The 119,461-nt window shown below is 55.9% G+C and overlaps 5 protein-coding genes and 1 long non-coding RNA gene across 6 annotated transcripts; 2 read left to right on the top strand and 4 right to left on the bottom strand.

Moving 5' to 3' along the window:
- The first annotated feature begins 27,794 nt into the window (after positions 1–27,794).
- On the top strand, positions 27,795–33,059 carry LOC135286514 (uncharacterized). The gene is made up of 5 exons (XM_064399606.1): positions 27,795–29,437; positions 29,539–29,631; positions 29,970–30,034; positions 30,755–30,809; positions 32,754–33,059. Exons 1-5 carry the CDS (start codon positions 28,346–28,348, stop codon positions 33,057–33,059), a joined length of 1,611 nt encoding a protein of 536 aa, XP_064255676.1. The 5' UTR covers positions 27,795–28,345.
- A 63-nt stretch (positions 33,060–33,122) lies between these two features.
- LOC135286854 (uncharacterized) lies at positions 33,123–35,017 on the top strand. The gene is made up of 2 exons (XR_010350856.1): positions 33,123–34,539; positions 34,628–35,017. It is a non-coding gene; the product is annotated as an uncharacterized LOC135286854 (long non-coding RNA).
- Positions 35,018–39,128: 4,111 nt separating this feature from the next.
- Positions 39,129–44,884, bottom strand: LOC135286513 (somatotropin-like). The gene is made up of 6 exons (XM_064399605.1): positions 44,780–44,884; positions 42,704–42,746; positions 42,429–42,592; positions 41,438–41,554; positions 40,929–41,090; positions 39,129–39,380 (listed from the first exon to the last, which is right to left on the bottom strand). The coding sequence occupies exons 1-6, from the start codon at positions 44,882–44,884 to the stop codon at positions 39,180–39,182; spliced, it is 792 nt and encodes a 263-aa protein (XP_064255675.1). The 3' UTR covers positions 39,129–39,179.
- A 1,499-nt stretch (positions 44,885–46,383) lies between these two features.
- Positions 46,384–53,684, bottom strand: CD79B (CD79b molecule). Its single transcript, XM_064399900.1, has 6 exons — positions 53,548–53,684; positions 51,679–51,720; positions 50,030–50,338; positions 49,404–49,522; positions 49,093–49,134; positions 46,384–48,437 (listed from the first exon to the last, which is right to left on the bottom strand). Exons 1-6 carry the CDS (start codon positions 53,612–53,614, stop codon positions 48,339–48,341), a joined length of 678 nt encoding a protein of 225 aa, XP_064255970.1. The 5' UTR covers positions 53,615–53,684; the 3' UTR covers positions 46,384–48,338.
- A 2,772-nt stretch (positions 53,685–56,456) lies between these two features.
- SCN4A (sodium voltage-gated channel alpha subunit 4) lies at positions 56,457–91,665 on the bottom strand. Its single transcript, XM_064400090.1, has 25 exons — positions 91,402–91,665; positions 90,439–90,557; positions 89,408–89,497; positions 88,638–88,766; positions 88,468–88,559; positions 86,635–86,952; positions 84,969–85,032; positions 84,337–84,478; positions 83,387–83,599; positions 81,015–81,170; positions 80,680–80,800; positions 79,362–79,600; positions 77,554–77,727; positions 76,934–77,290; positions 73,490–73,921; positions 67,637–67,766; positions 67,168–67,322; positions 65,728–65,901; positions 64,954–65,076; positions 64,454–64,732; positions 63,189–63,242; positions 61,616–61,753; positions 60,971–61,075; positions 60,020–60,290; positions 56,457–59,243 (listed from the first exon to the last, which is right to left on the bottom strand). The coding sequence occupies exons 1-25, from the start codon at positions 91,663–91,665 to the stop codon at positions 58,054–58,056; spliced, it is 5,529 nt and encodes a 1,842-aa protein (XP_064256160.1). The 3' UTR covers positions 56,457–58,053.
- A 16,865-nt stretch (positions 91,666–108,530) lies between these two features.
- On the bottom strand, positions 108,531–119,055 carry LOC135286654 (vasoactive intestinal polypeptide receptor 1-like). The gene is made up of 13 exons (XM_064399772.1): positions 118,848–119,055; positions 116,705–116,816; positions 113,800–113,907; positions 112,859–112,968; positions 112,487–112,584; positions 111,944–112,076; positions 111,191–111,344; positions 110,648–110,708; positions 110,282–110,348; positions 110,088–110,179; positions 109,779–109,908; positions 109,478–109,519; positions 108,531–109,302 (listed from the first exon to the last, which is right to left on the bottom strand). Exons 1-13 carry the CDS (start codon positions 118,914–118,916, stop codon positions 109,210–109,212), a joined length of 1,269 nt encoding a protein of 422 aa, XP_064255842.1. The 5' UTR covers positions 118,917–119,055; the 3' UTR covers positions 108,531–109,209.
- Positions 119,056–119,461: the final 406 nt, after the last annotated feature.

Genomic DNA, 119,461 nt, shown 5'->3' with positions numbered 1-119,461 from the left:
CGGGCATGGCCTGTTCCTGCCTGTGCCTACAAGGATTTCTCCCTGCAGAATGTCCAGCCCCTCTGGACTGCTCTGCCCCTCAGGACAGCGTCCCCAGGGAGCCTCTCAAAGAGCGTGGCTGGCCTGACTCCCCCTGGGCAGCCCCTCCAGCCTGGATGGAGCTTGTCCACACCGTGCTTGTCCGGCCCCAGTGGCTCAGAGCCTCCCCCGTGTTGTGCAGAGGGAGCTGGGAAGGTGAGATGGGCCAGGAGGGGATTGCCCTGCTGCCCCCAGCAGGGACCTGTTTCTATTGCCCTTGTTTTGGATCCCCTCCCCCTGCCTGCTGGCCACAGCCTTGGGCATCCTGGGCTTCTTGGGATGTGCCTGTCTGGGACGTTTGTGCAATGGCTGCTTCAGAGGGGCTCCAGCAGTCCCTCTGCCTCTGCCACTCCTTATCTTTGCACTTCCCCCTTCAGCTCTGCCACTGGGCTGAGCAGAGCATGCACCTGGTCCTACCTCACCCAGGTGTTATTTCTGCCAGCCCCAGTGCCAGTGCCTGGCTCCAGCACTCCCTGTGGAGTTTTCCCATTCCAACGAGACCTTCCTGGATAGCTCGTTGGATATCAAAGGAAGAGGCTTTGCAGTAGTGCTTCTAAAACATCCCAAGGCCCCTGTAGCTTTCCAGGGTCCACACTTTTGTGTTCCAAATGTCTCCTGTGAACACAAGAGCTGTGGGTGGGGAATGGGAAGGGGAATGGCCGGTGTCCTCCTGCAGAGGCCTCGGCACGGGTGTCCCCGTGGTGCTGGCTTGGAGCTGCACAAGCAGCACTGTCCCCTCTGCACCCCTGAGGTTTTCACCTCCTCCTCCTCCTTCCCTTTGCCCTCCCTCACTCCTGCCTGGCTCCCAGGCTGATGGTTGCATTGTTGAACCTCCTGCTGAAGGGCTGCTGTGATGGAGCAGAATCACCTTCTCCAGGAGGTTTAATGGGCATGCATGAAAGGCACCTTGGTCGAATATGGCTCAGAAGAGGCTTAAAATAGTGTCCGGGTGTGTAAGTCAGGAAAAAGAGAGATCAGGGAGGAATTTCTCCATGGAAAGGGTGGTCAGGCCTTGGAAGGGGCTGCCCAAGGAGGCGCTGGACTCCCCATGCCTGCAGGGGTGCAAGGGACAGCTGGAGGTGGCACTGAGTGCTGTGGCCTGGCTGCCAAGGTGGGGATCGGGCACAGGATGGACCCGCTGAACCCGGAGGTCTCCACCATGGACAGCGACTCTGAGGCTCCGTGGCTCCGTGGCTCCGTGGCCAGGAGTGGAGGCCGCCCTGCCGCAGGCGCTGCCGGAGCCGCCCCGGCCCGAGCTGCTGGCCCGCGCGTTTCCCCTCAGGCCGGGGCGGCCGCTGCCGGAGGCGCTGCCCGGAGCCGGAGCTGCCTGTGCGGCGGAGCGGCCGCGCTTCCCGGCCGGGCCGGGGCGCCTGTGCGGGCGCTGCTTGCGGGGCCGTGCCGGCCTCGCCAAAGCTGCCCGCCGCTCCCTTTGCGCGGCGGTCGCTGCCGGTGCCGGCGCGCTGAGGCGGAGCTGCCGCCCCTCAGGCTGCCCGCGCTTCCCGCCATTGGCGCTGCGGCTCCCTCAGGCTCTGCCGGCGGCCATCCCGCCTGTGCCCGGCTTTCGGGAAGCTGCCCGCGCTCTCCCGGCGCCAGGCGGGCTTTGGCCCTGGCTGGATGCCGGCTGCCCACCAAAGGCGCTGTCAGCGCTCCGCCCGAGTGGAGAGGAGAGGAAAGGCAGCAAAAGGCTCATGAGCTTCCAGAAAGAGAGGGAGAGATCCCTCCCTGGTCATCACCCTCATGGACACAACGGAGGGAACTTGGGGATATTAATTACATTTATTACCAACAAAACCAGGGCAGGATAATGAGAAGCAAAAGCAATTTCAACAGCAGCTGGAGCCCAATGCCATGCGAAAACTTGGCCACACAAACCCAATACAAATGGGAATGGCTCCACAGTGACAGAGAGCAGGCTTAGATCAAATGTTCAGAGAAATCCTTCCCTGTGTGGGGGGTGAGGCCCTGGCACAGGGTGCCCAGAGCAGCTGTGGCTGCCCCTGGATCCCTGGCAATGTCCAAGGCCAGGTTGGACGAGGCTTGGAGCAGCCTGGGATAGTGGAAGGGGTGCCTGTGCATGGCAGGGGTGGCACTGGATGGGCCTTAGGGGTTGCTGTGGATGGGCAGAGCCCTGCAGCTGCCACTACTCGGCTCCCTGTGTCTGCAGAGCCCACCTGGGACACCCGGGGGACTCCCTGCCTGGGGACAGCGTGGGCTTGGGGGCCTGAGCTCAGCAGGGGGGTGAAGCCAGGCTGGGCACGCTGTGCCTTCTCCAGGCAAAGCCCAATTCTAGCTCAGCAGAGGAATGGCCAGGAAATGGGTTTTCTTGAGGGGGCAACGGGCCTTTTGTTTCTTTGCAGAGATTTCACTGGCAACTCTGTTGAAGCTCTTGGAAAACAGGCCTGGAAGGACTACCCATGGGCTGAGACATTGTACGTGGCCTACACCATTTCAAAAGTCAGGAGTTTGGGAATTTTCCATCCTTTGGTCTGGGGATAGGATCAGCAGCCCCCACACCACCCGCTTGCATCCTTTCCATTGGAGTTCAAAGCTCGGTGGCTCTGCAAGGAGGGGTGTGAATCAGCCCAGCTTCCCAGTATGGCAAGAATTGCCATGAGCCTCTTGCAGCATCCCCGTGTGTGTCTGCTCAGGGATCACGCTGTGGTCACCTTCAGCCAGCCAGGAGCAAGGGCCTGCTGTGGCCAGGAGTGGGGACGATCCCTGCAGTGTCCCAAAGAGATGCTTCAGTCAAGCTGCTGCAGGAGATTTTCCCATGACAATGCCATTTGCTGCTGGCCAGCGGCCGCTGTCACAATGTCCCTGTGCCCCCTTGCAGAGTGCTCAGGGACAATGAGCAGCGGACAGTGAAGAGCCATTCCCTGGAGGGGCTGTTCCTGCTGAAGCACCTGTAAGCACCGGGCCCTGCCCATGGTGGGGGGCTCCTGCCTGCCCCTCCCTGGGGCCCTGCTGCTCAGCCCAGCCACGGGCATGTGGCCTTTGTCCGTGCTGGCATCAAGGCTGCAGAGGCAGCTAGATGCAACAGGGCAATTGGAAGTGACATTTGTTGCTCTAACTGGAACAGGGATTTGTCCTACAATGAGATCCAGACCATTGAGGAACGGGCTTTTGAGCCACTGCCTTTCCTGAAGTTTCTGTGAGTGATCAAGTTCCTTTCTGGGTTTTTAGCTCTGTCTTTGCCTTGGGCACTCCAATTTCCTGTGCAAGAAAATGCTGCTGTTCTTTTGCCCTCAGTCCCTAACTCTGCCCTGCCCAGAGCCCAGCTGAGCTGCAGAGGTCAATGCCGATGGCTGGGCAGCCATGCCAGGGGACAGAGCCCAGCGGGGTTGTCCACACACAGCCATCAGGCAGCCAGTTCTTGCAGCCTTGGCTGCTTCCTGGAACAGAAAGAGAGTCAGCACGTGTGCCGCTCGCTTGGCCTCCTGGGCAGGCTACAAACACTGAGAAAGCAGCAGTTGCCTCCCTCTTCCACCTTGGATTTGCACCTTTCCTGCAAAGGGGTCCTGCTTTGCCCCCTCTTTCTGTAGGGCAGGCCCGATTCCTGTGTGTGACCTCCTCTCTCCCCAGAAATCTCTCCGGGAACGGCCTCACGCGGATCCGCAGCGGCACTTTCCAGGCCTGGCATGGGATGCAGTTCCTCCAGGAGCTGTAAGTGGCCCCAGGGCTAAAGGCACGGCAGGGCGAGCCTCTGCAGGGTCCCTGGGCAGGAGCAGATTTGCCCTTGGGAAAGTCCTGATTGCGAGTGTGCATGTCAGCCAGGGAGCAGCAGGAGTGTGCAGCTGCAAAGGCCCTTTGCCCTGCCCTGCTCATCTCCTGCAAGGCTTCCTTGGATGGGCCCAGGCCGTGCCCACGTGCCCGGCACAGCCAGCTCACATCCTTGCCATCAGCCCTGACAGAGCTCTGTTGTTTCCCAGGATCCTCAGCCAAAACCCGCTGGTTGTGATAGATGACTCTGCCTTCTTCAAGCTGCCCTCAGTGCGCTCTCTGTAAGTATTGGCTCGTTTGGAGCAGATGCACAGAGAGCTGTGTCTCTCTCGAGTGCCCTGTTCTCAGGAGGGCAGCCCAAATGGGGCAGGAGCAAATCTGCCTGTGGGCCAGCCTGAGTCTGCTGGAGACACAAGTGGCCCAGCTGCAGCAGAGCAAGGCAAAGGCCAAGCAGTGCTGGTGTGTCCCCAGCTGCAAAGCAGCCCAGGAACTGGGACACAACCTTTCAGGGATTGAGAGAGCCCATGCAGGTGTGGGGCCGTGGAGTGGCCGCAGGGCTCTGGGAATCAAGTGCACTCCTGCCAGCAGCTCCAGGCTCCTGCCCCCTCCAGGGACTCAGCTGCCCTCAGGGGAGAGCAGCAGGAGGTCGGGAGAGGGGCAATCCTTTCTGGTGGCATCTGTCTGCCACGGGAGCTGCAGGGTTGCCCTCCTGATTCCGAGGGGCTGGTTTAGAGCAGGGCGAGGCAGAGGGAAGCTGGGCTCCAGAAGGGCTGCTCTTGGAGCAGGCAGAAGGGGATGCCTCTGCCAACAGCACCACCATCATCAGGGCCCTGGGCTTGCTGTCAGAGCAGAGTCCTGGCAATGTCACCAGAGAATTTCATGATCTCTTTGCAATGCCTGCAGAGACCTAAGTGCCACCCAAGTGACCCCGCAGACGCTGCTGCAGCTACTACAGACCACAGTGAGCTTGGAAAGCCTGTGAGTGTGTGGGACTGAGCCCCAGCCGCCAGCAGGCTCTGAGTGCTGGCACAAGGGCTCTGCTGGGAAAACAAATCCATGTGCCACAAAACCAGAAGAAACCCAGTAAACTTAAGAATTGCTGTTTCCTTATGGGAACGTGCCAAAACTCACCCGCTCAGAGGCAGAATTTCACCTTTTCGGGTGACTTGCTGCAGGTCTCTCAAAGCAGAGTTTGAACTCCAGGCGGGGGCATTTCTGTGTCACGTGGTATTTTGGGAGCAGTTCCACTTTCCAGGTTAAAATCCCCTTTCTGATGTTTGGCATTGGAAGTCAGGGGCCTTTCCCAGAGCTGTGGCACACAGTGAAGCACAAGCCCCATGCGTGGTACCCGTGTGTTCCCTGAGTCGGGCTCTGAGCCACGGAGTGGGTGGGCAGGTGTTCCTGCAATAATCCCCTCTTGTCTGCAGGCAAGTGCCCAAGGAGACGGCCTGCTGCCTGTGCCAGGAGCGTCCCCGGCCCGAGAGCCCCTGCAGGACCATCCAGTTCCTGTGCGAGAAGCTGTGCAGCAGCAGCGCCCCGCAGTGCGGTTGGTGTCCGGAGGGGCTGGGGGGAGCTCAAATCTGCCACTTCTCTTGAGCCTGGGGAGATGCTGCAGCACTGCCCCGTGCTGGGGGGCCTGATCTCCCCTTGGAGCGCAGGCCTTGGGCAAAACCCCTTGGGATGGAAAGCTCCTGGTGATTGTCCATATCTTATGTGTCACATACTGTCTGGAGAAGGAACAGCTCACTGGGCCCACCAAAGCTAGGAATTTGCTACCCACAGCATGCCCCCAGGCAAGGAAAGCAGGAATGCCCTGTGTCCTTCCCTGGTGCTGGAAGGCGAGGTCTGCTCATAAACCCCCCAAATTCCCCTAACTGCCTGCTTTCTGTGCCACCCCACTGCCCACTGCAGGACAAAGGGCAGGGTCCCCGCTGTGCTCTGCAGGGTGAACAGCAAGCACCGTCATGCCCTCGTTGGGCTGTGCAGGGGGAGCAAAGCACCGTCCTGCTGCTCCAGCTGGGCACAGGGCACAGCACATCCTGTCCACAGCAGGGCCAGGCTGCACTTGTGCAAACAGATACAGCCAGGTTGCCAAAGGCCCCAGGGAGCTCGCTTCTCTCACTGGCTCAGCCCCAGGTTTCCCACAGCACAGTCCCAGATCTCTGGTGCCCTTGGGGAAGTTTTTCATGGTGTAAGAGCTTGAGCTGCTGCTCTTGGGAAGGGTCCCGGAGCAAAGGAGTCCCTGGGCTTTCCTCCCCTGCCAGTCTGTGCCCCCATTGCAGCGCTGGTCCTTCCTCTGGGGTCTCAGGCTGTTCCCTGGCTCCTGCAGAGCATTCCAAACCTGCTCATCTGGAGCTGTGGGAACCTCTCCGACAGCAAAGCCACTCCCCAGGGATGTTTCCCTCCCATGCAAACAGAGCCCCAAGAGACACCTGGAAAGAGCCAGCCCTCTGCTCTGCTCCGAGGGGATAATGGCGTGGATTGAAGGGCTCTTCTGCTCCCCACAACACATCCCCCACTCTGCTCTTGGGATCCCTAACTTAGAGATGAGCTCCTGCTGCTCGGGGTAACCTCTGAGCCTGTGTCTGTGCCCAGCTGCTGATCTGCTGTCTTGGTGTTCTACAGTTCACTCAACTGTACTGCAGACACGGGGAGAAATAATGGACATGGAACAAGGCAGAGAGCTGAACACCAGCCCCGTGTTGAGCCTCAAGCCCATGGAACCTTCACTGGGAGATCATGGAACTGTCATGCTTGTGGTTGCCCTGACCCAGAGCGCTGAGGGTGGTGTCAGCAGACTGGATAGCTCCAGAAGAAATCCATATCCCCCTCAGCATCTCTTGGGGCATGAAGGCAAAACAAGTGCTGGTGACCTGAGGGCCAAGGCCAAGAAGAAGCTGCACAAGGCTGAAAGCATCAAGGCTGCAAAAATCACTGTCCCACACCAGCTCCCAGCCTGCCACTGGCGCGTTCTCCCGCAAGGGATGAGGAACAGCCCTACCATCTGCCAGTGGTATGTCGCGAATGTTCTGTCCCCAGTGCGTGCGAGGGAGAGTGACTGCATTATCTACCATTATATGGATGATGTCCTCGTGTGTGCCCCCAACAGCGACATACTTGCACGTGCCTTAGAGGACACTATTACAACCTTATCGGTGGCAGGATTTGAGTTGCAAAAGGAGAAAGTGCAACACCTGCCGCCTTGGAAGTATCTGGGCCTTGAAATTAACAACCAAACTATTTCACCCCAAAGAATCTTAATAAATGACAACCCCAAGACCCTAAGAGATTTACAACAATTGTGTGGGTCTTTAAACTGGATCAGGCCCTGGTTGGGGCTCACCACGGGAGATCTGTCCCCTCTCTTCAGTTTGTTAAAGCGGGGGGAGGGGCTGGACTCCCCGAGGGTCTTGACCCAGGAGGCCAGGACAGCGCTCGAGAAGGTTCAGTCTGCCATCACGACACGGCAGGCCCATGGATGCTGAGAAAACCTCCCCTTCCGATTCATCATTTTGGGTAAGTTGCCGCACCTCCATGGGCTGATATTTCAGTGGGACACTGACCAACAGGATCCCCTCTTAATAACAGAGTGGGTATTCCTTGGTCACCAACTGTCCAAAAGTATCACCAGGCCACAGGAGTTGATGGCCCAGTTGATTATGCGAGCTAGGGCACACCTGCGACTGCTAGCGGGGTGCGATTTCACATGCATTCACCTCCCCGTTAAAACATCTACGGGGAAGATGACAAAAGAGACTGTAGAACACTTACTTAGAGAAAATGAGAGCCTGCAATTTGCTTTAGACAGCTACACCGGACAAATTTTTGTCAACCATCCCGGCCCCAGATTATTCAGTACTGAATTTAATCTGATTCCAAAAGACATTCAAAGTCGCCACCCCCTCAAAGCGCTGACAGTTTTTACTGACGCATCCGGAGGGTCCCACAAGTCAGTAGTGACTTGGAAGGATCCTCAAACTCAGCAGTGGGAAGCCGATGTAAAGACTGTGGAGGGCTCTCCACAGATTGCTGAGTTGGATGCAGTCGCCAGGGCATTTGAGAAATTTTCGGAACCCTTTAATTTAATTACCGATTCGGCCTATGTAGCAGGTGTAGTGTCCCGAGCAGAGCATGCAGTGCTCAAGGAGGTCTCTAACCCCACCCTATTTGGCTTGCTCTCGCGACTAATATACCTGGTTTCCCATCGAGAGCAACCCTTCTTTGTAATGCATGTGAGGTCGCACACCGACCTTCCAGGATTCATTGCGGAGGGGAATAGCAGGGCAGATGCGCAAGCCACGCCTCTACAACTGGCTGGCCAACCTAACATCTTTCAGCAGGCCAAACTGCGCCACCAACAGTTTCATCAAAATGCTCTGGGGCTGGTCCGCCAGTTCCATCTGCGGCGTGACCAAGCCAGGCCAATTGTGGCCACATGCCCTAACTGCCAGAAGTCTGCCCTGCCATCACTCACTTCTAGGGTAAACCCCAGAGGACTCCGCAGTTGTGAGGGGTGGCAAATGGATGTCACCCACGTGCCCGAATTTGGGAGGTTCAAGTATGTCCACGTTTCCGTAGACACCTTCTCGGGAGCTGTTTTCACTTCGGCCCACACAGGAGAGAAGGCAGCAGATGCCCAAAACCATCTGATCTATGCCTTTGCGGTCTTAGGGATTCCATCTGTAATTAAAACTAACAATGGTCCGGCCTATACTTCTAAGTCGTTTGGTGAATTTTTTACAAAATTGGGGGATACAACATCGGACAGGGATACCACACTCCCCCACCGGTCAAGCTGTAATAGAAAGGATGCACCAAACATTAAAGCAAGTCCTCGCCCGCCAGCGGGGGGATATCCAGGTTCAGACCCAACATCTACGGCTCTGCAAAGCCCTTTTTACCATCAATTTTCTCAATTGTTCCTTTGACAGGCCGGAGCCGCCAGTCCTGCGGCATTTCCACCAACACTCACGACTTGAGACCAAGGAGAAGCCCGAGGTCCTCATCAGGGATCCGGACTCTGGAGAAATTCAGGGTCCGGTCCATCTCATCACCTGGGGGCGTGGATACGCTTGCGTGTCCACTCCCTCAGGGGTCAGATGGATCCCGAGAAAATGGATGAAGCCGTATACACCACCGCCCAAGACCACCACACCACAACTCACAGTCCCCAGCGGCCAAGAAAATCCGCAGGATAGCACGTTTGCTCAAAAGCGGAGGCGCCACAGGAAAAGAGGAGACCCAATGCCACTCTTCTGAATTGTGTTCCCCTTAGAGATTCTAAGTTATTCCCTGTATTTATACAATGTTCTGTTTTCTTTTACTTTAGGCATCCATCATGATTGTTGTCATCCTCCTTGTCATCTGCCAGCTCCATCTTAAGGCCTTGGACCAGTCCCTGGTGGCCGCGTGGATCGTCCCGCAACCCCGGAAAAACGTCTGGGTGACCCTAGCCCATGCCCTCAATCAAAGCCATTTGTGTCTTTCCACCTCGGCAGCAGAAAATCCAATGTCAACCTGTCTGGTGGGGATTCCATCAAAGTTGGCGGAGTTCCCCGCTTCCATCCGAAACATCCAAGACCAGTTCAATAGGGACAATCCGCCAAATCAGTGGGTGGAGAGTTTCCGGTACTGGGGGGTTGTGAATTACGTAAAGACACCAGTGATCAATCCCCTAGTACTTTGGCGCAAATGGGTATACAATCTGCCCTATGCTGAAGCCGAGCCCCAGGAATTTGAGCTACTGGGCTCAGCAAAGGCTGACTACTGTGTGCACTTCAATTATACTCATTCATCCCGTGCAGACCTCTATGAGGATGTTAAACCACATAAACTAGAATTTAGAGCTGCTGCATGGTGCACGCACGTAGAAAAAATAAGCGCCCCATCCACTGATGAGGGGTACGCCAGAAAATTAGACAAAGGAGTTTTCCTTATTTGTGGGGACAGGGCGTACCCAGGAATCCTGTCTCATCTTCTGGGAGGCCCATGTACCCTGGGGTGTTTATCCTTGACCTCACCCAACATGACGCAAATTCCGATTCGGCATGCTAAAAGAAGTTCAAAAATTGTATAAAGGGGTGCAAACCAATTTGATGAACATTGCGATAGCGAAATTTATCATTGGGCAAAATCTAAATGGATTGCCATCTCTGTTTTTTTACCTTGGGTAGCGGCAGCCAAGTCTCTCAGTGAGCTTGGCAACCTTGAATGTTGGGTGACACGTCAGGCGAATTTAACTTCTAAAGACTTAAGTGACCTCCGAAAGGATGAAGAAATCACCAGACGGGCAACCCTACAGAACAGGGCGGCCATTGATTTTCTGCTGCTGGCACACAGGCATGGGTGCCAGGAGTTTGAGGGGTTGTGCTGCTTCAACCTGTCATCTAGGAGCAAGTCGGTCCATGCGTCCATCCAAGAAATGAAAGATCTTATCGGCAGTGTAAAACAAGAGAATGAAAACTGGTTCAAGGACCTGTTTAAGAATTGGGGCCTTTCAGGATGGATGCTCTCCCTCATTAAGGACATTGGTTATTTTATTATTATCCTTCTTTTAGTGTCCTTATGCTTTGGGATCTTGAGAAGGATCATAACCGCTTCCCTATCCAAGCCTTCCCCCACATCAAAAATCGTAGTCGCCGCAGCAACAGCCCAAGAAGGTGAATGGTGGGAAGATGATGAACCAAAAGACTCTGAAACATGAGATGCCAAAGACTCTATTTTTCCCTAGCCCACATCCTCTTCTTTTTTTAAAACAGAAAAGGGGGAGATGTGGCGTCGTGTGTTTTAAAAGGTATAAGTTGAAGTTGTTATGAAAATTAATTATTCTTTGTTAGTTTAAGTAATGGTTTGTTCCTTCCCCCCCCCCCCCCCGTGTAAACCCCCTATGATGGTTTGTTCCAAAGTTGTTTTTCCCCCATTTTTCCCGCCACTGGCCTGCCCATCAAAGTGAGGAGTCCCTTGTTCCTCCCCCTAAGCCCTTATATGGTTACGTCAATCCCCATGGTGCTGCCTCCTGTCCCTGTGTGTCATGTTAACCCCCCTCGTTTTTTCGAGAGACTTCTATGTCACTCATCCCCAGTCTAGCTCCTGATTTGTCCTCAAGGCTTCCTCCCTCCCCCATGTGCTTCTCATTGGACCTTTTGTGTTACGTCAGCCTTCCTTTACCTTCACCTATTGGTTCCCTCATGGCTTCACACCCTACGCCCACTCACTTTATAAGGGCTAGCCAAACCCTTCTCCCTTGACACTTGTCCCTGGACCCTCCTTGGAATAAAGTTTCCTTGGAATCTGTACAAGTGTCCCTTCTTTCGTTCCTTCATCTCAGGACCTCGTACCTCACACCAGCCTGCGTCACCCACGCCGCAGCTGTCACCGCTACCTGGGCAATCTCGGCGAGAGCCCGGGGAGCGGCCAGTCTTCTAGCGCCCCTCTGCGGCCACACAAGGAGCAGCTGGCTGGCGTCCGTTCGCTCCGAGCGAGCGCAGCGTGCGAGAGCTACACCTCCATCTCTGGACGAGACAGAGATGAGGAGGAAGATCCAGCTGCCAAGAAGTACCACGTCAGGACACACAAACGGCACCAGAAGAAGGACAGCCAGTATTGGGTTGGACAGAATCCGCTTTTCTACCAGGTGTTGAGCCCTGTGAAAGTGGAGCGAAGGTCCAGATCTGCCTGTTGTGTTGTGTTTATTATGCGTTATTTTAATTAAGTCGTGTATTGGTTCATTCCATGTACCCCTTCAGTTGTAATGGTTCTGCCCTGGTTCTCCCTCTCCTTGATCGCCGGGTCAGTTTAATCTCTCTCCTCCCCGTAACCCTTAGTAACTATTGTATCCATCCCTCAGTCCCTCCCTGGTGCCCTGTCCGTCACTCGGTGTCCCAACCCTTCTATCTAGAATCTTCTATCCTGGGCAACGAGTGATTGGTTCGGGGGCCAGGGCCCCACCCCTGGTTCTTCCCTATTGGATTCCCCATGATGTCTGTTACCCTCTCCCCACTCCCACCTTCTTTCCCATTTGCTGAAGACCATGTTACTTGTTTGTACCTGCCCTTCTTTATAAGCTGTTGTCGGAACCCAGTTGGGGTCTTCAGCAGTTAGTTTCCCCTGGAATACATCTGGACTGTACTACAGCTGGAGTCCGTCTCTTTCCTCTCCTGTTGGGTAGCAGCCCTCTCTTTTCTGCGGATCCTCGTCCCGCAAGGCGAAAGCCTTAGGCGCTCTCTAGACCCAGCCCGGGATCGGGAGAGTGCCCCTGTGCTGCTGGCGGTGCTGGCCGCAGTTAGCTGGGATTTCCTTCGAGGTCAGCTGCCGCTGCAATTTGGCGCCCATCGTGGGGCGAGCCGAGACCACCGCCGGACCTCACGGACGAAGATTCCGGATCCTTTGGGCTCTATCCACTGGACTTCGATATAATCCTCCCTGGCCGTCAAACTACCTCTGGTAGAGCAGACCCCTTTTTGGTGGGTGGCGCTCCCAGAGGACCAGGACCGGCAGCTCCTGGCACCCACGGGGTCGGTCCCACAACAGGAGCCATTCGCCCCGGATTTCTCTTGGACCTCCGCCGAACGTAAGTCTTTTTTCCCGTTCCCTTCTTTCTTTGCCCTGCCTTTTTAATCTTTGACCGCTTTGTTCGGTCCTTTCTCTTTCACTGCGCAGGCCTTTGACGGCAAAGTCCAGCGGCAGGGCTCGGTGAGGGGTCCCCCTTTTTATTTTTCATTTTGTGTTTTCCTGGGGCGGTGGGCTGATTGAGTTGCAGTGTTTCTAAATTCGTAAAAAAAATGGGTGCGCGTTTTTCTGCGACTCAAAAGAGACTTTTTATCCAAGTTGCGGGGATCCTTGTTAGTGGGGGGGGGGGGGGGGGAGAAATTTTAGAAAAAAGAAATTTAAAAGTTAGTAGCATGGCTGCTTTCCCAGTTCCCTGAGGTAACCCCTGACCAAATTAACGATTTCCGGTTTTGGAGCCAAGTTTGCGCAAAACTAGACGAATTCGGCCGAACAGGGGATTCTTCACTTTCAAAAATTACATTTTGGAGTTCACAGATAAAAAAGATTTTGCGAACACGATCGGAACTGAGGAGGCAGCCATCCTGCACTGTTTTGAACCCTGGTTCGCCCTGTTCTCCCCATCCTACCCCTTCTCCCTCTCCCACATGCCCAAAAACTGGGATTTTGAGGGGGGTAGCCCGCGACAGCACCGCACAGGGTCCTTGCCATCTCCCTGGCTCTCCTCAAAAATCCCAAACCCCCTCCTGAGGAGTTCTGGCCAAACTCCTCAGGGCTCTACCCGTTCCCTCTCTTCCCCAGTTTGTAAGTCCCCAGTTTCTAAACCCTCTGTTAAATTTAACCTCCCACCTCCTGACACTATACAAGATGGCTCCCAAGAAGCCCAAAATGGCGGGGACCGCATGGCGTTTCCCGCCAAAACCCTTTCTTCTCCCCACAATCCTTTCCGCTCCTCGAACAATTCCTTCAATCTCTCAGACTCCTCCCCTTATCCCTTCTCTCTACCATATCTCCTCCTACTGCTCCACCCCTGCCTCCTCCCATGTCTCCTCCTCCTGCGACTCCTCCTCTGGCGCCAGTCCCACCCTCTTACCATGCCCTGGAGGCGGAGACGAAAATACCACCCGTCTCCGCCCCCATCTCAGGCCACTCCTCTTCCTCTCCCAGTTCCGGTTCCCACGGTCCCCCTTCCGGTTCCCACGCTCAGGCGGGTGTCGGGGGGGGGGCTGGGGGCCGGGGCCCGGAGCCGTTTCCCATTCTATCGGTGGCTCCGGTCACTTATCATCCGGAGAGGGAGGGGAGGGCCCAAGTCCAATGGACCCCGTTCCCACGCCATTCCATAAAGGAGCTGTGTAAGGCCCAAAAGGATTACTCCCGGGAGAGCGACTAGTTCCGGGGGATCCTGAGGGTCACACTCTCCGAATCGGTGGTCACCCCTGCAGACCTGCGGCGACTTTTTTCCTGCCTCCTCAACCCCACAGAATATATCATGTGGGAAGGCGCGTGGAAAAAGGATGTCGTAAAACTCCTGCCCACACTGTGGGAAAATCTGCGTACCGCCGTAGATCTGCAGGGAGAAACGATATCAAATGACCATCTGTGTGGGACAGGAAGTTGGACTGATGGACACTTCCAGGCATGGTACATTCCCACCGAAGCGTCAAGAGAGAGCGCCAAGGCAGCTGAGAAAGCTTTTTTCGGGTTGCGATCCCCTACTACCCCTTTTGTCACCTACTCAAAAATCTCTTAGTTTAATAATGAACCTTTTGTTATGTTTGTCGAGCGCCTCCGCAAAGCAGTCGAGTTACAGGTCCAGAGTGAGACAACCCGGTTGGAAATCCTGACTGAGATGGTGGCAGCCAATTCCAACTCTGCTTGCAAAGCCGCCATCCTCAGCCTGCCTCTGGACCCACCTCCCACTCTTCAGCAGATGTTAGAAGTTTGCGCAAAAAGGTCTCTGTTCTGGCGAAGGAGCTCAACTCTAAGCACCGACCACCGGTTCGTAAGACCGCAATCGTCAACACTGAGGAGATAGCTGCTGCTTCCACCACCTCAGCCCCTGGTCCACCTCCTAACACTTCGAAGGTGCCACAGAGAACCACCGCGCCATGCCACCTCTGTGGGAAGACTGGGCACTGGATGCCGGAGTGTCCCCTGAGGCAGGAGTTTATAGACTTCAAAAGGAAACAGAAGCCTCAGGGGAACGCTCTGCAAAAAAACTAGGAGAAGAGCGCGCCTCCTCACCGCGCCAAGATAAAAATAGGGCAGGCGTAGTTACACCCAATGTGGGGGGGGGGGGAGAGAGAGGGGAAACTCCAACAGAGCCTGTCTATAACCACAGCTTCACGGGACTTGACCATTTCTCATTCAACTTGTCTTACACCTGTCGTACCCAGACCGATTCTAACCACTTACTCTAAAATTACACCCTACAGGTTGCAGCTGACCGAGTCATTACACATCAAGGACTTGAGCTTCCATCTTGTTTCAGTGTGCCCTAAAGTGGAAGGTACTTGTGGTGGGATCAAGTGTAAGTACATTGTCGTCGGAGACACCAAACACACACCTATTGACATTAACATTGTCCCGGGTCTCTTAACATCAGACCCGGGACAATTCTCCCTCGCACTGTACTGCATTCGCCCTCCCACCTTTTTGCCTCAGGGACAAATCGTGGCACAAGCCATTCCAGTCCCTGACTTGACCTGGGACCCAGAGCTGCCGAAACCTCGCCAACAAACAGCTTTACCCGTGGTGGCCTGGGCCCAGGTCCTGAGCAGGGAAAAACCATGCATCACCTGCAGTTTGCAAAGGGGTGGGGATCAAAAACTACTCCAAGGGCTTTTAGATACTGGGGCAGATGTGACGATCATTCCCTCCAGGGAATGGCCGTCACATTGGGAATTGCAAGACGTGGCTGGTCGAGTACAAGGTGTCGGGGGCATTCAATTGGCAAAACAATCTCGGAACGTCGTGCAAATTAAGGGGCCAGACGGGCAATTAGCTTCAGTACGCCTGTTTGTTTTGGACTATATGGAACCCCTGTGGGGGAGAGACCTTCTCGCCCAATGGGGAGCCAAAATTGACCTCCCAACGGCTCCCCAGGTTTTTCGGGCGGCGGTCACTGAAGAGCGCCCTACCCAAAAACTGAATTGGAAGACCGATATACCAGTGTGGGTAGAGCAGTGGCTGCTTTCTAAACAAAAACTGAAGGCGCTCCAGGAGCTTGTGGATGAGCAGTTGCTCAAGGGCAACCTGGTGGAGACCACGTCTCCGTGGAACTCCCCAGTGTTTGTCATCAAGAAACCTAACACAGACAAGTGGCGGCTCCTCCACGACCTCCGACAAATCAATAATGTTATCGAAGATATGGGTCCTCTCCAGCCGGGGATGCCGTCCCCAACGACGCTTCCATAAAATTGGCAATTGGCAGTCATTGACATCAAAGACTGTTTCTTCCAAATTCCCCTTCACCCTGACGATGCCCCACGTTTTGCCTTCTCGGTTCCTACCATCAACCGGGAAGCCCCAAGGAGGAGGTATCATTGGCGTGTTCTCCCGCAAGGAATGAAGAACAGTCCAGTCATCTGCCAATGGTACGTCTCTTCCTTGCTATCCCCAGTGCGTGCTAGAGGGGGGAATCCATAATATACCACTATATGGAGGACATCTTAGTTTGTGCTCCAACTGATGATGTGCTTACACACACGCTTGACCTGACAATCAGTTCATTGATTGCTGCAGGGTTCGAGCTCCAAAAGGATAAAATCCAGCGGATGCCACCCTGGAAGTACCTGGGTCTTGAAATTGGAAAGTGCACTATTGTGCCTCAGAAAATTACAATTAGAAACAACATTCGAACCCTATCAGATGTCCAACAACTGTGTGGGTCTTTCAATTGGGTGAGACCTTGGCTAGGCATTCCCACCGACGACCTAGCCCCCCTTTTCAATTTATTGAAAGGGGGAGAGGAGCTTAGTTCTCCTAGGTTCCTCACCCAAGAAGCATGGGCTGCGCTAGAGAAAATCCAGAAGTCCATTTCTGCCAGGCAGGCCCACCGTTACCTACCGGGGCTGCCATTCAAATTCATTATCTTGGGAAAACTGCCGCACCTCCACGGGGTGATTTTTCAGTGGGACAACAACACCAACAAGGACCAAGGGACTAAGGACCCCCTCTTAATCATAGAGTGGGTGTTCCTTAGTCACCACAGGTCCAAAAGAATGACACGGCCACAAGAGCTGGTGGCGGAACTGATCCGTAAGTCTAGGCTGCGCATCAGGGAGCTGGCAGGTCAAGATTTTGAGTGCATTGACATCCCTCTTCAATTGAGCTCGGGCCAAATTACAAAAGCGATGTTGGAACACCTGCTTCAAGAAAACAAAGCCTTGCAGTTTGCACTGGATAGTTACACCGGCCAAATTTCCATTCATAGACCGGCCCACAAAATTTTTAATCAAGACGTTCAGTTCACACTATCTCTAAAAAGCGTTCAGAGTAGGACTCCTTTGAAGGCTTTGACTGTGTTTACAGACGCGTCTGGAGCATCCCACAAGTCAGTGATGACTTGGAAGGATCCTCAGACTCAGCGGTGGGAGGCTGAAGTTACTGAGGTTGAAGGATCACCTCAAGTAGCTGAGTCGGACGCAGTTGTCAGAGCCTTTGAGAAGTGCCCTGAACCATTTAATTTGGTCACTGATTCCTCGTATGTTGCCAGTGTAGTATCAAGAGTGGAGAATGCAATCTTGCAAGAGGTGTCCAACATATCGCTGTTCAACTTGCTCTCAAAACTCGTTAATCTAGTCTCCTGCGGAGAGCAACCATTTTATGTGATGCACGTCATGTCTCACACTGACCTGCCGGGGTTCATCGTGGAGGGGAACCGAAGAGCTGATGCTCTGGCCGCCCCCGTCCAGGTGGCCCCGCTCCCAGAAGTGTTCCAACAAGCTAAGATCAGCCAGCTTTTCCATCAGAATGCGCCTGGCCTGGTTCGCCAATTCAAACTTAGTCGCGAACAGGCCAGGGTGATCGTGGCCACATGTCCCCTGTGCCAATCTCATCAACTGCCATCATTAAGTTTAGGCACTAACCCCAGAGGGCTCAGTAGTTGTGAAGTGTGGCAAATGGATGTCACACATTATTCGGAATTTGGCAGACTTTGTTACATCCACGTGTCAGTAGACACTTTCTCTGGTGCAGTTTATGCCTCTGCCCACACAGGGGAGAAAGCATCTGACACAAAGAAACGTCTTATTTTAGCTTTCTCCGTGTTGGGCATCGCAAAAGTCATCAAAACTGATAATGGCCCAGGGTACAAATCCAGGGAACTCAAGAGCTTCCTGCAACAATGGGGAATAGAACATAAGACCGGCATCCCCTATTCCCCAACAGGCCAAGCTGTGGTGGAGAGGACCCATCAGAGCCTAAAAAGGGTGTTACATCAACAAAGTTCGGCAATGAAGATGGAATCCCCTCAGATCCGACTCGCAAAAGCACTTTATACCATCAATTTCTTAAATTGCTCGTATGATAACTTGAATCCACCTATTATCCGACACTTCGGGCACAATGAAAACCTGCACCTTAGGGTCAAGTCGCCGGTCCTTATAAAGGATCCGGAGACATGGAAAACGGAGGGGCCCTTTGATTTGGTAACCTGGGGGAGGGGATACATCTGCGTATCCACTCCTTCAGGCCTCAAGTGGGTCCCCTCCAAGTGGGTCAAGCCCTTTTTACCCAAAAAAACCATGGCGGCTGGAGCTGTGGCACAAGTAGAAGAAGCTTGTTGGAGGAGGAAACGCAAACCATTCTCAGGAGATTTGGACCTCCTCCCGGGGCAGAACCTAAACCTTTGATTTATCCTAATGTTTTCCCTTTGCTTCTTTTATAGAGACATGCACCCGATGACTCCCATCCCAATCACTACCGTCATCTTTGTCATCATCCTATGGTTCACAATTCCCCCAGCGAGCCCGTGGATCATCCCCCAGCCAAGACACAACGTGTGGAAAATGCTCGCCAAGGCCCTCGGCCAGGACCAACTCTGTCTGACCACCACCTCAGCAGCAGACCCTTTGTCGACCTGCCTTGTGGGGATCCCTTCTGACCCAGATGAGTTCCCTACCCCTCTTGATTCCTCCCTAAGACCTTTGGCCCAACAAAAAGTCATGCGTTCCCCTGGAATCAACCCCAACCTTATTTGGAGACGTCTTATTTCTAAGCTGAACATTGCTGAGTCCAAACCTGTTGAGTTTAAGTTGCTCGGCTCCGCGGTAGCTTCCGTTTGTGTAGAGTTTATGTCTTCCCTCAACCCTATTGGAAAACCCTACCTCTCTGTTATTCAACCTAATCAAGAGTATACAGCTGGAAATTGGTGCTCCACCGTTGTCCATATCACTACTACCCCAACTTATGATGAGAAGCCTAGAACCCTTCCCCGAGGAACTTTTTTTATTTGCGGAGACCGAGCATGGGCAGGCATCCCCTCATGCCTAATAGGAGGCCCGTGTTCTTTCGGAAAGCTGACGCTGTTTACTCCCAACGACACCCAAATTGCTAATTGGAAAACAAAAATTGTCACACGCAATTCGACCCGCTCAAAAAGAGACCTAAAAGAAAGAGATTCACAGTGTGACCCCGAAATCACCCATTGGTCTATCCCAGAAGGCGTCGCTTGGACAGTGTTTTTGCCCTGGGTGTCCATAGCGAAGTCTCTAGGTGAATTGGCCCACCTAGAGTGTTGGGTTGCTAAACAAGCCAATTTGACATCGGCTGTTCTTAGTGACCTCCTACCAGACGAAGAAATAACAAGGCGTGCGGCAATGTAGATCATCATCAGCAGTTGATGGAGGCACACAAAGGCCTGAAGACATTCATGGCCCACGTGGAGCGAGCCCTGAGGAGGGACTGCAGCCTGCCCCAGCTCAAGCAGGCGTGTGCCAAGATGGTCAAAAAGACCAGGCTGCTTCTAAAGCTTCTTCAAGAGAGGCAAGAGAACCAGGGAGCCTATGATCCAATGGAGCAGTGTCGTCAGCAAGAGAAAATGATAATTCACATGGCCTTGGGGAAGGACAAGGGACTCACAGGGAAGGTAGGAGAGCTGCGGGGCACTGCTGCATGTGTCCTTCTGGGCAAAGCAGAATGGAAGGATCAATGCTTGTACCCACACTTTCTTCCTTCCTTTCCTCACAGCAAAAACTGGAGGCTGTGCTGTTCGTGATCACATTTGTGGTTTTGCTGTTTTTCTTCGTCTTGGTTTTGCTGATACTGAAGTGTGTCTTCCACGTAAGTCAATATCTTGTTTCACACACAGCTGTCTGTCTTGTAGTTAGAGTGCCCAGGTGACGAGCCCCACGTGCCACTGCAGATGCCCCTGCATGTGCTGGGTGCCACAGGAGATGTTTTTCCAGGCTTAAAGATTGTGGCAGCATCCCCAGCACTCAGCTCAGCAGGGTCCAGCCTGCCTGGGGGGAGCTTGTCCTGCCTTCTGTCCCAGCTCTCCCCAGCTTTGCTTTGCTCTCCTGCCTTCAGCCACACAGCAATGAGAGCTTTCACCCTCTCTCCTGTTTGGCAGAATATTACAGGACAACTGATGTTGCATATCTCCCATTTTCCTTCCCCAGAAGCGCTCCTGACGGAGTGAACTTGACTCCCAGCCTGGCCACCCCAGGAAATTGTGGCTGAGAAGGTAAGTCCTGCCCATGCCACCAAGAGTCTTTCCTGTGCAGAGCAGCTCCTCCTGGAGCCCCGCAGCCGCGCAGGTGCCGCTGCCCAGGACTCCTCGGGCCGTGTTTCCGACACGTCGCGTTTGGGGGAGCCCTGGGAAAGCGGCTCCTGAGCGCTGGGCACGGCCAGGGGCTCCCAGCTCAAGCAGCCCTTCCCACGCCGGCGCTGGGATGGATGTCTTGGGCCCTGGGGCGCTCCCAAATCTCTGTGAGCACGAGCAGTCTCCTCTGCTGATGGCTCTGCCCTATTTTTCCCCACTCCCTCCCCACAGTGGCTGGTGAAGAACTCACTCCCATCCTCTCCAGCTGCCTTTTGCATGCAGGGCTCATTCCCTGGATTGCCAGCCATTGCCACCCCTGCTGGGGCTCCCCATCTTCCTTGGGCTCTGCTGACACACCCCAGAGCAGGGAGAGGTGCTGGTACCTGCTGCAGCCCTCCCTGGCCAAACCTCCCTGCTTAGGGAGCGGGAGCAGGGACCTCTGGTCATGGGATGTCCAGAAGCCTTTTTGTCCCCGTTCACCTCGCTCACTGCATTGCTTTGCAGCGTTGGAAATGCCCCTTCCCGACTGCTCCAGCGGCTGCTTCCCAGACAGGGCAGAGCACAGGCACCGCTGTTGCCCACAGCCTCCATCACCAGCTGCCTTCTCTTTTTATGCCCATTTTCTCTCTCTTTTTTTTTTCAGGTTCTGTGCAAAACTGCCACAGAGAGGGAGGAAGGATAACAAGGAGGCACAGAATGTAGAGCAGCCTTTGCCCTACAGGGCAGAGAGCTCCTCCGAGTGTTGCCCCTGTTCCCAGGCTGTTCATGGAGCATCCCAGTGCTGTTCCCTGTTCAGCAAGTCTGCATTGCCATGGATTCAACGCATCAGGGATGCCTATGTATCCCAGAGATAAGCATCCCGGGAGGAGGCATAGTGTGAAGAACAAAGGTAGAAGACTTTCAAGAAGTTAATGGGATGCCACAATTGTTCACCTCCCATTTAGCTGAGGCTCTCTTTGGATGCTGCTTCATTGGCTGTGTTTATTTCCTTACATGCTTTTTCCTTGACTGTTATTTCTTGCTGTCACTGTTGAGGGAAGGCCAGAGGGTGCTGCAGGCAAGCACAAGCTCTGGGACACCCAGAGAAGGCATCAGTATCTCAGGGTTTTCCTCATCCCTTGTCACAATGTTTTCCCCTGCATTCAATAATAACCAAGTTTGTTCTCCTTCCTCCTGGTGTTGCTGATGTATTTGTAAAAGCCGTTTCTGTTCTCCATTACGGAATTGGCCAAATTCAGTTCCAGCTGGGCCTTTGCTTTTATTTCTCCCTGCACGCCCCAACAACATCCTCGCCATCCTCCTGTGGTGCTGCCCTTCTTCCAAAGGTGTAAATTCTGTGTTTTCCCGGAGTCCCAGGTAAAGCTTCCTGCTCAGCCGCTGTGCTTCCTAACCAGCTCGTCTTTGGGCACACGGGCACGGCCTGTTCCTGCCTGTGCCTACAAGGATTTCTCCCTGCAGAATGTCCAGCCTCTCAGGACTGCTCTGCCCCTCAGGACAGCGTCCCCAGGGAGCCTCTCAAAGAGCGTGGCTGGCCTGACTCCCCCTGGGCAGCCCCTCCAGCCTGGATGGAGCTTGTCCACACCGTGCTTGTCCGGCCCCAGCGGCTCAGAGCCTCCCCCGTGTTGTGCAGAGGGAGCTGGGAAGGTGAGATGGGCCAGGAGGGGATTGCCCTGCTGCCCCCAGCAGGGATCTGTTTCCCATGCCCTGGTTTTGGATCCCCTCCTCCTGCCTGCTGGCCACAGCCTTGGGCATCCTGTGCTTCTTGGGATGTGTCTGTCTGGGACATTTGTCCAATGGCTGCTTCAGAGGGGCTCCAGCAGTCCCTCTCCCTCTGCCACTCCTTATCTTTGCAATTCCCCCTTCAGCTCTGCCACTGGGCTGAGCAGAGCATGCACCTGGTCCTACCTCACCCAGGTGTTATTTCTGCCAGCCCCAGTGCCAGTGCCTGGCTCCAGCACTCCCTGTGGAGTTTTCCCATTCCAACGAGACCTTCCTGGATAGCTCTTTGGATATCTAAGGAAGAGGCTTTGCAGTAGTGCTTCTAAAACATCCCAAGGCCCCTGTAGCTTTCCAGGGTCAACACTTTTGTGTTCCAGATGTCTCCTGTGAGCACAAGAGCTCTGGGTGGGGAATGGGAAGGGGAATGGCCGGAGTCCTCCTGCAGAGGCCTCGGCACGGGTGTCCCCGTGGTGCTGGCTTGGAGCTGCACAAGCAGCATTGTCCCCTCTGCACCCCTGAGGTTTTCACCTCCTCCTTCCCTTTGCCCTCCCTCACTTCTGCCTGGCTCCCTGGCTGATGGTTGCATTGTTGAACCTCCTGCTGAAGGGCTGCTGTGATGGAGCAGAATCACATTCTCCAGGAGGTTTAATGGGCATGCATGAAAGGCACCTTGGTCGAATATGGCTCAGAAGAGGCTTAAAATAGTGTCCGGGTGTGTAAGTCAGGAAACACAGAGATCAGGGTGAAATTTCTCCATGGAAAGGGTGGTCAGGCCTTGGATGGGGCTGCCCAAGGAGGCGCTGGACTCCCCATGCCTGCAGGGGTGCAAGGGACAGCTGGAGGTGGCACTGAGTGCTGTGGCCTGGCTGCCAAGGTGGGGATCAGGCACAGGATGGACCCGCTGAACCCGGAGGTCTCCTCCATGGACAGCGACTCTGAGGCTCCGTGGCTCCGTGGCCAGGAGTGGAGGCCGCCCTGCCGCAGGCGCTGCCAGAGCCGCCCCGGCCCGAGCTGCTGGCCCGCGCGTTTCCCCTCAGGCCGGGGCGGCCGCTGCCGGAGGCGCTGCCCGGAGCCGGAGCTGCCTGTGCGGCGGAGCGGCCGCGCTTCCCGGCCGGGCCGGGGCGCCTGTGCGGGCGCTGCTTGCGGGGCCGTGCCGGCCTCGCCAAAGCTGCCCGCCGCTCCCTTTGCGCGGCGGTCGCTGCCGGTGCCGGCGCGCCGAGGCGGAGCTGCCGCCCCTCAGGCTGCCCGCGCTTCCCGCCATTGGCGCTGCGGCTCCCTCAGGCTCTGCCGGCGGCCATCCCGCCTGTGCCCGGCTTTCGGGAAGCTGCCCGCGCTCTCCCGGCGCCAGGCGGGCTTTGGCCCTGGCTGGATGCCGGCTGCCCACCAAAGGCGCTGTCAGCGCTCCGCCCGAGTGGAGAGGAGAGAAAAGGCAGCAAAAGGCTCATGAGCTTCCAGAAAGAGAGGGAGAGATCCCTCCCTGGTCATCACCCTCACGGACACAACGGAGGGAACTTGGGGATATTAATTACATTTATTACCAACAAAACCAGGGCAGGATAATGAGAAGCAAAAGCAATTTCAACAGCACCTGTAGCCCCAATGCCGTGCGAAAACTTGGCCACACAAACCCAATACAAATGGGAATGGCTCCACAGTGACAGAGAGCAGGCTTAGATCAAATGTTCAGGAGAAATCCTTCCCTGTGTGGGGGGTGAGGCCCTGGCACAGGGTGCCCAGAGCAGCTGTGGCTGCCCCTGGATCCCTGGCAGTGTCCAAGGCCAGGTTGGACGAGGCTTGGAGCAGCCTGGGATAGTGGAAGGGGTGCCTGTGCATGGCAGGGGTGGCATTGGATGTGCCTTTAGGTCCCTTCCAAGCCAATCCATTCCATGATTCCACGGATTGATGGCTCTGAGACAGAGTCATTTGGTGACACCATGGCCTGCGGGCTCTATTGCCACGCACCACCACAAGCATTGGTACAATGACACAGAAGGGAGCACTGTGACATTGGCAGCACCACTGTGACACAGGAACTGCCACAGCTGCACCTGAGGGCTGTGTCCCAGGTGACTGCAGCCAGTCCTGCCTCGCCATGGACCTGGTGCCGCGTCTCGTGCGCGCTCTGCTCCTGCTGGCCCTGCTGCTGGCAGTGGCTCCCTCGGCAGGAGTGGCCGAGGAGCTCTGCCCAGAGCCCTGCCGCTGCCCGGGCCATGGGCGGCTGAACTGCCGCCACACCGGGCTGGCCACCGTGCCCCCGGCCAGCCGCCGCCGAGCCCTGGCCGTCCTGTGAGTCCCGCGGCCCCACAGAGCCCTACAGCTGCCCCTCCTCGGCTCCCTGTGTCTGCAGAGCCCACCTGGGACACCCGGGGGACTCCCTGCCTGGGGACAGCGTGGGTTTGGGGGCCTGAGCTCAGCATGGGGGTGAAGCCAGTCTGAGCACGCTGTGCCTTCTCCAGGCAAAGCCCAATTCCAGTTCAGCAGCAAGGAAATGGGTTTTCCTGAGGGGGGACTGGGCCTTTTGTTTCTTTGCAGAGATTTCACTGGCAACTCCATTGCTGCTGTTGGAAAACAGGCCTGGAAGGACTACCCATGGGCTGAGACCTTGTAAGTGGCCTGCACCATTTCAAAAGTCAGGAGTTTGGGGATTTTCCATCCTTTGGTCTGGGGATGGGATCAGCAGCCCCCACACCACCCGCTTGCATCCTTTCCATTGGAATTCAAAGTTCGGTGGCTCTGCAAGGAGGGGTGTGAATCAGCCCAGCTTCCCAGTATGGCAAGAATTGCCATGAGCCTCTTGCAGCATCCCTGTGTGTGTCTGCCCAGGGATCACGCTGTGGTCACCTTCAGCCGGCCAGGAGCAAGGGCCTGCTGTGGCCAGGAGTGGGGACAATCCCTGCAGTGTCCCAAAGAGATGCTTCAGTCAAGCTGCTGCAGGAGATTTTCCCATGACAATGCCATTTGCTGCTGGCCAGCGGCCGCTGTCACAATGTCCCTGTGTCCCCTTGCAGAGTGCTCAGGGACAATGAGCTGCGGACAGTGAAGAGCCATTCCCTGGAGGGGCTGTTCCTGCTGAAGCACCTGTAAGCACCGGGCCCTGCCCATGGTGGGGGGCTCCTGCCTGGCCCTCGCTGGGGCCCTGCTGCTCAGCCCAGCCACGGGCATGTGGCCTTTGTCCGTGCTGGCATCAAGGCTGCTTAGGCAGCTAGATGCAACAGGGCAATTGGAAGTGACATTTGTTGCTCTAACTGGAACAGGGATTTGTCCTACAATGAGATCCAGACCATTGAGGAACGGGCTTTTGAGCCACTGCCTTTCCTGAAGTTTCTGTGAGTGATCAAGTTCCTTTCTGGGGTTTTTAGCTCTGTCTTTGCCTTGGGCACTCCAATTTCCTGTGCAAGAAAATGCTGCTGTTCTTTTGCCCTCAGTCCCTAACTCTGCCCTGCCCAGAGCCCAGCTGAGCTGCAGAGGTCAATGCCGATGGCTGGGCAGCCACGCCAGGGGACAGAGCCCAGCGGGGTTGTCCACACACAGCCATCAGGCAGCCAGTTCTTGCAGCCTTGGCTGCTTCCTGGAACAGAAAGAGAGTCAGCACGTGTGCCGCTCGCTTGGCCTCCTGGGCAGGCTACAAACACCGAGAAAGCAGCAGTTGCCTCCCTCTTCCACCTTGGATTTGCACCTTTCCTGCAAAGGGATCCTGCTTTGCCCCCTCTTTCTGTAGGGCAGGCCCGATTCCTGTGTGTGACCTCCTCTCTCCCCAGAAATCTCTCCGGGAATGGCCTCACGCGGATCCGCAGCGGCACTTTCCAGGCCTGGCATGGGATGCAGTTCCTCCAGGAGCTGTAAGTGGCCCCAGGGCTAAAGGCACGGCAGGGCGAGCCTCTGCAGGGTCCCTGGGCAGGAGCAGATTTGCCCTTGGGAAAGTCCTGATTGCGAGTGTGCATGTCAGCCAGGGAGCAGCAGGAGTGTGCAGCTGCAAAGGCCCTTTGCCCTGCCCTGCTCATCTCCTGCAAGGCTTCCTTGGATGGGCCCAGGCCGTGCCCACGTGCCCGGCACAGCCAGCTCACATCCTTGCCATCAGCCCTGACAGAGCTCTGTTGTTTCCCAGGATCCTCAGCCAAAACCCGCTGGTTGTGATAGATGACTCTGCCTTCTTCAAGCTGCCCTCAGTGCGCTCTCTGTAAGTATTGGCTCGTTTGGAGCAGATGCACAGAGAGCTGTGTCTCTCTCGAGTGCCCTGTTCTCAGGAGGGCAGCCCAAATGGGGCAGGAGCAAATCTGCCTGTGGGCCAGCCTGAGTCTGCTGGAGACACAAGTGGCCCAGCTGCAGCAGAGCAAGGCAAAGGCCAAGCAGTGCTGGTGTGTCCCCAGCTGCAAAGCAGCCCAGGAACTGGGACACAACCTTTCAGGGATTGAGAGAGCCCATGCAGGTCTGGGGCCGTGGAGCTGCTGGCAGGGCTCTGGGAATGAAGTGCACTCCTGCCAGCAGCTCCAGGCTCCTGCCCCCTCCAGGGACTCAGCTGCCCTCAGGGGAGAGCAGCAGGAGGTCGGGAGAGGGGCAATCCTTTCTGGTGGCATCTGTCTGCCACGGGAGCTGCAGGGTTGCCCTCCTGATTGCGAGGGGCTGGTTTAGAGCAGGGCGAGGCAGAGGGAAGCTGGGCTCCAGAAGGGCTGCTCTTGGAGCAGGCAGAAGGGGATGCCTCTGCCAACAGCACCACCATCGTCAGGGCCCTGGGCTTGCTGTCAGAGCAGAGTCCTGGCAATGTCACCAGAGAATTTCATGATCTCTTTGCAATGCCTGCAGAGACCTAAGTGCCACCCAAGTGACCCCGCAGACGCTGCTGCAGCTACTACAGACCACAGTGAGCTTGGAAACCCTGTGAGTGTGTGGGACTGAGCCCCAGCCGCCAGCAGGCTCTGAGTGCTGGCACAAGGGCTCTGCTGGGAAAACAAATCCATGTGCCACAAAACCAGAAGAAACCCAGTAAACTCAAGAATTGCTGTTTCCTTGTGGGAACGTGCCAAAACTCACCCGCTCAGAGGCAGAATTTCACCTTTTCGGGTGACTTGCTGCAGGTCTCTCAAAGCAGAGTTTGAACTCCAGGCGGGGGCATTTCTGTGTCACATGGTATTTTGGGAGCAGTTCCACTTTCCAGGTGAAAATCCCCTTTCTGATGTTTGGCATTGGGAGTCAGGGGCCTTTCCCAGATCTGTGGCACACAGTGAAGCACAAGCCCCATGCGTGGTACCCGTGTGTTCCCTGAGTCGGGCTCTGAGCCACAGAGTGGGTGGGCAGGTGTTCCTGCAATAATCCCCTCTTGTCTGCAGGCAAGTGCCCAAGGAGACGGCCTGCTGCCTGTGCCAGGAGCGTCCCCGGCCCGAGAGCCCCTGCAGGACCATCCAGTTCCTGTGCGAGAAGCTGTGCAGCAGCAGCGCCCCGCAGTGCGGTTGGTGTCCGGAGGGGCTGGGGGGAGCTCAAATCTGCCACTTCTCTTGAGCCTGGGGAGATGCTGCAGCACTGCCCCGTGCTGGGGGGCCTGATCTCCCCCTGGAGCGCAGGCCTTGGGCAAAACCCCTTGGGATGGAAAGCTCCTGGTGATTGTCCATATCTTGTGTGTCACATACTGTCTGGAGAAGGAACAGCTCACTGGACCCACCAAAGCTACGAATTTGCTACCCACAGCATGCCCCCAGGCAAGGAAAGCAGGAATGCCCTGTGTCCTTCCCTGGTGCTGGAAGGCGAGGTCTGCTCATAAACCCCCCAAATTCCCCTAACAGCCTGCTTTCTGTGCCACCCCACTGCCCACTGCAGGACAAAGGGCAGGGTCCGCACTGTGCTCTGCAGGGTGAACAGCAAGCACCGTCATGCCCTCGTTGGGCTGTGCAGGGGGAGCAAAGCACCGTCCTGCTGCTCCAGCTGGGCACAGGGCACAGCACATCCTGTCCACAGCAGGGCCAGGCTGCACTTGTGCAAACAGATACAGCCAGGTTGCCAAGGGCCCCAGGGAGCTCGCTTCTCTCACTGGCTCAGCCCCAGGTTTCCCACAGCACAGTCCCAGAGCTCTGGTGCCTTTGGGGAAGTTTTTCACGGTGTAAGAGCTTGAGCTGCTGCTCTTGGGAATGGCCCTGGAGCAAAGGAGTCCCTGGGCTTTCCTCCCCTGCCAGTCTGTGCCCCCATTGCAGCGCGGGTCCTTCCTCTGGGGTCTCAGGCTCTTCACTAGCTCCTGCAGAGCCACCCAAGCCTGCTCATCTGGAGCTGTGGGAACCTCTCCGACAGCAAAGCCATTCCCCAGGGATGTTTCCCTCCCATGCAAACAGAGCCCCAGGAGACACCTGGAAAGAGCCAGCTCTCTGCTCTGCTCCGAGGGGATAATGGCATGGATTGAAGGGCTCTGCTGCTCCCCACAACACATCCCCCACTCTGCTCTTGGGATGCCTAAACTTAGAGATGAGCTCCTGCTGCTCAGGGTAACCTCTGTGCCTGTGTCTGTGCCCAGCTGCTGATCTGCTCTCTTGGTGTTCTACAGTTCACTCAACTGTGCTGCAGACACGGGGAGAAGTAATGGACATGGAGCAACGCAGAGAGCTGAACACCAGCCCTGTGTTGATCCTCAAGCCCATGGAACCTTCACTGGGAGATCATGGAACTGCAACGCTTGTGGTTGCCCTGACCCAGAGCGCTGAGGGTGGTGTCAGCAGCCTGGATAGCTCCAGAAGAAATTCATATCCCCCTCAGCATCTCTTGGGGCACGAAGGCAAAACAAGTGCTGGTGACCTGAGGGCCAAGGTCAAGAAGAAGCTGCACAAGGCAGAAAGCATCAAGGCTGCAAGAATCACTGTCCCACACCAGCCCCAGCCTGCCAGGCTGAAGCATGTGGTGGAAAAGACACCCTCAAGCTGGCATCAAGAGAAGATGGAGTCACGTTTATACTGGCAAGGATTAAAGCCCTCAGCTGTAGCTGGTGGATTAAAACATGCTGACGATCCCTCCATCTCTGGACAACACAGAGATGAGGAGGAAGATCCAACTGCCAGGAAGTACCACGTCAGGACACACAAACGGCACAAGAAGAAGGACAGGCAGTATTGGGTTGGACATAATCCGCTTTTCTACCAGGTGCTGAGCCCTGTGAAAGTGGAGCGAAGGTCCAGATCTGCCCAGGGTCTAAACAGGGACGTGGATTTTCTCTCTGACCCGTTGGTTCAGAGCCACCCCGCTGTGAGCAGCAGACGAGGAGCCACGGCTGAAGAGAAGCATTCCTCCATCGGCGGCCACCTCCTGCTCATGCCTGACACCAGAGAGGAGGAAGACTCCATGCTCCTCCATAAACCTGTGAGACCCCGAAGTGCGGACCTTGCGCCAGTACTAAAAGACCTGGAAACCAATGCTGATCATCACCAGCAGTTGATGGAGGCACACAAAGGCCTGAAGACATTCATGGCCCACGTGGAGCGAGCCCTGAGGAGGGACTGCAGCCTGCCCCAGCTCAAGCAGGCCTGTGCCAAGATGGTCAAAAAGACCAGGCTGCTTCTAAAGGTGCTCCAAGAGAGGCAAGAGAACCAGGGAGCCTATGATCCAATGGAGCAGTGTCGTCAGCAAGAGAACATGATCATTCACATGGCCTTGGGGAAGGACAAGGGGCTCACAGGGAAGGTAGGAGAGCTGCTGGGCACTGCTGCATGTGTCCTTCTGGGCAAAGGAGAATGGAAGGAGCAATGCTCTTACCCACATATTCTTCCTTCCTTTCCTCACAGCAAAAACTGGAGGTTGTGGTGTACGTGATCACATTTCTGGTTTTGCTGTTTTTCTTCATCTTGGTTTTCCTGATACTGAAGTGTGTCTTCCACGTAAGTCAATATCTTGTTTGACACACAGCTGTCTGTCTTGTAGCTGGAGTGCCCAGGTGACGAGCCCCACGTGCCACTGCAGATGCCCCTGCATGTACTGGGTGCCCCAGGAGATGTTTTTCCAAGCCTGAAGCTTGTGGCAGCATCCCCAGCACTCAGCTCAGCAGGGTCCAGCCTGCCTGGGGGGAGCTTGTCCTGCCTTCTGTCCCAGCTCTCCCCAGCTTTGCTTTGCTCTCCTGCCTTCAGCCACACAGCAATGAGAGCTTTCACCCTCACTCCTGTTTGGCAGAATATTACAGGACAACTGATGTTGCAAATCTCCCATTTTCCTTCCCCAGAAGCGCTCCCGACAGAGTGAACTTGACTCCCAGCCTGGCCACCCCAGGAAATTGTTGCTGAGAAGGTAAGTCCTGCCCATGCCACCAAGAGTCTTTCCTGTGCAGAGCAGCTCCTCCTGGAGCCCCGCAGCCACGCAGGTGCCGCTGCCCAGGACTCCTCGGGCCGTGTTTCCGACACGTCGCGTTTGGGGGAGCCCTGGGAAAGCGGCTCCTGAGCGCCGGGCACGGCCAGGGGCTCCCAGCCCAAGCAGCCCTTCCCACGCCGGCGCTGGGATGGATGTCTTGGGCCCCGGGGCGCTCCCAAATCTCTGTGAGCACGAGCAGTCTCCTCTGCTGTGGCTCTGCCCTATTTTTCCCCGCTCCCTCCCCACAGTGGCTGCTGAAGAACTCACTCCCTTCCTCTCCAGCTGCCTTTTGCATGCAGGGCTCATTCCCTGGATTGCCAGCCATTGCCACCCCTGCTGGGGCTCACCATCTTCCTTGGGCTCAGCTGACACACCCCAGAGCAGGGAGAGGTGCTGGTACCTGCTGCAGCCCTCCCTGGCCAAAACCTCCCTGCTTAGGGAGCGGGAGCAGGGACCTCTGGCCATGGGATGTCCAGAAGCCTTTTTGTCCCCGTTCACCTCGCTCACTGCATTGCTTTGCAGCGTTGGAAATGCCCCTTCCCGACTGCTCCAGCGGCTGCTTCCCAGACAGGGCAGAGCACAGGCACCCCTGTTGCCCACAGCCTCCATCACCAGCTGCCTTCTCTTTTATGCCCATTTTCCCTTTCTGTTTTTTTTCAGGTTCTGTGCAAAACTGCCACAGAGAGGGAGGAAGGATAACAAGGAGGCACAGAATGTAGAGCAGCCTTTGCTCTACAGGGCAGAGAGCTCCTCCAAGTGTTGCCCCTGTTCCCAGGCTGTTCATGGAGCATCCCAGTGCTGTTCCCTGTTCAGCAAGTCTGAATTGCTGTGGATTCAACGCATCAGGGATGCCTATGAATCCCAGAGATAAGCATCCCGGAAACAGGCATAGTGTGAAGAAGTACGGTAGAAGACTTTCAAGAAGTTAATGGGATGCCACAATTGTTCACCTCCCATTTAGCTGAGGCCCTCCTTGGATGCTGCTTTGTTGGCTGTTTTTATTTCTTTAGATGCTTTTTCCTTGACTGTTATTTCTTGCTGTCACTGCTGAGGGAAGGCCCGAGGGTGCTGCAGGCAAGCACAAGCTCTGGGACACCCAGAGAAGGCATCAGTATCTCAGAGTTTTCCTCATCCCTTGTCACAATGTTTTACCCTGCATTCAATAAAAAACAAGTTGGTTCTCATTCCTCCTGGTGTTGCTGATGTATTTGTAAAAGCAGTTTCTGTTCTCCCTTATGGAATTGGCCAAATTCAGTTCCAGCTGGGCCTTTGCTTTCCTGCCTTTCTTCCTGCACGCCCCAACAACATCCTCGCCATCCTCCTGTGGTGCTGCCCTTCTTCCAAAGGTGTAAATTCTGTGTTTTCCCGGAGTCCCAGGTAAAGCTTCCTGCTCAGCCGCTGTGCTTCCTCACCAGCTCGTCTTTGGGCACACGGGCACGGCCTGTTCCTGCCTGTGCCTACAAGGATTTCTCCCTGCAGAATGTCCAGCCCCTCTGGACTGCTCTGCCCCTCAGGACAGCGTCCCCAGGGAGCCTCTCAAAGAGCGTGGCTGGCCTGACTCCCCCTGGGCAGCCCCTCCAGCCTGGATGGAGCTTGTCCACACCGTGCTTGTCCCGGCCCCAGCGGCTCAGAGCCTGCCCCGTGTTGTGAAGAGGGAGCTGGGAACGTGAATTGGGTAAGGAGGGGATTGCCCTGCTGCCCCAGCAGGGACCTGTTTCTATTGCCCTTGTTTTGGATCCCCTCCTCCTGCCTGCTGGCCACAGCCTTGGGCATCCTGGGCTTCTTGGGATGTGCCTGTCTGGGACGTTTGTGCAATGGCTGCTTCAGAGGGGCTCCAGCAGTCCCTCTGCCTCTGCCACTCCTTATCTTTGCACTTCCCCCTTCAGCTCTGCCACTGGGCTGAGCAGAGCATGCACCTGGTCCTACCTCACCCAGGTGTTATTTCTGCCAGCCCCAGTGCCAGTGCCTGGCTCCAGCACTCCCTGTGGAGTTTTCCCATTCCAACGAGACCTTCCCGGACAGCTCTTTGGATATCAAAGGAAGAGGCTTTGCAGTAGTGCTTCTAAAACATGCCAAGGCCCCTGTAGCTTTCCAGGGTCCACACTTTTGTGTTCCAGATGTCTCCTGTGAACACAAGAGCTGTGGGTGGGGGGTGGGAAGGGGAATGGCCGGTGTCCTCCTGCAGAGGCCTCGGCACGGGTGTCCCCGTGGTGCTGGCTTGGAGCTGCACAAGCAGCATTGTCCCCTCTGTACCCCTGAGGTTTTCACCTCCTCCTCCTCCTTCCCTTTGCCCTCCCTCACTCCTGCCTGGCTCCCAGGCTGATGGTTGCATTGTTGAACCTCCTGCTGAAGGGCTGCTGTGATGGAGCAGAATCACCTTCTCCAGGAGGTTTAATGGGCATGCATGAAAGGCACCTTGGTCGAATATGGCTCAGAAGAGGCTTAAAATAGTGTCCGGGTGTGTAAGACAGGAAACAGAGAGATCAGGGTGAAATTTCTCCATGGAAAGGGTGGTCAGGCCTTGGAAGGGGCTGCCCAAGGAGGCGCTGGACTCCCCATGCCTGCAGGGGTGCAAGGGACGGCTGGAGGTGGCACTGAGTGCTGTGGCCTGGCTGCCAAGGTGGGGATCAGGCACAGGATGGACCCGCTGAACCCGCAGGTCTCCTCCATGGACAGCGACTCTGAGGCTCCGTGGCTCCGTGGCCAGGAGTGGAGGCCGCCCTGCCGCAGGCGCTGCCGGAGCCGCCCCGGCCCGAGCTGCTGGCCCGCGCGTTTCCCCTCAGGCCGGGGCGGCCGCTGCCGGAGGCGCTGCCCGGAGCCGGAGCTGCCTGTGCGGCGGAGCGGCCGCGCTTCCCGGCCGGGCCGGGGCGCCTGTGCGGGCGCTGCTTGCGGGGCCGTGCCGGCCTCGCCAAAGCTGCCCGCGGCTCCCTTTGCGCGGCGGTCGCTGCCGGTGCCGGCGCGCTGAGGCGGAGCTGCCGCCCCTCAGGCTGCCCGCGCTTCCCGCCATTGGCGCTGCGGCTCCCTCAGGCTCTGCCGGCGGCCATCCCGCCTGTGCCCGGCTTTCGGGAAGCTGCCCGCGCTCTCCCGCCGCCAGGCTGTCTTGTGTGTTTCAAACACGTCGCATTTCCATGAGCCCCGGGAGAAGAAGTCTCGATGGAGAGCTCTGGGCCCGCCAGGGAAATCCTTTTTTGGGCAACCGTCTTCCTTGTCTCAGCTGAAATGACCCCGAGCTGGGATAGCACCTCCTGCAGCCCTCTATGGCCAAACCTCCTTGATTATTTTCCTCGGTATTTCGATGAAATATGTATACTAGTGTCTTTACAAATAATTTGTTGGGTTGAAAGTATGGTTGTTAGTGTCTTTGAAAAGGGTCCTAACGTCTCTGCTGTGATCTTCAAGCAGTGGGTTTGTTGCAGAGCCCAGACAGCTTGGTTCCTAAGATAGACAAGGCTCTGCACAAGGCTCAGTTTCTGAACTTTGGGATAAAACAATAGGTTCAATGTGGGATATGTGGTGGGCACTTTGGGAAGGCTGCATCTCGGGGTTCACTGTTGTTTGTCTCTGCCCCGATACAGGAAAAGGTGGTTCCGGGTGGTCGCACAGTGAAGGACAAGTCTGGACTCTCAGGTTTTCTGTCTTCAATCTTGTTTATTAATTCTTATCTACAATATTTTCTCTCTGCCCAGCCGAGGTCCGCTCAGCAGGACAGCCAAGTGCACTCTCCCCCGCCCACGGGACAGTTGTGTCTTTTATAGTAAAAATTACATCTATCATATTTACCTTTAATTCCTAATACTTTTCACCCTTCTTGAGAAGTGTACCTTCACCATGAACCAATCCAAAAGTGCCAACATCAGCACAGAAATTGGAAGACATTAAGAAGAAAGAAGAACCCAGGACCACGCCCTGAATCCTCCATCTTGTCTTCATGAACCCCCTGTACCTAAATTCTAAAATTTTTACTTCACCTTGCAAACACACTATTCACACTCTAAAACTTTCCATTTCCTCATACACAGATGTTTCATCTCTAGATGGATCAAAGTCAAGCCACCAAACACTTTTGGCAACATTCCAGGATCTCCGAGCCCCCCCCAAGGGTTCTCTCGGCGACTCTGGACATTCAGAGTGATGTGTTGAGTTCCCACAGCTGCACCTTCCCATTACCTTAGACAGTGGGGACAGGAAGAGGGCATCGTGTGGCCGGGCGTTTGGCACAAAAGGGTGGCTGAGTCCTCTGATACCCCCAGAGAGAAAACCCCGCAGGCGTGCGCCCCGGTGGACTCTCTCTCTTTATTCGAATAAAGTTGAAGGACTCCTCTGTCTTCTTTTTGGGTGTAAACCTCTGTCATTTGTGGATTTTCGTGACATTTTTCAGGTTGTCTGTAAAACTGCAACAGAGATGGAGGAAAAACAAGTACAGGGAGGGAGAGGGTGCAGAGCAGGTAAGGGCAGGGAGCAGATGCCAGTTCTGCTCCTCTGCGTGCACACCTGCCCTTCCTCAGCTCTCCAAATCCTTCCCTTCCATGGCAGTTTCCAGGGTTTACCTGAGCTCAGCGAAGCTGAATTGCTGTTGGTTCAAAACATCATCGATGTCCTTACTCAAAAAGAAGAATTGCAGAAACAAATGCAGAAAGAGAACACAGATGTCTCCCAGGAAGAGATACAATGTGAAGAACTTGAGTGAGGGGAGGAGGACAGATGCCCACACTTCTTTTCCAGCTCCTGCAACTATATAGGCATTGCCAAAACTTTCCTTTGATTCTAATCCCTGACTGTTATTCCCTTATCTATTTCCTTGGATCCCAGTTCTTGCCTTGGAGGCTATTTCCTTCCTGATATTTCTTTGACTCTCATTGAATGTTACTTCCTTCACAGTTCTTTCCCTGGAGGTTATTTCCTAATAAATTCTGGTTTTGTTCAGCACGAGTGTCCTGTGAGTGGGGAGAAATATTTGTGTATGTTTCAGGGCTGTGCACATGTTTTTGTGTGTATGTGTGTGTGCTTGTGTGTCTGGTGCCAGAAGCTGGACTCACTTTTGACCTGGCAAGGATTAAACCCCTAGGATGGAGCTGGTGGATCAAACCCCACTGATGATGAAAACCCCCTTGAGCTACAGTTTTCCTTGTTACTCCCCTTTTTGCTGATGTATTTGTAAAAGCAGTTTACAAAAACTCTCTCTTGCTGAGTTGTTTAGCTTGAACAAAAGGAGGCTCAGGGGTGACCTTCTGGCTCTCCCTGAGATGAGGGGCAGCCTGGAGTGCACTTGGGCTCAGAGAGCAGGGACAGGAGGAGAGAAATGGCCTTGAGTTGTGCCAGAGAGGTTTAGGCTGGCCTTTAGGAAGAATTTCTTCACAGAAGCATTAAACATTGGAATAGACTGCTCAAGTGGTGGAGTCCTGTCTGATGAGGTGCTTGAGACACGGCTGGCTGTGGCACTCAGTGCTCTGGGCGGGGGGACAAAGTGGGGATGGACACAGGTTGGACTCGATGATCTGGGACGGCTTTTCCGACCCCATTAACTCTGTGATTCTGTTACCATGGCTGGAGCCTGCCCTGCCCCAGCTGCTCAGTCTCTGCCAGGGCCTCCCCACCCTCACAGTGAGGAATTCCTTCTCAATATCCCATCTAACCCTGGGGAAGCCACTCCCCGTCATCCTGTCCCTCCAGCCCTTGTCCCAAATCCCTCTCCAAATCTCCTGGAGCTCCTTGAGGCCCCGGAAGGGACTCTGAGCATTCCCTGGAGCTTCTCCTCTCCAGGTGAACACCCCCAGCTCCTCCAGGCTGGCTCCAGAGTGGAGGGTCTCCAGCCCTCAGAGCAGCTCCATGGCCTCCTCTGCACTCCAGCAGCTCCACGTCCTTCCTGTTTTGGGGACCCCAGGGCTGGAGGCAGCTCTGCAGGTGGGGTCTCACCTGAGCAGGGCAGAATTCCCCCCTCACCCTCTGGTCACACTGCTGAGGATGGTGAAAATTTCATATTTTGATGCATTTATAAGCCAATAGAATATAGAAATGGCCCCAGCAGGGATTTACCTTCACAGAGGCCAGGTTCCCTGGTCACCCCCTTATGAATCACCATATCTTCCCACTTGGAGTTCTCCAAGTCCTGTGTCCAGACCCTGGATTTTGCTTTACCTTTGCCTTTGTGGTTCAAGTTCAGCCACAGCCAGGTGATTTCTCCTGTGGCAAATCACCCTTTTGCTCTCTGTATTGTTAAACAGGCTACATTTCTCTCATTTCAAGAGAGATCTCACATCATTCCTGTGGCTCATCCCCGAGCTTTTCTTTTCGCAAAGCGAGGTCAAAATACCTGGGCAGGAGTTTGTTATGAAATAAGATACCCCCTTCTCTTCATGATTTGGTAAGCTTGGTGCCCTTTCCCATTGCTTGATCTGCCTCAGATGTTCATTCATTACCAGGTTACAAAATCTTATTTTATTTAATGGAAAACATGTTTGAAAGTAGAAAGAACCTTTGTTTTACATAATGTTAATGCCCCAACTACTTGGGGTTCGACAGCTGTGGTTCACAAGGCTCTTGTGGCTCAACACATTTATTACAAGACTTATTTTTTTTCTTCTTAGGGAAATACTTTCCCTGTGCCTGTGCAAATGAGTCCCACAGCTACTCCTGCTGGTAAGACACCTTCCACCTCCAGTTCTCTCAGAGCAACTCTGGGCTTTACATGGGTTCCTGCAGGGAGGGTTCATTCCTTTTGTTGTTCTGGAAGTGCTGCACACGTCTGATACTCTGTCTAAATAATCCTGCAGCCCTGCTAGTTCCAGATATAGCTGACCTCAATAAGCTGACAGGAAAACACCTCATTTCCAAAACCAGCATTTATTTTGGGGCTTAATTTTAGTAGCATTTAGGTTTATTGCCCATTTCTGTTGCTGTTACGTATTTGGAGGAGAAGCAGACATTGGATGTGACGCACATGGTGTCTCGTAACATTAAACTTTCACCCCTAATAAAACACTGCAAAATTTTTGGAAATTATGAAGACAGAGCTGCTTTAATTCAGTGGCATCATTAAAACTGAGATCAAACAAAACATCTTCTTTGAGGTCAAACTGTTCCAGAGACAATTCATTGGCCTGGGAGAGAATTCAAGTGTAAATTCTTCTCTACAACATGTTTTAATTTCATCCCTATGCACATATTTTTGTCATATATAAGGGGCAGCTTCCCCAGAATTTACCACTTGGAAATGTTTCTGCTTTGGGAGGACTGACTGACATCACGAGGCAATGAGCCAGGACACCCAGCCACTCTCACCCCAAGTAAGTCCTTCCAAACTCCTGTCTGTTCCCCTTTCCATCGGGCTGGACGGTGCCTTGTGGAGGGCAGGTTCTGAATTCCCTCCCACCCTGTCCCAAGGGAAGTGGGCAGGCAGGGAGCTGGGGGATGGTTCTGCAGGAGCAGAGCTTTCTGTTTGACTCTGCTGCTCCCCTCCCTTGGGGCAGTACTGGTCAGTCAGCTCTCTGTGGCTTTGGAAGGGGGTGGAGAGCAGGGCCTGCAAGGGGGAGTGTGGAGACACAGCAAACCAGTAGAAATCCCATCTTCTCAACTGACAAACAAAAAAATCTGATGGGTATTGGTTGTGTCACACCCTAAAATGCTGGGGTTTTGCTGCTGCTCTTCAGTAAGGATCCATGCCCAGGGACAGCAGGTGACTCAATGTCACCACAGGGAACAGGGTGTCACAAGGGTGGGCAGACACTGCTCCAGGCAAACTGCAGGAGGAGTCAGAGCCACGGAATAGCCTGAGCTGGGAGCGACCCCCAGGGATCGTCCAGTCCCTCCCCTGGCCCTGCACACCCCAACAATCCCACCCTGGGCATCCCTGGGAGCTCTGGCAGCCTGGGGACAGGGATCATTCCCTGGGGAGCCTGGGCAGTGCCCAGAGCTGGCTCATGGCAGGAGCAGCTCCAGAGAAGCCAAGGCCACCCTGGACTTGGCTCCTTCCAAGCAGACAAGAAAATTCAAACCCTCCTTGTTGTGGGACAAATGGAAGCACATCAGGATCTCAGGAAATGGCACCACAAGGACAAGTGGTGATGGAGCTGAGCATTGGGAATTAGTTAAAACAACAGAGGGGATTTGGGGACACCTCTCTCTGCCCTCATTTCAGCTGCTTCAATAACAAAGCATGACCCTGCAGGGCCAGGGCTTCCCTTGCTGTCAGCTTTTCCTTTGCCATGACATTTGTGTTGAGAAGTGCCTGCAGCTGCTGAGGTGAGTGGGCTCTGGGCACAAAACTGAGCCTCCCCAGGGAAGCTGTGGTGTTCCCAAATGCAGGACAGGAAAATCCTCTGCTCAGGGCTTGTGCCAAGGCTGGCACCAGCACCCACCTCGTGAGCACCACCAACCAAGACCACCTTGGACTCAGCACCTTCCAAATTCACCCCCTAGCCCCATCCTCCTCAGACCCCAAATCCACATTCCCAGCCCCAAATCTGCCTCTCAGTCCCAAATCTACCTCCAAATTCCTCCCAAGCCACAAATTCACTCCCCTCAGTCCCAACTCTGCCCCAACCCTAAATCCAAGCCCTAATTCATCCTTCCAGCCCCAAATTCACCCCCAGCCCCAAATTGCTGTTCAACCCCAGATCCACTCCCCAATCCACCCTCACAGCCCCAAATCCTTATCCTCCAGCTCCAAATCCACCACCCAGTCCCAAATCTACCCCTAAATCTCCCCCAAAGCCACAAATCCACCCCCCTCAGTCCCAGTTGTGCCCCACCCCATATCCACCCTGTACCCCCAAGTCTATCCCCAAATCCAACCTCCCAGCCCCAAATTCTCATCCCTGGTCCCAACTCCACCCCAAATTCCCCCCAGCTCAAAATTCAAGCAAATTCTCAGACCTAAATCCCCCCTCCCCAGCCCCAAATCCTCATCCTCCAACCCAAAATACACCTTCCAGCCCCAAACCCTCCCCTGCCAGCCCCAAGTCGCACCTCCCCCATGGCATCTCGTCCCTTCCAGCCCCCCGAACATCCCGTGCTCCCCAAAAGCCAGACTCGTGTCGGCAGTAGCGGGTTTTATTCTCCACTTTCTTCTCCGAGGAGCGGGGCAGGCTCAGAGGGCGCAGCTCCCCTCTCCGTAGCGCCGGCACCTCATCACCTTCAAGTAGGTCTCCACCTTGTGCAGGTCCTTTTTGAAGCACGACAGCAGCCCGTAGTTCTTGACCAGCGCGTCCTCGCCGCGCAGGTGGAGCTCGAATTTGTCGTAGGTGGGTTTGAGCACCTGCGGACCCCGCGGGCTCCGCTCCTCCCGCTCCTGCGGGACAACGGGGACATTCCGGGAGACGCGGAGCTGGGCAGGGGCGTCTCCCAGGGACAAGCCTCCTGCCGAGCTCTGGGACGGGTCAGGGGGATTCCCCCCCGCTCTTAAATGGGATTTCAGATGTGGTTTTAGGTGCGTGGCAGGACGCGCAGGTGGAGGTGGTGCCGCGGGGTGATGCCACACTGAGCGTGCCAGGGACACACACGGGGCTGCGGGGAGGCAGGAGTGTCCTGGGGGGGGCTTAAAATAAAGGGAAAATCACAGAGAAATACTGCAGCCCCTCCAGCCAAAGGGATGGGGAACTGCACAAATAATTCTCTCTTCCCCAACCTTCCCAAAGCTCTGATCCAGCCCCACATCTCCATCTGGAGATCTGTACTCAGCCACTCCCCCTGCTGTGCTCAGCATCAAAATGGTTTTGGTGAAATAAGAAGTGTCATAAATTGGTGAAAAAGGAATATTTGTTTCATTTCTGTGTGTGGCTCCCCAATGCCCAAACACATATAGAATGCAGAGCAAAATCTGCAGTGGTCCTGACTCCTTTGCCTTACTCCAGCACAGAAACTCTGTGTGTGCTCACAGGGCCTGACTTGCAGAGTTAAATAAACTGCTAGAAGATGTAAATAATGGCCCAGACTAATTTCTCACAGCTACAGCTTCAGGGTGATACTGGCAGATAAACTTCTAGAATAAGCATAACTGAAGTGTGTCCTGGCAGATAATGGGCGATTTAATTTAAAACAACAAACCCAAAATTAAGAAGACTTTAAAGGGGCTTTAAAAGAGAGGGAGAGTGACATGGAGAAATGGTTTTAAACTAAAGGAAGGGACATTCAGGTAAAGTCTCAGGAAGGAATTAATCCCTTTGAGGGCAAAGAGTCCCTGGCACAGGGTGCCCAGAGCAGCTGGGGCTGCCCCTGGATCCCTGGAAGTGCCCAAGGCCAGGTTGGACATTGGGGCTTGGAGCAGCCTGGGACAGTGGGTGGTGTCCCTGCCATGGCTGGGGTGGCACTGGATGGGCTTTAAGGTCTCTTCCCACCCAAACCATTCTGGGATTCTCTGACAAGATCTTCCTTGGAGAGAACACCCTCCAGCTCTCAGCTTGCAGTGTTGTGTTAATGGAAGAGGGAAACATCAGAGCAAATCCTTCCCTGCACAAAAATATGTTTGTAAAATGTTGTGAGGCTTCAAACCTTGCAAAATTTGCCTGTTTGGAAGTACTTTGCCTTGAGATACAAGAAACATTGTGCTGCTGTTTGTCCGATGTTGGGAATTCCTTGGTGCTGGGTTTGGAAAGATTTTGGAATGCCATATTGTGATTCCTGGTGGAATCTGCTCCCTGAGGGGTTGTGGTAACACCTGTCCTGTGTTCTTACCCTCCTCAGTGGTGGGACCTGTGCACTGGGGGTCATGATCTTGTTATCTAAAGGGAAGCAAAGTATGCCCTGTGGAATTCAGGGAGATTTCTCGTGGTCTGTGGATCCCTGAAAGTGCCCCGTGCCTGGAAGGTCTCTGTTATTCCACAGTCATGCTCGGACTTACCCTCATGAGAGCTTGGATCCCTTCTTCCAGGTCCTTTAGCTTTTCATACACCCTGTCTGAGGTGCCAAAACCCAAGTTGTTTGTGAACACCTTGCTCAGGTACTGCACTGGGGTCAGCCAGGACTGGATGAGAACCAGGGAAAACCGGAGAAGCTCCATGTCCTGAAATTGAGGCAGGAAAGGGTCAAAGCTGAGTTGGTGTGGTGTTTGGTGGAGTGTCCTGCTCCCTCTGGAACAGCCTGGAGTGACCCAGAGAGGGACACTGCTCCTGCAGCTCCAGTTTGCAGGCTGAGGGCACCACACAGGCCCTGGCCCTGTGCAGACAGCAGTGTTCTCATGCTGGAGCTGGGAATATCATTTGTGGTGTAACCCAGAACAGTCTGCAGGGTTTAAACAGCAAAGAAGAGAGAGGAGAGGGAAAACACCAAAGGTCTCACAGGTGGAAACCCTCTGATCTTGCAGTGGAGACTCCACAGACAGGTCTGTGCCTGCCCCAGGTCAGAACTCACCGATTTCTGCTGGGCATCCTCCTTCCCCGTGGGAGCAGGGATGGTTTCTGAGTAGCAGTAGGCTACCTGGGAGTTTTTGTTGGTGTGCCTTTGGTCCTCTGGGATGTAGCTGCGTTCCTGTGGAGACATCCCAGATACACTCAGGTCTGCTGCCCATGGGCTGGAGAAGAGCACTGAGAATTCCCAAGCTGTCCTGCATGGTTCCTCTTTGCAAGGAATAAATGGGAGACTGGAGGTGCCTCTGGACAGGGTGGAGAGCTGGGAAACAGGAGTTTGTGTGTTGGCACAACAACTGCCCTGAAGATCTCCCTCTCCCTAGGGCAAGGGGCTGCTCTTCAATAAGGGCCAGTTGTGCCCAGGGCAGTAGGTGACTCAGTGTCACCAGAGGGAACAGGGTGTCAACAAGGGTGGCAGACACTGCCCCAGGAGGGGGAGGAACAGAACACACCTGGAACAGGTTCTCCCAAGGAGGAGATGATCCCCAGAGACAGCCTGTACCAAAGAGACAGCCCGTGCTGAAGGGACAGCCTGTGCCAAAGGGACATCCTATGCCAAAGGGACAGCCTCTGCCAAAGGGACAGCCTGTGCCAAAGGGACATCCTATGCCAAAGGGACAGTGTGTGCCAAAGGGACAGCCTGTGCCAAAGGGACAGCCTGTGCCAGCTCCTGGGTAGCAGCAGACACTTGCTGGGTTTAAGCACTCAGACCCTCCCAGGGACAAAGGTGACAGGGAAATCCTGCAAAATATCTGTGCCACCTCCCAGCTACCCCTGTGCAGGGGCCTGGACACAGGTGGAAATGGCCCCAAGGAGGCATCAGAGAGGTGACAGTGTCTAGGCTGGTGGGACACAACCTGCCCTATCCTGTTAAGGTTTTTTCTCCTCCCTGAGAGCTGGCAAAGACACCAACAGCTGGGAATTCTCTGGGAAGTTTTACAGTCCTGGAGCCATCAAGGAAACACCAGGAGGTGCCCTCAGGCCACAGCACTCACAAACTCCTTGTAGGTCTCGGCAGCCAGGAGGTGAAGGTGCTGAGCCCTCAGCACTGCGTTGGCAAACAGGCTGGACAGGGGCATGGCCGGGAAGGTGGCAGCTGCCTGTGGCCACTGCAGTCCCAGGGTGATCACAGCAATGGCCAGAGGAGAGAGCCAGGACCCTGCAAAGTGGAGAGGAAGATGTTGGGAGTCCTTGGGGACTGTGCTGAAGAGGAGGTGGCACCTGGGAATTCATTCCCAGCTTGTTCTGCCTGTGCTGGATCCATGCTCACCTTCCGTGGTGCTCTGTTGGACACTGGATGGGCTCAGCCCTCCCTGAAATTGAGGGAGACCCTTTCACTGGACCTGCCCTTGGGGCTGGGGCTGCTCCCAGTGAGACCAGCAGCATCTTCCTGGCTGGAATTGTGGTTGCTCCATGAAAACTAAGGGATGTCCCTGTGGTTTTCCCTGACATGCTCGTGTTTTCCCCTAGGCCTTGTCCCTGCTCTCACTGGTGGCATCACCTATGCTGTGACCAGCTGCTTTTGGTCCCTGGGTCACACCTTTAGGATTTGTTGATTTTGGTCAAGCCTAAAGGTTTTCAGCCCATGACATCCAACACAAATGTCCACCTGTGCTCACACAGACCACAAAGCTCATCTGAAACAAAGACCCTTAGGAGGAGGAATGCCCTGGAGTGTGTAGGACTTGGGCATTATTAGACATCATCCTCATCCCTGTCTGAAGTTTGGAATATGAGTTTTATTATCCCTGACAACATTTATGGTAATACTACCTATTAAAACTTGATTGATCTTGTTTTTTAAGTTCACAACACTCTCCTTGCCCACTTTAAGTTAAAGATTAGTGAATTACAGTTACACTTCAGGGAAAGGTTTTCTTTTTCATGGATTTAGAAATTGACAAATTTTAATTTAGGAATGGTAAGGAGTGTGTGTAGCCCACCACAGAACCACCCCATCATCATCTCCTGTCACCCTACACACCCAGCACTGGAAATCCTTTAAAACCGAAAGAAAATGTACCTGGAGCCATTTCTGCTGGTGAGTTGCTCAGGTGTGGCTTGGTTGGGAATGTTTCCTTCTTTCACCTGGTGAAGGAAACTGTGGAGCCCCCCCTTATATAGTAGGGGGTCTGTTTAAAATGGATCTGTGTGTCCATGATCACAACAACAGCTCTGCACCTTCCCCCTGCATAAATGCATAAGTGTTCACGGTGGTGCTACCTCATCCCAGGCATTTTCACAGGTGTGCAGCTTGGGGAGCTTTGTTTGCCTCAGGATGAGACCAGTGATCCATGATTTCACCATATTCTCCTGTTTATTGCAATTAAAAGTTTCCTCATCACAGCAAGACCCAAATCAGATTGAGGTGAGATTGGTTGTGTTCTGATGTTCCTGCCTGGCTCTGCAGCCTTGGCCCACAGGGCTGACCACCCTGGGACATTTCTGGCTTAAAGCAAGAAGAGGTTTAGGTTGGGTATTAAGGAAAAGTTCTTCCTGAAAGGGGTGTCCAGCCCTGGCACAGCTGCCCAGGGCAGTGATGGAGTCCCCATCCCTGGAGGGATTTAAAGCTGTGTGGATGTGGCACTTGGGGACATGGGTTAGTGGTGGCCTTAGCTGGAGGAATGGTTGGACTGATGATCTTAGAAACCTTTTCCAACCTAAAGGATTCATAATTCTGTGATGTTTTCCTCTCTTTGTTTGTGGGGATAGAGCTGGCTGGACGTTGTCAGATGAATCCTATTTCTGCCAATTGCTTCCAATTTCTCCCAAAATGTCAAAAGTTCAGCAAACACTTTTGCTGAGCTGGTTTGTCACAGGTGTGACAAGGAGCTGTCCTGCCCTGGTGCTGGTTTGGAATCCAACCTGCTCACTGCAAATCCAGAGCTCTGGGAGCTTTCTCTGATCCTCAGCTGGACAAGGCTGTGGGAAAACCTGGTCATGAGCATCTTCCTGCTCCTGCCTGAGATGCAAACGTGAAATACCATGGGATTAAGGAGAGGAATGGTGGGGAAAGGAGGTAGGAGGGGTCAGAAGAAGAGATGGAGAAGGGAATCAGAGAATCATGGAGTAGTTTGGGTTGAAAGAGACCTTAAAGCCCATCCAGTGCCATCCCTGGGATGGGAACATCTCCCCCTGTCCCAGGCTGCTCCAAGCCCTGTCCAGCCTGGCCTTGAAGAAGAGAGGACACAGCCCACCCATCCCTGCTTTTGAGCAGCTTGGATGGGCAGCTCCAGGGGGTATTTAAAGGACTTTAATCCCACATAAAGCCCCTATTGCCCCAATCAAACTGGTTTGGCCTTTGCTGTTCAGGGGGTGTCCTGTGTCCGGAGGTGATTTGGCTCACCCAGGCCCCCGTTTGCTCTGTGTGGCTCTGGTTTCCAGCAGCAGCATCACCCCCGGAGCCGCTGGAGCTGCGGGAGTAGGGAGAGGAGAGCTGCTCGATAAACATGAGTGAGAGCAGGGCTGTTCCGAGAAGCCCCCGGGTGTTGCTGCTGGAGACGCGGTGGTGTCACAGGGAAATGTCAGTCCCGGCAGCAGAGGGAACAGCGGGTCCTGCCGCTATCAGGTGTCCCGTCACGCCACAGCGGCAACATCTGGGCGTGTTTTTATGTTTTATACTCCAGGTCGTGTTTAAATCCGTCAGGGCTGAGCCGAGCCGCAGCTGCCCAGCCCAGCCCAGCCCTGGATGACGCCGCAGTGTCACTGCAGCTCCGCGCCCTGCGCAGCTCTGGGTCACAGCCGTGCTAAACCCGCACGGTCCGGCACGGCGGGGCCGGGCTGAGCCGGGCCAGGCTCCCCCAGGCTGGCTTTGTCCCGGCACGGAGGGCTCCCCCAGGCTGGCTTTGTCCCGGCACGGAGGGCTCCCCCAGGCTGGCTTTGTCCCGGCACGGCGGGGCCGGGCTGAGCCGGGCCAGGCTCCCCCGGGCTGGCTTTGTCCCGGCACGGAGGGCTCCCCCGGGCTGGCTTTGTCCCCGGCGCTGTCTCGCAGTAAATGAGGCAGAAGCGGCGCATGACAAGCGCCGGGCCGGGCACAGCCGCGGTTGCATAATCGGCTCCCAAACCTCAGCCGGGCCATTTTCTGGCTCTGCAATTCCTGCATTCCCAACCCACAGCATCCCATCTAAAGCAGCGTCACATTCCATGATTTCCACATTCTTTGGAAAAGAAAAAAAAAACCAAAACCCTCCATTCTCTTCAGGGTGGCTCCGTGTCCACCCACCTTTCCCTGAGCTTTTAAACAAGTGAAACAGCTTTTCCTGGGTGTGCTCCAGGGGTCCTGGTGATCCCCAGCCCGGGGAATCCTGACCGAGGAGCTGCTGCTGAGCCACAGCCCAGCTCTGCAGAAGGTTTGGGGTGTGGGGGATTATCTCTCTGAACTCACTGGTCCAAGGAGAAATTCCATGTCAGATTTATGGGGATTATTTACCAGAGCTGGAACTGCTGGGTTTCACTGAACTCCTGTGAAAAGATGAGGCTGAACCCCCAGGTTCAGCTCCCCAGGCAACCCCAGCTGTCTGCCTGGGCATCCCGATGGAAAACAGGGATTTCCCCTGCCTACTGTTACCTGGAAGGAGGTTGTTGCCAGGTGGGGGTCAGTCTCTTCTCCCAAGGACAAGAGGAAACAGCCTCAAGCTGTGCCAGGGGAGGTTTAGATTGGATATTAGGGAACATTCCTTTACTGAATGGGTTGTCCAGCCCTGGCACAGCTGCCCAGGGCAGTGGTGGAGTCCCCATCCCTGGAAGGATTTAAAAGCTGTGTGGATGTGGCACTTGGGGACAGGGGCTAGTGGTGGCCTTGGCAGTGCTGGGGGACACAATGATCCTAGAGGGCTTTTCCAACCTGTGTGATTCCATGATTCAATGACAGAAAGCAGGACAAAATACAGAGCCTGGCCTGTATAGACTGATATATTTATTTACATTAAATGTGTTATAAACACAGACCACTCTCAGTATAGAATGAAATGAACCCCCATCTCCAGGCTTCTTAGAAACTACTCCAAGCATTTCAAATAAACCAACAACACTACAGAAATATTTATTTACTTATGGCATTTTAAAGGAGGCCAAATCCCTGGGCTGAAGGAGCAGCAGAGCAGGACTGGGGTCACAAAAACTGCTTTTGACACAAGTGGTTCCTCACCAGGTGCAAACAACAAATTTTCTTTATTTTTTCTATTATTCTGTTCAGTCACTTGAGTGAGTTGTTTACAGAGATCTGAGGAATCTGGAGCTGGGAAGGCCAGAAAAAAACTTCTATCTTCCATTTGGAAACTGAAAACAAGGAATGGAGCAATGAGCTCTGCTAGTGCTAAAATCTTGGCAAATGTGGAAACCAGGAACAGCCAGTTCTTTTCTCTCCCTGTGAATTCTCCTTTTTTTAATTAACCAATTTTATAAGTAAAATATGCTTAAATAACTTTTATATCTATGTGGCAGAACTAATTTGGGATAGTTTTATTTAACTAGTAAAAATCAATTCCAAAATGCTTTTTTTTGAGCTGTTTAAACTGAATTCCAGTTTTCCACAGAGTTGCTTTAGTGGTAAAGAACCATCCTCTTACTTCTGAAAAGCCTTTTTTTCTTAGAATTGTACCCTTCTCTGGCTGCTTTTGGGGTGCAGAGCAGTTGCAGGAGCTGCTTGAAGCCCAAAATGTTGTGAAACACCAGGACACAGAGGCCTTGGGCTCTCTGAGAGGGGACAGTTTGAGCCACAATGTCCTTGTCACCCTCGTCCAGCCAAGCCCCCATGCCCACTGAGCGCCCCCAGCCCTGATTTAGGTGCCCTGAGCCCACCACCCTCAGCTGTTGCTGCCATGCCAAGATAATTTAATTACAAACCAAATCTTGAGATGTTTTTTTAGCTTCTCCTTCAAGCCCAGATCTAGCTGAGAGTGGAGCTGCTGGTCCTGTTCTGCTGCTCTGGATCCTGATGATTCACTTTGTCCCATCCCAAGCTGATGTTCTGGCACTGCTGAGGTCCCCATGGGTGGCCTCACATCTGCTCTTGGTTTTCCATCCCTGCCTGCCCTCTGGGTGAAGTTTGAAGAGGTGAAGTTTGGTTTCAGCTAAGCTGGACCCAAAAAAGCTGCTCATTATTCCCAGGAAATTGGCACCAGGGTTATGGGACACCCCTGGAATGGGCATGGCAGGATGGAGCAGGATAAAGATTTACCCATTACCTTTATTAGGACTTCAAAAGCAGTTGGAGGTTTGTGTCCCACAATTTACAGTTTTCCCAGAGTTCCGAGGTCACACATGTCCCTCACCAAGGGCATGACCTTGTGGCAGGGGCCAGCTCTTGCCTGGGGAGCAGCAAGCCTTTGGGTGAGACCTTTCTCCCCAGCTCTTCCATAGTCTTTGGAGAAAAGGAGGTGCTTTTGGGGGATCCTGCACCTCAGACCTCTGCCAGCTGGGCCTGTGGACTCAGCCATGGCTTTGACAGCTGAAGAGTGGCCCAAAATCTGCTTCTCACAACAGCCACACGGCACTGTTGGCAGTGTCCTTGCAGTGCCTGGTGCTGTCCTTCCCGGCATGGTGGGGCTGGAGCAGAGACCTCATTCCCAGCCCTTCCTTGGCTCTGACCAGGCTGGAGCTCAGTGCTGGGTGTTGGGCTGCCTGAGCTGTGTGACCAGTTTGCTGCTGGGGGATCACAGGTGGCTCCTAATTTCTACAGAGGCTTTAGGGGTTGGTCAGCGGGGTGGGGACAGTGACAGTGGGATGGGGCAGCCTCGGGGACACAACCTGGACTCGTGAGCACCCCAGGGCAGCAGGCTCCCAGCCTGAGATGGGCTGTGCAGGTGTTGGCAGCCCGGGATCCAGGCAGAGCTGTGCTCCAGGGGATCTGTCCCCACGGAGGCTGGCAGGGTGCTGGCAGGGCCTGGCAGGGGGCACAGGACCCCTCACTCTTCACCTGGGTGCTCCCCCACTGTCCACTTGGCCTTCACGTCCCGGAAAGGAGTGATGTCCTCGTAGGTGGCCATCTGCTCCACCTCCAGCCCCTGCAGCAACGACAAGGAGGGTGGTGTGGGTGCCACGGGACAGAGAGAGAGAAATGGCAAGGGTTTCTCACAGTGGCTTGTGAGAACTTTTAGGGAGTTGTAAGGATGTGATAACTTGTTAGTATAAACAATCTGCAGGTGGTGTTTTTCTACTTCATCTTTCTGTTTTTCTCAAGGACGGTGTGTGAGACAGGTGTTTTTGTTAAGTAGCCAATCAAATAGAATGTATCTTATCACTCCATATAAACCACAAGGGTCTCTTGAATAAAGCCTTCTTTTACTCTTTCTACAATACTGCCTCTTGCCTGTTCCTGTGTCATTCTCAGTGCAAGACTGAGAGGGTGGGACATGGCAGGGGGCTCCAGCCACGGCACATCCCTTGGGACACCCACTGGGGACCCTCCCAGGCTGCTCCCTCTGAGCCTGGAGCAGCTTCTGACAGGGACAGAGGATGGAGATGGTGGATGGTGGATGTTGGATGTGCACTGGGTGCTTCCTGGGGCAGCTCAGCACAGCTGATGTGTAACTGGGGAGGAAGGGGCCCTCATCCTCCTCCCAAGGAAGGGGCTACAAGGTGATCAGACACCCAGCAGGGGCACAACCCCCTGTGTGAAGGCTCAGGTGATGTCAGGGAGGTCCTGCTATCATTAATTACCTCATAGGTGTGGTCCTCCTCTGGGGTCTTCTTGTCTTCACCCTATGGAGAGTCACAGGTTGGGGTCAGCACTCACCAGGATCCCCTGTCCCCAGCCTTGGTCCTCAGGCCAGGTCCCACCACTTCCACAGGCACATCCATGGAGTCCCCACACAGCATTTGAGATGGGTATGTTCCTATTTCACGTATCCACATTCCCACCCACAACCCCAAACCCATCCCACGGCCAGGACTGGCCTGCCTGGATGCACTGCAGGACTGCTGTGAGCCCTGCTGGGGACATCCCCTCTGCTGGAGGCACTGTCACTTGCCTTGTCTAGGAAGAGGAGGATGGGGATGCTGATGAAGACGATGAGCAGGATGGACTGGATGATGATGATGGCGTCCTTCAGCGTGTTCCTGTTCTGGTACTGCTTGATGCTGCTGGTACCTGGGAGCAGCAGCACAGGGAGAGCCCAGGTCACTTCTGAGCCAGGCTGCAGGGGAGGGATGAGCTTGCCATGCCCAGAGTGTGTCACCAAGGGGGGTTGTGGGGACCAGGGTGACCTGTCCTTTGCATTGGGAGAGACCAGAGCACTGCAGCTGTCCCCAGGGTTGGCATCAGGGACCAGCTCTGGGATGGGACACCTTGGGCAGCACCCGGCAGTCACCAGGAGCAGGACAAATCTGATTTATTAGAGGGACATGTCCCTGGGTTTTGCAGGATGGCTATGCCAGGGCAGACCCAGGGAGGTTGTCCTGTTCCTTGGGGCTGGCAGTGAGGAATGGAACCTCTGTGTGCCATCGAGCACCCACAGCTGGGTCAGAGAGAGTCCCACCAGCACAGGGCAAGGGGGAGGTGTGGGAGCACCATGGGGGGTTCACATGGAGGGGGAAATGGGAGAGAAGGAGAAAAAGCATCTCCTGGGGTGCAGGAGGATGGGGAGCTGCCACTCACCCATGACCCGGAGCTCTGTCCCACACGAGTGCAGCTTCTCCTTGTGCATCAGGCCCTTCCTGTCACACACGTAGATCCCGCTGTCCTCGAAGCTGGTCCTGAGGAGGGTGAGGTTGATGGAGCTGTTTGTCCTCTCGATGTGGTAGCTGGCCGTGTTCTGATCCAGCACGGAGAGGTCCTCCCTCTTCTCTGCTGTCTTGTACCACTGCATGAGCTGGGGCTCCTGGGTGTAGCAGATGAAGTAGATGGGCATGTTCTTCTTGACGGCCACGTACCGCACGTTCTGGTGCACCGGGGGACACATGCCATCTGCAGGGGACAAAGCTGTCACTGCAGCCACTGCCATGAGAGCCCCCCAGCACCTCCCAAACAAAGAACTTCCTGTTTTCATGCTGCTTTTGAGCATCCAGCTTGGTTTTGGTGAATTATCCTCATGCCAGGCTCCCCAGGGACTGGTCCCAGCCCCGAGGCTGCCAGAGCTCCAGGAGGGTTTGGACAGCACTGCCAGGGATGCCCAGGGTGGGATTGTTGGGGTGTCTGGGCAGAGCCAGGAGTGGGACTGGATGAGCCGTGGGGGTGCCTTCCAATCAGGATATTCTGTGATTCTATGAGATCTGAGGCTTTTGGTGGAAGTCTGCTTTTAATTGATGCCTCAGGTTTAGCTTTTCTATTTTTCAGGTTCTGTGCTGCTTTAGTGGGTGGGTCTGGGCTTCACATGAGGGGATGGTGAGCTCTCTGCACAGAGCAGGGAGACAAAGCAATTCCTTCTCTAGCTGGGGACCAAGGACAAATGATCCAAATCTCAGGCCCAAGAGCAGAAACAACGTGGGCTGAAGACAGAAAACATGAAGGATGGGACTGCATAACCTAAAGCTGTAATTGGACAATTAACTCCAATATGCAAATGGACCAGAGCTTATAAAAGTGAGAGACCCCATGACCAGTGGTGCATTTTGTGACCATTTTGGGTTCACCTGGGGTGCAGCCCTGGCTGGGCTCTTGTGTTCCCCAAGGTGGATCTATTGAGGTCTCCTAATAAATAAACCTGTATTCTCCAGCTCTGTCTAGTCTCTGTTCTAGGTCAGCCTGCACAAGGCATGATGATGGAAACTCCAATTTTCTGTGGGAATGTCTTTGCTCCAATACTTCTGTCCTGCTCCCACCCCTCTCTGCGCATGTTTAGTTAATCCCAGCTCCAAAATTACAGCCTGTGGAATCCCAGCTGGTTTCTCTTTTGCTTCCACATTTTTTGGCCTTTTGCTTTATTTTGTATTTTTTGGCCATGTTTAGTGCCAGAGTGGTGACTTTAGGAGCCCATTTGGGTTGCAGAGATCACCCTTAGGGCCCCATGGGTGGGAATGGCCAAGGACAATGGCACAAGTGCTGTGGCACAAGCCCAGTGCTGGTCCCAGACTTGGCCACGCAGCAAATGCAGAGGAAAAACCTGTGGGTGCTCAGGAAAGACAAAGCAGATCTGGCTTTGCAGAGAGAGAGGAAGGAGCAGGATTGGGGATGAGCCATGGGAGATGTCACAGCCTGGGGATGGCCTTTGGGGGAGAACAGCCCATGGGGGGTAGGACAGCAGCTCTGTGGGACAGGAGGACCCTGGGGACACATGCAAGAGAAGAGCCTAGCAGGTCTGGGGGTACCTGTGCTGTTCGCGGTGCTGTTCTTGTCTGCTGGGATCCCACCTGCAAGAGAGGAGAAGGGCCTGAGATCGTGGCCAGGAGCCCACCAGGATGTCCCCAGTGGGGTGGACGTACCCTGGCCCTTCCTGCCCACTCCATAGGGGATGGAGCAACAACAGAGCCCTGCTCAGAGGACCTGGGGCAGTGCAGATTTGGGTACAAACCCTTCAATTTCCATTCTGTCTCCTGAAAATTTTCCAGGTTGTTTTCTGGTTGATACCCCAGTGAAATCTGCTCTCTAGCATGTCCCCGAGGCTGGTGCCTTTCGGGAAGGTCCCAGATACTCCCAGCTCTGCATTCCCCCTCCCTGAACCAAGCAGAAACCCTTCCCTGCTGGGATTTCCTGGGCTCAGAGCCCTGTGGTGGCCAGGGGTGTTCCCAGATCCCGTGGCCACACAGCCCCCGGGACAAGGGTTGGTGCTGTGGGACCTGCAGTGCAGGAAGCAGGGGGAGGTGGGGACCCCCCCAGCACCCACGGGTGCCCTGCCCACAGCTCCAGTGCCTCTGGGCCAGTTCCTCTTGCTGCAGCTGGGCAGGAAGCCCCAGCCCTGTTTACTGCCCCGCTTGAGTGCCCAGTTCCCTCCTCTCGATGGAGATTCACCAAACCCTGTGGAGGAGCTGGCACGGAGGTGGGGCTGCAGCACCTCCCTGCAGGGCAGCTGCAAACCTCCCTATCCCCAGAAGGAGAAGAAGGAACAGAAAAAGAAGAAAGGTTCAGTTCCCCAGCCTGAGCTCTGTGCCACCCTCCTCAGACTCCAGCCTGCAGGAGCCTCCTGGCTTGGGCAGGGGCTCCTCTCATTGCCCCAGAGCCCCTTCCAGGTCCCTGCTGCCCTGTCCATGTTCAGCACCAACACCTCTGCAGGCAAATCCTCCCTTCCTGCCCCATTCCATTTTGTTCCAGGATGAGAGATGCCCTTTGTCCTGGCTGGGCACTGGCTGTGTCCCTGTCAGTGCCACCAGCCAAGGCTTTGCTCCCCAGGTTCTGTTGGTGTTTCTAAAGGAAGACCAGGCTGGTCCTTCACGCCCCTCTGAGTCAGGAGTTCCACTGCAGCCACAGGAGGGCTGAACTTCCCCTGTCCTCCCCCAAAATTATCATGAGAGCCAAGTTCAAACCCTGCAGCCTTGAATCCATGCTGGGCCTGTGTGGCCACCAGAGGACCCTTCAAATGCCCTTTTTCCCGTGGGCACACGTTTCCCTCTGAGGATGGGATCTGCTGCAGGTTCTTGCAGCTGTCCCTGCGTCAGGCAAGAGGAGCTGGACGGGGCCAGGAGCCATGTCCTGGGTTTGCTGCTGCTTCTCCAAGGGAAACAGTGCAGGGATGTTCACACAGACTCCATAAATCACCCCAAAAGCATTTCCCCCCCCCCCCCCCCCCCCCGCCACTTCTCCTCTGCTCCTGGACACTGAACCCCACAGAGCAGAGGCCATAGCCTTGGCAATGTGCCAGCCCCATTCCCAGGCCTCTGAGAGCAATAAATAGTTAATAAACCTCAACGACCCTTCTCTCCTGCCACCTGCAGCCCCAGCCAGGCTGGCTCTGCAGCTGCTCAGCCAAAGCCACCTGCCTGCCCCAGAATGTGTCCCATCTGCACACCCCAAGGGAAGGGAAGCAAAACCCAAACCCAAGGCAGGCACTGGACTCCGAGCCCTGTGTGCCCTCCTGGGCTCCCTGGGAGGCTCCCAGCACAGAGCAGGGCTGAGAGAGACCAGCACAAAGCTTAAAATTATTGCACTGAGGCAGAGCTGGGGGAAGCCCTGGAGCAGGGGACACAGCCCAGGCCATTGTCCTGGCTCCTTGCTCTGAAGTGCAAACCCCATTTGGTGCCTACCTGTGAGCAGAGGCAGCAGCCAGAGGGTCCCCTGGAGCAGCCAGAGCCTCGTGCCCAGACCAGCCATACTTCAGTGCCCAGGGCAGGAAAACATCCAACCCGTGCTTCTGCAGAAGCAGCGGCTGCTCCCACCGCCCTGGCCCCAGTACCTAAAAATGGCAAAGCTGCCGCTCTGTGCGCGGCCCCTTTCCTGCTCATGTAAATCCTCCCCGCTGGGGACTTTCCCTCGGGGCTGGTTTTGAATGCGGCGCAGACGCTGGGGCGGCCGTGCCTGTGAGCCCCGGGCCCCTGGGCTTCATCCACCCTCCTGTCCGTGGGCATTATCCCTCTCCGTGTTCCTGGGCATTGTCCATCCTTCTGTCCCTGGGCATTGTCCCTCTCCGTGTCCCTGGACATTGTCCCTGTCTGTGTCCCTGGGCATTGCCCATCTCCCTGTCCCTGGGCACTGTCAACCCTGGTGTCTCCTGCTGGCTCCCTGTGGTGCCAATATTCCCTGGAGGTGGCCAGGACTGGACCTGCAGCAGAGCTGGGCATGAGCCCATCGGCCAAGCAGGAGGTGCCAAACCTGGCTGAGCATGAGATGTGCCCAGGGAATGGCATTGGTGCTGCCTGGACACATCTCTGGGGGACAGGATGGGGGTGACCCCCAGCTCCACAGATCCCCCCAGGGTGTTTGGCCCTGAAGGGGATGGACAGGGATTGATGGTGGCCAGAAGTCAAGAGCTGCAGCAGGAGTGGGGTAAGGATAGGGGATGTTTGTGGGGTTGCTTGTTGTGGGATGCAGTGGGATGGGTCCCTCAGCTCCCATCCCTGCATCCCAGGGAGTCCAGAAATCTAAAATCATAGAAGCATGAGTCAATCACAAAACCACTGTGGTTTGAAAAGACCTTAAGGATCACCAGCTCAGCAGTACCACCATGACACCACTAACCTGTGTCCTCAAGTGCCACTTCCACTTTTTTGAGTGTTTCCAGGGAGGAGAAGAGATGGGGAAAGGGCCAAAACAAGGAGTCACTTGGGTACCAGCCATGCCCACCCTTCTCCACTCCCAAGATCCTTCTCCATGGGACCTTTGAGACAGCCAGGCCCCAGGGAAGCACAGCGAGGCCCCCAAGGTGAGCTCTGCTGCAGGAGCAGTTTCCCCCAGGCTCTGCCCCCCCCGTTGTTGCTCGTTAGCAGCTGTGGGTGAGCACTGAACTGTAACTCCAGTGAAAAACACCTTCGGGTACTTCTGCCAGTCCTGTTGGTCCCCAGAGCCTGGTGCCACTGCCCGGGGCCTCCCCAAACCTTCATCTTCTGCAGGCTGGGTGGGGTATTTGCCAGTTCTGAGCATCTGATGGGTGCTGAGTACCAGCCCAGCCTGACTTTGCATGCAAAGGGACAGGCACAAGAGAAATAAAGTTTTCCAGATAAAAAGTGGCTCCATGAGGGAATGATGATGGGAGATGTGCCTTCTCCTGGTTCTGTATGTGGGGCAGTGCTGCCAAGTCCCTGCTGCCATCACCCCTGGGTCTGGATGGAAGAGCAGAGCCTGGCCCTGATATCCCAGCAGGGCAAACAAAAAGGGATGCCCACGTGCTTGGCAGGCACTGGAGGGTTTTTTTTGGGGTTCTGGGGCTGCAGATGGAAGCTGAGCTGCTGGAGGTGCCTGGGGGATCCCTGGGAGGTAAAAGCAGGAGTGGGGCACAAACTGAAGAGGATTTGCAGTGACAGTGGCCAAATCAGCCCCTGTGCTGCCCGAGGGCTCCTTGGCACCCTTGAAAGGCACTGAGGGGCTCAGGGCAGACCCCTGTGCTTACAGCAACCCTGATGTGGGGTGGAGGGGAACCTGGTGGTCCCACGGGGAGGGTCCCACGTCCCCACGCCTCTTCCCCTGGGTCACTGTGGTTCCACGGCTCCCAGGGCAGAGCCCCCGCCGGCAGCTGCCCCTTCCCCACCTTCCCCAGCCCTCCCTGTCCAGCGGGGTCGGGTTTCACCGTGCCCAGCACAGCTGCCCGGCCCTGCAGCCCCCGCCTGCTGGCACAGACAGCTCTGCCCGGCTGACGCCAGCCCCGGAACGAGCTGTTCCAGCGGCAGCGACAGCAGCGGCGAAGCCGAGCCGCAGCCCCGGGGACGTCAGCGGGGCCCGGGCGGCTCCTCCGCACTGACGCAGAACCCCCCTTCACCCAGCCCTGTCCTCTCCCGGGGATGCTCACCTGCTCCCTCCTGGATGCTGGGGTGGGGTTGGAGCCTGTGTGGGGCAACTCGGGGGCTCCAAACTTCTCCAAACTCTCCTCTGTTCTTGGCTGAGCCCACGGCAGCCTTTCCTGTGGCTCCCGGCAAGTACCGAGGGCTCCGGGGGATGGCATCAGGAGCAGAGCAGAGGCTCTGGGAACTGGGCTGGAGGTCCCAGGGGACAGCTCTGGGGGCTCCTGTCCGGGATGAGACCCCCAGGACCTGCTGAGGTTGGCAGGTGCAAGGCTGAGCACAGGGAGCCAAGGGAAGGGGTGTTCACCCCTCCCAGCACAGAGAAAATATTCCTCCCTCAAAACACCCCAACACACTTGGTACCGTAATACCAGATCATTTACAGTTGTTTATTGTAAGAAATGTACAAAGAAAAACGGCTTTAGCTCACACAAATCCTGCTCTGGGGCATTTCCCCATCCTCGACGACACAAACGTAGAAGCAGCATCGATTGTGAACCACAGTCCGGGCGGGGACTGCCATGCCAGGGGTGCTTCCCACGGAAACGCCGGCCACAGCAGCTCGGGCTCCTGCTGCGGGGAGCATCGGCATGGAAATGAGGGCACAGGGGACAAGCCGAGTGTCCCCTGCTCTGCCACCTGGCTGGCAGCTCGTGGGTCCAAGCCAAGCACTACTCCTGGCCAGCCTGGCCGTGGGGCACCTGTGATGGCAGCGCCCGAAGCAGCCCGGGAAGAGAAGAGAATCATCAGAGTACAAAAAGACAGAGCCTTTGGCTTCAGCAACAGCCTTGTTTGAACTGGAAGAGGTTTTGGTTCGTGTTTGTTTTGATCTCAAGAGGTTTTTTTTCCCTTTTGAAGGCAGAAGGTGATCAGATGTGAACTCCATTTTTCACAGAATCACAGGTTGGCTTGGGTTGGAAGGACCTCAAAGCTCATCCAATGTCACCCCCTGCCATGGGCAGGGACACCTTGCACTATGCCAGGGTGCTCCAAGCCCTGTCCAGCCTGGCCTTGTGCCTTGGGCACTTCCAGGGATCCAGGGGCAGCCTCAGCTGTGCCCAGGCCATTTCCCTTGATTTACTTTCCTTTTGCTCACCTGTGTGAAGAACAGCAAATCCCTTTTCCCCCTGGGAAAACGCTCCTCTGCCTGGAGGTTTCCTGGTGACGAGCTGCCTGGCCCACCCAGAAAGTGCCACCAGGGCCTCTCTGCAGCCCCAGCCTAGGGAAGGATGCTCTGCCTGAGGATTTTGGGATTCACACCCTAGTGGGATTGTTTATTCCATGCAGCCACCTGGGGCTTGGGTGGGATTTAGGGCACCCCTAAGGCAGTGCGTGGAAAGGATCGTTCAAACATCTGCTCTGATCCCTGGGGGTGCATCTCATTAATTAACACTAATGAAGAGGACATTTGGAATGCCAACCAAAAGCACTCCAGTGGGATGGTTCCTCTTGCAACAGGGCTAGAAAAAAAAAACAAACCAAACCCTGGAGAGTTTTGTCTCGGGGACCAGGGATTCTTGGAGGATGTTTTCCAAATCCTACCTTTGCCCATTGCTTTCCTGCCACAAAACCTGGATGGAAATGGGAAAAGAGAGTAAAACCTGACTATAAATAGTGTTTACATTCGTCCTACAAAGACCTGAATGATTTCTGCTTTCAATGCGTATTCAGAGACCTTGAAAACATGATATTTAACCCTGAGAACAAATCTGCAGATGCTTTGCTTTGGCTTTGCAAACCAATTTTTAAGACATAATTGCACTTTCTCTTGTATGTAACAAAAAATAATCAAGCTTATTCAGAGGTGCAAAAGAAAGGTGCCACTTTAAGACTTTGGAGATTTTTGTTCACAAAACCTTCTGTTTTCTGTAATTATTCTTAATATTATTTCACTTGGCTCATCTTTACTGGTTGCTTGGCTGCACTCTGGAAGAATAAAATACAGGAAAATTTCTTAATTGTGAAATAACATTAATAAATAATTACTTTAAGTGAAAGGACAACCATACTCTTCTGTTCACGCCTGAAAACCATCGTTACCGTGATGAGATTATTTCAAAACTAACTTGTTTCTCTTTCACCGACAACAGATTTCACATTTGAGTTCTCATAAGAAAAAGAATTTAACTATTTGCAAGTGCAGTGGGCTGTAAAACCCAGGATCAGGAGGAGATCCTGCTTTGAAATTCAAGGTGGTTGCTTGAAATGTCTGAAATTAGCTCAATATCTAAGATCTAGAGATCTGTGCATGGAAGAGCTTTGAACAGGAGATACAAATGAAGTCTCTTCAGGCTGGGCCAGAGGTGGAATCTCCTCATGTTACACCAGCGACTCTTTCACCACGTGTTTCTTACCCCAAGCCTGTGCTTCCTCAGGAGCATCCTGGGGCGTCTCTGAGCTGGGAATGGGCTTGAGGCCCAGGGCAGGGGCTGTGTCCACATCTGTCCCAGTGTTCCCATAAATCTCCTGCATTTTGGTGGCGATCAGCCCTTCCTTCTCGGGCGCGTCCTCGCCCAGCGCGTCCTGGCTGTGCCGGTACATGTAGGACGCCTGCTTCACCGAGCGCCGCAGCAGGTACCTCCGGAAAGCCCTCTGGATCTTGGTAGCACACACCTCCTCGTGCTTCCTCTTCAGGGTGGTGGTGATGGGTTCATAGGACACCTTCGAGGGGTTGGCAGCCATGAACTTCTCCTCCATGGTGGCCTTCAGGGCATCCATCTCTCCCGAGTCTCCCAGCACTTCCTTAGTCAGAGCAAAGAGGATGTCTAGGCAGTGGATTTTGTCTCCAGCAACCATTGGTAGATCCATGGTGATGAGTTTGATCTTGTTGGGTTTGGGAACTCTGAGTGGCTCCTGCAAGGTGTCCACAAAGTCAGACAAGGTGCTGTAGGCGATGAACTGGGTGGCATCCGGGTCAAACTTCTCCCAAGTTTCATAAAACATTTCAAAATCATCTTCGCAGAGGGGCTCACTGCTCTCCTCTGTGGCCACGCTGAAGTTCTCCAGGATGATGGCGATGTACATGTTCACCACAATGAGGAAGGAGATGATGATGTAGCTGCAGAAGAAGAAGATGCCGATGGCGGGGTTCCCACAGTCTCCTTTCACTGAACTCCCGGGGTTCTCCAGCTCGGGGTCGCAGTCCGGGGGGCCGCTGTTGAGGATGGGGTTGAGGAGCCCATCCCACCCCGCTGATGTGGTGATCTGGAAGAGGCAGATGATGCTGTTCCCGAAGGTTTCAAAGTTGAAGATGTCATCAATCCCCGACTCCTTCTTGACGTAGGCGAAGTTGGACATGCCGAAGATGGAGTAGATGAACATGACGAGGAAGAGCAGGAGGCCAATATTGAACAGGGCGGGCAGGGACATCATCAGGGCAAAGAGGAGCGTCCGGATGCCTTTGGCTCCTCGGATCAGCCGCAGCACGCGGCCGATCCTCGCCAGCCGGATGACCCTGAAGAGGGTGGGGGACACAAAGTACTTCTCGATGATGTCTGAGAGGACGATACCTGTGGAGGGATGAAGGGCAGATGAGTTTGCTGTGCCACCAATGGGAGGTGAAGGGGAGCTGCTCAGCTCCACCTGGGCAGACACAGTGAGGTGAGGCCACCCCAATGGCTCCTCCAGTGACGGGAAAACATTAAAAAATAATCTCTGAGCACAGACCCAAGGGTTAAACTCTGGCTGCTCTGTTTCAGAGAAAGAGAACACCAAAGTTAATAACACCAAGGAGTGTGGCAGCAGCTCTCTGGCCACAGAGAGAAACACAACTTTCCCAGGCATCGCTGTGGGAAAAGGCTGTGAGAAAATCAGTGAAAAGAATAAGAAACAATTCTTATCTTAACTTGCTGCACCTGGTATCGTGATCATGTGGAATGTCTTATGGAGATTTGTTTACCAAAGGGTGGTTTCTTAACTAGCCAGTGGTGATGGTGTTTGAATTAGAGGACCAATTAAGTCCATTTGTATTGCAACTATCTATAAGAACAATAAGTTTTTTAATAAAGATTAATGAACCTTCTGTGAATAATAGAGTCTATACTAATTATTAACGGGCTGGGGGCCCATTACAACAATACAGGAGGAGCAGAGATCCCCAGCCCCTCACCAGCCTGGAGTGGCCTCACATCTGTCATGTCTCAGGGTCCTGCTGGCTTCCCCCTCCTCAAAGGATGGGTGCAAGCGGGTTCCAGTACAGCCCAGTGAGTGTGGACTGGTGAGACCACTTCCACTCTTCATTGTCCTGTGGGACCCCTGAGGGACTGGTGGGAGCAGCAGGACTCACCTAGGATGGAGAGGATAACCACCACGAAGTCAAAGATGTTCCAGCCCACAGTGAAGAAGTAGTGGCGCAGGGCGAACATCTTGAGCACACACTCGCCGGTGAAGATGACGATGAAGACCAGGTTTATCTTGTAGAGGACAGAGGTTTTGAGCTCGCTCTGGTCATCTGTTTCCACCATCATGGTCACCATGTTCAGGCAAATCAGGATCATGATGGTGATGTCAAACACTTGCTTGGTAACAAAGTCAAACACCTTCCCTTGGAATTTGTTCTGCAGTGAGGGACACAAAGGCAATGATAGAGCACCAGATAAGAGGTGGGAACACAGAACAGATGCAGCAAAACAAAAAACACAACAGAAAGAGAAAAAGGAACCATATTTACAAGTGTGGGCTGTAGCTAGCACAGCTCTCACAGTCCCAAAAGTTATGGGGGGAGGATTCCTAGTGCCTCTCAGGATGGAGCACACCTGGGAATGCCACAGCCAGGAGTGCCAGCAAGGGCACAGCCACTTGCTAATTACACCCACAGCTAATAGGGCACAAATTAACACATGGGAAGGACCTCCCATGTGCAGGGCTACAAAACCTAAATCACAACTGAGAATGTTTTGGCTGGACCAGGATCCCTTCTGGGGGGTTGAAAGCGGAGTTTCCCTGAGCCCAACTCCCTTCCAGAGAGGGCTGGAAGCTGAACTAGGAAAAATTTCCAAATTCCTGCAAAACAAACACCATCACTGCCCTTGCCAGCAGACCAAGGGCTAAAGGGCAGACCCAAAGGAGGTGGCCTGATGTCACCCTCTTCTGAAGTCCCAGATCTTGGCCAGATCCTGTCAGAAGAGTAACAATGGGGCAAGTGGTCTTCCCTGGACCCTTCTCATTCCCTTTGGGACAGCTGGTGGCTTGAAGTGTTCCCTGTGTGCTCCACTCCAGGAGGATGAGCCCAACGTACCGCTGGCCTGGGGATGGGCTTCTGGGGTTTCTTGGAGCCCAGCTTCTTCATGGCGTTGTAGTATTTCTTCTGCTCTTCTGTCATGAAGATGTCTTTGCCTCCAAAGTATAAAGGGAATCATTGATGTTAGTCTCAGGAATTCTCTTCCGACTAAGTGTGTCTGACCATGTCCCTCCCCACCAAGTGTCTCCAGCCCCTCGGAGATCCTGCTGGGAGCAAGGTGTCCTCTCTGTGTCCTGCAGACCCTGCTCAGCACCATCAGTGTGCTTGGCCCTGCCCACCCTCCTCCCCTGCTCTGGGCTGGCAGTCCTGAGCTACTGGCTTGGAAGCAGAAGTTGTGTCTCAACCTCGTGCATGGGAAATGATGCCAGGGTGGGAAAAGAAAATAAAAGTGATGGCCCAGGCAAGAGAAAACACAGCCTCCCTCTGATTCCTCCCTTTGCACCCTTAAATTAAGTCCTCTGTAACTGCTGTGACCAGGACACAAAGCTCCACGTGCTGTTTGCCCAGTGCAGGAAGCCACTAATGGACAAGAATCCTGGGATCCATCCTTGTCCCAGGCATGATGGCCCTGATCCCATCACCCCAGTGCTGTGCTGCCCCCTCCAGCCTAGACCAGCACCTCAGGAGCCAGGAGATACTCATCTTTTTCTTCTGCTGGTTGAAGTTGTCGATGATGACGCCGATGAAGAGGTTCAGGGTGAAGAAGGCACCGAAGATGATGAAGATGACGAAGTAGATGTACATGTAGAGGTTGATCTCGTACTGTGGCTGCTCTTCAATCTGGCCAGGAGAGATGGGAAATGTGAGGCTGACCCCGTCCCAAAAAGGTGTCCCCAAGCCTCCAGACAAGGGCTTGTGGTGTTTGGACAGAGCCAGGGTGTGGCTGCTCCAAAATTTTGGCTGTGTGTTCCCAGTGGGAGCAGCCATGGGAAGGGACATCCATGTGACAGACTGAGAGACAAGGACATGCTGCCCCCTGATCCCACAGCATGGGCTAGGGAATGGGAAAGGATGTCCTTTGCAGTGATATTAATGAGAAATGAGTTTCTTCCCAATAATCAGTATTCCAAGGGCTGAAATATATCTGAGAGGGGAAAGGAAAAGTGGATTAATTTGTCACACCAGCACAGCTGGGTGACAGGCCAGACAACCCTGGACAATGCTCATTATCCCAAGGAGCATCCCTTAATCCTGCTCTGTGCTTGACCAGACACACCCCAAGGTGACCCCATTGGCTTCTCCCATTTTGAGGAAAGCTCTTGGCAGAACAGGGAGGATTTTCTCCCAAACCAGCTTTGCCCCAGGTGGGGCAGAGGCCTGAGGGATTTTCAGAGGGTGATGAAAGGGTGCTAAAAAAAGGCAATGAAAATCACCCCTTCAGGCCTGTAGGGGTATGGGGTGACCCCCAGTGTAACTGGAGAACAGTAGGAAATCCCTTCTGCTGTGGGGACACTTTTGGTGTGGATCACAGTAGGAATAGCCTTTGCACATCACTCTTCAAACACTTGGGGTTTTTTAATAACTCATTGAACCCCATGGCTGAACGCTGGCTGCTCTGTTCTCATAACCCACTGATTGCTCAAGGCAAGCCAGGTACTTTCTCCAGGATGGGATGAGCTTTCCCAGCTAGAGGGGTCCCAGAGAACATCATGTCACAGCAGGCAGAAGAACGAGCCCTCCAGGTGGGAGCAGTGGGAGCAGAACAGGGATTTTGGCCCCTGGAACTGAAGCTGGGTGGAGTAGATTCAGCCCCAGCTGTGGGGCAGGTTGGGAGCCCAGTGTGGGGCCAGGCTGCAGGTGACAATGACATGGGTGGCAAAGGGACACATGGCTGCCCTCTCTGAGGCTGTGCACCTCAGCAGGGGGATGTTGTGGCTGCCCAGGTGCCCCAGGCTGGGTTGGACAGAGCTTGGAGCACCCTGGGATAGTGGAAGGTGTCACTGCCCATGGCAGGGGGAGGCACTGGATGGGCTTAGGGTCACTTCCAACACAAACCACGCTGGGATTCCATGATCTGATACATTCTGGGGGTTTCTCCACCCTGTAGCCCATGTCCTGGCTGAAGTCATGGGTGGGATGCAGCACCAAAAGGCAGAGCCAGAGGTGATGCTGTAGCCAAGGATCCATCCCAGCCTCAGCTCTGGGCTCCTGTTCCCAGGCTGCCAAGGGGAATCCAGCCCTGGAGTCAGCCCTGTGTCCCTGTGTGTCCCCTCACCTCACGTGAGTCCACGGCTGCGTACATTATGTCCATCCAGCCTTTGAAGGTTGCCTGTGGGAACAGGAATGGTCAGACCTGGAGTCTTTTCCAACACAAAGGATTCTGTGATTCTGTGGCAGTGAAGAATGTATTTTCTGGGAATTGTTTGTGACTGGGAAGAAAGGGAAGGTGATGGGTGCATGTCAGGGGTTTGGCCCTGAGCACTCTGGCTTCTCTGTGGGAATGGCAGGAGAGGAACAGGGGTTGAATCCACAAGAAAAATGTCCCAGAAATATGGAAATTCCCAGGTGAATATGCATGGACCATTCTGGGGCTGAGGCTACCACTGACCTTCCAAAACACCACTGCAAACAAGGCAGGGAAAAGAAGGAATTGACCTTCTGCTCTCTTTGAAGTAATTTTCCCAAAGGCAGAGCTGTGCCAGGGCCAGCTGCCTCTTTTCCAGTCCCAAACTGTGCCACCTCCACAGCCATGACTTCCAGATCCTGCCTCTGCTTCTGCTGAATTCCCATCCTAGTGAGGTGGGGGGACCACACCAAGTCTTTTACAGGGTCTCCACTGCATCTCTTACAGCCTTTTGCTGCTGATTTGTTAAACAAAAGGTCTGCACATTTTGTTTCCTGAATCTGATGGAACAACAAGGCTAAAGAGGAAGCTGAATTTAGAAGCAGGGTGATCAGCTGGGGTTGTTTTCCGATTCTGCAGCCACCAGTTCCCCTGGATCTGATGGGAGTAGCCCCAGCCTGCCCAGTAATGGAGCCCACATCTATATTTTTGTCAAAGCTGTGGTGAGCACTTCCCCTTTGCTGCCTGGCCCAGCTGTGGGGAGTTCAGTGGAACCCGGCTGCCTTCGCCCCCTGCCCACAGGGGACACGTGTGTCCTTTTTCCAGTCGTCACCCGCCCCACACACAGCCCCACAGCCCACGGCTGGAGCAGACTGAACTTTCCAAAGGGGTGCAGAGGTAAGACAGAGCCTCCCCTCCTGACTCCTACACCCCATGCTGGGCAGGGGCTGCTCTGCAGTCCCAGCCTTGGTGCTGCTGCACCCATCTGTGCACACATCTGCTCCTTGGTGAAACCTTCCCCTCCCATCTTCTACCCCTTTTCCTCTTGGCTAGAGTTTCCCTCCTTTCCTAAGGGTTTTTTTGGTGTTAAAAACCAGCTTTGGAGCTAAGAAGCAGCTAAGAAACCCCATCCCACATCAGCCCTGACGCCCATCCCACCGCCCTGCTTCACGGTGACACCCGATGTTGTGACATACCACCTGCAGCAGGGACAGGTATCCCAAGCCCACGTTGTCGAAGTTGACCTTGACGTTGACCCATCTGACCTCGTTGGTGTAGAGCAGGGCCATGCAGTCGCTCTTGTTGTTGACGTAGTCGATGTTGAAGAGCTCCCCCGTGGTGGTGTTGACACACCTGTAGTACTTGCCTGCGAACAGGTTCACCCCCATGATGCTGAAGATCAGCCAGAAGATGAGGCAGACCAGCAGGACGTTCATGATGGAGGGGATGGCACCCACCAGGGCGTTCACCACCACCTGCAAGGACAGAAAAGACCTTGGAGGACCTGCATGGGACCTTCATGTTCCCATGCCCAGCCTTGCCCTCCCCAGCAGCACTGAGTGAGGTCAGACTGGACCAGAGGTACTCTAGCATGGATCCCACCAGTCTGGAGCCCCTGAAAACCAGCTGGGATGTGCGTGATGTTGAGGGCTGTCATGTCCCTGTCAGGGCCAGCAGCACACGGGGACACACTCACCCTCATGCCCTCAAAGCGGGACAGAGCACGCAGGGGTCGCAGAGCCCTCAGTGTCCGCAGGGATTTGATGGCTCCCAGCTCGGAGTATCCCAGCCAGTTTGCTGTCAGGCTGACCAGGGACACCTGGAAGGAGCAGCCCAAGTGATCAGCAGCACCTCAGGTGGAAACACAGCTGCAACTCCTGCCCTTTGCTCTCTCCCCAGTCCCTCAGGCTGTGGTCATCCTCTAGCCCTGGGACACAGACACTGAGTCCTTGGGGTCCCTGATGGCCAGACACCTCAAGGGTCACAGAATCCCAGGATGGTTTGGGTTGGAAGGGACCTTAAAGCCCATCCAGTCTCATCCCCTGCCATGGCAGGGACACCTCCCACTGTCCCAGGGTGCTCCAAGCCCTGTCCAACCTGACTTTGGACACTTCCAGGGATCCAGGGGCAGGATGACACCTCTTGAGTGTGAGGGCAGAATTGATGTGGGGCACAGAGAGGACAGATTGCTCTGTCATGGACCATTTGGGAGACCTGCGTCCCTTCACAGCTCTGCTGGGCCTGGTGAAATTGCAGGGACTGTTCTTGGCTTGGGTGTAAAACAGAAGGGTGTGAAAGGTTCCTGCAACTAGGAATGAAGTGTTTCTTCCTGTGGGGGACCATTATTCTAAGTATTGCTACAAGCCCTCATTCCACAGCCACCCCCTTATCCTCTAAAATACAATCTGGGTTCATTTACAGCAGCCCCTAATGCCCCAAGGCCCCTGGCTTGGCCCTGCTCATCACATACATCCACGATGAGGAAATCCAGCCAGCACCAGGCATTGGTGAAGTACACCTTGAAGCCATAGGCCACCCACTTGAGCAGCATCTCGATGACAAAGATGTAGGAGAAGACCTTGTCTGCATATTCCAGGATGGTGCGGATCACCTTGCGCTGCTCGATGTAGATGTCCTCGAAAGCCTGCAAGGGGCACGGAGCTCTGTGACAGTCACATCTTCCATGGGACTCCTTAGAGCTCTGTGACAGTCCCATCCTTCCATGGGACCTGTGGCATCCCAGAGCACACCCTTTCTGGCATCTCCCTGCCTTCCAGGGGGGGAGATGCCTCTCCCTCCCATGGACACACAGCCCAGAAGCTGCTCAATCATCCAGGGATGCAAACCTCGGAGGATTGCTGGGACCTGAGCTTTGCTTCTCATCCAGGTTCAGAGGAACAAAAGGTGCCCTGATCCCAGCCTTCATCCCAGCCCTGCTTCCCAGGGCTCAGGAAGCTGGGAGCCTAAGGATGGCTGGTCCATGAGGACCTGATCCACGTGGGGTCCAGTCCCTGTTGGCTTTGTGGGGCTGGACCCAAAGCAGAGCTTCACTGAAGCCAAGGTGCAGCTGCATCCAACTCCCAGGTGTCTCAGCTCAAGGCCCAGGACACCAACCCACACCCTGGGATGCTCTGGGAGGTTTGAAAATGCCCTGAGGAATTTGGGGAGTGCCACACCCACGTGTTGAGTGAGCACTCGGAGGTAGGGGTGTGGTGACCAGGTGCTGCACAGCTGGGGAAGCACAGCTTTCAATTCCTGCACCAGCTACAACCTCAGACATCCCCAAACCACCTCAGAGCGAGCTGCAGACATGTAAAGTGTGTCTGAAAAGCCCCTCAGTCCCTATGTTCTCCTTTCCTCTCTCTTCACCTCCAAACCTGCACAGAAATTTGTATTTCCTGGGTTAAATCCAGCCCAAACACTCAAAGAAGAGCACCAGGCCAACACTGATAATGAATTAGGTTGATTTAACAGAACACCCAGGTTCTGAGAGGGGACACCAGGCACTGATGGAGATGCTGAATAGCAAAATAAAAACCATGAACTGTTTGTCAAGCATCTCCTGACAGCTGCTGCTGCTGAAATGAGGAACCACAGGAAACTCAATAAATGGTTCAGATGGTTCAGAGTTGGCATTAAGAGCAGCAGTGGGGGCTGTAGGCAGTGGCATCCCCTCGAGCCATGGACCACAGCCTGTGGGTGATGGTCCAGGACTGCTGGGGAGGGCGACCAAGGCTCCTGGACTATGTTAGAGCTGAGCCAAATGGGGTTTGAACTCAAACATCTGCCCACAGCTGGATTGTTTGGCACAGGAGATGCCCAGAGCCAGGGCTGTCTCCTCCCTGGGCTCCCCCAGGCTGGGAAGCTGCTGCAGGGCCCCTGCCCTGGGGCAGGGGAAGGTGGCACCTACCAGTGCCCCACTGCTGAGGAGGATCATGAAGACGATGAAGGTCTCGAACCAGTCGTGCTCCACTATGCGGAAGCAGGTTTTCCTGAGGTTCCACCAAGTCTTCCCCTTCTCACTGGTGATGTCCACGTAGAGGCAGGGGAACCTCTTCACACAGCCTGGGGACACAGGGTGGGGGTCACTCCTGGCCAGGGTGTTCCCACTATTCCCAGTTTTGTTGGCATTTTAAACCCTCCCTGGTAGAAGCTGGAACAGGATCCTGCTGGGTTTAGGTGGGTGCACGAGGGGAGCTCCATGGGGATCATCTCTGGGGTGGTACAGGAGGATTTGGGGCTGACCTCAGGGAGCCTGGGTGTCCCTGGGGGTCCCTGTGCTGCAAGAGCTGGTTGGCCATGGTCCCTCCAGCCTCATTTCCCCTCTCCACACCCATCTCTCCTGTCCCCAGGGTGTCCAGCCCTGCTCTGCCCCTCACCTTCAGTGAAACACTCCTCGGGCTCGTTGCTCTCCTCAGCCTCCTCTGCCACCTCCTCCTCCTCGGGCGCGGGGGGTTTGTAATCCACCGTGCTGCACACGGACGAGGCGTTGTCGCTGCACAGCGGGTTCTGCAGAGGGACAGCCACTCAGGCCAGCCTCCTGGCCTCGGGCTGCCTCCAGCCATGCTCCTCGTGCCCCAGAGTGCCCAGGCAGGACTCCTGGGTGGTGGGACCCCCTTGTTTGGGGGATGCTCCGAGTCCCCCTCCCATGGACACACAGCTGTTGAATCATCCAGGGATGCAAATCTTGGAGGACTGTTGGGACCTGAGCTTTGCTTCTCATCCAGGTTCAGAGGAACGGAAGGTGCCCTGATCCCAGCCTTCCTCCCAGCACAGCAGCTCCATCTCCCACCCACCTGTGCCACCACCTCGGGCTGATTTTCTCACTGCCTCCTCCTCCTCTGTCCCCATCCAAGCCTTGCTCTGCCAACCCCCCTCGGTGCAGAAACCCAAGCAGCCTCTCCTCTCTCCTCCCTCTGCTCGGCTGCAGGGCCCTCAGCCCGAGGCTCAGCCCAGTTCCAAACCTGCATCCCAAATGCCTCTCTCCAGCCCCATCCTGCTCCAGAGCTCAGCTTGGCTGCCTTCCCAGACACCACTCAGCAAGGCCACAGGGGCTGATAACAAGAGACAGCCTTGGCAAGCCCCCGGGACTCTTTTCCTCTGGGTTTTTTTTGGCTTTCTGAGAAGCCCTCGTGCAACACTTGAGGAAGGAGCAGATCCCCAGCCCTGCCTATCCTGCCCTGGAGCAGCAGGAACCAGAGGGTCCAGGATGGGTATTTCCAGCACAGGAAGGTGTTGGCTTACATGGAAGGAGATAATCCTCTCCTCAGGCTGCTCCTGCTTTTGGTAATCCATAAAGGAGCTGCTCCATCCTCCAAAACCCAGGGAAAAGGCCCTGGGGTAAACTGAGGCACCATCACTGCCCACAGCTTTAGGGGCCACAGCCACATCTCTGTGAGAAGACGTGGCTGTGGGGACCTTTGGGGACAGGCAGGAGAGGACACAGCAGCAGGGCTGGCACCAGCTCTCAGCTGGTGGCTCTCAAGGACCACTGGGACCACCCTCAGCCTGGGGGGAGGGACAGGAGGGCCAGAGGGATTTGGGAGGCTCAGCATGGAGCCGGGCAAGCTGTGACCCCAGAGAAGGACACACAGGAGCCGTCTGCCTGCGGGACAGCCTTAGAAAGGGTCAGGGTGGGGACAAACCAGTGCAGCTGCCCTGAAGAGGTGGGGGAAGGTCCAAAAGGGCCTTGGGTGGCTCAGGGAGCCCAGGAGATCTGTGGGTGGAGCTCAGGGCAGGTTCTGCTGGGTGGGGACAGGGATAAAACCCATCCCTGGGGGCTCCTGAGCCCTCCCACACCTGGCACCAGCAGGTTTGGAGGGCAATTCCCATCCCACACCTGGCACAGCTTCTCCAGCCTGCCTGGGGCTGTCCCACCCTGACTCACCCCACAACCCCAAAATCCACAGCCCTGAGAATCACAGAATTGTTCAGGTTGGAAAAGCCTTCTGAGAGCATTGAGTCCAGCACTGCCAAGGCCACCACTGACCATGTCCCCAAGTGCCACATGCACAGGGTGTGTCTGTCTGAAATTTCCCTCATTCTTTGCCTCCCGATCGTTGTGAAAAGACAAAAATTGGGACCACTGTAGCCATGATATTTTATGAAAAATCCTTTCCTAGGATTTTTCCTGTCCTGAGGAGCTGAGAGCCTCAGGAAAGGAATGTAAACAATAACTATCTGCTGCTGTGACATGCAACAGGTGCATCTTCCACTGGTCCATGTGGATTGTTTTCAATTAGTGACCAGTCACAGCCACCTGTGCCAAGGCTGTGAGCAGTCACAAGATTTTGTTATGCATTCTATTCTATTCTTGTTCTTTGTAGCCTTCTGATCTTTCTGCTCTCTCTGTTCTTTTTGTATAGTTTTAATGTAGTATTTCAATATAATATAATAACATAATAAATCAGCCTTCTGAGAAACATGGAGTCAAGCCTCGTGTCCCCACACTTGGAGCATCCACTGCAACAGATCACCGGGGAAAAGAAAGATCCTGTTCTGAAATCTGGGTCAGACCAGTCCACCAAGGCACAGGTGTGTTTGCTCACCCCACGGAGCACTGCACCCGAGAAGGGACACTGTGCTCTCCTTCACCTGCATCGTTTCACAACACTGCTCCTGGAATTTTCCCACCTCCCAGCTTGGCTGGACTTTCCCTCTGGAATGACCTTTTGGTGGTCCCCACGAATTAGACCCTTCCTTTACTGCACATCAGCCACCGTGACAGATGGACTGAGATGGGAGACCCCTCTCCCTCAAGGACTGAGACAGGAGACCCCTGTATGGAAAAGCTCCTCCTTTCTTCCCCAAGGACTGAGGCTGAAACCCCTATTGCAGGTGGGGGAAGGTGTGTGTGTGTGGAGGCCAGCTGATATTTGCTGACCACTGGACCAAGAAGAAAATCGTTCTCGCCTGCTGCTGATAGACTTTTTGTACCCTTTTTCAACAGACTATTCTTCAGTACATTTGATTCCATTTCGAAATATGTCCCCTTCCCCCCCCAAAAAAATACTGTAATAGAGGTTAGAGCTGACCAGTATCTCCAAGATCTCCCCTGATGTGAGCACAACAGGCTCCATCGACTGGACTTCAAAGGACTTCGTCATTCCACGTCTGGTAGCTATACATGTCCTTTCTTTTCCTCCCCTCCTTTTTCTTATTCTTTCCCTTTTCTTCATTCCCCTTCTCCCTAACACATTTTGCTGTGGTCATTCAATAAAGGTACATTTGTTTTTGATTATCACTGCAAAACCCCCTTGTTGTGTTGGTGTTTTACACCCTGAGATCAATAAAATGGACCATCACGAATCTCATCCTCGAGGACAGATCATGACACGGGGCTTTTAAACCCCTCCAGGGATGGGGACTCCCTGTGCCAGGGCTGGACATCCCTTTCAGTGAAGAATTTTTCCCTAATCTCCAATCCAACCTGCCCTGGCCCAGCCTGAGGCCGTTCCCTCTGCTCCTGTCCCTGTTCCTGGAGCACAGCCCAACCCCCCCGGCTGTCCCCTCCTGTCAGGAGCTGTGCAGAGCCACAAGGGCCCCCTGAGCCTCCTTTTCTCCAGGCTGAGCCCCGTCCCAGCTCCCTCAGCCCCACTGACAACACCCCTGTGCTGCAGCAGAGCCAGGAGCATCTCAGGACACATCTCCCTGCCCAGCAGGGCGGGATCCCCGTGGGAGAAGCCCCTGGAGGAGCCCTGAGCCCTGCACGGATTCTGCAGAGCCACTCAGGTGGGAGACAAGCGGGTGCATCAAACACAGGGGCTCTGCCCAGGCAGGGGGAATGATGGGCTGAAATTTATCATGAAATCACAAATTATTTGGGCTGGTAAGAGTCTCAAAGACCATGTAATTCCACCCCCTGCCATGGCAGGAACACCTCCCACTGTCCCGGTGGCTCCGAGCCCCGTCCAGGCTGGCAGCTCCTCCCTGCTCTGAACTGCGAAGAAAAACCAACCACGAGACTCAGAATTGTAGCTGCGATGATCCTGTCCCCGCCACTTCCCCGAAAAAGAGCTTTTCCTCGGGAAGGAGCTGCTCGGGAGGTGGGGAGGATTTACCGGGGGCCGGGGCCTGGCGGAGCGAGCTCTGCGCGGGGCTCTGGCTCCCTCTGGAGCTGATCCGGCTCTGAGTGCTCCCGGCACAGCGCAGGGCTCCCCCTTCAGCGCCCGAGTGCTAAATTAAATAATTGTCCTTTCACATTGTCAACACGGGCTAGGAGAGCTGGGGGAGCTCACCTGGAGAAAGGGAGGGAGCTCAGAGCCCTTTCCAGGCACTGAAGGGGCTCCAGGAGAGCTGGAGAGGGACAAGGGATGGAGGGACAGGGCACAGGGAATGGCTCCCACTGCCAGAGGGCAGGGATGGATGGGATCTTGGACATGAGGAATTGTTCCCTGTGAGGGTGGGCAGGCCCTGGCACAGGGTGCCCAGAGCAGCTGGGGCTGCCCCTGGATCCCTGGCAGTGCCCAAGGCCAGGCTGGACACTGGGGTTGGGAGCAACCTGGGACAGTGGAAGGTGTCCCTGCCATGGCAGGGGGTGGAATTACATGGTCTTTGAGACTCTCACCAACCCAAACTGTGATTTCATGATGGATTGCAGCCCATCATTCCCCCTGCCTGGGCAGGGCCCCTGTTTTTGCTGCACCCTCTTGGCTCCCACCTGAGTCAGCTTTGACTGGATTTAGGCACCAAACCCAACAGCCCCGACGGGCTGAACTGGTATTTACTGGTTGAGAGGTGCCCTTTCCCTTTGCTGAGCTCAGAGTTTTCCCATGCAGTGTTTGGAGTAGGTGCTCTCTGCTGAACACCTAAAGCCTGCTCTCCTAAAGCCCAGAGCCTAAATCTCTGCTAAATCTCACCTAAATCTCTGCTCTCCTAAAGCCCAGGACTGTGCCAGGACAGGTCCCATGGCTGCACCCCAAGGTTTTCCCACCTGCTGGGAAGCACTTTGGGGTGACAGGGAGCTGAGGTCCACGGGGACCCCCTGTGTCCTCTCCCATTGTGTCCAGGCTGGCATTGGCATCACCTCTGCAGTGTGCCCAGTGTGCTGGGCACTGCTGCTGTGGGACTGGGGTTGGGGTAGGAAAAGTCTGGGGGAAATGCCAGCTCTCCTGGTGGCAACCCTGAGGGGACTGAGAGCAGCAACCCCCCCAGCCCATTCCCTTGACCAAGGTGCTCCACAGAATTTTGTTCCCTCTGTAGGGCTTGGCAGGGGCAGGAGCCAGCCCCACCTTTCCTCCTGTCCCCCTCTGCACCCCAAATGCTAAAATCTCCCTGTTGCCCCAGATAACACTAAATAATCATGATTGTCCCCTCTCCTTGCCCCATGTTGTGCCAAGCCAGGTCCCTGTCACCGTGCAGAGCTGTGAGGAGCCTGCAGGAGGGAGAGAGGTGAGAGGCTCTGCAGTTTTGGGAGCTCTGATTAATTTCCAGCCTTTCCTGGGCTCCCTGTGCAGTCCCATCCAGATGCCTCCTGGACCTGGCAGGGCTGGTTGGGATGGAGCTTTCCAGAGTTCCCTCAGCTCCTGGAAACACTTTTGCCAACCAGTCACGACAAATCCCTGCTCAGAGCTGTTCTATTGTCCAGACAAAGCCCTTCCCAGGCTGATGCACCTGCTCCTGTCCCCCTCAGCACCTCCAGCTGCCCTGTGTCCCCAGGACCTTGGATTGAGCAGTAATTTCTCACCACACTATCACCCTTTTATGTCCACTTGGATCTTCCCAAGTTTCTTGTCCCCCTGCCACCCTCCCAGTGGACCCCAGCAGTCCCCTGGAGAGCAGGCTCAGCTGTGTCAGCTTTGGATCCCCCACCCCTTGCTTCATGTTCACCCCTGCTAAGCTCCTCCATCTGGTCTGGGCCCCCCCAGGCTGATGCTTCCCGAGGCATTAGCAGTGGATCCGATGATAGTGCCATCAGCAGATTTCCTGGCATCGGGTTCCTCTGGGACGTCTTTAACCCCAAACGGGCGCTGTGACCCTTGCACTGCCCCTGTGCTGCCCTCTGGCATGAGCAATAACCCCCCAAACCAGCCAAAGCCCTGCTTGGACCCTCCCCTCCCACTCCAGATTACACTGGGAAATGCCAGATTGGAAAATGCCAAGTTTGGCCTGTGCCACGCCCTGTGGGAAAGCTGAAAGTGACCCAAACCAACATCACTCCTTGGGCAGCACAGCAAGAACGGGCCAGTCCCAGTTCTGGGGTGAAACCCTTGCCTTCCACCCGCCTTGCTGACCTTGGTGGTGTCCTCGGTGTCAGACTGGGTGCTGGTCTCCTCGTAGAGGTCGGACTCCTCAGAGGCGATGGGGACCTGCACCGTCAGGTTGGGGTTGTTGATGAAGTTCATGTGGTCCAGCTCATCCATGAAGATGTGCTCCTTGCCCGTGATGCCATCCAGGTACCCTGACTTGGGCTCCAGGGCCGTGTCCACGTGGTTGAGCACGGAGTTGTCCCTCTTGCTGGGGTCCTGCTCCTCCTCCGGTGCCACCTTCTTGCCCTTCCAGAGGCGGCGCAGCAGCGCCAGCAGCGCGGCCTTGGCGAGGGCCACGCCGCGCGTGATGCGGCCGATGGCGATCTGCAGGTTGTTCAGCTCCCCGTCGTCATCCGATGCCGCCAGGCTGTCGGCGCTGAAGGAGCTCAGCAGCAGAGCCAGGAACAGGTTCAGCACCTGGGGGAACAAAGCAAACGCCGGCCCTGAGCTCCAGCACCTCAGGATTTCCCTCTGGAGCTGCAGGGATCGCTGGTGGCTGTGGAGGAGCCCCTTCACTGAGCACCTCATGGGCTCTGCCCTGCTCTCACCAGCTCTGGGGCCTGCAGAGATGCCAGTCCCAGCTCCTGGAGGGCATGGACATGCTCCTCCTCAAACTCCCTGGGCTCTGATGCCTTCCACCTCACCCTGGGCTCCCACAGCCCTGCAGATCCCTCTGCAAGTGATGTTAGTCATGGTTTCAGTTCCTCTCAAGCTCTGCTGTGGATCTGTGTGTCCCTTCCTTTGGTCTCTTGGGGCTCCAGGAATCCCATGGGGGACTCCCCAAGCCTCTGGGGCTTCTCCCTGCCACCCCCAGGGAGGCAACTCAGCTCTTGTGGCTGCCCCTGGATCCCTGGCAGTGTCCAAAGCCAGGCTGGATGGGACCTGGAGCAGCCTGGGGTAGTGGAAGGTGTCCCTGCCCGAGTCACAGGGTGGGGCTGAGTGCTCTTGAATGTCCCTTCCAACCCAAACCAGTCTGGGACTCCATGGTTCTGTGATTATGTCCCTTCTCCCCAGAATGAAACCTCCTGCTTGTCCTCTCAGCTCTTCCTCTCCTCTTCCCTGGCTTTGGTATCCCAGACTCCCAGCAAGCTCCTGAGGGTCTCCCACACCCTGGGGCCATGGAGGAGCCTGGACTTGGCTGTGACCCCATCCCTGTGTCCTGGACACTGCTCTGCTCCATCAAAGCCATGTTTCACCCCAGCGCGAGCCAGCAAATGCTCTGTGTAACTCCAGGCATGGGCTCGTGTGCTTCCTCTTCTACTTCACCATCCCAAAACGTGACTGGAGCCCACCACAGCCTCTCCTGGCACAGCTGGGGCTGCTGCCTGCCAGGAGCAGCTCGGGAGCAGAGGGGTGGGATGGGCTCAGCAGGGACGGAGCCGGCCCACAGCTGTCGGTGTTTGTGCCGAGCCGCGCGGTGCCAGCAGCGCATCTGAGACGGGAATTAGCTGCTATCCAAGGACACTGCTGTTTTCACATGGCTCATGCCATGTGCCTTAAACCACGTCTTTAAATAAATCCCCGCGGGCCCAGCAGGCGAATGCCCCCGTGAAGTACCAGTTACAGTTAATGGGCGCCGCTGGCTTTGTTGGACAGGACTCCGTTACCTTGTCACCCGACTGACTTCCTCCCTTTTCCCTGAATAACCCCAAAGGAAATGCTCAAAGTGTCATTAAGAGCAAAGGACGGGTCACCTTCTTCCTGCGTGAGAAACACACACCTCCCTGCACGGGGAGCCTTGGGAGCCTCTGGGATGGGCTCCAGGCTCGGAAATACCTGAGGCGCTGCCAGGAGAGCCTGGCAGAGAGGAGGAGGAGGGCACAGAGGGCTCTGGCCGTGTTTGTGCTCCGTGTTTCTCTGCTGGTCTGTAAATGGAGCCAGTGCAAGAGCTGTAGAGCTGCCCCAAGGGCTGGGGTGCACCTTTGGGAGGGGACAATGGCACCTCTGGGATAGGGACAATGGCACCTCTGGGATGGGGACAATGGCACCTCGGGGAGGGCTGTCACTGACCCCCCTCCCCCCCAGCTGAAATTGTGCTGCCCCTTTTTCTTCTGCCCTGGAGAGGTGGGTGGACTGTGCTGCTCCAAAAATGAGCTCCAGAACAGGAAAGCTCCCAGAGCCCCTTTTGGGAGGGCTCTGCAGGGAGCCCCAGCTGGGATTCCCAGTCCAAACTCCTGCACTCCCTGCAGAAGCTCTGGACAGGCTCCTGCTCCTTACAGGGGCCCTTGTGGGTGATTTTCAGCCTGGCCCAGCCTTACCATCCCCTGGGAAGGTGCCATCACAAGCCTCTGCTGGCTGTTGGGAGATGGGCAGCGCGGGGGGCTCGGGGCTGCTCCCCTCCTCTGCCCAGCACCGCCCTGGGCAGGGTCTGCAGCCAGGGACTCTGCTTTCAAAGCCCCAGACCCCTGGCATGAGCTAGAGAAGCCAAGAGGCACCCAAATCCCAACTTTCTGCCCTCAAAGTGGGACACTCCAAGCTGACCCGAGCCGGGGGCTGCTCTGGGTTTCTCCCCGGGCTCCTTTCAGAGCCTCCCGGGGGACAGGGGTCAGCAGCTCCCGGGGGCAGATAGTTTTTCAAAGCAAATTCCAAAGGGATTACACAACCCCGGCAAGTAATTGGAGCGAGCCGGCGCTTCCCTCCCCTGTCCTGCTCCTCAAGAAGGGAGAGCAGGGCCCACGCAGGCTGCAAAACAAGCTCCAGAGCTGCCAGCGATGGGGTTACCAAGTTTAGAAAGGATTTCACGCTCGCCTGGAACTCGCAAACCTGCGGCTCAGGCAGCACAGGCAGCCGGGGGGAGTGGGGAGGGTGGGGTGTAGGGTGGGCGTGAGGGGAGCAGGGGCTCCCACAGACTCAGGGAAGGAGGTTGGCCATCACCAGATGCCACCTGGAGCACGGTGAGGGCTGGGGAGGTTGGGGATCTGCAGGAGCCTTGTGGGGAGGGCTGCTCCCAAAAGCACCTGGAGCAAAGGGTGGGATGGATAGGTGGGTGGGTGGATGGATGGATGGATGGATGGATGGATGGATGGATGGATGGATGGAGCTCTGCCTCCATCCCTAATCAGGAGAGTGAGAAAAGGGGCAGGAAAGCTGGAAAAGCCAAGTGGAGGACACAGGGCAGCTTGAAGCTGAGCTCTGTTTTATCCCAGAGTGGCTCCGTCCTCTGCCTAAAGCCCACTTGTGTTTTCCGTGCCTCAGTTTCCCCCCAGTCCCTGGTCTGGTTTCAGCTGTGGGTCCCTCAGGAACCATTCCTCCCTCTGTTTCACACAGAGCTGACACGGCCCACCCGAAGGGCCTGGGGAGGGGGGAGAATCCCTGTGCTCCCTGCAGCTCCAACCAGACCCTGCCACGGGCACAGCCCTGTGGAAAAGCTGAGCTGGACAGAGGCGTCCCCACCCCAGCAGCCCCCTGTCCCCCAGCCCCCAGCCTCACCACGAGGTTGCCGATGACCATGACCATCATGAAGACGATGAGGCACATGGTCTGGCCCGCCACCTCCATGCAGTCCCACATGGTCTCGATCCACTCCCCGCAGAGGATGCGGAAGACGATGAGGAAGGAGTGGAAGAAGTCGTTCATATGCCAGCGGGGCAGCGTGCAGTCCACAGAGATCTTGCACACGCACTCGATGTAGCTCTTGCCGAAGAGCTGCATCCCCACCACGGCGAAGATGAAGACGATGATGGCCAGCACCAGCGTGAGGTTGCCCAGGGCACCCACGGAGTTGCCGATGATCTTGATGAGCATGTTGAGAGTGGGCCAGGACTTGGCCAGCTTGAAAACCCTCAGCTGTGGGGGGCAAGGAGAGAAGGGGGGTGGCTGGGGGTGTCATTGCACAGCAAGGCTGTGCCACTGCCATTGCACCCTCCTGGGCTGTTTGACCAAGGCAGGAGGGGTTAAACCCACAACTGCTCTGACTCCAACTTCCCTGAATATTTAACTTGGTCTAATCTTTGACAAGTTGGGGCCTCCCAAGCTGAGCCCCCGCCATGAAGGAGGCTGGACAAGCCATCCCTGTCCCTGTCACCGCCCAGGTGTCCCCTGGCACTTACCAGGCGGAAGGAGCGAAGCACAGAGAGCCCCTGCACGTTGGCCAGGCCCAGCTCCACCAGGCTCAGAGTGACGATGAAGCTGTCAAAGATGTTCCAGCCCTGCTGGAAATACTCGTAGGGGTCCAGAGCAATGAGCTTCAGGACCATCTCTGCCGTGAAGATCCCTGTGAAGACCTGTGGGAAGCAGCACCCTTGACCACTTGTTCATACACCAGTGCTGAGCTGTGGGGTGGGCAGCATCCCTCTTTTTTGGGGTATCCCTAAAGCATTTCACCATGTCAGGGCCAGTCCCAGTTGGGAACAAGCTCCCAACTGGAGTGGTAAAGCCAGGCTGGGAATACTGGTGACTGATTCCTCTGGGGGGACACAAAGGTGAGTGTTGGCAGCTGAAAATTAAAAATAAAGTTTTCTTGGCAAGGAGACAGCGTTGGAATGACTGGGAAATCACAGATGCCCAGCACTGGGAACAGGGCTGCTGCCAGGATGCCCCTGTCCCTCCCTGAGCTCTGGGAGAGCTGAGCTATGTTTTCACACATTGCTCCTTTCCTGGGACCACAGCAGCACCTGCAGCACTGTGTCACTGCAGAGAGGGCTCAGCCAGGTGACAGTCACCATCCCTGCTGCAATTCCACAGCACAGCACGTGCAGAGAGCCTGGTGACAGATCTGCCCTGACTGGGGACGGTGCTGGGACAGGTGTGTCCCTCACGGAGCAGGGAGGAGCAGCAGGGAGGATCCTGCATCCTGAGGGGTGTCCCCACATGTCTCTTGCATGCCAGCACACAAATGTTGTGTCCTGCTCCTGCAACTGCACCCCAGGGGATTGTCCCCACGTGTCCCCAGCATGCCAGCCCACACACATCCCTTGTCCTGCTCCAGTATCCCGGGGGATTGTCCCCACGTGTCCCCAGCATACCAGCCCACACACATGCCCTGTCCTGCTGCTCCCAGCTGCTCCCTGCCCTGTCCTGTGTGCTCTGTGGTGGGGCAGGCAGCTCCCACCCGGGCCCGGGCAGGGGATGCGGGGCAGCCCCGGCTCGGGGGGATGTCCCAGCCTGCTGCCATCCCCTCCTGGCCCTTCCCCGGCAGATCATCCCCGGGGATCCGCTCCCGGCTCGGAGGAAGCCCTGGAGCCGCCTGAGCCCGGCCGTGCCTTGAGCCCCGGCCCATTAATCCCCTTGTATTTCCTGAGTGAAACCAGAGCCGGCCCCGCCCGCCGGGACAGTGATCTGTCCCCGGGGCTGCGCTCCAGAGCCCAGCAGGTGCCGGGGCAGCCCGGGAGATGGGAGCGCTCCCTTTCCTCAGCGCATTTCCACCGCTGGCAGGCGGCTCCGCAGCTGATCCATCCACCTCAGAGCCTTTTGCCACCAGCTCCAAGCAGGAGCAGCCACTAAATGCACCTATAAAATCAGGACAGCCGAGATTTGCACTGGACAAACTCCTGATTATTGGTAATTTTAATGCTGCATTGTTGCTTCCTGCTCAGCCGGGACTGTTTTGTTCCCAGAGTCTGGACATCCTCTGCTCTGCCCCGTGGGTCCCTGCATTTCTGTGGGGACACTGTGGTGTCACCCAGGGCTGTGATGCAGGGGTGGCTCAGGAAGCACCGAGCCGGGCAGGGCTGCACAGGAGGGGAGCAGGGAATGGTGGATCCCAATCCCATCAGAGCCCTCGGTCTGGGCCGCCCCAGTGCAGGGAGGCTGTGGGCAGAGCCCTGCTGTGTGCTGTCAGCAGCTGGGATGTGCCACACAGCAGCAGGGGCACCTGCCCTCCGGGGAGGGGGTTGAAAGGGGGCATGGAGCTCCCTACCAGGTTCCCCACGCTCAGCACGTTCTCGAACTCCTCCGTCATGGGGTAGTGCTCCATGGCCATGAAGAGAGTGTTGAGCACGATGCAGATGGTGATGCCCAGGTCCACGAAGGGGTCCATCACCACCAGCTTGACAAACTCCTTCAGCTTCACCCACGGGCGGCAGCAATTCCAGACCAGGAATGTGTGGGCGAATTTGTACCACCAGGGTGGGCATTTCTGGTGAGCTTCTTCCAGCTCTGAGGGTGGGAAAGGAAAAGTGTGGGATTATCTTGTCCTCACCTGGATGGGCAAGTGCTGACCCTCAGGAGAACTTCTCCTGAGGTGCTGGACCAGCTCTGGATGATCTATGATTTTAATATCATGGAATAGCCTGAGCTGGAAGACACCCACAGGGATCATTGATCCACCTCCAGACCCCCCAACAATCCCACCCTGAGCATCCCTGGCAGTGCTGTCTAAACCCTCCTGGAGCTCTGGCATCCTCAGGGCCGGGACCATTCCCTGGGGAGCCTGGGCAGTGCCCAGCAGAAGAACCTTTCCCAGTATCCATCCCAAATTCCCCTGGCATGGCTCGTTCCCTTGTCCTGTCCTTGGTCACAGGGAGCAGAGACCGGAGCTGCCCCTTGAGGTCTGACCTCAGGCTCCCCTTCTGCAGCTGAACAAACCAAGTGACCTCAGCCACTCCTCATGTGGCTCCTCCACATCCTTCATCATCCTCTTAGCCTTCCTTTGGACATTTTGAAAAAGATTTAGATCTTTTAGATTTTTTTTTTTTTTGTATTGTGGCACCCCAAAAATACAGGGGCTTAAAGGAGGAGCCCCAGCACAGATATGATGCAGACCTGGCCCTCCAAACTGGAGAGGGATGGAAAGGCAGATCAGCCAGGGAACTGTGGATCCAATCCTGCTCACAGCCCCTGGGCAGGATTTGAGGTGTCCCTGCCACGCTGAGATTGCCAGGACACCCAAGGGCACTGCTCTGGGCTGACCAGGGAGTTTCATGCCTGTTCTTGGGGGGACAGGGGACATGAGCTGCTGAGTTCATGGTGCTTTTTACTGAAGCTGACACTGCAGCTCCTGGAAAGCTGCTCAGCAGTTCCCAGTTGGCTGGAAACTCCTCTAACCAGCTGCAATCCCTTTAATTTGTGTGAGATATCGGATTATTGCCTCCAGGCATCATCCCAGTGAGCAGGAGCATCACTGACCCCATATGGAGACCCCAGCTGGAGCCATCCCTTGTGTGGGGCTGGGAATTTGGGATGGCCACTGTCACCAACCCAGGCCCTCCAGCCCTGACCAGGACCCTCACCCATACCTTCCACAGCATTGGAGATGACACTGATGGCACTTCCCACCCTCTTCTCCAGCCCTGGCCCATCCTGGTTGCCCACAGTGAGGTGGTTGAGGTCTGGCTTCTCCGGCTCGTGGGGGTTGAACTGCAAGGGGAGGAGGGAAGGATGTGCAGAGTTATTCCATGCTCTGAAGGACAGAGCAGGCAGAAAACAGGGAATGGTCTGCAGAGACCTCTGAGTGCAAGGTGGGCACCCCAAAAAGGCTTGTAGGACCCAACCCACAGCGAGGGGGGCACAAGGCTGGCCCCCCAGGGGGGTGGGCACCCTCAGGGATGGCAGGGGCAGAGCTGGCACCTACATCAACCACGGTGTCGGATCTCTGCAGGGTGATCTTGGGCACCACCTGCCCGTTGCAGTCCTTGGCCTTGTCCTGGTCGCTGTTCACGTCGGAGTCCTGCCCCTTCCCGGCCACGCTGCTGGGCAGGGAATTGCTGCTGGACGAGCGCTCCTGCAACTGCACAACCCGGGCCCTGTCACCCCTGTGCCCGCAGCCGGGGGGACATCCACAGTGGCTGAGGGCTCCAGGGGCTGGGAACATCCCTTCCCTCTCTGGAAGTGGTGGATGGAGGAGGCTTGGAGCAACTGGGGCTAGTGGGAGGTGTCCCATGGCAGGGGGACTGGATGAGCTTCCATGTCCCTTAGAACCCAAGCTGTCCTGGATTTCCAAGCCTTTTCCTTTTCCTTTTCCTTTTCCTTTTCCTTTTCCTTTTCCTTTTCCTTTTCCTTTTCCTTTTCCTTTTCCTTTTCCTTTTCCTTTTCCTTTTCCTTTTCCTTTTCCTTTTCCTTTCCCTTTTCCTTCCCCTTCTCCTTTCCCTTTCCTTTTCCCTACAAAAAGTTACCATGCAACAAAATAACAACCCCCAATACCAAACATATATAATACAACAAACACCATTTTATAACCACCAAAACTACTGACCTCCCACTACAACACCACCTTTAACCACTTCTGTTATCACAAATGAAAAAGAGTTACAGTTTTACACAAATTACAATAATTACAGTTTTCCCTTTCCCTTGCACTCCCTGCACTCTGCACTCCACAGCTGAGTTACATCTGTTCAGATTTGGTCAGGGACAATAATTCCTAAGGACAAAATTGAGCAAACCTTGGTTCTTCAAGCAGAAAACTTTGCCCTTTGCAGTGAGCTCTCATCCAAAATAGCAAAGAAGCAAAATCCTCAAAGCTCTTGCTGAAATGTGACTTCCAGGATTTTTGCACTTGCACTAAATGTTGTATTAACACATTTCCATTGCATTAAAAAAAAAAAAAAAAGTCTTTTTTGTCTATTTTTTTTTCTTTTCAACAGTGCTATTAAAATCTGAAGTTTATTACATCCTCTTGTAGCACTGAGGATGACACAGTGGAGTGGGAAATTCTGTGTTGTCACAGCATATTGCTGAAATCCAGGACATTTTCCACCTTTAATATGGGCTATGAAATAGATCCAAGCTGCCACTTCTTGGAGGTGCTTTGCCCTCACTCTCAGCTTAATTCCCTCTGTCTTTTTCCTCTGTCTGTGTGACTCTAAAGGAAGATATCCCTTGACAAAGCCTTTGGGCACTTCCTTGGTGGATTTGCTCAGGGAAGGGGCCTCAGCACCAGCCCAGAATCCCCAAGCCTCGGGCAGGGCTGGCTCAGACCCTTCCTGCAAACAGCAACAGCCAGAGAGGAGCAGGCCACTTCCCAGGGGATGCTGTGGCTCTGGACAGATAAGAGAAGAGAGATAAGAGATTCTGGAGAGAGTCAAGAATTGGTTTGTGCCTCTCTGCATGTGAGGGAAGTGGTGTCCTGCCCAGACATGGAGATTTTCAAGGATGTCTCCTGTGGGTGTTGCTGACATGGACCAAGAGGATGGTTAGAGCTGGAAAATGGCTGGGCTGCAGCACCAGAGGCTTTTAGCCATGTTTCTATAGGAGTGTTGTACTGAAAAACATTCCCAAGTACAGCAAAGGGGTGAAGGTACCATCCTGGCACCACAAGGGGACATCTCTTGTCCAGGTTGTGCTTTGGCCAAGCAGGGTTGGAGGTCCCTTCCCCCCTGGTGTTCATTGAATCCCAGCGTGGTTTGGGTAGGAAAGGACCAGAAAGACCATTATTTTCCAACCCTCCTGCAATGAGCTTGGACACTTCCACCATTCCAGTTTCCTTGGCTCCCATAAGGACACCAGGACCTCCCTGGTGAGGCTCAGGGTGTCTCGAGCCCTTGGTTGTGTCCCCAAAGCCCAGGGTTTGCTGACACACTGAGCTGTGCTGCCTCATCTTCCCTGAGTGCTCCTTTGTGCCCTGGTGACACCGAGCTGGGCTCCTGCCACCCTTCCTGATGTGCTGCAGGAGATCCTCTGGAACTTCTGAGGCCTTTCATGTCCCTCACCTCCTCCTCCTCTCAAACATCCCTGTGCTGTTCCTCTCTGCTGCCTCCCAGTGCACCCTGGGCTGGGATTTGGATGTGGAAATTTGATCTTTTCTGCCTTTTTTGTCCCTACCCGTGACAGTATCTCAGTTTTTTCATTCAGATGTGATGCCCAAAATAGTTGCTCCATTTTTTCTCTACTTCCTATGCACCAAATGGAGTTTTTATTTGGATTTTACACCATGCTTGTTGCTGACTCAATTTCCTCTCCCCATCCCCAAGACCTCTCATTTTGGCCTCCACTCTTCCAACTCACCAGCCTTTCCTGCTCCTCTTGCTGCTTCTTCAGCTGCTCCATGAGCTGTTGGAATTCCTCCTCCTTCTGCTGCTCCTCCAGCATGGTGGCATCGTTCTGCTCAGCATAAGCCATGGCCACCACGGCCAGGATGAGGTTGATGAGGTAGAAGGAGCCCAGGAAGATGACCACCACGAAGAAGATCATGTAGGTTTTGCCTGCTGCCCGCAGTGTCTGTGGGAAGAGGTGGCAGGGATGTCACGATGTCACTTTGGTGACGCTCCCAAGAGAAGGTGCTGCTCCTCCTGGTTGTGCTAGGAGGGAAATATTTTGCTCCTGTGTTCTCCAAGGGTTGGTCATTGCCCAATGGATGTTCCTGCAGGCCCTGGCACTGGGCTGGGACTGGTGGGAGGCAGAGAGAAGCCTTAGTTCCTGAGGTTCCTGAGGGCTGGGAGTGATGGAGGTGGGACCAATATTCCATCACTGACTCACTTTGCTCAGCCCCCACCTTCTCAGGACTCACCTTCAGGACAGCATGGTCCTTTTCTGACTCTAATCATCTGGGAAAACCTTCCCAGAGGACAGGGATAGCCCCAGGTGTAGGGTTCCTTTTACCTGGCCAGCCTCTGGAGCCAGGGTCAGCTGGGGTTCAGTGGTGTCTCCCTAGAGGAAAATTCAAGGAGGGGACAAGTGACCTGGCTTCTCCTCCTTATCCTGTCCCTCAGCTCGAGCCAGAGGTGCTCTGGACAATCTTATAAATCCCTGATTCCCCATGGCAGCACCCTGGGAAATACACTGCTCTCCCATGATAGGGAAGTAGTAAATGGGACCATCTCCACCTCCACTGATCCTGGCTGGATCCACAGACCACAGGAGAAGGACCCACAAGGTTCCAGTCAGTGACTTTTCACCTCAGGGGCAGCCCAGGGACGAGGGGAACCCTTGCTCAGGGGTGGAGGGGTGGTGCCTACCAGCTGGAAGAGGTTCTCCCAGAAGTCCTGGGTCATGAGGCGGAAGAGGGCCAGGAAGGCCCAGCTGAAGGTGTCGTAGCTGGTGTAGCCATAGTTGGGGTTCCTCCCGGCCTTCATGCACTCGTAGCCCTCGGGGCACTTCCTGCCAGGGGGACAGCTGGGATGAGACCCTGGCACAGCCCCGCAGCCAAACCCAGCCCTAAGGGAGGGGGTGCAGCGGGGGGACCCTCCCCTCCAGGATGGGACAGGTGGGATGCCTGGACTGGCAGCACCTGCCCTGTCTGACAGCTGATGACCCCAAAGCTGACACAGGCAGGAGGCTCAGACTGAGACCCCTCAAACTGATTTTGGGACCCCTCAAACTCAAAATTTGGGATGCCTGAGCTGATTCCAGCTGCAGCTGATACAGCTGTGATGCCCAGACTGATACCCTCGAGCTGGTACCATTGGGATGATCCAGCTGATACCCTCAGGGTGGTCCCCAAGCTGATCCACTGGGGTTCCTGGACTGTTCTCCTGCAGAGCCACATTCCCAGCCCCGTCCCAAGCACCAGGGGTCCCCTGAGCTCTCTGTGCCCTGTGCCAGCTCCCTGTGCCCTCCCGGGGGTGCAGAGGGAGGGGGTGTCACTCACCCAGCGTCGCTGCTGTTCCCGCAGAGCAGGGCATCCAGGGCTCCCTCCAGGAAGTAGTAATTGGCTTTGCAGGTGGGGAAAGGGCAAGGAATAAAAATGAATGAATAAATAACTAAATAAGCACAAACATTGATTTTCAAACTCTTGGGTGCAACTTGCTGTCAGGGAAATTCCTTGAATCCCAGGGGAATTTGTTGACTCCCAGTATGGGGCACATGGTTATCTACTCTCTGTTGACTTTGTTGTTTGTCTTGGCTCTGTCTCAGGGAGCTCCTGGGATTGTTTCATCAATCCAACCAGGTCTCTCCCAAGCCTGGAAATCCCTCGGATCTGGCCAGGACCAGGCCACCTGGAGAATGGGTTAACACGAGGTCAAAGGCTCAGGGCTGGGCTATTTTCCTGGGAAATCGCTGCATTGGCAGGAAACACCAAGCATGGGGCACGGCAGGAGTCCCAGGAAAACCTGGGCAAATGCTCCTGCTCCATGGCTGCAGCTTCTCCTGCTGCTCCCATCACTGGTGGGGACCCCAGGGGTCCTCACAGCTCTTCCTTAGGGCTGCAGAGCCACAGGAGCTGCCAAGCAGTGCCACCACCGTGACCTGCCCAGGGACACAGGAGCACCTGCAGACACCCACACTGGAGGTGGCAGAGGGCAGCTGGATCCAGCCCTGGACATCACCCAGCACAGCCCTCCCAGGTTTTGGGGCTCCCTGGATCCTCCCTGGCCCTGCCTTCCTTCTTTCCATGGGGCTTCTCTTTATCCTGTGTGGGCTCAGGTGCAATTCCAGGTTTTTGGGCTGGCCCCAGCAGCTGCCCTGCTGCACTTGTGGCCTTGGGCAGTTCCTCTTTGCTTGGAGCTCATCAGATCCTATGGATGGAACTTGTCCCCTACCAAAATCTTCCTGTAATGAATGCTGGAGCTGATTGTTGGGCCAAGCAGCTCAGCTGTGACCCAGCCTGGTCTTCTGAGCTCTGCTGAATGTCCTGAATGACATGTGGGGCATCCCTGTGAGGCACCCTGCAGCTCTACCAGGCAGGCTTGCTGGATTTTTACCTTCTCGTGGCGTTTAAAAACTCAAAACTGAAGAACAAACAAAAAATCCACCACACTTCAGGCAAAATTTTTAAAGAAGGGATAGGAAAGGAGAAAGGTAGACCTTCCTGAGGAGCTGTGTTGGTCCCACTCCTCCCTCCCTCTCTCTCTTTGTCTTTTGTGGTGTTGTATAAAGGGTTCATTGGGCACTGTGCTACTTGGGGAAGGATCCACACAGTGAAAAGTGGCTTCACAATGTCATTCCTGCATCTTTTCCTCTGGTTTTCTACCCAAAGTTTCACCTGCTCCTCAAGGTTTGGTCTCTCTGCTGTGACCACCCTGGTGGCACATTGGCCCTAACCAGCTAGTGAGAGATGGAGACTCTGGTCCATCCAAACCTTCCTGTTGTGAAACCTTCCTGGGAGAGCTCAGCTTGCCCAAGTGGACCTCATTGTCCCTGTCCAGGGGGATTTGATCCCATCTGTGCATTCGGTGAGGATGCACAGCCTGTGCCACCACCAGCCTTGGCAGGAAAATCCCTGTGAGCAAACCTTGGAGTGGCCAGGAGGAGCAGGAAACTGAGGAGTGAACTGGGGTGGGGGGTCAGAGGAGAAGGGGCTGCAGGAGCTTCACCTTCATCGCTGATGTAGGCGTCGAAGTCAAAGGTGTTGTTCCCGGTGAAGTTCCCGGTGAAGTTCCCGGTGAAGTTCCCGGTGAAGTCATCCATGAAGTCGTAGAAGGTGGAGTTGTCCGAGGTGTCGTTGTCCAGCCCCAGGTCCTGCAGGAAGGTGCTGTTGGGGGGAGGCCAGCGCACACACTTCTGCCGGAGGTTGCCCATGAAGAGCTGGAGGCCGATGAGGGCGAAGACGCTCAGGCAGAAGACCGTGAGGATCATCACGTCCGAGAGCTTCTTCACCGACTGGATCAGAGCCCCCACGATGGTCTTCAGCCCTGGGGGGAGGTGCCACCACTGAGCTGACTGCTCTTGGTTAATTTGTTGTGTCCCCAAAAGGTGCTGGCTGTGGTGGGGATGTGTGTCACCCTGAGTGAGCCCCCAGCTCTCTCCCCACTCATGGCTGGGCCCCCCACAGCTGTCACCCTTGGGCTGGTGCTGGTGACTTCCCCATCCCAGCCTTGGGCTAGCCAAACCAAAGCCCACCCCAGCCTGGCGGCCATCAATTCATTTGCATTTTTTTTCCCTAAATCTGGCCATTTTTTGCACCAAACCACTGGAGTGAAGCACTTCAGGGTGGGACATAGAGAAGCTCTTTGCTGGCCTGGCTGTTTGATGCTGTGCACCTCTCCCAGCTCCAGAAAAGACTCTGTGGCTGTCCCTGGCTGGTTGGGAGCCCTACCAGACCCCTCATCCTGATCCCTTCAAGCTGGGAAATCCCTGGTGTGCCCAAGTGACACCTGCACCTGGATTAACTCATCTCTCTCCACGACATCACTGATCCCTCCCCAGGGAGGCTCATCCACAGATCCTCTGTGGTATTTTTCCATGGAGGATGGAGTTCCTGTCAATCAAGGTCTACATGGATGATGGGCAATGCTGGGACATCCCAATGTTCATCTTTAGAGCTTCTCTGAGCCCAGAGCTTTCTCACATGGAGAAATTTTCCAAGGAAATGACCTTTAGCCCTGTCCTCCTGCCAGGTCATCGTTCCCCAGACTATTTAGGTAAAATCCTGTTCTCCAAGGGCCTGACCATGGTCAGATGTTCCAAACCAGCTTATTTTTGCCACTGCTATTTCTGCAGAGCCCTTGGGGATGTAATTCCAGAAAGAAGCAGCAGTCTACATTTTGCTCAATGCAATTTTTAGCTTGTTTGATGAAGGAAAAAAACATTCAAATGTGAACCCTCACAATCTGGAGCCTACAGGGACACCACAAGGATTTATTCACCACAAGGAATTTTCATTTTCAGTTCAATGTCATGCTTCAGATTTCTGTGTGCTTGCACCAGGTGTTGAAAGCACAGTGTTTAAATGGTATTGTATTTGGAAATCAGCAATCAGAGGGATTTGATAAGGTGCTCCTCACACAAGTCTGGATGTTTTGGGTGATGTTAAATGAATACCTGTTAAATATCTCAGCCTCAGCATCAGACAGCCAACAATGAGCACAAAACTGAGTCCATAGCTTCAAAAATGGAAAGATTTGGTTTATCAAACCCATAAATCCACTGGGAGCACAAATTCCCTTAATCCATCTCCAAGGAGCCTTAAAAACATCCCATCTGCCTCTTCAGGGGCTGCCAAACAACCTGGTGAGTGCAGCTGATTTCAAGCTGTAAAATCAGCAGGATCTGACCCAAAAGCCAAATTTACATGGAAAGTTTATGGAATACCTCATTTCCTCTGTTTTCTCTTGGAGTTGCGCAAAGAACAAGGAATTTCTGGGAATGGTGGGAATACCTGAGCTCAGGGGAAGGCATGGAGGGGAGGCCCCTCCTCTAAGTCCCACCTGGTATCACCGTGATGGTTTTCAAGGCACGGAGGACACGGAAGGTCCTGAGAGCGGAGATGTTCCCCAGGTCCACGAACTCGGTAATGTAGCTGTGGGACAGGAGAGGGAAGAGCTGCAGGGGCTCTGCCCAGAACCCTCCTCGTTCCTCCCCATCCCACTGGACTCACGCCATGGAGATGACCATGAAGTCCAGCCAGTTCCACGGGTCACGCAGGAATGTGAAGTCGTCGATGCAGAAGCCTCTTGAGAGGATCTTGATGAGAGACTCGAAGGTGTAGATCCCAGTGAAGGCGTATCTGAAATGGGACTGGTCACCAGGACACACTTGCCTAGGGCCAAGGTTTGCCCATTCCTCCCAGGGGGAATATCTTGAGGAGCTGACTCTGGGGGCTGATGGGTTTTTGGTGGGGCTTCAGCACTGGGAGAGGTTTTCACCTCACCTCGTAAGGTGGGCTGGGACATCTCGAGGTACCAATCCCTCTGGCGACCATTCTGCATCACCTCTGTCCCTGCTGATGTCCCACCACCCCCACGCTCTCTGTAAAGCCCTGGTGAGACCTGACTATGCAGAACCACAGCAGAAAATGCTGGATTTCCCCTCTCTCCTGGGTTGTCCATGGTCCTTGGACAGGTGGATCAGCTCAGCCTCTCTAGACTGACAGTGCTGACCCAGTCCAGCCCAGCCTGCTCTTCAGGGCTCTCCAGACATGGGGACCCCACCAGATTTTGGGCAGCTCTGAAACATTCTCACTCTTCAATGCCCTATGGAGAGTGTGGACATGCCTTCTGAGGGCCACCAGCACCTCCCAGTGACATCTCCCCTGCACTGAAGGGTGCCTGGATCCCCACCCCCCTCTCTGAGCCTTGGTCTTGTCCCTCCTGAGGGACACTGCCAAGCTGGGCTGTCCCTGTGGCCAGGGGAGGTCTCAGGACTCACTCCACGTTCTTGGACCACGCCGGGGGGTTGCTCAGCGTCATAAACACGCAGTTGGTTAAAATGGTGATCATGATGAACATGCTGAATAATTTAAAACCTGGTCAAGGAAAAATGCTCTGGATGGTGCCTGGATCCCCCCTCCCCACATTCAGGAAGCCAAGTGTCCCTGTTCCTCTTGTCCTGGCTGCCACCTTAGTACCTCACCCTGCCCTGCTCCTCCTGCTGCTCTCCTGCCTCTGTCCTGTGCCCACACTTCCCTCTTTTCTTCTTTGCTTCTGTGCATGGTCCCAGCCCCTTTCCTTCCTTTCTGCTCCCCTTCCCAGCTCTGTGGTGCTGGCACTGACTCCCTTTCTGTCCCCTGTGCTCCTTCCTCTCTATCACCTTTGGATACAGCTTTCCCTTCCTTTCATAGTCTCTCCAGACCTCAAAACCCTTAATTTCTTTCTATAAAGCTCCAACTCTTAGGCTTAGCCCCCTCTACTGCAAAACCTCCCTCTTTTCCTCCTCTCTTATGGCCATGAACCCCCACTTGCTCCAGAGCTCTGCTGGGATCACTCCCACCCACGCTGCAATGCCCAAGAGCTCCTTTCCTGCCTTTCCCTCTCTGTCCTGGCTCCTCTGCTTCCCTCTCCCAAAGCCTCCTTGGAGCTCCCCTCCTCACCCCCTTCCCCATGGGACCAGATCCCCTGACACATGAACATTTCCCTTCCTTTCCAAGTCTCCCCAGACCTCAAAGCCCTTCATCCTCCCCCTAGGATGCTTCATCACTTGGGCTTCTTCCCTTCTCCATCCAAAGTGATTCCTCCCTTCTCCAGCCAGAAGTGAGCTTTTGGTGCCTTCAAGGTGCCCATCAAGAACCTGCTCCTTGGAGTAAAGCTCTGGGCAGCAGGTCCTGCCTGGGCTGGGGCCCAGGAGGTTTCCACACCACCCCATCACCAACCCCTTCACTTGTCCCTCTCCTGGGGCTGTCTGGACTCTGAACAGAGGGGTTTGAACTGGCCATGGAGCAGCATCCCAGAGACCAAGGATATGAATGGATGAGGACTTTGATGGCTCCTCTGCGGATGGGGTTGAAGGGCCCCAGCATGTAGAGGGCAGGGGTGGCCGAGAAGCGGAAGATGGACTTGCCCTTGTTGAGGACTATGAACGTCTGTGGAGAAAAGAGGAGAGGGGGGGTTAGTCCTTCTACACCCCCCAAAACACCATAGACCAAGGGCTGCCCTTGGAGGGGAGGTGTCTCTGCATTTTTGGAGCTCCAAAGGCTTGGAGATGCTCTCTGCTTAGGAAGAGAAGCAACCACAGCAGTCTGGGGTGGTGGCTTGTGGAAACCCAGGACACTGGAAATATTTCTCTGTCTGCTCTGGGGTGCCCTGACCCCCAGGGGAGCACTGACTTTGACCCTCATTCATGGAGAAAGTTTCCTAGACTTCAAGGTAGACTAGAATCCACAGAAGTGTGAAATAGATTATAGAGAGTAGTGTAGGTGTATCACTTGGTGAGAAATTTAGGTTTTGGGATTTTTAGTATATTGTGGATGGAAGCAAGATGGAGGGCACAGGGTGTCCTCCTGGGTTTCTTCTTCATGCTTCTTCTTCATGGGTTTGGGTGGCATTTTGTAATTGGGCAGAAAAGTCCGCATTGTGTGCTCTTTGGGATCAGTTATTGGGTTAAAAGGAAAATAATCTAGGTGTCAGTTCTTAATTGGATAGTTAATCTTAAAAGACCTTGTAACAAGAGATTGTTAGCCATTTTGTGCCTTGCTAATGAAAAGCTGCCAAACTCATAGTAATGAGACTGTTTTACTGATAAGAAATAATAAATACCCAAATCTGAACATGAGCTACCATCTCAAGTGCCTTCAATCCAGACCTGGAGAAACCAATAGTGGATCACCAGGATGGGATCAGGTAAGCACAGGAGGTCCCTGCTTGGGTCTTTTGCTTGGGACTTACACCTAAGACCAAGCCTACCACGGGCAAAGCTCTGGCCCTCACCTTCTTGTCCTTGTAGAAAGGGTCGAGGTCCTCCAGGGGGGTCCCGATCAGCTCCAGGGGTGGGTCACCATAGATGAGGGGCAAGTTCTTGCCGGCTTCCAGGTCACTGCTAGGCTTGACCTCCTCTTCCTCGGGCATCTCCACCTGCTGCCGCTTTATCCGGAGCGCCTCGGCCTCGGCCATGCGCTGCTCGATGGCGGCCAGCGAGGCCGGGGTGAAGGGGCGCAGGTTCTCGGGGCCCGGGATGTGCGGCAGGCCGGCCATCCTCTCATTCTGCTCCCGGGCCAGCTGCGCCCAGCCTGCGGGGACAAGGGGCTGCAACACCCGGGGACAACTCAGGGCAGCTGGTGGAGGATCTCAGCGGGGTTTTGGGAACAACAACTGGGGACATCCCAGGGTATTTGATGGCAGGATCTCAGCAGGGTTTTAGGAACACCACCTAGGGACATCTCAGGGTTGTTTGATGGCAGGATCTCAGCAGGGTTTTAGGAACACCACCTGGGGACATCTCAGGGGCGTTTGGTGGAGGATCTCAGTGGGGTTTTATGTGCATTTATGGCAGAAATGTTGAGCTCGCAAGGAAGGATATCATGTGTGGATCATGGAGCACCCTGGGTGTTCCTGCTCCTTCCAGACCCCCATTCCCATTGGGAGCTGGGAAGCCTCAGTCTGGAGAAAGCTCAGGGGGGACCTTCTGGATCTCTACAAGTCCCTAACAGGAGGGGGCTGCCAGGAGTGAGTTGGGTTCTGCTCCCCGGAGCAGTGACAGGACAAGGAGACAAAACCTTAAGCTGCACCAGGGGAAGTTTATGCTGGACATCAGGAGAAATTTTTTCCAGAAAGACAGGGCATTGGCAAGGGCTCCCCAGGGAGGTGGTGGAGTCACTGTCCCACTGTCCCTGGAGGAGCTTAAGGAAAGCCTGGATATGGCACTGAGTGCCATGGTCTGGATGACACGTCATGGATTGGACTTGAAGATCTCAAAGGTCTTTTCCAACCTCATTAATTCTCTGATTCTGTGTTTCCACCTCCAGTCAGGAGGCACCATGAGGCTGGGACACCTGGTGTCCCTGTCACCACCTGGCAGTGCCAGACAGAATTTCACACCCCAAACACGGTGCTTCAACACATCCAAACATCTTGGGAAGCAGCAGCCCTGCTCCAGCTGCCTCCCCTTGGCAGAGCATCAATGGCTTTGCTCCTGCAAGGGGCCTGTGGTGCCTCAGACAGGAGGAGCTGGGTCCTGCAGGGCTGTGGCCCTGGCACAGCTCCCAGCCATGGGAAGCACGAGGAACCTGCCCTGCCTGGTGGCTCTGCTCCCAGGAAGGGTCAAAGACTTCTCTTGAGCCAAAAAGTGAAGCAGTAACGGCACTTTTGGATGTTACAGGGATCAGGATGACAGAAGGAATAGGGTGGTGGGTTAGGAGAGGTAACGATGTTCTGCTGCATAAAAAGAGTTGGAGAGAGAGAAGTGTGGAAGAGAAGGGTGGCTGCACTTGGGGGAAGAGGCTGACATGCCCTGGGGGAGGTGGAGACGCTGGCAGAGGCTCCCCCAACAACACAGAGGTTCTTGTGCCTTGACAATGTCCCATAACTCCAGATTGTTTGGGATATGAGCCCAACATTCTGTAAAACTCGACCCTGCTTCTCATGGACACTGGGACAGCAGCACCTCTGTGCCTCACACTCACAAGCCAAGCATCCCACTGGAAACTCCAAACTTTCTGTGAAGCTACCAAGCACCTGCCCCCGAAAATCCTTCAGGATCAATAATCCCAGAGCTCTGCTGTGCTGAGAGCTGGAAACCCTCAGCCCTTTGGGAATAGAGAGAACTGGACATTTACAGCCCTGATGGGAAAAGAGACTGGAAATGGAGCTGGGGGGGCTCAGCCTGGAGAAAAGGAGGCTCAGGGGGGCCCTTCTGGCTCTACACAGCTTCTGACAGGAGGGGACAGCCGGGGGGTCAAGCTGTGCTCCCAGGGAACAGGGACAGGAGCAGAGGGAACAGCTGTGCCAGGGCAGGTTTAAATTGGGTGTTGGGAAAATTTCTTCATGGAGAAGTTGGCCAGACTTTGGAACAGGCTGCCCAGGGCAGGGCTGGACTCCCCATCCCTGGAGGGGTTTAAAAGCCTTGTGGATGTGGCACTTGGGGACAGGGGTCAGTGGTGGCCTTGGCAGTGCTGGGGGAACAGCTAGGCTTGGTGATCTCTGAGGGCTTTTCCAACCTGAAGGATTCTCTGACTCCATCTGATTTAGGGAAAACTCTGTCCTTGCTGATTTGGGTTATTTAATGGCACAAACTGAGTCACATCACTGCAAAGTACAGTCTGGCCCCAGCCCAGCTTGTGGCCCCAGCTGGTCCCCCATGGGTGGGGGGGGATGCAACCCAGAGGTGGCACCTCATCAAAGCAAACAAAAAGAGAATTTTGGGTCCCAAGTATCTCTGAGAGGGGACAGTGCCTGGGCAGGTGACAGAGGTGCCACCAGTGCTGCTTCTCATGAAATTACTCTGGACTTACACCCAGTTCCTGCTCCACTTGAGCAGCTCTGGAACCTTCCCCTCAATAACAGAGATCTCAAAAAAGCCAAGAAGCACGGGCCTGTGTCTGGTTTTATCACCCTAAATCCCAGGGGGAATGTGCTGGTGCAGGAGATCACAAAACACATCCAGCTGGGAATGGATCCATTGGGGTCATCAGGGGGAGCAGCACCCAGGCTCCAGCAGGACCCACAGGGCCCATGGGGGACCTTCACAGAAATCACAGAATGCACAGAGTCACCAGGTTGGAAGAGACCTTCAAGACCATTGAGTCCAACCCAGCCCCAGCAGCTCAACTCAACCCTGGCACCCAGTGCCACATCCAGGCTTTGTTAAACACACCCAGGGATGGTGACTCCAGCACCTCCCTGGGCAGCCATTCCAGCACTTTATCACTCTTTCTGTAAAAAACTTCTTCTAATATCCAACCTGTATTTCCCTTGATGCAGCTTGACCTTCCCACCTCATCTCTGGCAGCTCAGAGGAGCTTGTCACTCTGGGCAGCCTCAGTTTCCCTGGGAAAGGGGATTCGCAGGGCTGTCAGGAGCAGCCTGTGCCCGGGCTGTGCCAGAGCTGCTGTCCCCGCTCAGGGCAGGGGGTGCTGCCCGGGCCGTGCTCCCCGGGTGCTGCAGCGGTCCCCAGCGCTGTCCCCGCTGCCGGAGGTGGCTCTGCCTCCAGCTGCCACCAGCGATCAGCGCCGGGCTCAGGTTTCTGCAGCCCCATGACTCTGCTCATTCCTGTCCCGGGGAGCCGCCGCGAGCAGCCCCAGCTCTGCTCCTGCCCCCTCTCCTGCCCCTGTCCCCTCTCCTGTGGCTGGGCTGGAGCCGCCTGGCAGCACCAGGAGCGGGCTGGGAGATGCCGGGGCAGGGCAGCACTGCCTGAGATTACACTGGGAGCCTCAAAGGGGGTGTTGCCCCTGGCACGGGAATTCTTTGTGGCTTTTCAGGATCTTTTGCAGGCTCTGAGCCCTTTGGGGTCACCCAGAGAGGATGGGATGGCCCCGGGGAGCAGGAGCAGGGCTAATCCCATGCCCAGACCCTACACACCAGCATCTCTGGTTGCCTTCCAAGATTTGGAAGCAAAGCCAAGCCCAGGCTCCGTGGGGGCTCAGCCCAGCACCCCTCTGTCCCCAGTGAGCCCAGACCCACAGAGGGGCACAGGGTGGGCCACACAGCGGGGTCCCACCAGCCTGGGTGAAGTGTCCCACCCTGGGACCAGCCCCTGGCCCCTGGCACATCCTGGCAGGTTTTTAGCAGCTCCTATGAATAACCCAGACCAAACTCTTTGTGCTCCCACAGGCAAAGGCAGCTCAGGCCCAATGACAGGTCTGACACAAATCACCCACCAGGTCCCTCAGGGCTGGGCCCAGCTCTCCAGCACCTGAGTCCTCCAATAGTCCCTGATTAAGGAAAATCCCTGCCCCTCATCTTTCCTGCTGGGAAATCAATCACTTAAAATGTCCCTACAGAGCACTGACTTATTTACTTAAATTTTGGCCACCCAGCTGAGATGAGTGACTCCTTTTTGCTGTGACACTGTGGCAGCAGCTCTCTGGCCACAGACAGCAACAGAGAACTTTCCCAGGGAAAGGCTGTGAGAAGATCAGAGAAAAGAATTATAAATAATTCTTATCTTAGCTTGCTGCACCTATTATTTTGAACATGTGTAATGTGTTGTGGAGATTTGTTTACCACAGGGTGGTTTTCTTAATTAGCCAATGATGATGGTGTTTGGACTGGAGCACCAATTAGGTCCAGGTGTATGATAACTGTCTATAGAAGCAATGGGTTTCTTAATAATGATGTAATGATAAAGAGATTGATCAGCCTTCTGTGAATCATGGAGGCAATGCTAATTATCACCTGGCTGGGGACCTGCTGCTGTGACAGGTGAGCTGCAGCTTTGGGACCCTGCCGTGGCATGTCCTGGATGAGCATCTCAACCCCCAGCTCCTGCACCAGGAATTGCCAGCAGGGAGCTGGGAGCAGCTCCCACCTCAGGAGTGCCCAGGCTGCACTTGGAGAGAAATCAGCTCCCAAGATATTTTTGTTGCTGAGGGCACACAAAGGAATTGGGCACCAAAGTACCAGGACTGGTCTGGGAGCTCCTGGGGATGCTGTGTAAGAGGATCTGTGCAACAGGACAGTGGGGGCAGGTCCTGTCTGAGGCTGCTGGAAAAGCCACCCCATCCAGGCACTTCCTTCTGCCCAGAAATAACCTCCATGGGCTGGGGAAGAGAGGGGGAGGGCATTCTTAGCTCTGGGGGACACAGGGGCTTGGGATCTCCCTGACCTCCCTAAGTCCAGCTTCTCCCTCCTCAAGGCATTTATTTTTTTGGGGGATCACCTGCAAACCTGGAGCCTCCTGTGCTCTGGGCTATTGTATTTGCTGGGAAATGCCCCACGAAGGCAGGAATGATGCATCTGACTCCATGTTCTCAGAAGGCTAATTTATTATGATATGATATGATATGATATGATATATGATATGATATGATATGATACGATACTATACTAAAGAATACACAAAGGATCCTTACAGAATGCTAAAAAGATAATAATGAAAACTCGTGACTCTTTCCAGAGTCCCAACACAGCCTGGCCTTGATTGGCCAATGGGAGAAAACAACTCACAGCAGAATCCAATGAAACAATCACCTGTGGGTAAACAATCTCCAAACACATTCCACATGAGCACAACACAGGAGAAGCAAATGAGATAAGAATTGTTTTTCTTTTCTTTGAAGCTTGTCAGCTGCCCAGGAGAAATATCCTTTTCAGAGAATGTGAATGCCACACTGGGGGACACCTGCAGCCCTGGAGCTTCCCAGGGAACCAGGCCAGGAAGATGCAGCTTCCCCCAGGCACACAGGGCTGGGTGGGTGAGGACAGGCACAGCTGGGGTGTGCCAGGAGGAGGCTGCTCCTGGGAGTGTGGGAAATGAATTTGTAGAGAATTCTCAAAGTTGGATAGAAAGTTCACATAGATGTATCTGTATGTAAAGTTTGAGATAAAAAATATTGACTTACAATGACATGGAATAGGACAGATATTGTTTAAAGAGGAATAGAACAAGAAACAAGTTTTAAAGAATATCTTTGCAAATAAGAGTAGATATTTTAGAGGAGATCCCAGCCCTGTTTACATTGGGAACAGCTCTGGGATGCCCTGACCATTCACACACAGCTCAAGGAGCTGCCCTGAGCTGCTCTAAGAGGAATTCACCTGCAAACTTGCCCTGCAAGGTTCATCCTCTTGGGACACTCTGGAAAAATCCCACAGAGAGCAACAGGGACAGAGTCCAGGAGAGCACACAGCCAGAACAGCCCCAGCAGGTGTAAATGAGCCTCACTCAGCAGGAGCAGCCGAGCCCGGGGCTCTGCAATGGGGATTAGTGTGTGACAAGGGACTCTGCAGCGGGGATTAGTGTGACAAGGGACTCGTGTGCCACGGGCAGGGAGGGGACAGGCTGGGACTCCCTCGGGAAACCAGAGATTCACCTCAGCTCCTGCAGATTTCCCAGGGGCTCAGCAGGGCTGTGGAATTTTCAGGTTGTAAAAACTCCCAAATTCCACGGATTAAGCTGCCAAGAAAACACAAATCTGCTCCAAACCCAGCCAGGGCAGCAGGACACACAGGGTGACAGGAGCTGGGTTGGAAAGTCTGGTGGCTGCAGAAAACCTTCCTGGCCTGGTTCCAGGGGTGCCACAGCCTGAAAACGTCCTGTGAGCTCTTTATTTGTTTAGTTCCTGCTGAATTTCCCACAAGTTTTAGGAAAAAAAAAAAAACATGGGAAGATTGAAAAAATCTGATGTGAATTTTTTTTTTTTTTTAATCCACAAGTAACACAGCGGGTGGAGAACTCCAACCCTGCAGGTGAGGGAGATTCACCTCAGCTCCTGCAGATTTCCCAGGGGCTCAGCAGGGCTCTGGAATATTCAGGATTATGGGAGTTTCTCTCAGGGACTCGGATAAGCACCCTCAGTTGTGCCAGACAAAATCAACCATTTTATAAATAAATCTACATTCCTTTCTGTGCCGTTTAAGAGTTTGATGCTTCTACCCCTAGAGAAATTGTAAACCTTAATTCTGTGCTGTAACTCCATTACAAAAACCATGTGGAAAGATACAGGAAATCTCCAGAATTTCCTTTCACACACAAATGGCTCTCAGGACACTGCTGTGGGCTGGTGGAATTCCAGCAGCACGGTGGTTCTGGAACCTTGCTGGGCTTTTAGGCTGCTTTAAAGGCAGAGGGTGGGAGAGCCCAAACCAGCCCAGCTCACCCCTGCAGCACCCCCTCCGTGCCTCCCAGAACTCCTGCAGGTGCCACTTCCCCCCCAGGAAATCTCCTCCCTCTGCATCCCGATCATCCCGGCAGGGATGGGGCAGGGCAGGGCAGCGGGCCCGGCTGGTCCCGCAGGGTTTGGGGCTGAGTCACGGCTCAGCCCCGGCAGCTCGGGATGTCCCCAGCGCTGCCATGGCCACCACCCCGTCCCCGCACAGCCCTGACCTCCGGGAGAGGCTCTGCCTCCAGTCCTGTCCCGGGCCGCGCTCCCTGGGCAGCAGGAAAGGGAGGGAGGGGATTCTGCATCCATCCCGGCATCGACGGGTGTGGGATGGGTCCAGAGGAGCCACGGAGCTGCTCCAGGGCTGCAGCCCCTGTGAGCCAGGCTGGGGGAGCTGGGGGTGCTCACCTGGAGAGGAGAAGCTCCAGGGAGAGCTCAGAGCCCCTGGCAGGGCCTGAAGGGGCTCCAGGAGAGCTGCAGAGGGACTGGGGACAAGGCATGGAGGGACAGGACACAGGGAATGGCTCCCACTGCCAGAGGACAGGGATGGATGGGAGATTGGGAATGAGGAATTGTTCCCTGTGAGGGTGGGCAGGCCCTGGCACAGGGTGCCCAGAGCAGCTGGGGCTGCCCCTGGATCCCTGGCAGTGCCCAAGGTCAGGCTGGACACTGGGGCTGGAGCAGCCTGGGACAGTGGGAGGTGTCCCTGCCATGGCAGGGGTGGAATTAAATGGTTTTTAAGGTCCCTTCTGACCCAACCCATTCCATGATTATCAGATCCCTGAGCCATTCCCAACCCTGCTCTCCCAAACCTGCTGCATGTCCAGGAAACCCCCTCTCCAGCCCTGCAAGCATTGAACAGGTTTAGAGACCCCCAAATTCCACGGATTAAGCTGCCAAGAAAACACAAATCTGCTCCAAACCCAGCCAGGGCAGCAGGACACACAGGGTGACAGGAGCTGGGTTGGAAAGTCTGGTGGCTGCAGAAAACCTTCCTGGCCTGGTTCCAGGGGTGCCACAGCCTGAAAACGTCCTGTGAGCTCTTTATTTGTTTAGTTCCTGCTGAATTTCCCACAAGTTTTAGGGAAATAACATGGGAAGATTGAAAAAATCTGATGTGAATTTTTGTTTTTTATCCACAAGTGATACAGGGGGTGGAGAACTCCAACCCTGCAGGTGAGGGAGATTCACCTCAGCTCCTGCAGATTTCCCAGGGGCTCAGCAGGGCTCTGGAATATTCAGGATTATGGGAGCTTCTTTCAGGGACTTGGATAAGCACCCTCAGTTGTGCCAGACAAAATCAACCATTTTATAAATAAATCTACATTCCTTTCTGTGCCGTTTAAGAGTTTGATGCTTCTATCCCTAGAGAAATTGTGATCGCTTAATTCTGTGCTGTAACTCCATTACAAAAACCATGTGGAAAGATACAGGAAATCTCCAGAATTTCCTTTCACACACAACTGGCTCTTAGGACACTGCTGTGGACTGGTGGAATTCCAGCAGCACGGTGGTTCTGGAACCTTGCTGGGCTTTTAGGCTGCTTTAAAGGCAGAGGGTGGGAGATTTTCACAACAACACCTTGAAGAAAATTAAGTGACCACAAGCCTTTCCCCACTCTATTTTAAAATAGTGGTGGGCTCAGAAGACTTAGAGTGAGAAAAAAAAGTCATTTTTCATTTTCCAGCATTATGCTCTGAATCGCAGATGTTTCTGAGCGCTCGGCAGGGCCGCGTGGCTGTGACACCTCTGGCCCCGGTGGCTCCCGTGAGTGACACATCCCCCGGGCCGGTTCCTGTCACCACCGCGGCGCTTTGCCCTGCTCGGGGTGGGGTTTGTTGCTGTGCCCGCAGCGTGGCCCAGGCCAGGCGTGCCAGCAGGGATGGGGGATGTGTCCAAGTGCATCCGTCACCAAGGGCTGCCTGGAATGCGCCCGAGCCCGGCCAAAGGGAAGGTCCTTGGGAAACGATTCCAGAGCCAGCCCAGCACTGCTGGGTGCCTCTTCCCAGCCAGAGCAGGGCACTGAGATGCTGCAGCGGCTCCTGCTCCTCGTGTGCCACCACTGTCCCCCTGCCAGGCCACTGCTTGTCACCCACAGGTCACCCAGGGCAGAAGCACAGGGGGCTGGGGAGGGACTGGGGACAAGGGACGGAGGGACAGGACACAGGGAATGGCTCCCACTGCCAGAGGGCAGGCATGGATGGGATCTTGGGAATTAGGAATTGTTCCCTGTGAGGGTGGGCAGGGGCTGGGATGGAATCCCCAGAGCAGCTGTGGCTGCCCCTGGATCCCTGGCAGTGCCCAAGGCCAGGCTGGACACTGGGGATTGGAGCACCCAGGGGTCCCTGCCCATGGAATGGGATGAGCTTTAAGGTATTTCCAACCCAAACCATTCCCTGATTTCATGATTTTAAGCCCACGGAGGATGAATTCCCTGCTATGGGAACGATGCAGCTCCCCTGCTTTTTGCCTGTCTCGAGCAGAGAGGAGCCCTCCCAACTCTCTCCAGCCTTTTCCTGGCAGCAGCCAAGCTGCTCCAGCCTGGTGCTGCACTGGGACAGGGACACCCCGCAGCTGTGCTGGGGATTTCCATGGAACGGGATGCACAGTTCCTTTGGAATTCCAATTCCAGCAGCACCTTCCCTGGGCTCTGCACTGCTCTGGGTGCTCTGCACCTGCCAAAACCAGTGCTGCCCCCTCCTCCAGCTTCTTGCAAAAACCCAGCCGAGCCCACCCGGCTCCGCCTTCCTTTGGAAAGCCAAATCCTCCGTGCTGAACCTCCCGGGAGCACGGCTCCTCCAGGAACATCAGCCCCAAAAATCCAGAGGCGCCTCCGCTCCTGCAGCAGCACCAAACCCACGTGGGAACGAATTCCCGGCAATTCCCGGATCGCTGCTGCCCTGCAGCTCCCGGGGCTCGGTGCCCTGAGGCTGTACCTGCTGTGCTCGGCGTGGGGGTGGCACACACAGCCCGGGAGCTGTGAAATCCTGGGATGCTCTCCCCGGCCGCAGATGGAAATAGGAGGTTGCACCATCCCGCAGCCACGCACTGACCCGTTCCTGCCTGGAGCCGGGGATGCCACCCCAACCCCACTCCTGCTGTCCCTGCTGGGGGACAGGGCATTGCTGGAAAGGGGACACCGGCCTGGGTGGCGGCTCGGGGTTATTTTGGGGGGAGATGGCAGTGCTGGAGGCTTGAGCAGCCAGGGAAGGGTTAAAGTGGGGACCGTGCGCTCGCCCACTGCCCACCCTGCACTCGGGTGTCATCCGGAGCTGCGGCTCCTCCCTGCCAGCAGCTCCCGTGTCAGGCTTGGAAAAGATCTGAGCCGTGCTGGGAAGGCAGCGAGGGGACAGCGAGGGGACAGCGAGGGGACAGCGAGGGGACAGCGAGGGGACAGCGAGGGGGAAGGGAGAGTGGCGTGAGGCTGCAGTGACCCGCTGCCCCCAGGCTCCGGGGCACGGGGGCAGGGATGCCCCAGCCCTGGGGAATGCCAGCAGGCACAGCAGCTCCCGCAGGGATCCCCCGCACAGCACCAGGAGCAGGTCCCAGCCCTGCTGCTCCCGTGGGATTTGCAATATTGGGAGCCCGCATTTTCCCAGGGCTGGAAGATGCCCCTTTCCCAGTGCAGCCTCTGGATCCCAATTCCCTGGAGCAGACCCCTGCCAAGCAGGACCAGCACGGGGCACCTGGAGCTGCCACAGATGCCGAGCCCCACAGCCCCAGAGATCTCATTCAGATCCACCTGGAAATGGAGAAGGGGGACCCAAAGATGAGATGTTCCAGGGATTTATGAATCCCAGGAGGGAGGCAGCAGGACAGGCACAGAGGCTGAGCGTCCTTCCTGCTCTCTCCCGAGCTAAACTGGGATCTTTTCCCTCACAACTTCCCAAAGCATCCACCACCTTCTCCCCTTTCTGCCCTGCACAGAAACCACCTCATTAATCCAACCTGCTGCAAACAGAACCTCGTCAGTCCAACCTGCTGCAAACAGAAACGCTGCTGGGCATCTCCTCGTGGCTCTGCCGCTCCCTCTCCTACCCCAAATCCAGCAAATTTCCCTGAGTGGAGCTGGAGCTGCCCAAGGGACTCCACAGAGCCAAGCAAAATCCTGAACCGGACCCTTCTGCACACATCAGAAAATAGAAAATGCTATTTAAATATTAGCACAGCACAGTCGAGGCAGGACTTTGTGCTCGTTAACCAGTTCCTGTAAATATGCTCTTTCCCCTTCAAACCACTATAAACCCTGGAAAGAACCAGAGGAGGCAGCTCCAGCACTGCATCAACCCATGCAGGGTGTCCCCGGGATAATGGGACTGACTGGGGTGTCCTGCTGTCCCCAGGGCTTTGTGGAATTGTTGTCCCTTGCTGGCAGCCGCAGTTCCATCCCTCGCCTGCCGCCGGCTGATCCCTGACAGCTCCATCACTGCCCTGAGGGCAGGGCAGGGAATGCTCGTGATGCTCGGCAAACGCCCCTCTGAGGGATGGGGGAACGGGGGAACGGGGGAACGGGGGAATGGGGGAATGGGGGAGTGGGGGGGGGGAATGGGGGAATGGGGGAATGGGGGAATGGGGGAAATGGGGGAAATGGGGGAATGGGGGAATGGGGGAATGGGGGAATGGGGGAAATGGGGGTGAATGGGGGAAATGGGGGAAATGGGGGAATGGGGGAATGGGGGAATGGGGGAAATGGGGGTGAATGGGGGAAATGGGGAGAATGGGGGAATGGGGGAATGGGGGAATGGGGGAAATGGGGAGAATGGGGAGAATGGGGAGAATGGGGGAATGGGGAAAATGAGGGAATGGGGGAATGAGGGAATTGGGGAATGGGGGGAATTGGGATATGGGGGAAATGGAGGAATGGGGGGGAATGGGGAAATGGGAGAATAGGGGGGAATGGGGGAAATGGGGGAGTGGGGGAAATGGGAGAATGGTGGAATGGGGGGGAATGGGGGGGAATGGGGGAGTGGGGGAAATGGGGAAATGGTGGAATGGGGGGGAATGGGGGGAATGGGGGGAATGGGGGGAATGGAGGGAATGAGGGGGGAATGGAGGGAATGGGGGAATGGGGAAATGGGGGTAAATTAGGGGAATGGGGAAAATGGGGAGAATGGGGGAATGGGGGCTGACTGCCCCTGGAAAAACCCCAAAAGGGTTCTTGGGGAGCACAGCCGGGCCCTGTCCATGCAGTGAGTGATGGGAGCTGGCACAGGGGAGACACAGCACCCAAAACCCCTGAGCTGAACCCCAGCCTGGTACTGCCTGATTGCCGTGGGGGATCCAGCTCTGGGCTGTGCCTGAGTGCCCACAGCCCCAGTGTGGGAGCAGCCTCCCCTTCCCTGCCACCCCATCCCCGATGTTCCCGCCTGGCACAGGGGTCCCACTGCCCCCACTGCCCCCTCTGCCCCGGGGGTCGCCCCCTGCCGCCCCACGGAGCAGGGGGGCTCTGCAGGGACAGGGCCCTTCCCGAAAGGAGACACTGGGAGCACCCGCAGACCTTTCCTGCAACCTTGGCTTGCCCAGGCCGGGGTTTATATTTAGACCTCCAGGAGGAGAAGCCAGGAGAAAGGAGCCTGAGACTTGTGAGCCCTGCCCGTGGCTCCTTTAGTGACACGGCAAGGTGGCTTGGGAGCCCATTGCCCGCCACGTCCCTGACTGTCCCCTGTCAGCCTGGCACAGCCCTGTGGCCACTGAGGGCCCACTGGCTGCTGCCACCCTGTCCCGTGCCCTGCCTGCACTTTTGTGGGGACTTTGTCCCCTGTCCTGGACAGTCTTCCATGCAGGGGGGTCCAGCAGCTGCCTCCAGCCCTAAACACTCCCCCAGAGCCACCAGAGTCCATCCTGGTCCCGTCCACCTCCAGTGCTCAGACCGCAAATCCCGGGACACTGCCGGCACCGCTCCAGGCACAGTGACAGCGACAAACCTGCGCACATCCCCGACCCTGCCGCCCTGCCCGGGGGCCTGGCAGCCGCCCAGGGCTGACCCCAGTACTTACTATTGGGTGGAGAGTGCGAAATCCCAAGGAGAGACCTTTTAGGGCCCGAATTTCCCTCTCCTTCGACTCCTGGACGCTTTGGCTCGGCGAGTTGGCAGCGCAGCTGCTGCTGCTGTCAGATGGTCATGAGTGAAACCTGAGGACATGCGGGCTCCTTCAGGTAGCCTGGCCCGGCTCAGCTGTGGCATTCGTTCCGTGCCGCGCCAATCAGGGCGCTGGCGGAGCCATCGCCCCCGGCCGCGGGCAGCCCTGCCCGGCAGCCCTGCCCCAGGTGTGCCGCCGGCTCCGGCACCCCGAGGGACGCGGGACGTGGAGGGGAGGTGGGAGAGACCCTGGCCAGCGCCTCCCCGGCAGTGACAGGCGCTGGGGAGAGCAGCGGGACAACTGCGAGGGCGGGGGGGGCACCGGGTGCCAACGCCGCTGCCAGCGCTGCCCCGAGCCCGCGGCTCCTCGGAGCGGCATTCCCGCTGTCCGGCACCCAGGAGCGGCCCCGCTCCTCCCCTTGCTGGCAAACGAGGGGTGTCTGTCACTGTTTTGTTCCCCCTCACACCCTCTTGCACCAGATGCCCCCCACGTGTCCTGCCCACGGGGACCCCCTGAGCCACAACCGGGGTGACACAGACACAGGGATGTGCCGTGGGGTTGTCCCCCTTTTGTGCTTCCTGATGGGGCCTTTGGGTTCTCCTGCCAAGCCCAGGCACTTCTGGGGTTCGGGGGTGCTCAGGGTGCCCCCAGGGCCAGGAGGAGAGGATGAAGGGACACCCAGCTTGCAGGGTCAGCCCTTCTGGGGTGCTCAGGGCTGTGCTGGGGGTGGAGCAGCCACCCCAGCACTCAGCCTGGTCAGAGGGGTTCATCACCTCCCCAAAACCACTGTTCCTGTGAATAATTTCTGCTTTTTCAGTCCCAAAACACCCTGGAGAAACTTCCCAGTGTTGGGGTGGCTTCAGTGGAGCTGCATCCCCTGACTTGCCCAGCCTGGAATGCCATGGGAATCCCCTTCCCTGCCCAGCCCCTCTCCCCTGTGCCCTCCAGCTTCCTCCGCAGCCAGCACATCCATGCCAGGCCTGCAGCCCTAACCAGGGAGCTGGGAGCTGAAGGTCCTTGGCCTGATTCTGCTTCTGACTCCACGGTTTTCCTGTCCTGTGTGGGCTGTGGGAATGAGGCAGAGCAGGAGGCGTTTCAGCTCTCCAGGGAAGGATGAGCTGGGGCAGGACGAGCTCTGTGCAGGGGAGGCCAAAGGTGTGCTTTGGGAGGCATCTCTTGGATCTCTTCAGTTGAAAACCAGGGCTCTGCTGGCTGGCTTGGAGCCCTGAGCAGGCTCAGAGGGGATAAAACCAAGGCAAGGAGGGAGGGAAGAGCCCAGAGCAGCTCCCAGGCCTGGCTGGCACTGGGAGCCTGTGCACTGTTAGCTTCTGATCTGTATTGTCTCACCCTTCACATGAGACTGAAAATGGAATAAAAGTTTTTAAAACACGTCTCAGTTACCCCATCTCTGAGTCAGAAAAAGGCTGAATCCAACAGGAGCCCACTGGGGGCTGAGCAGCAGAACAACAGCCATGATCCAGGGGCACGGAGCATTCCCTGTGCATCCCAGGGTTTGGCTGCTGAGGACAGCAGGGACAGGGACACCCTCCTGCTGTGCCTGTGGGGACTTTCCACTGCTCTGTTGGTCACAGCAGGGAATTCAGGGGATGTTTGGTGGCTCCCAGCAGCTGCCCCAAGCCCAACCTTGTCACCACAGGGAGACTTTTGAAGTTCCATAGGTCCATTTCTGCTTTTCCCAGCCCAAGAGCAGGCCTGGAGTGAGGCTGGAAATGCTGGGATGTATCTCCTGCCCTGTGGGATGGGGGGACACTGAGGGTCCCCAGCAGGGCACAGGGGCACAGTTCTGTCTGCAGAACCAAGGAAATCCCAATGGGAATGGAAGCTTGGGGCACCCAGGGGTACTGACTACACTGATCGGGGTGGGAAAAACGTGTCCTTGGGTTCCAGGGTGGAATTAGGGCCATGCTTGGTCCAGCCTCGGGTATTTGAGGTGCCCTGGCTTGTGGTGCTGGATCCACCACAGGATCCCAGAATCACGGAATGGTTTAGAGGGACCTTAAATCCCACCCAGTGCCACCCCTGCCATGGCAGGGACACCTCCCACTATCCCAGGCTGCTCCAGCCCCAGTGTCCAGCCTGGCCTTGGGCACTGCCAGGGATCCAGGGGCAGCCCCAGCTGCTCTGGGCACCCTGTGCCAGGGCCTGCCCACCCTCACAGGGAACAATTCCTGCCCGATCTCCCATCCATCCCTGCCCTCTGGCAGTGGGAGCCATTCCCTGTGTCCTGTCCCTCCAGCCCTTGTCCCCAGTCCCTGTCCAGCTCTGCTCACTGCCAGCTCTGCTCACTGTCCCCGCCGTGTCCCCACCGCGTCCCCACTGTGTCCCCGCTGTGTCCCCGGGGCTCTGCCGGTCCCTGTGCAGGCAGGGAACGGGGGACTCCCGGTGTGCCGGAACACGGGGAGGGCGAATTCCCCGAGCTGCAGCGCCGGGACCATCCCGGAGCGGGATGAAGGAGCGGAGGGGAGCCCAGGGCACCCTCTGTGCCCAGGCAGGGGTCCCGGCAGCTCCGGAGGATCGGGAACGCGGGCAGAGCAGCGCCGGGCACCGCGCCCCAGCCCGGCCCGGCTCCCGTCCCAGCGCGGGTTAACCCGCAGCTGGCCGGGCTGCCCGGCTGTCCCGGCTGTCCCGGCTGTCCCGGCTCTTCCCGAGTGCCCGGAGCAGTGTGACCCGTGCCTCACTCTCTGCTGCTCTCGGGGCCGGGCTCAGCGGCCGCTGTCACCCCGGGTGGCCCGTGGGGACACCGCGCTGCAGCGCTGCCAGCCCCCCGTGCCGGCGCTGCGGAGGGGCCGCAGTGCCACCCTCCGGCTCCGGGCAAAACTCCCCCGAGCCCGGGCACCGCTCGGGGACACGCTGGGTCAGCAGGGTGCCGGGCCCGGCCGTGCTGGGGAGGGGATGCGGGAAAACTGACCCTGCTCTGCCTCCCGAACACAGCCTCAGCATCGCTCAGCGTGCAAAAAATCTCCGAGATTGTGAGGATCTTCAGAAGAAATTCCTCCCTGTGAGGGTGGGCAGGCCCTGGCACAGGGTGCCCAGAGCAGCTGGGGCTGCCCCTGGATCCCTGGCAGTGCCTAAGGCCAGGCTGGATGGGGCTGGGAGCAGCCTGGGGCAGTGGGAGGTGTCTTTGCCTATGAGATTTAAGGTCTCTTTCAACACTTTAAGATCCCTTTCCATGATCTTTTGCAGCTGCAGGGGGTGGTCCATGCTGGGAGCTTTGGAAAACCTTTCCTGCAGGCTGAGGGTGATTCCCAGTCCCCTCCTGGAGCCACACTGGCATCCTGTCCTGCAGGGGCTTCAAAGTCCCATGGGGTTCAAAGCCCCGCAAACCCCAGAGGGTCATTTGGGGTCATTTATCACCCCAAAAACCCATCTGCAGCTGGAAATAGGTGCAAATCCAGAGTTTTTCAAAGTATTATAGAAACAGGCATTCCCACTGAGCACCCCCAGTCCTGCTGCTGTCTCATCCCTGCCACTCATCCCATCCTCACTGATGATGGATGATTCCATTCACCTCTGGTCCCTTCCTGGCTGCACACAGGGATTTATTGACAGCTCCTGAGCTCCTCTGGAGGGTTCCTGATGATTCAGGATGTGCTGGCTCTGGAGGGTTTTTAATGAAACATCTCCCATCTCACCCCAGATCAGCTCTGGGGCTCTGTTTCCATTCAGTGCCCTCCCAGATGGGATCTCTGGAGATCCTGCAGCCTGGACAGGGGCCAGCAAGTGGGGTTTATTTAGGGAAGGACATGTGGCACCACAGAGAAATGACAACCCCGGCAGGGTGAGAAGCAAGGCTGGGATCGGGTGGCTCTGGTCTCAGGAGCCTGGGAGAGGCCAGGAAGTCTGGCAGAAGGGCATTTGGGGCCTCTCTCCCTCCTGGAGGCACCATTTCCCAGGGCAGGATCTCGGTCTGGGAGGATGAAGGATGTTCATGGTGGTGGAACAGGCTGGGGGTGGTAGGGGCACCCAGAGGGGACAGGGCACCCCAGGACCTCTGGGACAGCTCTTGGTGCCCCCACCTCGAGATCTTCCTCCCCTTCCTCCTCCACATCCTCTCTTGAGCTTCACCAGGCAAGGGAAAAGCAGAGATTGCCTAGGAGGTACTTCCAGGCATTCCATCATGGGCAGGGTTTTCATCCTGCAGCGACCCCAGTCCCAAATTCTCTGGGTTTGTGGAGCAAACCGACACTCTGAAAAGTGAGGCTGGACTTGGAATGAGATTTTATTGTCAAAGCCCTTCCTGTCCCTGGAAAAAGACCCCCCAAGGAAGCCACATGAGTCCCATTCCTCAGAGCAAAGGACTGGGAGAGCTCTCCTGGCAAGGGAACATCTCCAATTTGATCAACCCACACGGGAGAAAGGGAAGCGTTTTGGGAACTGGGGAGCAACTGGGTCCTGAGGCCACTGGGGGTCTCTTGTAGAGGTGTGGGGTTTTGCCTCTCTGTATCCTCCCTCCATCCCCAGGGGGGCTCTTGGCTGTGTTTAGGAATCTTCCCAGATGGGAAATGATTTTATAAACAAAGGAAGGGGGAAAACATCAATCAGTGAATCCCTCCAGTATCGGTGCTGCTCCTTTTCCTTCAGTGCAAACAAAACCCACCAGCTGTCCCTTGGAGAGGGATTTTTGTGTTCCTCCCCAGTTTCGGGCAGAAAAGTGGAGAACTTCTCTTCCCTTTGCCTGAAACTCTGCCCCAAAGCAGTGAGAGCCCTGGGGGTGAGGTGCTACCACAGGGTGCAAGATCCACCAGGGCTGAGAAGGCAGAGCCTCTCCCATGGTTGTTGCCAACACCCTCTGAAGGTGCCAGACCCAGAACCCCCGAAATCAGGGGGTTTGGGCCTTTCTGGGGGCACGGAGCTGCTCCAGCCCAGGAGCACTGTCCTGCTCACGCTGTGAAGTCCTGGGTGGCCAGGTTGAAGACGTTGCTCTCCATGGACCTCTGCCACGTGCCCCAGTTCCTCCTGATCTCAGCCTGGACCTGCCCAACACCAAAGGCAGTGCTGGCACCCAGGGACACCAGACAGCACCCAACGGAGGGGACTGGGGGGCAAGGGGAGGGGAACTGTCCCTGCCCACCCCTGGCTCTGGGGCACCCTCGGGATGTCCCCGTGCCCGCTGTGGTGCCCAGGGTTGGGGTGGGGACACCCACTCACCTCCCCGTTGAGGAAACAGTAGAGCAGAGCCACCAGGAAGCCCTGGAGAGGACAGGCAGAGCAATTTTCACCCAGAGGAAGGGGCTGGACCCCTCTTGCTCATCTTCTCCCTGCCTCTACCACCTCCCACACCTCTGACCCACCACAGAGGAAATCAGTGCCAGGTTCTCCTGGCCCAACCCTTGTGCCCTGCCCCGGGTGTTTGGGGACACCCTCTCCCAAAAGAGGCCAAAGCCTCACATTCCAGGTATTCCTGGTGTGATTTGGGGTGGGGCCACGGGGCCTTTCCCCCCCATCTCACCTGGTAGGAGCCCAGCACCAGCTCGAAGTAGAGCCGGGCGTCCACGCCCACGTGCTCGGGGAAGAGCGCGAACACCACGTAGTGCACCCCGAAGAGGGGGATGAGCAGCAGCGTGGACTTGGTCAGCCTCCTGTGGAGAGGGACAGGGGCTGGGTGCTCCTGCTGCCCCGTGAGAACTCCCCAAAACCTTGGTCTTAACCCCAGGTAGGTTCAGTGTGAAAGGCAGCTCGTGGAGGCTCCAGGGCTGTCCTCTGTGCTCCTCCAGGGAGGATCCCCCTGCCCTGGGACCCCACAGCCCTGTCCCCTTACATGTACTGCTGCTTGTGGGTTCTGCTGAGGTCCGGGCACCGGATCTTCTGTGCCAACATCCTGGTGACGTTGAGGAAGATGAGGAAGTTCACCTGTCCCGGGAGGCCACGTCAGGCTCTGCACAGCCCCTGGCCGGGTCCCCTGGCCGTGTGGGACCCTGGCTCTGGGGTGGGACTCTCAGGGAACACACTCACAAATATGGCCAGGAGGATGGGAGCCTTGATCACCCACCAGTACACACTGGAGTAGTCATCCCAGCACCTACGGGACAGCAGAGGTGGCTCTGGCACCCACTGGGACCCGTGTGGCCCAGCTGTCCCCCTGCCATTTCTTTGGCCAGACCCCTGACCCCTTTGCACCCCTCTTGCCACAGGATCCACCAGAAAACAGAAATAACATTTAAATAAAGTTAAAGGGAGTTAAAGGGAGTTAAAGTTAAGGGCAGGCCCAGTCCCCCTCTCCTGAGCATCCACCCCATGCCAAAGGTCCATTTCCCAGCACTTGGGCTGGGACACGTGGCTGAGGTGGCCTGGACAAGGCCAAGGGACAGCTGCTCTTACCCGTGGTTGTCATACTGGAGCCTGGTGAGCACCCACACCCCGACTGTGACCATGGGGACACCTGCAAGGACAGGACACAGGCAGGGATGGTCCCTCCAGTGCTCTGGGAAGCCTCTGTGCCACCCCTCTGTCCCTTGTCCCCAGAAACATGTGTCTAGCCCAGTTCTGATGTGGCAGGAAGGTGACAACCTTCCCACCCTCTCCAGGAGAAGGAAGTGGTGCCCACTGATGGTGCTGTGCCTGTGTCACCTCCTGCCCCCCTCCTGCCCCCACGCTCCTCCATCACACCCAGGCACCTGGGATGGGCGTTCCCAGCCCAGCTGGGTGTGGGAAGAAGGGAGGAGCTGTCCTGATCAGTCCACGCTTCCAGCAGCTCTGGGCTCTGGCAGGAGCAGGTGTGTGCCCACCAAGGCCATGCAGGAGATGTCAGGGTGGGGACACGCTGGGAGCAGCCCTGGGGAGCTCTGGCCTGGTCAGACCAGGCCATTCCCAGGTGGTTCCTGCCCAGGGATGTCAGGGATGTCCGGGCTGTTCCAGGCTCACCCCAGCCGATGAGGACGTAGCCCCAGGTGTAGCTCCTGTCGCAGGTGAAGGTGAGCAGCAGCAGCGTCTGCAGGTACAGCCCCTCCACCAGCAGCCAGTAGAAGTTGGCCAGCACTGAGTACTGGAAGAAGGCGATGGCTGCCTTGCAGGTCACCTGCCAGGGAATGAGGGGACGGCTCAGGGTGCAGCACACCCTGCCCTGGGGGCGCAGGGGACTGTCACCCCCATGTCCACCCTCTTGAGGACACCTCTGATGGCCTTTCAGTGATGGCCTTTCAGTGCAGCCCCAGGGACTCTGCCCCAGCCCCTCACATCACCTGCACCAGGCTCTGCTCTGCCTGTGCCCCACGGGCAGGTGACCACGGGCTGGTTTTGTAGGATCTTTAAAAACCCGTGGTTGTGTCTGTGGCGTTCTCAGTGCTGTGTCTTCACTCAGGGGTTCTTGTTTGATTGGAAACCTCAGAGCAGTACCTGGTGCTGGTGGGCTGTGCTGAGCTTTAGCCCCCCCTGGGGACAGCACTGGGGACACAGCCTGAGGCCAGTGGCAGTTTTGAGGACAGAGCTTGTTCCCTGCACAGAGGGAAATGCAGAAATGCTGAACCTCCCCAGGGCCACCCAGAAGAGAATTTCCTCCATCCCACAGCCTCTGTCTCCTCTCTGCAGTGCTAAATCCCCCCAGGTCCCACCAGCCCCCTCCCAAGGAGCCCCTGTTTCTCTCCCTGCCCCGCTCCAGGGCTGGGGTTTGGGATTTACCGTGGACATTGTGCAGTGGTCGATGGACTCGTCCGAGAAGAGGACGCGGTCCTTGATGAACACGGCCGTGCCCCGCAGGATGAAGGAGGTGAAGAAGTGGATGTGGATGGAATTCCTGGTGCAGTGCAGCTTCCTGCAGGAGGGAGAGATGGGCTGGGCCCAAACAGGGCCAGAGAAGGTGCTTTGCTGTCCCCTTCCCAGGGATCACTGCTGGTGATGGTCACAAAGCCCTGGAGAAGCTTTCCTGCTCTAAAATCAGAAGAGCAGGGTTGTTCTGTGCTTGGGGCTGCTCAAGGACAAGGGAACATCCCAGAAACCTCTGGAGAGCCCAAACCTGCAGCACAGGGACATCTGCAAAACCAGAACTCGAGAGGACCACCAGGCAAGGACAACACTGCCATTCTTCTCCTGCCTTCCCAGTTTTCCTGTTGGCTGGGATGGGTCCTGGCTGCTCCAGGAGGGGCCAGGCCGGGGGCAGCCATTCCTGCTGGGATTTATCCCGTGTCCCTCCAGCCGTGGGGCTGGAGCAGCTCCCAGCCCTACCTGAAGCAGCAGAAGATGCCGATGGCCAGGAGCAGCGCTGCCAGCGACGTGGAGTAGCCACAGGTGTAGAGCACCTTCATGGTGACAAAATGGCCTCTCTGCAAGGGACAGCACCGGTGGAGGGAGGGGACAGGGACTGGGAAGTGCTGGTGTGGGGCAAGCAGGCACAGCCAGGGGAGATGGGATAGCTCAGGAGCAAATCCATGGTTCTTTGGCTGATGGGCAGTGTGGAGATGTGGGGACACAGGGACACGGGGCAGTGTGGGGATATGGGGACATGAGCAAATGGGGACATGGGGAAATGGGGACACGGGGCCATGAGGACATGGGGAAATCGGGACAGTTCCCCACAGCCCCAGGGGTCCCACGTGCCTTGGCCTCGGTGTCGTTGCTGCTGTCCAGGGTCTCCAGCTGGCAGGTGCTGTGGTAGGGGGGGCTGGGGGGGCTCCAGCCCCACTCGGTGCAGTTCCTCTGGATCAGCCCTGCAGGACAAGGAGGAACCTCAGGGGAGCCACGGGTGTCACCTCTGATGGCAGCCCCAAAATGCCCAGCCTGGAACAGACAGGGACAGCGGCGTGGTACCCATGGGCTGTCCAACCCTCCCTGATCCCACTGCTCCTTCTGGACCCTATCACTGCCCCTTCTGGACCCTATCACTGCCCTTCCCTCCCAGACCTCATCCCTCCCTCCTCCCAAACCCCATTGCTACCCCATTCCTTCTGGATCCCATCTCACTCCCTCTGGACCCCATCATCCCCCCTGTGCCTGGAGCTGCCAGGAAAACTTTGGACAGAGTGTGGAAACAAGCACAGATCCCTCCTGGGGAAGGGCATTGGGAATTAAGGCTGTAAACATGCTCATTCATCCTGTGAGGGCTCCATCGGACCTCTCCTGAGCTCTTCCTGCCCCAAAGCAAACATTTCCCAACATTTCCCACATAACGCCCGTCTGAGGAAGTGCTGCAATGCTCCGGTGGGAGCTCTCCTTCCCACCCTCCGGGAGGGATGGAGCCAGCTCGGGAGCACTGGGCTGGTGTGTGGGAAAGGAGGGCAGTGAGGGGACTGTCCTGGTGTCACCAGGATGGAGGATGAGGTCCCCAAGGGCTCCACCCACAGAGGATGAAAGGATTTTGGTCCTGCTGTGGCACTCCCTGAATCTCTGCTTTTCCTGTCCCTGCCGGGACCGCAGTTTCCACCGAGGGCATTTTGGGAGAGGCAGGGGCTGTGGGGTCCGAGGGAAGGGCTAGGGTGGCTCAGGAGGCCCTGGCAGGGCGGGTGGGGCCGTGGGATGAGCGATCCCCCCTGGAATCAGACCTTTGGACTTCTTGAAGACGCTCAGGATCTCGGGACAGGCGACACCTCGGGACTGGCCAAGGGGCAGGGCGGGCCAGCAGCTCACCCCGTCCCACTCGGTCGGGCAGCCTGGGGAGGGACAGGACACCAGGTGACACCTGCGGTGACACCGGGAGGGGACGCGCGGGTGGCAGCGCAGCCCCGGCCCCGCGCCGCTGCTGTCCCCGTGCTGTTCCGTGCCCGCAGGCACCGGGAGCATCCCGGCTGCTGTCCCCGGTTCCGTGCCCGCAGGCACCGGGAGCACCCCGGCTCCTCTCCTGGGCACCTCGGGATCCCTTTCAGCGCGGGACTGGGAGCTCCTGGGGCTGCGTCTCACCGACCTCCTGTGGGAGCACCCTGTGTGTGCCGTGGGCTGGGGTTTGCCCGCGGCTCCTGAAATAACCCAGATTTAGGTTGGTTTTTTGCACCTGGAGGCTCAGCTCGGGATGTGCCCCCAAGGACAGAAGGGAGTCATGCAAGGCTTGCTTCGAGCCATCAGCTTAAACGGCTTTTGCTTCCCTATCCAGCACTGAATTCCTGTTTAAGTCTCTCCAATTTTCTTGGCAATGAGCACGGCCAGGCAGACTCAGGGCTGGGGGAATTCGTGATGCAGCAGCCCAGGGTGGGACAAGGCCATCCCACTCCAGGCCAGCTCCTGTCCCAGCACAGCTCCATCATTAATCCTGCAGATCCACATTATCCATGGAGCCACGTCCATTCCCAGCCAGGGAATGTGGAACTGGACAGGTCTGATGAATTTCCTCTGATTTCAGCCTGGGGGTGTCATTCCTGGCAGGGAGGGATTTGCATCCACAATGCCAAAGTGGGGCTTGGTTTTTGCTCTGGAGGATCAGGAAACAAGCACAGAAATGGGATCATCCCTGAGAGCAGTGACTTCAGTTCCTGGGGGTCATGGGAGCAGGGAATCCTGGAATGGTTTGGGTGGGAAGGGACCTCAAAGCCCACCCAGTGCCACCCCTGCCATGGCAGGGACACCTCCCACTGTCCCAGGCTGCTCCAGCCCCAGTGTCCAGCCTGGCCTTGGGCACTGCCAGGGATCCAGGGGCAGCCCCAGCTGCTCTGGGCACCCTGTGCCAGGGCCTGCCCACCCTCACAGGGAACAATTCCTCATTCCCAATCTCCCATCCAGCCCTGCCCTCTGGCAGTGGGAGCCATTCCCTGTGTCCTGTCCCTCCATCCCTTGTCCCCAGTCCCTCTGCAGCTCTCCTGGAGCCCCTTCAGGCCCTGCCAGGGGCTCTGAGCTCTCCCTGGAGCTTCTCCTCTCCAGGTGAGCACCCCCAGCTCTCCCAGCCTGGCTCCAGAGGAGCCTTTGGAACCTCTCCAGGGCCTCCTCTGGAATTTTAGCCCCCATAGTCCAGAGGATGCCACGGAAATGGTGCAAGGAATGGAAGAGAAAAGGCTGGGAGAGCTGGGCGTGCTCACCTGGAGAAGAGAAGCTCCAGGGATGGAGGGACAGGACCCAGGGAATGGCTCCCACTGCCAGAGGGCAGGGCTGGATGGGATCTTGAGAATTAGGAATAAGGAGATCCCAGGACCCTCCCACCCTGTCCGTGGGATCTGAGCCTGTCCTAGAGTCAGGCTCCCCACGCTGGTGCAAGCAGGGAAAGGGATGAATGCAGCTCGGGAGGATGGGGGCAGCAGGAGCCCCAGGATTAAATGCAGATTTTAGTTATGCATTCCCACTTCTCGGATGTTTTCCTGCAGTGAGATTCCTTCCCCTTGGCTGGCACAATTCAGGTTGCAAAATGGACCTTTTCCAATCAATTTGGATTTTCCCTGTTAAGCTGAAGGATAAATGACATCTCTGCAGAGTTACTTAAGCAATTATGCACCTTCATATGCATTTATTGCTTAATTTTTCCACTGCTATGAGATGAAACCCCTGGAATTATGCATTCCTTATTCTCCAGGTGACAATTTTTGCCTGGGATTTGGGCCATTCCACTTTTGGATGGAAACTGAGATGGAATTTAAAAAATTATGTCCAAAAGCAGCACTTGAAAATTGGTTTTTCAACCAGTTAATTCATTTAAAACCCCAGATATAGGAAAACTGAGTTGCTCAAAAAATGTTTGGCAGTCCAATTTACTGAGTTAGGAAGGGGAGCAGATGTGAGATGGTGACACCATGGAGTGACCCCGGTGCTGGTGGCCACAGCCCTGGCATTGGTGCAGGGGGATCCAGGGGACTCTGCCAGGGGCATGGACCAATCCAGCACTGCCATATTCCACAAATATGTGGAGATATGTGGAATATGGCAGTGCTTCTCACCCTGTGGGGGTGAGAAGGCTCCAGGGAGAGCTCAGAGCCCCTGGCAGGGCCTGAAGGGGCTCAGGAGAGCTGCAGAGGGACTGGGGACAAGGCATGGAGGGACAGGACACAGGGAATGGCTCCCAGTGCCAGAGGGCAGGGATGGATGGGAGATTGGGAATTAGGAATTGTTCCCTGTGAGGGTGGGCAGGCCCTGGCACAGGGTGCCCAGAGCAGCTGGGGCTGCCCCTGGATCCCTGGCAGTGCCCAAGGCCAGGCTGGACACTTGGACTGGAGCAGCCTGGGACAGTGGGAGGTGTCCCTGCCATGGCAGGGGTGGCACTGGGTGGGCTTTGAGATCCCTCCCAACCCCAGCCACTCCAGGATTCTCTAAATCCACCAGGACTGAGTTGTGGCTGTTATTTGTGTCCCCCAATCCCCTCTATCCCATCCCAACAGCATTTTTGGGGCTCTCCAGGGATTTTCCTTGACCTTTTCCTTGGTGCTGCTCTCCATCTCCCTGGAAATCCCAAATCTGCAATCCTCTCCCATGACCACCCTCCAGGGACCCCTCAGGAATTCCTCCCTGCTCCCAGGGAGCTGATCCCGGGCTCACCCTGCCCCGCCTGCCCCGGGCTCTGCCGCTCGCTCCGGATCCTCTGCAGACATTCCGCCTCCAGCTCCTGGAAGTGGAGGACGATGGAGCAGTCGGGATGAGTCCCCTGCACCTTGGAGAGGGGAAAGAGCAGGCAGGAGAATCATGGAATTGTGGAATTGTGGAAATGGAGTCATGGAGTTGGGTTGGAAGGGACCACAGACCCATCCCAGTCCCCCCCTGCCATGGGTACGGCCACTTCCCACTATCCCACTGGGATGTGGGCACAGCAAACCTCACATTCCCAGCTCTGGGCTTTGCCAGCAGAGCTGATGGAGCACCAGGGAAAGTGTCCAGATCCCAAAGATGTGAGAGCTGTGGTGGCTGCAGGGATTGGATTGTCTGGGAATCCCTGCTTTGGGATTTGCCTCCTTGGCTCCCAGCTGGAGAACCGGGACACTGAGGCTGAACTGGGGATGCCAGGAACTCTGCCTGTCCATTGCCGGGTATCCCTGCCCATTCCCAGGTGTCTGTGCCCATTCCCAAGTTTCTGTGCCCATTCCCCAGCATCCCTGCAGCATCCAGGTTCAGGGCTGCCTGGGGCAGGGTCTGGGGCCCAGACCTGGGTTTGGGTTGCTGATGGTTTGAGGTGAGAGGCCAGAGATGTCAGAACTGCAGAAACAGAAATGAGGGCGAGTCCCTGAGTTTCCCAAGAGAGGGAAGTGTGGGATGTGTGAGCATCCCTTGGCTGAGCCCTGCCCTGCCCTGCCCTGCCCTGCCCTGGCTGAGCTGCTCCTCAGCGTCCCTTCACCTCCCCCAGAAGATTTTGTTTCCTTTTCCTGCTGAACACAAGATTTGAAGAGAATTTCCAGCCTGGAAAAGGCGTTTTGGGGATGGCTCTGGGCACAGCGCTGGGAAGGCCCAGGAATTCTCCTCCTCCATCCTGCCAGTGATGGGGGACATGGATGGGGCAGGGGGGTTTCTCTCACCCCTCTTTAGCTGCAGAGCTGCTGGGTTAGGTTTGTTATTTATGGCAGCAGGGCCAGGATGCTGGAGCAGGCACAGGGAATGTGCAGGGCTCCCTTCCGAGCTCCCTGCAGGGCAGGGAATTCCTGCTGTGCCTCAGTTTCCCTGCTGGAAGAGCCCTGATTCCATCACTCTCCAAAACCCTGCAAGCCTCGAGTGCTCCCACAGCCCAGCTTCCCTTTCCCTTTCCCTTTCCCTTTCCCTTTCCCTTTCCCTTTCCCTTTCCCTTTCCCTTTCCCTTTCCCTTTCCCCTTTCCCTTTTTTCCTTTTTGCTTTTTTCCTTTTAGCTTTTTTCCCTTTTCCTTCCCCTTCCCCTTTCTTCCTTTTCCCTTTTTTCCTTTCCTCTTTTTCCCTTTTTTCCTCTTTTCCCCTTTTTTCCCTTTTTTCCCTTTTTTCCTTTTTTTCCCTCTTTCCCTTTCCCTTTCCCTTTCCCTTTCCCTTTCCCTTTCCCTTTCCCTTTCCCTTTCCCTTTCCCTTTCCCTTTCCTCAGAGCAGCCTGACCAGCCCAGGGGTGTTTCCCTCACTCGGGCAGCACAACCACCCCAATCCCCCCGTTCCCGCAGGGATTTGGTGCCAGCCATGCCCATGGCCCTGTCTGGGGATCACCCACAGCTGTCCCTGTCCCCTGCACCCCCAACCACCCCAACCCTTGTGCCTGGGGGTGCTCCCCAGGGAGTTCGGGCTCCTCCAGGGGTGTAGGACTCTGGGTGATGTGGGGTGGAGGATCCACTCCCAAGGGATCATCCCTGGGACCTCTGCCCTGGGGGTCCCTGAGCACTGCCCGGTCCTGGGGGTCCCAGCAGCACCATTGTCACCACACTGTCCCCAGGAGCTGTGGGAAAGTCCCCAAGGGGGGCTCGCAGGGCATCCCCCAGGTGTGGGGCATGAGAGATGGGGACGGGATGGGGTGGGATGGGATGGGATGGGATGGGATGGGATGGGATGGGATGGGATGGGATGGGATGGGATGGGGTGGGGTGGGATGGGATGGGGTGGGGTGGGGTGGGATGGGATGGGGTGGGATGAGCAGCCCCACCCTGGGCAGGACCCTTCACTGCTCCCAGCCCCTGGGGTGGCTGGCATGGAGGGATGGCCGGTGCCCCCACCCTGTCCCCGCGCTGTCCCCAGGGTCACTCACCTGAAGCGTGGGCAGCAGCAGCAGGAGCAGCAGCGAGCAGGGCCGGGGCGGCTGCCGGGGACCCTCCATGGCTGCAGCCCGTGGGGTCCCGGCGCTGTCCCCGAGGGTCTGGGGACAGCCCAGCTCCTCCTTCACGAGCCGGGGCTGCGGGGGTGCCCCGCGCCTCCCTGCCCTCTCCCCTCTGCCCTGCCCAGCCCTGCCCCGTATCCCTCAGGGCCCGCCCGGTGTCGCTGCCCGTGTCCCCGCTGTGGCTGTCCGTGTCGCCGCTGGCTCCGCGTCCCCGCCAGCCCGGAGTGACCGCTCGGGGATCGCTGCCGGAGGCTCCTCCCTCCGCTGGGCTGGCATGGAGCGGCTCGGGAGGGACCCGGGCTGGCACTGCCCCAGGGACCCCCAGCCGGGCCCGGGGGTGCCCAGGGGGACACCGAGCCCTTCCCAGCTCCTCGGGGGCCGCCGGGCTGGAAAACCGCTGGAGAACAGCTGGAGAACTGCTGGAAAACCGCTGGAGAACAGCTGGAGAAAGGCTGTGGGAATGGGTGCGGGGTGCGGGGTGCGAGGGTCACATCCCTTGGCAGGGACAGGGGCGCTGCCTCCAGCCCTGCTCCAGGGTAACTCTG

The sequence above is a fragment of the Passer domesticus genome, chromosome 27 (genome assembly GCF_036417665.1).
Source record: "Passer domesticus isolate bPasDom1 chromosome 27, bPasDom1.hap1, whole genome shotgun sequence".
Taxonomy (NCBI): Eukaryota; Metazoa; Chordata; class Aves; order Passeriformes; family Passeridae; genus Passer; species Passer domesticus.
This window is presented reverse-complemented; position numbering and strand designations above follow the sequence as displayed.

Coding starts and splice junctions, on each gene's coding strand:
- LOC135286514 (XM_064399606.1), top strand. CDS start 28,346: ATGGACATGGAGCAACGCAGAGAGCTGAACACCAGCCCTGTGTTGATC. Junction 29,632..29,969: donor TACTGAAGTGTGTCTTCCAC/GTAAGTCAATAT, acceptor TTCCTTCCCCAG/AAGCGCTCCCGACAGAGTGA. Junction 30,035..30,754: donor AGGAAATTGTTGCTGAGAAG/GTAAGTCCTGCC, acceptor GTTTTTTTTCAG/GTTCTGTGCAAAACTGCCAC.
- LOC135286513 (XM_064399605.1), bottom strand. CDS start 44,884: ATGTTTATCGAGCAGCTCTCCTCTCCCTACTCCCGCAGCTCCAGCGGC. Junction 41,555..42,428: donor CCGAGACCTACAAGGAGTTT/GTGAGTGCTGTG, acceptor ATGTCTCCACAG/GAACGCAGCTACATCCCAGA. Junction 41,091..41,437: donor AGGATGCCCAGCAGAAATCG/GTGAGTTCTGAC, acceptor CCTCAATTTCAG/GACATGGAGCTTCTCCGGTT.
- CD79B (XM_064399900.1), bottom strand. CDS start 53,614: ATGGCTGGTCTGGGCACGAGGCTCTGGCTGCTCCAGGGGACCCTCTGG. Junction 50,339..51,678: donor CAGCACCGCGAACAGCACAG/GTACCCCCAGAC, acceptor TGTCCCCTGCAG/ATGGCATGTGTCCCCCGGTG. Junction 49,523..50,029: donor GACAGAGCTCCGGGTCATGG/GTGAGTGGCAGC, acceptor TGCTGCTCCCAG/GTACCAGCAGCATCAAGCAG.
- SCN4A (XM_064400090.1), bottom strand. CDS start 91,665: ATGGCCGGCCTGCCGCACATCCCGGGCCCCGAGAACCTGCGCCCCTTC. Junction 67,767..73,489: donor ACACCGAGGACACCACCAAG/GTCAGCAAGGCG, acceptor GTCCCTCTGCAG/AACCCGCTGTGCAGCGACAA. Junction 60,291..60,970: donor AGCCCATCCCCAGGCCAGCG/GTACGTTGGGCT, acceptor CCCTCACTGCAG/AACAAATTCCAAGGGAAGGT.
- LOC135286654 (XM_064399772.1), bottom strand. CDS start 118,916: ATGGAGGGTCCCCGGCAGCCGCCCCGGCCCTGCTCGCTGCTGCTCCTG. Junction 112,585..112,858: donor GCAACGACACCGAGGCCAAG/GCACGTGGGACC, acceptor TGTCCCTTGCAG/AGAGGCCATTTTGTCACCAT. Junction 110,709..111,190: donor CTACGTCCTCATCGGCTGGG/GTGAGCCTGGAA, acceptor CTGTCCTTGCAG/GTGTCCCCATGGTCACAGTC.